This window comes from Panicum virgatum, chromosome 2K (assembly GCF_016808335.1).
Source record: "Panicum virgatum strain AP13 chromosome 2K, P.virgatum_v5, whole genome shotgun sequence".
In the NCBI taxonomy this organism is placed as follows: Eukaryota; Viridiplantae; Streptophyta; class Magnoliopsida; order Poales; family Poaceae; genus Panicum; species Panicum virgatum.
In genome coordinates, this window is record NC_053137.1 from 42,323,267 (window position 1) to 42,465,785 (window position 142,519).

Consider the following 142,519-nt stretch of genomic DNA (forward strand, 5'->3'; position numbering starts at 1 on the left):
GGAGCGGCTGGTGGCACGGCGAGGGCGCGGCCCGTGGCCGTCGGCCTCGGCGTCCAGCGCAGACAGGGAAGGGAGAGAGAGGAAAAGAGAGAGTAGAGAGAAAGAGAGAGAGAAATTAAAGTGATTCAAAATTTGAATTTTTCTCAAGGATTTCGTTTGAAACATGAAAAACTCCGAATACGAAAGTTGTAGAGAATTTAAATACATACAACTTTTATTTCAGGAACAAGTTCAAACGAGCAAAGGTTTAAAAGTCATTTTCAATTTTCGAAAACTACAAATCAAAACACTTATCATTTCATGTAATTTTTGCCACTTTTACCCCTAAGGTTCAACTAGACATTGATTAGTCTTTTCATGGTGAACATGTCTATTCATTTTTATATGCCTCAATGTATTGGTGTGAAAATTATTTGAGGTTCCTGACCTATGCACATATACACACATACATATGCACACATATAAGTTATTTTCCAAAAAGAAATGCATAAATTGAAATTATCTTGTTTATTAAGCATGAAATCATGTTTAAGATTTCTTGATTAGTATTTTAAAACTCTGAGATGTCACAGAGAGCCAGGGGCTTCTCGAGGCACTTGACGACGCCGGGGACGAAGAGCAGGATCACTGCACGGAGCAGCCTCTGGTCGTGGAAGAGATCACACGAGAGATGGCCACACTAAATCCAGCTAGAAAGAGTATTTAAAGGAGCCAATAATTGGAAAAGTATTTTTAATCTAATTCTAACCCTTGCATCCAAACACCACTTTGGTTAGAGTTAGTTCAGGGTTAGTCCTGAGTTAGAAACCTCTAACTTCTAACCAAGTTAGAGTATCCAAACATGGCCATACTCATACTTCAATAGTTCAATTCGAACCCAATTTCTAAGTATCCGTTTTGTTTTTGTATTTCAATTCGAATCTAAGTATGGAAATCAATGTTATGCAAATTTGGTCGCGTTGCGTATTAGACAGTCAACACTGCATGCCATGACTTATCTTGGTGTCTCTTTGTTGCTAAGGGTTTAGGCGGGCTTCGCCATGTGCCATTTGAGAGTTGAACCATATTGATCCTATTTGTGTCTCTTCAGTGCCACTAGTTTAGGCTTTTGGTGGTCAACAGAGGGTAAGAAGAGTGAAGTGAGCTCCTGTTGTTGTGAAGCCTGTCCATTTTGGTCGGTTTTGACTTCCAGCCCTTTACATGCACATCTACTAGGCATTTCAGCTATCTGAGCGCATGTCCACGTGTTGTCCTTGAGGTTAGACATTCAGCCTTATTTAGACACGAGCAAGCCGATAGACTAAAGAAATCTCGCTACATGCATGATTTGCGCATGGTACCTATGGCCGTCTCCTCTTTCGTCCATATACTTGTTTAATCAACCAGCTCCTATCACTCGTTTCTCTCCCTTCTCGTATTCCTCCAATCCACCACAAAGCGTCAATTCTCCCCCAAGACCTGAGGGTCGTCGATACGCAACGCGCAGGGGCGGCGGCCGCGTGCCCGCGCTGAACACGACCCGATCGACGGCTCGACGCCCATCCCCTGGCCGCGGTCCCGGCGCAGTTATAGGCAGGTGGGCTGGGCACGGGCATGGCTGCTCGGAGTAAAGCTCGATCAGCTCATGTCGCTGTCCACACGGCTACGTGCGCGCGCGCGCGTAAATTAACGGACCGTGTGCTCTGCGCGCGCTCTCGGCGCCCAGGGGATGGAAGAACGAAACGACGTCGACGGTGATGCTATGGGGGCGCGCCCGTGCGTAGGCGGTGATGGAAGCGTCTGCTTTTTTTTTTTGGAAAAGATAGCGTGTGGGTCGTGCGGTGCGCGGAGACGAAGACGATCGAGAGCATGGCGTGGGTCGTGCGCGGACCAACAAGATTCTGATGACGGGGGGTTATCTTTTTTGAGGAGGCGATCAGTGATGCAGGGGCTGACGGTGGCTGACCCTGACCGGGCCCGGCTTTCAGCTGAAAATTCAGCGGGGCCACGGAGAAAACAAACCTGTGAAGGCGCCCAGAAAACACTTGGAAAACGGAGCGGGTTAGTGGTCACGAACGTCCGTCCAGCGTGCAGCGAGATGTGTTCATGTCAGTCAACAATTTAGTTTTTTTAGATTAATCAACAATTTAATTCAACAGGACTGGAAGTCGTTAGCTGAGGACAATCGACGCATCGCGCGCGCAGATCCACCACTGACGGCAGCCAAGAGCTTCACCTCTTCTTCGAGATGATGAAAGCCCGTAACTTTGTTTACCTTCAATCTAGATCCTCTTCTTTACTTTTCCTTCTTCTTCTTCTTCTTCCAGCGACATACTACTGCTACGAGTACGTGGCCATTAGGTAGGCTGGCTGGTGCGTGGGCCAGCGACGACGCGGAGACGGAGCAAGCCTGCGCAGGGGGCGGCCGTCCTGGCGGGAGGTTGGGGAGCAAACGGTACGGCCTCGCAGGGACGGGATCGAGTGGAGCAGATCTTTGCTAGATTTGACCAAGAGCTCCAGGTGGGGCGCACGCGTACGACGCGGCGCCTAATCTCCACAGTACAGCTTGTTTCTCCCTCTTGCTGACGAACCGAGGTGCAAATACCAGACACTGCGATAATAACTTCCAGAGGAAATAAACAATTAACGGCAATGGGTGTGTTTATCTTTTCGGAGACCATTATACTTTCGCAAAAAAGGAGATATTTCTGAATGAAGCCAAAAGGAAGGAAACATTAGAGCATGTTTTATAGTTCCGCCCGCTCATCGCCGGTTGCGGGTGGCAAGGCGCGCGTCAGAGGGTGGGTCCCGCTGCTGTTTAATGCTTAAATTCTCTCCTCGTCCAATCGCAGCACGCGCGGCGTGATTTCGCCCACCGCAGCCGGCGAGGAGCTACGCGCCCATTCTCAATTTCTCTCCCCTCCATATAATCATGCGCCGGCTATCCACCGGCCATAATACCTGCTCATGGCACCGGGCACTCACCGGTCACCAGCCGAGCTGCATCGACCAGCGCCACGTGCATTTTCGAGGACCCAGCAGGAAGACACGCGCGCACCAGCAGCCACCGGACACGGACGCGACGACGCGACGAGACCCCCCCCCCCCCCCCCCCCCCCCCCCGCTTTGCCTGCGCACGGTGAGGCCGGCCGGCCAGCGGGGCGAGCACTTGGCCGGCCGCGCGCTAGCGATGATGCCCAATCACACGAGCCCATGTTGCGGCCATCATCAGGCCTGCGCTCCTTCCGCCCGGCAAAAAGACCGCCGCGCGACAGTGAAAGAGGAGAGGGTGTGGTGCTCTGCCTCCGCTCCTGATGTGATCCTGATTCCTGAAAGACGTTTTGTCCGGGAAAGGAACTAAAGGCCGGGAAAGAGCCTCTCCCCTAGCCTAGCGCACACGAGTTGGCATCATGAGGAGAGGGCAAAAGAGCAGCGCACCCTTTGCTACTTTCTGAGAGGCCCTCGACTCGAGAAATAACGGGAAGGGAGGGGAGGGGAGGATCATTCTGGGAAATGTAAACATTTTTCGGTTATTATGTGGCTGTGAAAGCCTTTGCTTTATCTACGACATGCTAACAATCTATAGGATTGATGTCTGATCATTGCTTTGTTTATGGATACTGGAGCAAGCTACTTACTACTCCTAGGTGTGTACTGGCAAGTAACGCTACCTTTTTTTTTTCAATGCACATAGTAAAGCAGCTTAATTATTGGCTAAGCTGAATAAGGGGAACTTCACGTTGTGTGCCAACTCAAGAGAAAACCTGAGCTCCCTTCTTTTCGGACGGGATCAGTTGAGTCGTATTCAAGTGGCCAAAGAGTTGTTTGATCCATTCCCGCAAATAATCCATGAATGGATCACCTTGCTAGATATTCGATGTAAATCTGGTAGGTTATTACTTATTAGTTAGGTTGCTGTGCACGTACGGATGAGTTAGAGGAACTTAGGCATCCTTAACTGACATGTGGGCTCCAGTGCTGTTGGGCCAGACTACTCCCGTTGCACACGTCTGCAACCTGTGCCTAGGTTTGTAACATACTTACTCCTCAATATATATATATATATATATATATATATATATATATATATATATATATGTGTGTGTGTGTGTGTGTGTGTGCTAATCTACACCCTGGGTGTAGAATACTATTCTACACCCAGCACCCAACCAACCCAGCTAGCCCACCAGCTAGCTAAACCAAACCAACCCGGCTCCCACCACCCGGCCCGATAAGCCCACCATCCCGACTCGTCTCTCCAACCTATCCAGCTTCTGCATTGGGCGAGCATGAGCCGCGCGGCGATCAGCGAGTGCGAGACCTCCCTGGATCGATGGCGCGCGGGGCCAGCAGGGCGGTGGCACGCAGGCCGGCGAGCGGTGACGGGCCCGGCTTGCGTGGGGAGTGGCGGCAGGCGCGGCGTGCCCGGGGAGCGGCGGTGGCGAGTCGGGAGCCACGGCGGCGGTGTTCGCGAGCGCCGGCGCTGGGTCGTGAGCGGCGGCATTGGGGGCTTACAAGCAGATCGAGCACTCCCCGCCCCTCTCTCTCTCTCGGTTCAACCCTCGAAGCTCCCTCTCTACAGCAATGTCGGCGGAGCTGCGTGCAGGGCGCAGCACCGGTGGGTGGGGGTTCTCAAGTGGCTGCAGAAACCTTCACCCCCTCCGGCAGATCGTGCTGTTGTCATGGACGTGCAATTTGTCTACTGATTTGGATGTGCTAGGGATTCAATTTTTTCATCAGATTTTCTCTATTTTCGCTATGAGGGTGGCATGCTGATCATCGGATTGTGAAGGGGAGAAGCAGCGTAGAGTCAGGGTGAGCCCCGTGCCTCACACACCTTCCGCGCCCCTCCCTGTTCTTTCAATTTTTTTGTTATCTCAGTAACTGGTTAAGTGAGTAAATTAACCATCCATCCTAGTAATTTAACTAACTTAGAGAATGAGGATGGTCCAGTAACTAAAAATTACTGAAGTATCTCTCATGTCTTTTTCAGTAGTAAAATTACTGCTTTCAGTACTAGATTAATTCAGTAGTAAAATGCCTTTTTTCGCTTACTTCAGTAGTAAAATAGTTTCAAACATATATAGGAGTAGCTCTCATATCTTTTGTCTGCTCATTTGGGAAAATATTCTCCCATTTACTGAAGTATCATTTTTATTTACATTCAGTTTTTTCAGGCTTTTTTCATTAGCTCTCTGTGTATTTGTCAAGTAGGCTGATGATAAAGATTATTCTGTATTTTAGTCCAGTATTTTTTTTCTTCGATTCATAAGCGCTACTGATCTGAACCAAGTAGGGAGTCTAGTAGTTCTGTAAGCATTTTTATGGTAATTTTGACTAATAACAAAATTACTGAACAAAGAGGATGCATGAAAAACGGAGGATAGGATGCTGAATATAAATACTGAACTACTTAAAGTAAAAGCTAACTAAAAAATGGTTACACCCTGATCCAACCGAGCTAGTAGTTTGTAAACAATTAACGACAATTACTGAACGTTGTATGCTAGTAGTTTTGTTAGGATTTAGTATCACTAATTTGTTGTGTTTAGTAGTCCAGTATTTTTTTATTACTATGTGCTGACGATCTAAACTGAGTAGGTAGTCCAGTAGTTCTGTAAGTATTTATTCAGTTCAGTAATTCATTATTTTGCAAGTATTTTTTAGTTTAGTAATCCTCCTACTGTGCTGACCAATAATCCCCTTTTTAGTATTGTTGATGATATAATTATTTTTTCCACCGTGTGCAATTATGGATGACCCACGAGAAGATCCACAAGCTCCACAGTCATCTACAAGATGTAGATGCACTGTGCAGAAGGTTTGTTTGAGGAATGTCCCCCAAGTTCTATAAGCATTTTTAGTTCAGTAATTTGTTATTTCAAGTACAATTGTTCTTTTTTCATTTTTAGTTTGAGCTCAATACTATATTATTTTAGTAGCAGTATAGTACATGTGTTTCTCAGCAAAACAGTAACCCAGTAATTCAACAGTACATCCAGCAATTTCTATTTATATCTTGGATTCAGTATTCTAGAGATCTGATATTCAGTACCTATGTATATCTTGAATTCAGTAATTTTTAGGTTTGTAAATAGGCTAGTATTTTTTTTATTATTGATGCTTGATGAGAAAGAACTACACACCAATTCGTCTGGATATGGGGTCATCCTACCGCACCTCACTTGTGGTATGTATCTAGTAATCCAATAATCCCTCAATACCCTAGAACTAGCTATTCAGTACTATGCACTATTTTCAGTAATTTCTCAGATTTTTGGTGAATTTGTTTTTCCAGTAACACACCATGTTCATGCTTGGATTCGGTAACAGGGAGATCCAGTTATTCAATATTTCTTTTATGTAATAAATATTCAGTAATTGGACACAATAAGTGAAAGATTTAGTAATAATATTTTTAGTATTCTCTTCTTCTTTTTACATTGGATGGATTCAGCACTCCAGAGATCCAGTTATTCAGAATTTTTTATATCCTTCTAATTGTTTTGCAAAATAGTTCATGTGTTTGGATTCAGTAACCGAGTGACTCAGTAATAAATATTCAGTATAATCCATCTCATCGTGTCTGTAGTTCATCCTTTTCAAGCTTAGTCATGTTTAATAGTCGATCATTTTAGCTTTTTGGTAGTCCAACCTATATGACTCAGTATAGTCCATCTCATCATCTTCAGTATTCGCTGATCCGTCTCAACATGTTCAGCACTCTCGATCCATCGAGTTCAGTAGTACTCCATCTAATCGTGTTTAGTATTCTCCTAGCTCCATCGTTAACAACACCTATTTAGTTTGCTTAGTAATATGTATTTCTATTATATTTTTCTTGCTTTTTTGGTGCCAATCACGGTGCTTTTACCTTAGTAGCTCTGCAATATGTATTATGTTTGGTAATTATTTGATTTTGTTCAGTAACATACTTTCTTTTGTGTATGTCCAGTAACATTAGTACTATGTTATTTTCTTCCCCCACGCCATCTCTCTCTTTTTGTGTTTGCTCAACTGATTTTATATACGTGGATTTTTTTTTAAAATGCAGCTACTTCGACCACAATATAGGGCCCAACCTCTCTACTACATCTGTTCCACAAGCGCATTTGCACCATGTTGGCAAGGCACGCCTTCAAGACTCGTCGCCTCATCCACACGACAGTCATAATACTTAACTTCACAATGAAGAGGGTTCCAAGTGAAGAGAAAGATACTGCTTTATGTGTTTTTTGTGGACCTTTTGGTTTTTGGAGGGTGCACGAGATAGTCAATCGTGACTTATATGTGCACATTTGCGTAGTCACTCACACAACCAACTATATGTATACGCTTGGGATCAATAATCCAGAGAACCAGCTATTCAAGATTATGTACTTTTTTCCAGCAATTCCTAGGACTAATATGTGTGTGCCATGTATATGCTTAGATTCAGTAATAGGGAGATCCAGTTATTCAGTATTCTCTTTTTTGTGTACATGTCTGGATTCAGTAATTAGGGAGATTCAGTATTTTTTTCTTTTTGTGTACATGTATGAATTCAGTAATCAGGAGAGTATTTTTCTTTGTGTACATGTATGGATTCGGTAATTAGGAGATCCAATTTTTCAGAATTTTTATATGCAGAATTGTTCAGGCTAGTTTTTTCGTTCGCAATCAATTCCTGTTTTTGGATTAAGAAATAGAGAGACTCAGTAATAAATATTTTAGTAGACATCTTTTATTTAGTAATCTAGTAATACACATTCAGTAATCCTGGTTTTGCAAGATCATCTTCTGAGTCTATCATCCAGTAATAGGGAGATTCAGTAATTCGGTATTTTTCTTTTTGTGTACATATCTAAATTCAGTCATCAGGATATTAAGCATTTTCCTTTTTTGCGCACATGTCTAGTGCCTTTTGTAAGGATCGCTTAATTACTAACAATTGACAAATTAATTATTTTCAGTAATTGAATCATGAAAAGACTAGCTACTGAGCTACAACAAAATTCATCAAATCAACAAAAAAGGAGAGAAGTGAGCTATAGTCAATTGCTAATAGAAGATGATTTGTTCAATTAACATTGTCGATCGATTTCTCCTTCAGTAATTTTTGCGAATCCCTCTTTTTTGCTTCTTCCTCCTGGAGCTGATGCCCCATGGGCGCTGCTTCCAGTCCGTGCTGGTCCCCTCAGCTGCCCCGTGCGTCACTTGCCTCGCAGCCAACGCGTGTCGGCCGCCGCAGCTCGCCGCGCGCGGCCTCCATAGCTGGCCCATGCACCTCGCCGCCGCCGCACCCTCGTGCTGTGCGTGCTCGCTCCCCATGCCGCCTCCTCTCCTCTGCTGGCGAGGCAGCCGCTGCAGCACCCCTGCAGGCGAGGCAGCCGCGGCTGCTCCCACGCCGCCGCTCCTCCCGAGCCCGCGCCGCTGCTCCCTATGCAGGCCGCGCCACCGCTCCTCGCGAGCCCGCGCCGCTGCTCCCTGTGCAGGCCGCCCCGCAACTCCCAGCGCGCCTCGACTCTCGACTGCTCGCCTCACCGCTCGCCGCGCTCCGCGCAGCTCACGTCTCGCGCTCGCGTCGGTTCCTGCCCCCGACACCGCTAGCGCCACCGCGAGCCTCGGCCCTCGCTGGCCCACCCGCCGCCAAACCAGAGAGGCCTCGCACTTGCCGCTTGCGCGCTCCGCGCGCTCGCGGCTCGTGCTCGCGAAACAGAAGCCGGACATGTGAGGGATAGGTCAGGTCGAGGGGCGGAGCCGGATTGCTTTGGGTTAGCTGGTTGGGTTGGCTAGGTGTAGAATGGGATTCTACACCTAGGGTGTAGAATAGCGCTATATATATATATATATACATGGAACAGTGAATCTAATAAGAAACATCACGTTACAAGTTCACGACCACTTTCGCACGCTTAAAATGCTGGCAGCGGCGTTAAGCATGCTAGTAAGCAATACTTTTATTCCGGTGAGTTTTATGTCCAACCGAATCTTATACCATATTTCTCTAAATAAACGGAAATGGCTCTGAATAAAAAAAGATCAAAAGAAACCTTAAACGGTATTTCACAAGACAACCATGCTAGTTAATAGTTATGCGTGAAAGGTCAAGGATTTGTCAAAAACCGTGTCGCCTTTTCCGTCTTCTTTGAGGGCAGTAGATTTTTCTAAAATCTGAAAATGCAGATGTATGGTGGAGTTCCTAACCCGCGCACAACCCAGAGCGGAACAAAGTCAAAGAGCACGCGCCTATCGCTCATCGATCCCCGTCCAAGGCGTGTCTCCGGTGTCCGGAGCGCCGCTGGCTGGACTGGACCACCCGTGGCGTCAGGCTAGTGTGAGCGTGACGAGCGAAACCCAAACCAAACCCAACGGCGATCGGGCGATGCGACGGCGGGGAAATAAAAACCGGCCAGGCGGTGCGCCGGCTATGTGGACTTGGCGCGCGCATTCCGTCCGGTCCCGGCCGGGGCCGCGAGAATTGCGGCGGAAAGCGGCACGCCACGCCACGCGCCGCGGTCACCGCCCCGCCCCGCCCCGCCCCGCGCGGCGCCGTGGTTCTTCCATTCCCTGTTCCGAGCTGGACGCGAGTGACCACGGTGACTCCGACGCAGGAAAGTGAAAAGGGCAAGCCGAAGCTTATCTACCAGCGGCGGTTGGGGTGAGGGACCGGAGGGGCTTGGCCGGCGCACGGCGCACTGCGCACTGCCGGCGTCCCCACCCAGTCGCCCACCGTCCCTAGTCCGTACCACGCGCACGTTGACCCACCACCAGGCACCGGCCGTCGGCCGGCTCTCCACCCCCTGCCGGCAAGAGAGACATATCCATGTCGCCGACGCCGAGCACCGCCGCCGCCGGCGACACGATCGGCAGGAAAAAAGGAAACCGGTGGAAACCAGCAGGCCAATCAAGGGACGCCGCTGCACCTGCATGAATGGTGCCAAGATGCTGCGTTTATTTTTTGCCTTCTTTTCCAGGCATCCCGTGATTGCCGCAATTAGTAATACTAGTACATCGAATTACACAAGGATTAGCACTGAGATTCTGTACAGCCAAAGGATAAATTACATTCTGTTCTGCTGGAGCCAGCCAACAGTATTTTTCTATCACATCAAATCAGCAACAACCAACAGTACTAGCCAGTCAACATTATTTTTCTCTCACAATAAATCAACACCAGCCACCAACCGCAGCAAGCCGCATCCAGTAGTATAGAAGTGACATCAGGACGCCACCGCACGTGCCGAAGCGAAAAAGCCGGTAGTATTTCTTGCGGCCGTAAAGCAGGATTCGGTCGAGAGCGCACGGTAGTTAAAAATACATCTCCCCTTTGGGTGCGTAGAATTTTGGCTAGCTCGATCACCTTTGATGATGGAAGTGATCGATTCCGTCTAAAAAGAATGCCACGTGCATGACGACCAGCATTTGTTTATGACATTATCCTTTGCCGTCCCATTGAAACGTGCGAATTCATCTCAATCGATGCATGCCGGAATCGAACTCTTCCAGTGGCGGGCGTTTCTGTGATTCTTTTCCTTTATTTGCGAATTGATCTCCTTGCTTGCCACCATGTGTCCATTTGCAAACTTGGTGAAGCCTTGTTTTTCTTTTGTTTTCAGCTTCTGGTTTTTCCTGCTCAAAACCAGGGAGTCGGCCAAACTAGCATCATTTGAAAACATATTATGCAGAAGTTGTTATTTTTAGCAAGCCAAAAGGCTAGACCATAGGAGGGTTGGTGGCTTCAGAGTTCAGAGGACGAGATCTTGAACAATATTGTTCAGAATTCAGGGAGTCGGTCCAAAAAGCAAGCCTTTCTGAACAACAGATTGTAAAACTAGTTTTTTGAAAAACCTTCAGGCAAAGAAAACACGACCTTGGCCTCAGTTGTCATATACAGAAAAAAAATTGTACTTGTGCAGAAATTGTTCTGTTCGCTTTAAATTTGAAACGTTAGTTCGAAGTTTTAGAGCGTCTCCAAGATATTCTTCAAAATGAGTTGAGTAGCTAAAATTAGCAACATTGGGATAAAATTTGCATCCAACCGTCTCTGCAAATCCTTCAGTCAGTATCCACGTTCTCTATTTTGGGCTCTCCATTCTGCATCTTTACTGACCGATGCCCATTCTGCATATGCTCTCCGTACTTCCCGCTGGCGTTGGTCCCACCTCCATTCGCCGGCCCCACCAGCCGCCTTGCCCAGCCCGGCGGCGGAGCTGCTCGCGCACGGCGGCGGGTGGATCTCGTGTGGCGCGCGGGGGCGGAGCTCTCGCGGGCGAGCTCGAGCGGCGCGCGGCGGCGGAGCTTGTGCGCGGCGAGGGAGCTCGCTCGTGGGGGGCGGAGCTCGGGCAGCTCGCGGTGGCAGAGCTCGGGCGCTGCGCGGCAGGTGGAGCTCTCGCGGGCGAGCTCGAGCGGCGCGCGGCGGGGGAGCTCACTCGCCGAGGGCGGAGCTCGGGCAGCTCGCGGTGGCGGAGCTCCCGCGGGGCCGAGTTCGGGCGTCGTGCCGTGGCGGAACTCGAGCTGGGCCGAGCTCGCGCGGCGGCGGGCGGAGCTCATGCAGCGGGCCACGATGGAGCTCCCGCGGGGGCGGAGTTTGGCGGGCGGAGCTCTCGCGGGTGAGCTCGAGCGGCGCGTGGCGGGGGAGCTCGCTCGCCGGGGGCGGAGCTCGGGCAGCTCGCGGTGGCGGAGCTCCCGCGGGGCCGAGCTCGGGCGACGTGCCGTGGCGGAGCTCGAGCTGGGCCGAGCTCGCGCGGCGGCGGGCGGAGCTCGTGCAGCGGGCCGCGATGGAGCTCCCGCGGGGGCGGAGCGCGGCGGGCGGAGCTCGCGCGGGCGAGCTCGAGCGGCGTGCGACGGGGGAGCTCGCTCGCCGGGGGCGGAGCTCAGGCAGCTCGTTGTGGCGGAGCTCCCGCGGAGTCGAGCTTGGGTGGCGTGCCGCGGGGGACCTCGCGTGGCGGCGGGCGAAGCTCGTGCAGCGGGCCGCGATGGAGCTCCCGCGGGGGCGGAGCGCGCGCGCCGGAGCTCTCGCGGGCGAGCTCGAGCGGCGCGCAGGGGAGGAGGTCGGGCTGCTCGCGGCGGTGGAGCTCCCGCGGGGGCCGAGCTCGGGCGGCGTGCCGCGGCAGAGCTCTCGCGGGGCAGAGGTCGTGCGGCGACGGGCGGAACCTCACGGGCAAAAGACGAACAGGAGGAAAGTGATTTGGAGAATTAATTTGGAGAAGATGTTGGATCTCCTACCCTTTTGAGAAGCTTTAATTTTTTTAGCTTGTCTTTTACCTTTTCAGTTAGCTAGAATTTTTAGCTAATCTGTTGGAGATGCTCTTAACAATATTATGTTGTTTCCTTTTTCAGAGAAAATATATTCTTTTCATCCAGGAGGTGCTAATACATTCCTCCGACCTATCAATTGGGGATCGCTGCGCGACCCTATTCTATCATGTGCTCCCACATCTAACCAAAAGCATACGCAAGCGCACCTCCCTCTCTTCTGCTGACGCGAGCTCATGCATGGTTGGTCCCAGTTGATTCTCAATAGTCGCGCAGCATAGGAGAAGCTATCGCTTTCGTCTGACATCATTGCTAATGTCACCACTACGAAATAGGCATATTAACTTCAAATGAGCATAACTCTCTCATCACACATCATATTTTAAATCCATTTGTACCATTGTATTCTTTGCGAAGAGATCTACAAAACTAGATCCATATTTGGTATATTTTGAGACTATTTTATACAACTATCAATTTATGTTGAATATGTAATCACAACATATGTACAACCTATGTAACAATTTGTGTTATATTTTACAAACAATAATTTGTCCTTCATGCACACACACAGCAATTTAAATTAAATAGATACTTTGTATCAACTTATTAGTATTGACTTATGTAGAGAAAGTGTTACAACTTCTATTGCTTGACGCTCATAAAAATATAGTAACAAGTCATGTTGAGATAATGTATCAATTTATATAAAAAGATGAATGGCATAGAAAATTGTTACTACAATTTGTCAGTGTGAATACACAAACTGATAGTCATAAATATGTGTAGGTCGATAAAATTGTTAGTCAGAAGGGATGTAGGTTGATAGTCAGAGCATACATAAATGGATAGTGAACAATCTATACAAGTTGATATCAAAATGAATGCAGATTGATAGCACAATATCTAAAAAAAGTTGTGTTTGGTATATTGAACTATATAAATTATCAAATATAACAACACAAGTTTACATAATATATGACTGTAAGTTGCTACTAAACTTGCAAACAAACCGTGAAAAAAAACATGAGAAACACAAATAGCAAATTATCATGTGTCCACATAAGATAAATCTTGTCAACCTTAGGGGAGTGTTTCACTATTTTCCTTATCTCTGAGCGCTGGCCTTGACCCCTTCAACTATAGAAGTTGAGCTTGTAGCATCTCCAGATTTACCTTGATAGTCTTACACTTGTTTGCTGCATCTTCGTTTATTGAATTTTTCTTGATATTTGACAACTTGCCCTTGTCATGAGGAAGGAGCATTTTTGCTATCTTGTTGGGTCTGTTGAGTTTCCTCAACTTTCATTACAGACATTGCTCTCATCTTTCTCCACGGAGAGGGAGCAGATCTGGCATTTTAAGTTCTCTTTCTTGCCATGCTGTAAAAAAAATAAATATACCAGAATATATTGGTGATAGAAAAAAGACATGCAGATTGTGATAAAAATGAAAAAGTTGTGATAAAAAAGAAAGACGCGACATATTTGACATAAGTTGAAACATGACATATGAAATAACTTATATATCAGAAAAGTTAATTTGAGATTACAAAAATGATTAAGTTGATACAGGTGTACCGTAACTCCGAGATCTCAATTGCAGTATAAAAAAAGCACAAACCAAGGTGTATCATAACTACATGTAGAAAAAAAGAATAACTTGATACCTCAGATAACTTAACTTGAGATTAGAAAAAAATTTCTAAGTTGATACAGACTTACCAATAATTACAAGTGAAAATAGAATATAACTTGATACCTCATATAACTAACTTGATATTACGAATTATGTAAGTTGTTACAGGTGTACCATAAAAATTTCGAGACATCTCATTTGTTGTCTAAAAAAAGCACACAAAAAAAATAAAAACCTTATTGTTCAAAGCTAGTTTTTTTTTCTAAAAAACTCTTTGGCGATGGACAATCATCACTATCATCTTGTGCCTTTGAGCTCCCTCCTCTCCCACCACCACCAGCACCAACTCCCAAATCTGATTTAGAAGATGCTCTTTTATTCCTTCTCGATGGAGAAGGATGATCCAAAGTTTGAAATTTCTGTTTTCGAGCCATGCTGAACAGACATAGAGAAAGAGTAAAAACATGTCACTATAACACAAATAGCTTGTGGTGCAGAAAAACAGTAGATAAAAAAAATATCTATGTTGACACTTTATATTGTAGCCTTTGACGGTACCTTTACCCTAATATGACACTATATCACGACTCTGCAAACTTGACGCTACAACATTATGTAACTTGACACTATTTATATGCAAAAGAATAACACAACTTGTAACAATTTTTCATGAGGGGATGTTGTTCGCTAAGTGGATTAGGGCATTAAATTCACTAGGATTAGGGCATCAAATTCGCTATGATTAGGCATCAAAATCCCCGGGAGAACATTATTCGGTTCTTAATAGCTAAATTCAGACGCTATTTGCGTACAAAAAAATCACATAACTTGACACTAAGAGTCATGGAAAACAAAAAGCTTGCCACTGAGAGTGGATTTTGTGCATAGGTCTATCCGCTAAAAATAACATCCATTATAGCCGGCAACCCAACAAGAGAGTATTTGAGTAACGAGTACAAAACATTCTTTGAGTAAAAAAAATACAAAACAAACTACAAGTCATGCTGCTCCTACAACATATAATTTGGTAAGATACAATGAACAATTTGATAAAAAAAATTAAAATTTGCCAAGCAATTTAATAACTAAGGTTAAATACCTAAAAGAACCTAAAAGCATGGTTATATATATCTTAATATCTAAAATTGCTAAATGAACAAGAGGAGACTCAAGCCCTCATGGCTACTAGATCGCCAAAAGGATGAATTGAAAAGCACTCTCTAGAACACAAGAATGAGTTATGTGATCAAAATTATGAAAAATTATGTTAAATTGAGCATATGACAGAGCAGAGTTTTTGGATTAGTTTGAACTTGATCTGGTGACCCCAGCAGTTTCTCCAAATCAGAAACCTAGCAAACTTTACACCATATAGTAACAATTGATAGTTTAAAAATTGATATAACAGAAGCAATTCAATCGGTGGTGGTCACTGGTCATTTTATCACCGGCACAAATGCAGCCATTGCCATTCCCATCTACGGAACCATGCAAAACCAATAGACGTCCTCACGTTCAGTTTTGCTACTTGAGCTAGCCCGTGGGTTCTAGTCCAGATGCTGCCGCTTGCAGTCGCTGGAGCCTGGAGGGTGGGCGAGCAGCACTCAAAAAGCAAAAAAGAGTTGATGCTAATTATCGGTAAGTACATAAAAGTTGCCTTGTATTGGCCGGAAGTGCAGGGTATGCCGTGGCCCCAAATCGGCATACCCTGTAGATCCGCCCCTGCCCCTCCACGAGGCCGCGGCGGCACTCCAGCTCGGCTGCGGCACCATGGCGGAGGAGGAGGAGGGTAGGGTGAGAGGGGGGGAGAAGGTTGGGGGGATTGCGACTCACATTGAATCCGCAGCGGGCACGGGGGGTAAGCGATCTCCCGGATCACTCCTCGACGGGGGGGGGGGGGGGGGGGGGGACGCCGCCGCCGCTCCTCGATGGGATGCACTGCCGCCGCTCCTCGCCGGCGGCCGGGAATCACCTCCCATACGGCTCCTCTCCCCACTGTCGCAGGAGGCGGCCGTTGCCCGTTGGGGTAAACCGAAGGGGAGCGTGGGGTGGTCTGCAACCCAACGGCCGGTTTGTGGTCTCGCTGGGCTGCCTCCGTCAAGGCTACCTGGGCCCGTCACGTTGGCCTGTTGGGCTACGGGGGTCGCGCGCTCTGTCGTTGGCGCGACGGGTCGTGTATTAGACTTTGCGTATCAATTGCCGCTTTTTCTCGGCTCGCAAAAGGCCTTGAAAGTTGGAACCCCGATCCGAAAACGATTCTCGTTCGGGCCTGCCTAGTTTTGGGCCCCTCCTCGAGGTCCTGCAGACGCTGCAGTGGCCTAGGAAGACTGAAAGCCATGGACCGGACCCCGCCGGGCCAACTCTGTCCCGCGGGCCCTCCAGCCCACCAAAAACGCGCGGTTTTTTCTTTTTTATATTTAAAAAAAATTAAAATTTCAAAAATATATGTCGGTTTTGGAAAATTTCAAAAATATACCCCGGTCGCCCTATGGGGGGGCGACAGGGCTCAAATGTAATTTTTTTTCTTCAAATTTGCAACGAAGTCCCTGGAGGAAAAAAAAGAGGGGGGCCTGTCGCCCCCCCCCCAACGGGCGACAGGCCCCTGTCGCCCCCCCCCCAGGGCGACAGGCCCCTGTCGCCCGTTGGGGGGCGACAGGGTCCCCTGATGCAAATGCAAATTGGAACCATTGCTTCCGTAGCTTTTTTTTCATATGTAGTTCTTTAATTGTCAGATTATTATGCAACTTTTGATATCTAAAGGAGTTGTGTATCTCCTGCTCCCTTCTGACAATGATGGCTTTACACAGAATTTTTACAATATCAATGTTCGAAAGGTGCAATTATGAAATTACTCATTTTGATGGAGATTTGTAGCATCATTCAAGTAAATACAAATTGAGATCGTAGAAACATGAGCTTGTGATATAGCTACACCTAATTCCAGACCTGTTAATGCTAGACCTATAAATAAGGGATCAAGATCTCCTATGAAATAGAAAATATTATTCAGAAATAGCATAGTCCAAGCAAACCCACTTAAACCCTGGCCACCATTCGCCGCCATTCCCTTTGTCATTTGAGTCTAAAAATTCAGAAAAAAAGAGAGGGGTGAGGAGAAGAAAAGCGGCGAAGCTCTGCCGAATTGCGTACTCCTGATCTACAGGTAACTTAAAAGCACACATGTAATTAATATAACGATAAGAAATAAAAACTAAGAAATGCATTACGTAATGTGAACCACCAAATTTTACATCATAATACAACGATAATGAAACACACATCACACATGCAGTGGCATGTCAGAACCCGTTGCAAACTACGGTAAACAGATTCCGGACAAACCTAACATGCCTTAGATAATTTAAAAAAACAGAATAAACACAATGATGCAGCATGTCACTAGCACTAGGGTAGTCCTAGTAGCCGTACCCCCACGTAGCAAACTGCGTTGAGCCTTCTCCGCAGTATCCACCCATTGCAGGTGGTGCAGGCGGTGGTGCCGGAGGCGCATGGCTCTTCTTCTTGTGACAAGGGCAGTTGCAGTAAGGAATAGTGCATGGTTCATCCTGTGAACCGGCGGCATTGCTGGTATCATCAACTTCGTCGTCTTTGTTACCCTCGCTCACTTCCTCATAATGGTTCACCTTACATTCCAGATCAAAGATCTTTATCTGGAGGTACTCGATGAACTCCTGAACAGAATCAATTGGTGCAGGATCTACCCACCTAGTAAAACCACAGTTTTCTGGAGCATCGGAAGACTGCAAAACAAATTCCATGTAAGGTGTCTCATTGAAGATAAAGAAATGAAACAACCAAGTATTACCCATGCGTGTGGACATTTAAAGAAACGCCGACCGCCATCCATCCCGTCGGTGCACATCTGCACTAAGCAGTCCTCACCATGTCTGCATTTTGGCCACGGTTCTCTACGGTTATCGTATTGTCGAAGAGGAGTTTCATTGGTAAATTCACTCTTATGCTGTGGCGGAAACTCAAACACTGGTTCCGGAAAGGAATCAGGTCCAAGAGGCCCCTCCCATATTATGGGGTCTCCCTTTCTTCCCCCTTTTCCTTTCCCAAAACCATAGTAATTATTCCCGATAGACCCACCTCCAGACATTGGGTATACAATGAGGTTTGATGTTTGAGTTGTGCTGGGAGTTCACAAACTTGGGAGTATTTATAGGCGCACAAAGGTCTGATACCCGGAGTGTGGAGTGTAAATGCACCTAAAAAACCTACATGACAACACAGTGAAGAGGCTAGCTGACCTAACACTAAAAATGCTAGATTCGATTCTCGAAATGACTACTCGATGCATCTCTGTGCATGCAGACTCACAGCACTGCATTACTGCCGCTCGGTCGATCGCGTCTAGATGCCGCCTTCCCCACTACACGCCACAGACCTTCGCTGTAGAATGACAGGTCCGTCGTCCTCGCCAGAGAGACTGCTTTAAAGGTGAGCTGGAGTGGTTGCCGTGTTGTCACATCTTTTTGAAATGGTGGAAGGGCACTGCTAAACATGTCACGTATGTCTGGGCAAAGAATGCGACATTTGGGAAACCCGTGATCGCCGTGCTGAGCAGTGGCAACCTGTGATCTCGTACTCGCAGCTAGATACACTATGGTTCCTATTTCGAGCTATTCGAGCTTTTTAGCAGCAGACCCTGATATATTTTTTAGTTCTTAATTCTTATCGTTATATTAATGTGTGTTTTTTAGTATTCTAGTGACATGAAAAGCTCCGAAAATATTAAGAAAAAGTTCAAAGATTTCATAGACTCCCGGCTACAACTGCAAATTAATGGTAAAGGCTACAACACACAGAGTTAAGCTCTCAACTTAAAACATAAACAACTAATTGCAGTGGTATGTGCACGCGACAATATAATTTCTTGTTGCATCTAAACCTACCATGCCTTATGTAATGTTAAATGCCGGGATTATATGGTACTACTCTACTGAGTGCACCTAGGATATTTGCCCTTCCTAATTGCTTCGGGCCCGGCTTCCTTCGCATGGCGTGCCCTCTCTCGCTTTCTCTCCCTGTCAGCTTCACGTTCGGCCGCCGCCTTACGATCCACCTCCTCCATCCTCTTGCGGATCTCTTCTTGCTCTTTGTTGCGCTTCTCCTCTTGCTGTTCCTCGTGCTTCATTCGGCGCCAACGTTCTGCAGCCCATCTTGCTTTTTGTTCCACAATGTCCTTTGCCTGCTGCGACTGCACGGTGTCGAACCACTGCATAAAATCACAAAGAGGCGGAGGAGACTTTGTCCAACACAAGTTAGAATCATAACTCAATGTTAGGTCATATAGAAAAATAGCGTATGTTGTCCTGCTACCTTGGCCCGGTCTTTGCCATATCGCTTAGGTGGATCATATTAGTAGTTCTCACACATAAAGAACCTCATGCCGTAGTCATCTCCTAAAACCTCAGATTGCATGAACTTGCATAACGAACCGCAGAAGCACATTGGCACATCAATTCCTTTGGGTACGGTGGCTTTACACTTGCTCCACGGAATGTAGGTTGATCCTGACGAAGACATTGGCGCTATAGTGTGGTGCGCCAAATAACAAACCATAATTTAAGCAATGCACATATCGTATACCAAATCGATGCGTGAAAATATAGGTACTGTTATAATTCTATTGTCTTATACTGCAATATCAATAAGGTACTATCATAATTCTTTTGTAATGTATAATTATTTTATTTGAAAAAGTCTGTAATAGTACTCAAATTGTAATACTAAACCGGTGTTCTAAAGCACCAAATCTAATTCAGCTAATCTGTTAATTAAATTAAATTGTTATACAATATCAACGAATTTATACGAAAGTTACCGGTAGACCACAAGTGCGGAATTCGGCAGAGCTTCGCCGCTTCCCTTCTTCTCACCCCTCTCTTTTTTCTGAATTTTTTTGGATTTTTTGAGGTCAAATGAGAGGAGGGAATGAGGGAAAGGCCTTATATAGGTGCGCTGACCCGGTCGCCCGCGGGGGGCGACAGGCCCCCCCTGTCGCCCGCAGGAGGGGCGACCGGCCCCCTGGCGGGCCCACTGGCCTGTCGCCCCTGGGGGCGGCGACAGGGGCCTGTCGCCCGTTGGGGGGCGACAGGCCCCCCTCTTTTTTTTTCTCCAGGGACTTCGTTGCAAATTTGAAGAAAAAAAATTACATTTGAGCCCTGTCGCCCCCCATAGGGCGACCGGGGTATATTTTTGAAATTTTCCAAAACCGACATATATTTTTGAAATTTTAATTTTTTTTAATATAAAAAAGAAAAAACCGCCAAAAACGCCGTGCGGGGCAGGTAGCAGAATAATGTGCCCTGATGACGACGAGTCACACGGTCAGAACTCAGAAGAGCACATTTCGGTGTGGGTGGGCTTGGTGCGGAAGCAGATTTCTTTTTGAGGGGAGGTGGGCTTACTAATCAATGAGTCACCCCTCAAAAAAAAAACAATGAGTCAGTCGGAAACGTTGCGAGTAACTGGACCAAGCCCATAATGGGTTCTTCGACGGTGAGCCCATACCGGACCGGACGTCACACACAATTCCGACTTTGCCAGCTGGGAGGCCGGTGCCGACTGCGAATGCGGGAGCTGCAGCCACGTTTCTCGCGGCTGAATATTCTGTATCGACGCACGCACATCCCTCGTGCGTGCTCCGGAACACGTGGGAACAGAGCAGCTGCCAAGTCCGGCGAGCTCACTCACCAGCTGCTCTTCCCGTTCGAATTACTGTATGTTGGGTGTAGTGTCTCCGCAACAGCTGATCCCGTGCTAAAATCCATCCAAACTTTTGCAGTTTTTCCCAAGAAAAACAGTGGGACTGATGCGATGCGCGAGGTCAACGGTAAAAATCTGATACGATCTGGTCAACGGAACCCTCCGATCAAGCGGCGGTCACATGCGCCGCAGCGGCTTGGTCCAAACGCGTCGCGGAGACGACGACGGCAACCTCCACCGTTCGGTGTCTGTTCCCACTTCGGCATTTCCCATTTCCCAACAACCAACACCGCATTTTTTTTCAACGAAAATCTCGCCGCTCTCGCGGAGGAGGAGGAGCACGCTGCACACCACCGCGCTTGCTTGCTTGCTTCGCTTGCTCCCCCAGTCCCCATCTAGGGTCGCCTCGCGGATCACGGGATCAGCGACCACGACCAGGGCGACCACCGCCGCGCTCGCGAGCCGGGCGCCGGGGGCGGCAGCCATGGACGCGGCAGCGGGGAAGCGGACGCTGGCGCTGGTGAACCTGGCGGCCATCATGGAGCGCGCCGACGAGGCGCTGCTGCCCGCGGTGTACCAGGAGGTCGGGGCCGCCCTGCACGTCACGCCCATGGGGCTCGGCGCGCTCACGCTCTACCGCTCCGCCGTGCAGGGCGCCTGCTACCCGCTCGCCGCCTACGCCGCCAAGCGGTACAACCGCACCCACGTCGTCGCCGTGGGGGCCGTCCTCTGGGCCGCCGCCACCTTCCTCGTCGGCGTCTCCGATACCTTCGCCCAGGTCCGTTCCCAGCAGATCCTACTTTATCCTCCTATAAGCCTTTTTTTTTCTATACTTACTTTATCCTATTCCTGAATCCTGAGCCTTTACTTTTCCGCAAACTTTCGGCGAGTTGGTAGCCTACTGGCCCAATCTGCTCAATCTTCGATCGGATAGTGGTATAATTTGGGTATATGCTTCGGTTACTTCGGTTGCTCCGCAAAATGATTCACTTCTTTTGCTACAGTAGTTTATGGTTGTGCTTTGCTGCCAAAAGCTGATGAGGAATATGCTTGCACGAAAATTTTGTTGATGGTGCCTTTTTGGAGTTTAAATCTGAATTACATTGCAATCAACCTCCAATTGCAGTTTGCAGATAATGGATTTAATGCGGCTCAACCAAATACACGAGTAAAGTGCCGCATCCATGTCATTAACAGTTGACTTATTGCCCCTTTATCTCCATTCTCAAATTCATATGCTCATGCGAGACTATCTGACATGCATTAAAGTGACATCTGATATCTATTCATCCCTGTTTTACAATACGAAGATGTACGGTGTTGCTTAAATTAGTTCAACTCGTTGTTATTCGGAAAAAAAATTAAGTTCGTTTAAAAAATTTAGTTTACCTCGGTATATGATTTCTTTTGTGTACTCAAATGATTTGACAGCAGTGTGGACTTTGGCTGCTGTTTTTCTAATACAAAACCATTTCAATCTGACTCAAATCTGGTTGAATCTCTGTGTCATGTCAGATGTCAATCTTTATTGATCAAAATTGAATATAGACAAACCAGATTAAGTTCTTTATCCTCCTAGCTTTGTGTAAATAATAGATCGATGAAATACGATCTTACACAGCTCTGCGTTTTATCCTCCTAGCCCCGTGCTTGCTTGGAAAACCTCTTATGTACTTGTTTGAATGATAGATGAAATACAAAATTTCAGGTGGGCTCCTGGCCCCACATTGCTTCATAAAAAAAACAAAAGAGGATAACATGTTTCTCTTGCATGAAAATGCTTTCTTGAGCAGGTAGCAGTAGCTAGAGGTTTGAATGGTATTGGCCTTGCGCTTGTCACCCCTGCAATCCAGTCTCTAGTGGCAGATAGCTCTGATGACAATACCCGTGGCGCCGCGTTTGGATGGCTTCAACTCACAGGCAACATGGGTTCAATTATTGGCGGTATGTTTTCCCTGATGTTAGCATCAACCACAGTCATGGGTATTGCGGGTTGGCGCGTTGCATTTCACATTGTTGGCCTCATCAGTGTGGTAGTCGGTGCACTGGTAGGCCTATTTGCAGTGGACCCCCATTACGTCCATGTTGGAAATGGCAAGCAACTCTTGCGCAAGCCTACTTGGGAAGAGATGAAGGATTTAGTGAGAGAAGCCAAAACTGTAGTCCGAATCTCGTCATTTCAGATCATTGTGGCCCAGGGCATCGCAGGTTCGTTTCCATGGTCTGCCATATCCTTTGCCCCAATGTGGTTGGAGCTGATGGGCTTTACACACAGCAAAACTGGACTTCTCATGCTAACATTAGTATTGGCAAGCTCACTTGGGGGGGTATTGGGTGGAAAGATGGGGGACCACCTTGCCGTCCGCTTCCCGGATTCTGGCCGAATTGTCCTGGCACAGATAAGCTCGGCGTCTGCTATTCCACTGGCTTCACTATTGATGTTAGGGCTACCTGATGACACTTCTGGTTTCTTGCATGGACTTGTCATGTTTATTATGGGCCTGAGCATCTCCTGGAATGGTCCTGCTACAAACAAGTAAGTACATTGCCATTTGTTGTTTGATCCATTTCTTATTGAACGTATGATCAACACTGAAGTATGCACAAGACATCCATTTCAGCATTATTACTTTACTGAATTTTTACATGTTTTATGACTTGGAGCGCAGCTAGTATATGAAATTCTGCGTGTTGGCAATAATGATTCTGTTTCATGTGCAGCCCCATATTCGCAGAGATCGTTCCTGAGAGGTCAAGGACTAGTATCTATGCGTTGGACCGTTCTTTTGAGTCAGTGTTATCCTCATTTGCTCCACCTATTGTTGGTTTCTTAGCCGAGTATGTCTATGGCTACATCCCCATCTCCTATGGAGCTGGGGCTGGCAGTGTTGCCAGGGACAAGTCAAACGCCGGTGCCCTTGCCAAAGCTCTCTGGACAGCAATCGCCATCCCTATGATCCTCTGCTGCTTGATCTATTCCCTGCTGTACCGGACATACCCACGCGACAGGGAGAGGGCAAGAATGGATAGTCTTCTTGCATCAGAGCTGCAGCAGATTGAGCTGGAAAGATGCCATGGAGTGGGAGATTACGCTGGAAGCAAGGATGGCACCACTGTGATTGATATGGAGTACAGCGAGGAAGATTTTGATGCAGATGACGATGAAAAAGCATTGATGGATCGGAAGGCTCAGCAGAGTGGCAGTGCCAAGTAACCCAGGAATCACATGGCAAAGAAAGCTCCACGGAGTTCAAACAGATGTCTGCGTAGCTCTGGCCTCTGGATTGCACAGGAAACACCGCGGATATGCGGTCTGCTCACATAGAGTTTCAATCGGTTGGTGCGTTTTTTGTGGTACGTTTCAATCGGTTGTGTTTATTGAGTTTTTTTTTTCAGCTTAGGCGGGAGAATATATTAAAGCATACCTTGCGTTTGTAAGTTTGTGATTTTAATAAGATTGTAGTGCACGATAAACTGAGCTGAAGTTGGATCCAGGCAACAGTTTCCGATAGTACGGAAATGACGGTCTCATGAGCCTGTTGCCGCGGGAGGCGTTCAATGTTTAATATGTATAAGAGGAGTGACAAGCGAAAGCCCGTCTAGCTCAGTCGGTAGAGCGCAAGGCTCTTAACCTTGTGGTCGTGGGTTCGAGCCCCACGGTGGGCGTTTTGTTTTTTTTTCTCCCTTTGAGCCATTCTCGTGGTAGTGGCAGCTTCGTGTTTTCTTGTGCACAGTTCTAGTATATGTTTTTTTTTTCCATTCGCATGGCATGGAAGTATCTTAACCCGAACCATTTCATGAAAGAAAAGATGGCAAAAAAGGTCGCCACGCACATGGCGTATCTGAGGTTTTGGCGGCGACAAAGACATACAACTAATTTCTGTTCTCTAACCGGCTAGTCATCACTCATCAAACTCTTGAATTCCTGGCTGCCAGAGTCTCCGACAGGGGGAGTGCCTTGTGCCTATCGATTTCCTCCGCTCGGATGTCACCTTGCTTCCGTGTGCCGCAATGCATTGAGGTGAGTCGCTGCGCTCGTCGCGTGAGCCAAATTCAGGTTTACACTGGACACCAATGTGCACGGCCAACAGGGCTAATAGCCTTATACGTCCAAAACAAAAATAAAAAACAGCGCCGAGCTTAGAAATGGTACCAGAAATATATACGGTACTTGCTCAAGGAACAGGGGAATCAGTCGCATGCAACGAGGCCCTAATCTATTGCATGATCCCCCAAAAGAATGCCTAATCTACATCTGATTCTGGCAGAATAATATATAGTAGCTCCTTAATAAATGGCACAAGTAAACAAGTCACTTGCACGTTGGCCCCACAAAAGAAGTGAAGAGCTCACCACTTGTGCTAACATGTCATAGACACACTGCGTACGTCACAAGCACACAAGTTGAAATATAAAATTTCCCGCCAAGAGGACGGCACAGGGGAGAGGATACCCCGGGTCGCCGGTGCGGCAGCACTGGAGCGGTCGCAGGCCAGGCGCCCGAATCATGGAGCGGGACCGGCGGCGGACGCTGCTGCTGGTGAGCCTGGCGTCCGTCATGGAGCGCGCCGACGAGGCGCTGCTGCCGGCGGCGTACCGGGAGGTGGGCGCCGCCCTGCACGCCACCCCCGCGGGGCTCGGCGCCCTCACGCTGTGCCGCTCCCTCGTGCAGGCCGCCTGCTACCCGCTCGCCGCCTACGCCGCCGCGCGGCGCGACCGCGCGCACGTCATCGCCGCCGGCGCCTTCCTCTGGGCCGCGGCCACCTTCCTCGTCGGCGTCTCCGACACCTTCGTACAGGTCCGTGCGCTGGCGCTGGTGTTTCTGTGCTTGGGGGAATTTGTAGCTCGCGCCGCGGATTGTAGATCTGCTCTGCGAGAGAATTGGGACTCGGGAGGTAGTGAATCTTTGCCAGGAAATTGAATCTTGCTATGGGGAATTAATACTCTACTTTTTATGTGTGTGTCAGGTCGCAATCTCACGAGGCCTGAATGGCATCGGCCTAGCTCTGGTGGTGCCGTCGATCCTGTCACTGGTGGCCGACTCCACCGACGACGGCGCGCGCGGGTCGGCGTTCGGGTGGCTGCAGCTCGCCAGCAGCCTCGGCCACGTCTCCGGCGGCCTCGTCGGCCTGCTGCTGGCGCAGACCACGGTCCTCGGGGTCGCCGGCTGGCGCGTCGCCTTCCACCTCGTGGCGGCCATCGGCGTAGCCGTCGGCGCGCTGAACTGGCTCCTGGCCGTGGACCCCCATTTCTCGACGAGCGACGACGCCGGCCGCCGCCGGCGGCGCGACGGCAGGCCAGTCGCCAAGCCGCCTACCTCCGCCCGGCAGGTCGCGAAGGAGATGGTCAGGGAGGCCAAGCTCGTGGTGCAGATCCCAACGTTCCAGATCTTCGTGGCGCAGGGTGTCAGCGGCTCGTTCCCTTGGTCGGCGCTCTCCTTTGCGCCCATGTGGCTCGAGCTCACCGGCTTCGGCCATGGCGACACTGCCGTCCTCATGACCGTCTTCTGGGTAGGGAGGTCCCTCGGCGGCCTGCTCGGCGGCAAGATGGGCGACGTCCTCGCCTTGCGGTACCCAAACGCCGGGAGGATCGTCCTGTCGCAGATCAGCTCCGGCTCGGCCGTGCCCTTGGCTGCCGTGCTGCTGCGGGGCCTCCCTGCCGACCCATCCACCGGCGTCGCCTACGCCGCCGTCCTGTTCGTCATGGGCATGTTCATCTCCTGGAACGGCCCCGCCACGAACTTGTAAGCTATTCATCTCATTCAATTGTTCTCTTAACTCCACACCTTTGTGATAGAATTTACATTCGCTTAAATCGTGTTACTACTTTCTAATATTGGAACAAATTTCGAAAATTGACTGAAATTCGCTCCTTCTGCAGCCCTATTTTCGCCGAAATCGTTCCGGAGAGGTCAAGAACAAGCATCTACGCTCTCGACAAGTCCTTGGAGGCGGCACTGTCATCGTTTGCGCCCCCGATCGTTGGCATCCTAGCTCAGCGCGTGTACGGGTACACGCCGGATGGCAAGGGGGGGAGCGTTGAGCAGGACCGGCGGAATGCGGATTCTCTGGCCAAGGCACTGTACATGGCTATCGCGGTGCCATTCACAGTCTGTGCCTCCATGTACTCGTTCATGTACTGCAGCTACCCTCGGGACAGGGAGCACGCGCGCATGGAGTCTCTGGTTGAATCGAAGCTGGAGCAGATGGAGGTGGACGGTTCCTGCCTGGAAGACGACATTGGGCGGCGCGAGGTTTTTGAGCAGGTGGATGATGGTGAGAGAGGCACCATTGGTGCTGTGTGTGATAATGGGGAGTTGCTCGAGGCTGATACGGCGAAATTGTTAGCGAACACATGAGGATTTCACATTGGGCCCTTGTCCCCTGATGAGAACAGATATCATCACACCATTGCTGCAATTTCCCCTGAGAATAGATGAGGATTTCACATGCACAATTCTTACCTGAGCTTACAAAACACGCACATGTACGATGAGATGGAAAATATAGAAAACACTCCCTCCGTTCTAAACTAATAGTCACTAGCAAAGCCTACAAATTTAGAAAAGCTAAAATAACTAGTAATTTGGGACCGAGGGAAAATCAATAACCTAATAAATCTATCACGAACAAATAAATATATTACTTAATTAGTAATATAGGTATTATCTTTGAATCTATAACAGCCATATCTATTTTAAAATTTAAGAAAAAGTTTGAATTATACCCTTGAATTATCGTACAAGTCCGATTTTCCACCTTCAACTATAAAATCCGGATAGTATAGACCATCCAACTGTCGAAATCGGGCAAATTTGACATTTGGAGTTGTTTCCAAAGTAGTTTTATATTTTTTAAAATAATTAAAAATTCTAATTAGATCTAAAAAATTTAAATTCAATTCATTTCAAATCAAAAAATATGAAAGTAGTACCAATTTTTTTTCTAAAAATGTAACCTATTTATTATTCCTCTATTTGAATCTTAGTTATTCAAAAAATAATAGACATACCTACAAGCAACCAAATATTATGAAAATAAAAAAATAGATCTAAATAACTGAAATGTATCGTGCCAATAGATAGATTACATTTTTAGAAAACTTTTGATACCCATTTCGTATTTTTTTGATCTAAAATGAATTATTATGAATTTTTTAGTTTAAATTTGAATATTTTTAATTCTCACAAAATAGAAAAACACCTAAGGTGCCAAATTTGTCCGGTTTTAATAGTTGGATAACCTTTGTTATTCGGTTTTGTAGTTGAAGATTAAAAATCGGATTTATATAATAGTTTGAAGGTGTAAATTGGACTTGTCGTTTTATAACTGCTACATGGCCACTATAGGAGTAATTCGATTCTCATTGTGTCCCTCTCCCTTTTCTCCATCACCGTCCCAAAGCGCCCGCCCCCGCTACTCTGGTACCCGTTCGCACTTCCCCGACTTCCCTCCGGTGACGCGCCGCTGCCGACGTTGTATCCAGCGCCTGCGCCTCCGACCTCTCTATCTTCCTTCCCCAACCCACGCCGGTCTCATTCCTCGCCACACGGCTCACTGCGGCAGCAGCTTCCTCTCGCCGTCGCCTTCATCCTCGGAGTCAGATCCTTCACCGCCGTGCCCTCCTCTATCTCGCGCCGCCTCAGCCCACGCCACCTCTCTGTCCTTGGGGTACGTGCAGTACAGGAACGAGTAGATGGCGCAGCACAGCGCCATGGGCACGGCAATGGAGGTGTATATCGCCCTGGCGAGGGACGTCGCATTGTGCCGCTCCATCTCGAAGTCGGCGTCGACGGCCGCGCGCTCGTCGTCGCCGCCGCCGCCGCCCGCTAGCTTGTAGCCGTACAGGCGCTCGGCGAGCATGCCGACCACCGGGGGCGCGAACGAGGCGAGCACGGCCTCGAACGTCCGGTCCAGCGCGAACACGGTCGTCATCGCCCGCGGCGGGACGATCTCCGCCAGTATCGGGCTGTTGGTGGCGGTGCCGTTCCAGGAGGCCATGATCCCCAGGGCGAACAGCGCGGCGCCGTGCCTGGCCGTGGTGGACGCGTCGTTGGGCAGGGCGAGGAGGAGGACGCCGGCGAGCGGGATCGCGGAGCCGGAGCTGATCTGCGAGAGAACGATGCGGCCCGAGTTGGTGAACCGCCGGGCGAGGGCGTCCCCCATCTTGCCGCCAAAGAGCGCGCCCAGCGACGTGGCGACCTTGAACAGCGTCATCAGCGCCGCCGTCTCGCCGTGGGAGAAGCCGACGAGCTCGAGCCACATCGCCGTGAACAGCAGCGCGGACCAGGGGAACGACCCGGTGAGGCCCTGCGCGATGATGACCTGGAACGACGGCACCCGCATCACGGCCCTGGCCTCCCGGGCGAACCCCTGCAGCTCCTGCCGCACCGGCTTGACGGCGGCGGCCGGGGTCACCGCGCGGCCTCTCGCGGCGTCGCCAGCGGCGAACGCGCGGATGGACACGCCAACCGCAGCGCCCGTGACGCCGAGCAAGAGGAAGGCGAGCCGCCAGCCGGGCAACCCCAGGAAGGAGGTCGGCGCCATGAGGAGGCCGAGGGAGGTGCCGGCCACGGTGCCGGCCTTCCCGGCCACCGCGAGCCACCCGAACGCCACGCCCCTGCTGGCCCCGTCGACGGAGTCGGCGACGAAGGCGTAGATCGCAGGGATCTGCAGCGCCAGCCCGACGCCGTTCAACGCCGCGGTCACCGCCATCTGCGCATTGTTCGTTCACTAGACATTGATGAGTTCCGGCCGCAGGCCGCAGCCAAGGGGAAGCTGGCGACCGCCTCGGCGTACCTGTGGGAAGGTGGTGGAGAAGCCGATCAGGAAGGTGGCCGCCGCCCAGACGAAGGCGCCGAGCGCGATGACGGTGAGGCGGTCGTGGCGCGCCGCGAGGTAGGCGGCGAGCGGGTAGCAGACGGTCTGCACGACGGAGCGGGACAGCGCGATGGAGCCAAGCGCCGTGGGTGAGGCCCGCAGCGCGGCTCCGATCTCGCGGTACACCGCCGGGAGCAGCGCCGCGTCGGCGCGCTCCATCGCCAGCGCCGCGAACGCCAGGAGCAGCGTCGCCCGCCGCGAGCGCCGCTGCCTCCTGCCCGGCTGCTCCGCCATGGCGTGCTAGTGCTATTGCTACCACCAGTCCACCACCGTGCTTTGTAGTCAACGGCGATCGGCGACGAGCGTGTGGCCCAAGAATCTTTCAAGAGAAGCAAAGGTTTTGCAGCATGTGTACAATTAACTACTAATTCCTACTACCAAGTTGCAGCGTTGCAGGTGAGCTGCAGCCTGCAGAGTCTAGTTTAAACAACGTACTACCATCCTAATGTTTGGAACTTTGCCCCCGTCCATGAACCAAACTGCCAAAGTCTTGCCAAACGCGTCCTAAAATATAGGGGGCAAGATAGCTGAACTTTTGAGCATGGATTGGAGCTTCAAAAATCTTTGCACATGAATTTGCAACAAAAAGCTGTTAAAACTAGAGGGTCATTTGGTTCAGCTGCTAATTGCTATCCTCACACTCCCTGTGGCTTGGGAATCGTGGAAGGAGCGAAAGTTTTAAATTTTGACCATCATCATTGCAAAGTCGAGTCTCTGCTTGCCAAATGCAAGGAAGAGGTAAGGATCTGGTGCTTGGCCGCAAAAAGTGTCGGCGTGAGATTAACCCGGCTAGTGAGCTTTGTATTGGACCGTGGCTTTCTTTTGAGTTCATTTTTTTAGCTCTGTAAAATATTTAGTTTACTTTGTTTCTTCTCCCTATATTGGTTAGTCAGTTTACTGCCTAGTCAGTTTTTTTAAAAAAAATGCAACTCTAACGATAAAGCTCTTTTTTATCTAAAAAACATTGAAGCTCATGTAAATCACGAAGTGTCGAAGTCAGTGGGATGTGTTGCATAGTAGCAGTAGAAGCGTAAACAAAGATGTTCACTTTGTTGAATGACATTGGTCGCCGTGTTACAATTTCCTAAAATCGGCAAAAACATACTCTTTTGCTGTGTCACAACTCATGGTTTCCCAATAGTTTTTCAGTGCCAGCATCGGCCTCAGCAGATTCTTCAGCGCCATAACTGCCATCAAGCTGATCAGTTTTTTCACCAGCATTCACCGAATCAAAGAGCTCAAACCTGTCGTCACCACATCCCAAATGCGAACCCCCAAGTTCAATCTGATCCAACTCTGTCTGAATCATAGACTGCATGCGCGCACGCTCCCTGTCTCGAGGGTAAGTGCGGTACATGAACGTGTAGATGGAGCTGCAGATTACCATTGGTATGGAAATCGCCGTGTACAGCGCCTTGGCCAGCGACGCGGCGTTCTCCCGGTCCTGTTCAGGGCTGCTCCCTTTGTCATCCGGTTTGAAACCATAGAGGTGCTGCGACAATAAGCCGACGACAGGAGGCGCAAACGAAGCAAGAATCGACTCGAAAGTCCTGTCCAGAGCATAAATGCTTGTTCTTTGCTTCTCCGGCACAATCTCTGCGAAAATCGGGCTGTACAAGAAGCAAGAGTTTTCAACATCAGACAGCTACATTTAATTGGACAAAAATGAAATCAGCAATTGACGCAAATAGGAGGCAGACTTTGTTAGTACCATGCACCCAAAAAGTTTGGAATCAGAGTTTAAGATTCAAGGAGAAATGCATGTGTGACATACCAGTTTGTAGCAGCTCCATTCCAGGAGATGATGAGTCCCATGATGAACAAAACAAGCCCATGGGCTACACCACTGGATCTGGATGGATCATCAGGCAGCCCCAGAAGAAGAACAGCAGCCAATGGAATAGCCGAGCCAGCGCTTATCTGCGACAGGATGATCCTCCCGGCGTTCGGGTACCGCTGGGCGAGGAAATCCCCCATCTTGCCACCAAGGAGACCGCCAATGGAGGTGGCGACCGCGAAGATTGTCGTGAAAATGGCAGTATCCTCATGGCTGAACCCGATGAGCTCAAGCCACATGGACATGAAGGACAGCGCCGACCACGGGAACGAGCCGCTGACGCCCTGAGCAACGAAGACCTGGAACGTTGGGATCTGAATTATAGACTTGGCCTCGATGATCAGCTCCCTCGCCTCTTCCAGTGCAGACTTTTTGCTCATCGGTGCGGCAGGCGAGCCGCCGTAGGTGTTGTTCCCGGGGAAATGGGGATCCACGGCGAAGAGCCACACGAGAAGGCCTACGATGACGCTGACGATGGCGACGAGGTGGAAGGCAATGCACCATCCGGCGATCCCCAAGAATGTGGTTTGTGCCAGCATCAAGGCAAAGAACCCCCCAAATATGGAGCCTATGCTGCTGGTCAGCTGCAGCCAGCCGAAAGCGGCACCACGGTTGTCGTCGTCAGTGGAGTCGGCGACCAGCGACAGCACTGATGGTATGACCAGAGCTAGACCAACGCCGTTCAAGCCTCTTGACACTGCTACCTGACAAACCAGCAGTTTTAAGTATCAGTTTACAGGAAGGAAACATAGAAATGTCGGAACGTAAATCCTTTTGTATGGTTGGAAATTAACGATGATTCAGAAATTCCGATTCTGTCATATATTTGTTTGAAGGGGTACCAGTCTTAAGCAACAAGTAGCAAGCAAATATACTAGCATTGCCCCATCGTCGTTTTCCGCATCAGCTGTCCGGAAGTACTTCGTTTTCCCCCAAATGCACGTCATGTGGAAGAATTCAAAGAGATGACAGTTGACAGATACTGCTTCCAGGTTGTTGCCTAGGCTGTGTTTAGTTGCAAAATCTCTCTCTCCAAATTTCACTATTCATCTATCACATCAAATTTTTTGTCTCATGCATGGAAAATTAAATGTAGGTGAATAAAAAAAACTAATTGCATAGTTTTGATGTACATTTCGAGACGAATCTTTTGAGCCTAGTTAGCCTATAATATGATAATATTTACCACAAACAAACAAAAAATATTACAGTATACTACAATATCCGATGTGACTTTTTTTATCAGCTTTTCGCGGATCTAAATACAGCCCTAGTCAAGAATTGAGTGTGACTTCCACATCTTTAACCGCAGATATTATTGTGAAAAAAAAATGAGTGGCTCAACATTACCGGCACTAAGTCAATGTTTCTGCAGGAATTCACAGATTTTAAGGGATGTGTTTAGATCCGTAAAATGGAGGTTAAAAAAGTTACATCGGACACTGTGGCATACTGTAGCAATTTTCGTTTGTTTGTGGTAATTGTTGTCCTACCATGACCTAACTAAGCTCAAAAGATTCGTCTCGTCGTGTACATCAAAACTATGTAATTAGTTTTTTATGTACCTATATTTAATGTTCCATGCATGAGGCAAATGATTTGATGTGATAGGTGAATAGTGAAGTTTGGGTTGAGAAATTTTGGAACTAAACACAGCCCCACGGAACCAAAAAAATTCACTTTCTGGGTGAAATCTCGGAAAATCTCACCTTTTTTAAAAATATTTACCACTATCTTTGCTAAAAATTTACAGACATCACCCCACCTACTGGACTGAATTGATGAACTAACAACAGCAAAATGTCGGAGGACATTTGACTGATTGACACTGAAACGCACCTAAAATACAGAGACCTCTTCTGCCTAACTCCTAAGCGCAGATGCATTGTTTCACCAAATCCAGCAAAAATTAGGTGAGCGGCATGTCCGCCGGCGGTCGGGGGCGGCTCACCTGGAGGAAAGGTGTCGGAGACGGCGACGAGGAAGGTGGCGGCGGCCCAGAGGAAGGCCCCCAGCGCGATGACGTGGGCGCGGTTGTGGCGCGACGCGGCGTAGGCGGCCACCGGGTAGCAGGCGGCCTGCACGATGGAGCGGTACAGCGTGAGGGCGCCGAGCCCCGTGGGCGTGGGGCCCAGCGCGGCGCCCACCTCCCGGTACACCGCCGGCAGCAGCGCCTCGTCGGCGCGCTCCATGATGGACGCCAGGTTCACCAGCACCAGCGTCCGCCGCCCCTGCCGCCCCGCCACCGCCGCCGGCCCCATCGTCCCCCCGGCCCCCGGGACCTCCGCGCTCGCCGCCTCCTCGTCGGGCTAGACGCTGCTCAGCTCCGGCTTGGGGTCGCTGCCGTGATGGGCGGCCACCATTGGTCGGCAAGCAAGCGAGCGAGCCACCGGCGATCTGGGTTCTGGGGTCTTTGTCTTCGCGGGGGATTTTATATTATCAGTTGGCTTTAGTTGGAGCAGAGATCCAGGAGAGGTTGTGTGCTTCAATGACATGTGGGACAGCATACCTGTGGGACATCATGTCAGTGATGGGGTGGCACGTTGACTTGGGCTCGTAGCAGGCAAAAGGCAAACGCGAGCTAGACGAGGTAGTTGGGGAGCTTCCCATTGGCTGGTTAGCTGGCTCCCAGAGGGTCCTACTTGTCAGCTGCACAAACCGAGAACAGGAGTTGCACGCAGGGGATGGTGGTGTGGTGTGGGTGGTCATGATACTCGTATCAGCTGTCTCCTGTTTGGCGTGTTTTGTTGCCTTGTAAATTGGGGGAGGAGATTAGATTAGGACGGGCTAATAACATAATGGCCCACATCGCGTGATCGCCTGACTTTGCAGAAAGTTATTTTTGTTTGTGAAGGATGAGAAAACTTATTTTTTGGCCATATTGTGCCGTATCTTATGGGGGATCAGGAACACGCGTTACGAGGCAGCGCATCACACTATCAGCTTGGCGTTGATTGTTGACTCTTCCATTTCGTTGATACTCACTCCATTCCATATCATGGAATGTAAGATATTTTGATTTGTCATAAGTCAAACTGTTCTAAGTTTGCATTGACTATAAGTTTAAAGAGAAGAATGATAATATTCTGAATGTCAAATGAGAATAATTAGATCTATTATCAAATACAACTTTATAATTTATTTATTTAATGCGTTAGATGCTAATATTATTCTCTATAAATTTGGTTAAACTTAGACTGTGTTGATTTAGAGCAAAATAAAATATCTTAAATTTCAGAAATGAGGAGTATTTTTTTTTATTTCAGCAACAGCCAACTACTTTGAGTGCTGAGAGCGTACCTGGTGCCCCCTCCCTCTCGAGAAAAATGAAATGAATAACTCTAACATGCTGCGATTCCTTTTGAGTGCCGAGAGCGTGCAGCAGGTGACCGAGGATGTATTTGTATTTCTCCCCACTAGTAGAGAGGCACGTGCCTAGGGCACGTGTAATAAAAATATATTAAATAATAATTTTATATTTGTATAAAGTTTAGTAAATAATAATTTTATATTTTATAGTAAAGGTGTCCATGTAGAGAAAACATAATTTTAAAAGAAAATTTGTAAGCAAGAATATAGTAATTGACAATTTAGTATCACACGGAATAAAAATACTCAGTAACGGAAAAACTTAACCCATACCATAATTTTTTACATTCAACAATTTAAAACGTGTTTTAAGAAACTTGATAAACCAGAATTTTATATTCGCCCTAAAAAAACCAGAATTTTATATTCATAGATAAAACTATTATATCAAAGATGTGAAAGAGAAATTAACTTTTAACTTGTCAAAGATTGCTTCCTCTCCTGCAGTTTCTTGACGATCTCCTACTTGTGCTTTGAATCACCAAGGTCTACACCCTCTTTCGTCAAACTTTTGGTCTGACAAGTAGGACCTCCGTGAGGGGTACGGTGAGCCTAATCTTGGTGAGAAAGGGTTATAATTATTTCACCTTTTATAGTATAGACTTGTTTTGTTCTAGGGCTGTAGAAATCCAATTGTCTGTGAAAGCCGATTGTCGATGGCTTCACTGCTGGATTTGATGCATATATGATGTGTTAGGATAATTAATTAATTTAATTTAAATAATTAGCTTATCCTAAACATTTATGTCTAAGGATAGTGGGAGTGGTTCATGTCCAATGCCAAAAAATATCTCTAATTCCTCTAGGGTTGAATATGGACTAATAAATAAAATCTTCGACGAGCCCGCTTCTCTTCCAGTTCCCGGAGAAAAAAAACTACCACAACGGAGATGCATGGGGACGCCTTTGCTAGAGACACAGATCAACGAAGCAAATTGCAAGGAAGCACGTGGCAAAGGAAATTAACTATCAACCAACACTAGTGAAAGAATGCCGCTAAGGAATTAAACAAAATATTTCACAATATAACGAATAATAGTCATCCAAACCTCTACTCCTGTATACATAGCACAAATATACTCAAATTGAGTGGCAGTTTGCACATCAAACAAGCGGTTCGTATAGACAAATAGTACTGCTGTTTCTGAAATATATACTTGGCACAAACACAATATAGGAATCCAACGAGGCAACGGGATACGGACAACTATATAGGAGTGTAGAATACGTAGTAGCAGGGGCGAAGGTATATAGTATCTAGGGGGTGCATATGCACCCAAAAGAAAAATAAAAAATCAGTAATTTAGATCAAATTTTCACCATATAAACACCCTGCATGTCCTAAGCTTACGCAGCCACAAGACACATGCACCCCAACTAATTTGATCTAGCTTCACCATTGCGTAGTAGATAGCTGCTCCGCAAGTACTGTGATCACAATCTGGTAGTGGATGGTCAATCTGCTAAGTCTCACACGTTCTAAGACCATGGCCTGGTAGTGCGGGCACCGTGGATCCACCCTAAGTGCTCGCTTGATGCACTTGGGGCAAAAGAGCTAGTCGCTTGCTCTCGCCACCCACTCTCCCTCGATGAACTCGGTCAGGCAGATTGCGTTGGAGGCATATGCGGACTGCGCATCATAGGCTGCCCCCTCTAGCGGGTACTCCACCATGTGGAGCACTAGGTAATTCACGGTGATGAGTAACTGGACTCTGCGTTAAACCTTGTGAAGCATGAAGGCAACGAGGCAGAGAACAAGTGCACCTGTTACGCCTCCCATCATGATGACAAAGATAGCCATAGGTGACAGGGGGCTGTTGAATAAGTCACCACCGTGCTCATCCAAGAAGCCAGCATTGATGAGCGCCAGCTCCAACTCCATCTCGGGTCTTCCCTTCCTCTTTTCCCTGTCTACAGTAGTGAGAAGAGGAGAGGGCGCCTGCAACGCGAACGCCGCTTCCGGCGGCGATTCCACCGCCCCCTTTCTTCTTCGTCGACGGTCTCGGCGGCGGAGAGGGAGGTGGGTTGTGGAATCGTCGCGCGGATGTATATAGCTTAGGTAGATGTTTGCTTAGGGTTAGGTTTTGCTCGCCGTTGAGGTCCGCCGGTGGAGCTAGGGTTCCGGGGGTGGCCGTGGTGTCGCTCCGTCGGAGAATAATGGTGTTCTTTTTGCTGCTGGTCACTGTCGGTGGCGCGGTGGAGAGGAGTTTGTTCCTTCTGTCGACTGCTAGCGACAGCGAAGCGGCGGAGAGGATTTTGCTACTCCGGGCAGATCTGGGTGAGCTCGCTCTTCTTGATTTGCTCTGTGAGTTTGGTGTTGGTTTAGGAGTCCGCTGCTTGGCATCTTGGAGGTGTCGGCAGCCCGATGCAGAGGGATGGCTGCTGGGTTTGTGGTTTGATGGTGGATGGATCTGCGCACTGGTTTCGTCGCCGGCGAGGTGTGCTGGTCCTAGGCCAGGGGAGCATGGGGTGTGTCCCCGGTCGATGCTCCTCCTTGCTTTTGTTCTTTGGCGGCTCGTTTCAAAGCCTTGTGTGATGGTGCTTCCACTGGCCTTGGTGCTGCTGCCGTTCTTCTCCAGCTCCGGCGATGGCTTCGGCGACGACGGAGGGGATCACGGGGCGGCGTTGATGGCGTACACAGGAGATAAGAAGATCTTGAGGACTTGGTTGAGATTTCCTTTTTTCATAGGGTCTTTTGTGTAAGATGGCTTGGACAGCTGTCCATTCTGTATCCTGCTAGAATGTGCCTGTATGGGTTTGTATGTGTACGTTTGTCTTAAGTAATGCAGGTATGTTTGATAAAAAAGAAGAAGCCAGGGTTGATATCATTACTATAGGTCTATCAGCCACCGGTGGAGCTACAAGTAGACCAGAAGGGGCCATCCCCCCCCCACCCCCTACAAGTAGACCAGAAGGGGCCACCCCCCCACCCCACCCCAAAATCTATTGAGAAGCTATTAATTGATGCTTGGAAAAAATAAGTACATTATACAATAAATTAGTACTAATGAACCCTCTCTTGATTTGCATTCTAACTCCGCCACTGCTACTTGCTCCATCTCGCACATCCAAGATCATGACCTGGTTGCTTGGACACTATGGGAAGCACTCCCCAAAATAGATTAAATTAAAAAAAATGTGTTTCTAATAGTTATTAAACTACACCAATAGGTTATCTCAACTCCTAAGCCTTGAAAAATAACAAAAACAAAGCATATATATACATACACACACACACACACACACACACACACACACACACACACACACACACACACACACACACACACACACACACACACACACACACACACACATATATATATATATATGGATTCTTTTCAATGGTCAGTTGGGGGAAGCAATCTGTTGGCACAACGGGCTTGGGTGCCATTTCTGGATTACAACATCAAGGATATGGGGGCATAGGATGCATCTACCGGGAGTGGGGTAGAGGCCTGGCCGGTGTAGAAGAGTCGAGGGAAGAAAAGAGGAAAATGTACCTGCGGTGGTGGCTAGTGCGGAAGTACTTCCATTGTGACAGCATACGATTCCAAGGAGGCAATAGGAGTATATACGAGTATAGAGTACGTAGAGATGGATACTCTGCAAGAATAGTGATCGCAATCCGGTAGTGGAGGACTATCTACCACTAGTGGACCTACATGTAGGCCAAAGGGGGCCAGCCCTCCCCCTTCACACTCGAGTTGTAAAATCCAGCTATTAATTGTTGCTTAGAAATAAAAAAGATCAATTATAAAATATATTTTTATAATTTACTTATTTAATATGTTAGATGCTAATATTTTTCTCTATAAATTTGATCAAACACATACTGTTTTGATTTAGAATAAAATAAAATATATTAAATTTTAGGATGGAGGAGTATTTCCTTTCTAATTTCAGCAACAAAGTATCTGGTGCCCTCCTCTCGGTAGCAGGCGGCGGCGTACGCGGCGAGAGGGTAGCAGGCAGCCTGCACGATTGAGCGGCACAGCGTGAGGGCGCCGAGCCCCGCGGGCGTGGCGTGCAGAGCGGCTCCCGCCTCACGGTACACCGTACACGGCCGGCAGGAGCGCCTCGTCGGACAAATCACAACCGTGTCAGCCAACCGAGGAAACTTGAACAGCTTCTTCGTTTGCTGGTTTGGCCATCTAGTAGGCCACTAGTCAGTGACTTAGCTTGACTGCAGGATGGCAATTGGCAATGGCGCCCCCCTGCTTGCAATTCTCTTGTTCAAAAGTGGGGAATGAGCTTACAATAAAACACATAATGTAATTATCCCTAATCTATCACGTGAATGGCTGACGGCGAATCTAGGGAGCTGCTTAATTTGTGCCAAGTAATTTAATTACTCTTGGTCCGAGGCAACACACCACATGACCATGCTTCAAAGTTGACTTCATGACCACAGAGATTGAAGAGCACAAGAGTTTTTGATGTTTCAGTGTCTATTGGTTTTTTTTATTAAAAACGAATTTTAAAAGCAAGTTTTTTATTGTTTATTAATCTTAGCAGCCCCAAAATCTGGTAGTGACCAAGTACATATCATTGTCAAGTGCGAGCAAACAGTCGCTGACTTCGCCACCACTTGCATCAGCCCCAAAATACTTTCTAGCACCACAAAGAAACTAAACGAGCCGATATATATCTTCGAGCATTACAATTTCCCCCTAAATTTGAAACGAGCTTTCACCTTGCATGGACTGCCGGATCATCGATTTTCAAACATCCACCCAACATTTTCTCAGTTTGAAATCCCCAACTCCTATCATTCCCGGTTGGCCAACAGGCTCACGGTGTCCTTCTCAGCCTCGGGAGCCTCCTTGTGGTCATAGGTGACAGCAATGGTAGCTCTTTCACCATCATTCGCCGAGGCGAAGACCTTGGGCCGGCCATCGCCGTCCTCCAGGCAAGTGCTCTCGTGCTCCATCTGCTGCAGCTCCGACTCGATCAGCGACTGCATCCGCGCACGCTCCCTGTCCCGGGGGTAGCTGCAGTACAGGAACGAGTATATGGCCGTGCAGAGTATGAAGGGTATCGCTATGGACGTGTACAACGCCTTGGCTAGGGAGGCGGCGTTCTCCCGATCCTGCTGAACACTCTCCCCCTTGTCATCAGCTGGCTTGTACCCGTACACTCGCTGAGCCAAGAGACCGACGATCGGAGGGGCAAACGATGATAGCACCGACTCGAAGGACCGGTCGAGGGCGTAGATGCTTGTTCTTGATTTCTCCGGGACGATCTCCGCGAATATAGGGCTGCAAGACAATTAGGCAACAACTGGCGATGTCAGTAGACACATTTCTCACTCTTTCGACTAAAAAGTAAAGTTTTGCTTCAAATCTTCTTTCAGCATTCATAACCACTTGGATACTTTTGATTTTCAGAAATTTGGTGCAGTAATGGTGAAAGCAGGTTATTGCAGTAAATACCACTGTTGCTAGTAGAGCAAGTTCAGTCCAGAACTTGTGAAAAGCAGAGCATGGACTTACAAGTTTGTAGCGGGGCCGTTCCAGGACATGAGCACGCCCATGATGAAGAGGACAAGGGCGTAGGAGACGCCCTTGGACGGGTCGTCGGGGAGGCCCAGCAGCAGCACGGCGCCCATGGGCACCGCCGAGAGGGGGCTGATCTGGGAGAGCACGATCCTGCCGGCGTCGGGGTACCGCACGGCGAGGTAGTCGCCCATCTTGCCCCCGAGCAGGCCGCCGAGGGAGCTCGCCACCCAGAAGATGGTCATGAGGACGGCGGTGTCGCTGTGGCTGAAACCCTTGAGCTCCAGCCACATGGACGCGAACGAGAGCGCCGACCACGGGAACGAGCCGCTGACCCCCTGCGCCACGAAGATCTGGAACGTGGGGATCCGCACCACGAACTTGGCCTCCTCGATCATCTCCGCCACGACCTCCCGCGCCGTGGCGGGCCGCTTGCCGTCGCGCTGGCGGCCGTCCTCGCCGGGCGGGAAGTGGGGGTCAACGGCGAAGAGCCAGTTGAGGACCCCGGCGGCGACGCTGATGGCGGCCACGAGGTGGAAGGCGACGCGCCAGCCGGCGATCCCGAGGACCGTGGTCTGCGCCAGCAGGAGGCCGACGAAGCCGCCGGAGATGAGCCCGAGGCTGCTGGCGAGCTGCAGCCACCCGAACGCCGAGCCGCGCGTGCCGTCGTCGGTGGAGTCGGCCACCAGGGACTGGATGGAGGGCACCACCAGAGCTAGGCCGATGCCGTTCAGGCCTCGTGAGATCGCGACCTGGCAAGGACGGTATCAATTCTCAGTGTCAACAATTAATCATGAGATCCCTAAAGAAAGATTCGGAGTAATTGTAATTGCCCTCGAGATTTTAACTTTGTGGCTACAACCAGTGCCAGATCCCAATCTCTACGGGAGCAGATTCACAGTCAACACAGCACAAACTGCACGGCCCCTAGGCGTAACGCGTGTAGCAGCAGAGAACGGACCTGCAGGAAGGTGTCGGAGACGCCGACGAGGAAGGTGGCGGCGGCCCAGAGGAAGGCCCCCACGGCGATGACGCGCGCGCGGTTGTGGCGCGCGGCGGCGTAGGCGGCGAGCGGGTAGCAGGCGGCCTGCACGGCGGAGCGGCAGAGCGTGAGGGCGCCGAGCCCCGCGGGGGAGGCGTGCAGCGCGGCGCCCACCTCCCGGTACACCGCCGGCAGCAGCGCCTCGTCGGCGCGCTCCATGATGGACGCCAGGTTCACCAGCAGCAGCGTCCGCCGCCGGTCCCGCTCCTGCTGCTGGTCCATACCCGCGCGGCAGCTGGCTCTGCTCCCAGTCCCAGGTCCGAGGTCGGCCTCTCTCCGCGGGTGTGCGCTCAGCTGAGCTCGCCGGCCATTCCCCTGATCCCTGTTCCCCAACCTTTTCCTCTCCGGCGACCCGGGGTCTCCTCTGCTCGCCTCTTCGCGGGAAATTTTATATTCCGAGCTCCCTTCTCGCTTGTGAGTTGTGACGGACTCTGGTTTCGTTGCTTGGCTTTGTGTTCAGTGTCTCTGATGCGTGGCCCCATCCGTTGTGGGGTCGGGTTGTCAGGGGTAGCGTTAGTTACTGTTGGGGTTCTGGCTGAGTTTACGGCTGCTTTTGGCGGATCAAGAAACAAATTTGGTAGTAAACAAATGCCGAAGGCAAGACTTTCTCGTGTCCAGTACTCCAGTGTGCAAATATGTTTTTCTGCCACGTTGGTTCCAAAGCAGCATGCGCAGCACGGGAGGGCAATCGCGCGCCGTGTTTTATCGTAGTGTTACCGAGCCGGATAAATGTTACAAGAATGAAACTCCTCTTACATGCTTAGGGCGCGGATTTAAAAGGGGCTAAAGGGAATCAAACCCCTCTACCCCTCCAAGATCAATGAATGCTCCTTAAGCTCCCCTTCATTTTTAGAAGGAAAAAGTCTACTTAACCCCCTCAACTATTCATGGTGGACCACTTCACCCCCCAACTATAAAATCAAATATTTCACCCTTTTTTCAAAGCCGGTCAAATAACCCCCAAAGTAGTTTTGGAGGATGGTTTTGAAACAAGTAGGATGGTTTTGTTTTTTTCTTTATTTATTTCCATTGAATATTTGAAAAAATATAGTAAACTGTAGAAAAATCATAAAATAAAAAAATTATTTTTGTTGGACTCCACATGAGTAGATCTACACAGTAAACATATAATATAGTATTCTTTAGTATAATTTTTTGTCGTAGCTTTAGATCTATATTTTTCTATAATTAATTGAAATAATTAATAGCTGCAACTTCTATGGTCCATAAAAATTTCACCACAATTGGACCATAGAATCTACAGCTATGAATTGTTTCAATTAATTATAGAAAAGTATAGATCTAAAGGTACAACAAAAACTTTATACTAAAGCGTAATATATGTTCACTGTTTAGATCTACTCATGTGGAGTCCAATAAAATTGGATTTTCTATTTTATGTTTTCCTGTGATTTATTTTGATTTTTTAAAGATTCAGCGAAAATAAATAAAAAATAAAATCTTGCTACTGTAGCAAACCCACCCTCCAAAACCACTTGAGGGGGTTATTTGACTGGTTTTGGGAAGTTCAGGGGTGGAATATCAGGTTTTATAGTTTGGAGGTGAAGTAGTCCACCTTAAATAGTTGAGGGAGTTATGTAGACTTTTTTTTTTAGAAAGGAACAATGAAAAGAAGGGGAGAAGAAGAAGAGAAGAGAGATGCCCCTCGCCGCTGCATATGCTATGAATTTTTTTCTCTCTTTTCTTATAATAATTCTATCATATCAGACAATTTACTGACGTGGTATAATATTTAATGCTCATAAAATTTGTTCTGAAATACTATCGAGACTGGCCTTATTAGCTTTAACTTTTTGACACACATTTTCCATGTTTCAAGAGGATAGTGCTTTCTCTTTTTTTTTTTTGACGGACTCTTAGAACTCCCAAACCATTTCAATTCAAATGGATCTGTCAAAGCCCATTATCAGAACCACGTAACCTAGCCCATGTCAGCCCACTCCAGTGCTCCACTCGCGGAAGACCATTCCGCCGCCTACTCCCACTGCCCGATGATCACCTGCCGCCGGCGGCTCCTTGCCTCGGCCTCCTGCGCGACGCCAAGTGTTTTCTTCTTCCCATCCAATGGTGAGTTCATCTGTTCTACTCGGGCTCGCAAGGTCATTCCTGCGAACTTTTGATGCTTTTGGGGTTTGGCCGCACTTGCTAGTGCTAGGTTTTGGCCGAAAAATCTTGGTTACGGGTAAGCACCGGCTGCCTCGATTGGTGTACTTGTGGACAATGCTACGTCTCTGTGTGCTGTTTATGGAAGGAAGGAGGCCGTGGCGTGCCAATTGTTTTGTAATTGCAGTAATCGCCCATGTAAAACTTTCTTTTATCAATTATTCTTGCCAATTCTAGTTCACTATCAGATATTTGGATCGGTATTACTGCTTGTTGGAACTTTTTCACTGAAAGGAGTCGACATAATTTGCCTTGCGAACCAAGGCTCACGATTTTCAAATGCTAATTGGCCTATTTGTGAGCACTGACGGTGCTAACTGATAAGTGATAACAACGCCCAATTTTCTGAAAATGTAGGTCGTGTCCTTCTTCTGTGCCTTGATGCTATTTCCTATTGATTTCGTGGCAGCCAATTGATGTCAGGAAACGATGTTTCAAATTTTTGTAATGTTTATCTTGGCTAGATTGCTCCTTGCAAATCCTAGTACTGTTGCTTCCGTGGCTCAATTAAGTAAAAGGTTTATGCAGTCAAGTAATTTCAGAAACTCTATGTTAGGGGACCATGCTATCTTTTTTCCCCCCTTTCTGAGGGCAGAGATAGCATTATCTCAATTGATATTAGTTGTCTTCAAGAATCTGATTTACTATTTGAATTACTTGAAATATCTAGTTTTACTAAAACATATGAAATATGATTTTCTTAAAAGAGTTTCTTCTGCCTTTCTTGAATATCATAGAACCACCAACTTGGTCACCCTCCCCTGATCAGCTCTTCCCAGCAATGGCCTCCATTTCTACAAAAAAGCAACATATGAAATATGTTAATTGCATAAAGTGATCTAATTACCTAGTTCTATATAGTTTTCTAGTGCCTTGAGTTTCTCTATATGGTTGATCGTTTGTGTTCCTTGTACACCATTAATTCTGCTATGAATATTAACAACCCTGAAGATCCTGAGTTCCTGATAATTTTTAGTTCATGAGCTTGTATTATTCAACTACGCTATTACCTAATTCGGACAAGTTTGTTTCAAAATAGCTACCCACCTATTTTGTTAAAGGAAGATACTGTCTAACATAAATCTTTTCTTGCAGTCCAATGAGGCTGCTGGTGGCAATATGCAGAAGGCACCTTATATATTCAGATTTGAGGAGTGTTGGCTTCTAAGAGATGAATGCCGTACGTTTGTAGCCAACAACTGGGCAGCTGATACAGGTAATTTGGAAGGGTTGGATAAATGGCAGGAAAGGATTAGAAGGTTGAGGAGGTGTCTCAAAGGTTGGAATCGGGATATTTTGGGTGAAAGAAAAAGAGCTAAGCAGGCTCTGCGTTATAAGATTTCTGAATTTGAGAGGAAAATTAATTCTCGGGAATTGTCTGTTGAAGAATGGTATGAGAAAACAGCTCTGGACACTGCTCTGATGAACATTTCTAGAGAGGATGATGTGTGGCGACGGCAAAGATACAGAGAGAGGTGCTACTTGGAAGGGGGATTGGCCACTGCCTATATAGATGAAGAATCTTGTGACAGTAAAAACAAGTTGATGATTACCTCCTTGGCAACCTTAGAAGATGATGAAGCTAAACATGCTACTGCATACTACAAGGATTTGTTTATGCATGAAGAAAGATGTAACATGAGATTGCAGAGTTGTTTCTGGGATGATGACGATAAACTTAATGAACAAGACAATTTCCATCTCGATAAACTCTTTACTATTGAGGAAATCAAGGAAGCTGTATGGGATATGGAAAGTGATATTGCCCCTGGTCCGGATGGGATACCTATCACTTTCTACAAAGAATTCTGGGATGTTATCAAAGGTGATCTGAAGCAAATGTTTGATGAGTTTCATACTGGGAATCTAAACATTCATCGACTTAACTTTGCTTTCCTTGCATTGATCCCCGAAAGCGAAGGTCCTACTTGTATTGAGAAATGTCGTCCTGTCTATCTGTTGAATATCAGCTGCAAGATCTTTTCAAAAATATTGGCTAACAGGTTAAGTAAAGTTGTTGATAAAATCGTGGACAAAGCCCAGAATGGTTTTCTACCTGAGAGAAGCATTCTAGATGGACTGGCTATTGTTCATGAGGTGTTACATGAATTAAACAAGAACCATGTGGCTGGAATTCTTTTGGAATTAGATTTCGATAGTTCGTATGCTAATATAAATTTGGATGTCCTCAAAGAAGTATTGATTTTGAAGGGCTTCACCAACAAGTGGATCCACTGGATGAAGATATTACTGCAAGGGGGATCTGTGAGTATCATGGTGAATGGGAAACCAGGGCATTATTTTGAGCAAAAAGGTCTTCATCAAGGAGATCCCCTTTCACCACTCTTGTTCAGTTTGGTAATTGATGCATTATCAGCTATATTGAATAAAGGTAAGGAGAAAGGCATATTGGAAGGATTAGCTGCACATATTACGTACAAGGGAGTGCTAAATGTGCATTGCGCAGAAGATACAGTACTTTTGCTCAAGGATGATGTTGAAATGGCTGTTAAACTCAAGTTCCTTTTGACTTGCTATGAATTAATTTCAGGGTTAAAGATCAACTTTCTAAATAGTAAAGTTACATACATCGGTGAAGATAAATCAAAGCAAGAATAATATGAGCAAGTGTTTACATGCAACTCTGGAAGCTTGCCTATTAAATACCTAGGTGTGCCCATAAGTAGTTCAAGATTATAAAGAGAAGATTGGCAGCCACTTATTGACGAGATGCATTCCAAACTAGCGGCATGTGAAAGCAACAATTTATCTTTGAATGAGAGAGTCGCATTGATAAATTCATCAGTCAGTCGCACTCTAATTTACAGTATGTCACTCTATTGGCTGCCAGACTGGTTGATTACAGAAATAGATCGAATCTGGGTTAGGTTCTTGTGGCATGGCACAGTTCAGAAGCAAAAGTATCATCAGAAAGAACGGACACGAATATACGTCTCTGAGGATGATGAAAATCTGAGCATTCTTAATGTTCGTGTTCTGAATGAATGCCTTCTGTCTAGGTGGCTTTACAGATTTGGGGAGCATGATGAAACCTTGTGGAAGGAGATTATTGATAAGAAATATGCAGTCTATGTGAACAGCACCTGTGATATAAAGAAACATGGGTGCTCTGAATTCATGAAGGCTGTGTGTGGGAGTAGAGATATGTTCCATCTTGGCTGTGACAAATCTCTAGTGGATGATGATAGAATTCGTTTCACTCACAACAGATGGGAGGATAATGCTTCTTTTGGCTGCAAATGCCCAAGGGTCATGAAGAAAGTGAAGGATACATTGTTGCCAGTGTCGGCAAACGGTGCTGGAGGAAGGGGAAATGGTATATTCCAGTATGAAGATGCTTCTGCTTCCACCAGAATGGAATAGTTGAGTCCAATGGGGTGGTGTTGGATAGATCTAAAGTTTACACTGCTGATAAGAAATATGGCCAAAGGTGGAGAGTAGAAGAGAGTAGTAAGTTACACAGGAAATTTCTTGGTAGGTTGCTTAAAAGGTGCAGACTTGCAGGTGTTATGGACTTGTAGCCTGTAGGATGCCTCACAAAAACAAGATCTTCATCTGGATGGTTCTCAACGACTGCATATTTACTAGCGAAAATATGAAGAAATTGAGCTCGAAAGGCAATGGTAGCAGTTGTGCTTTCTCAGGTGCTTTAGAAATCAGAAATGACTGCATATTTACTAAAAAAAAGTATGGAGAAATGGAGGTTGAAATGCGATGATACAAATTGTGCTTTTTGTGATGCCTTTGAAATCAGAAACCATCTTTTCTTTCAGTGCTCTATTGCTCAACGCGTTTGGGACCTTTGCTGCACTGTAGGCAGAATGAACTGGTTCCCAAGAAACACTATGGAACTGATAGATCGTATTGTTTCTTCTGTAGGAACATACATTACTTAGAACTTATATAAACAGGATCTTAACATCTAAAACACGAGCACAACTTATAAAATGGACTTAGAAAACAACCGGCGGAGATCGCATGTCCAGATCCGGCCATGTTGGTTCGAGTAGAGGCTGGTGTAGATGTTCCCGTCGTCCGTGTAGGCCGTAGTTGTACACGTCTATCCTTCGGGCATCCACCTCGTTTGCTCAGGAACGGCCATGGCCTTCAGATGGCTCCAGTGCCACCATGGATCGGGTGGCTTTTTTAGGGTGGTGCAGGTGTTTATTCGGCGAGCTAACCCTTTTTAATTCGGCATCGGGCAACTTGAGGCTGCAACCATGAGTTGGTTGCGGCTCCGATCAAGACGAGTAAGAACCGCTTTCCTCTTTTTCTCATTTTTGATCCTTTTGACCACTTTTTTTTGAAGCATCTTCGTCACAAAAGGAGGCTACGATGGTTCTTCTGGGAGCAGCTGAGGTGTTCTGGTCCATTTGGCCTGCAAGAAACAAAACACTGTAAGAAGAAGTCACTTTTCTAACAAAACACTGCAGTATGCAGCGGTCAGCACTGGGACAATTTAAGCTAGCTAGGTCAGGATTATATAGGAGCCTTTTGTACATCTGCAGCTGAACTTAATTTACCAAGTATTGAACTTTAATTTCTACCCTACATTGTTCCTGCCTCACTTCTGGAGAGACTAAAATGGAGAACGTAAAATAGGCTAGACATGTTGCTTTCCTCTCTCCAACTTTAATTTTTCGCAAATCTTGTAACTGCCTTGCATCGATTAATACAAGTTCAGCTCGGCATATAGATATATACCTGCTGTAGTTCCTCTAAAAAAAATACATTATAGATCTGTCGCCTGAACAAAAAATCCAGTGCTTGACTAACCGTCTTTCCTATGTGTTCCAGCAGCACTACAAGAAGATCTTCCTCGCAATTTCACTATCTGATTATTAACATATGCTATTATAAAGGTTACTTGTTTCGCATCACCTGATTGAAGGATCGAAGAAATCCAGTTGCTCTAGTTCGCAGTTTTTGCTGACTCATGACAGAGGATTTAACATACTAGGTAGAATCGTGTGTAACTAGAGCAGCAGTGTTCATTAGTTCTGAGCTTAACAACGTTGGCATGTTCACTTGCTTCGACTGGAGAGCATGGGCTAATTGGATCGTCATGCGATTTTCGGTTTGTCTTACCAGTAGTTATATATACAGTATATCGCGGCACTCAGAACATGTGACCCCACTCCACTCTATCCTTGGACAGCAAAATAAATCAAGCTTACCAAGCTACACAAAAACGTTTACTTCAAAGTCCAAGAGCACTGCAAAAGGCCTTTTAGTAAGCTCTCAGAGAATCCAGCGATCATCACCAGAGCCAATAGCCCATCCAGCTGTAGAAGTAGAACCAGTGGTCTGCACTCTGCACTTAGAAAAAAGGCTAGGTGTAAGAACATGGCGGTTTAAGCTTTACCGATGTGTATGTGTGGAGGACCTCTATTGAGCGACATGGCGCGTGGAACTGTAGAAGAGGCCACCGTGTGCGGTGTGCTATGTATGACAGCATAGAGAAGAGTAAGTTCATGGAGTCATGATTAGCCCGGCTAATCATCCCCTTGGCCTGGAAATTGGGAGGCAAGGAAATGGGTGGTGCTATGCCAGCGAGGCAATAGCATAGCGCGGCTAGCCATGGGTACAGTATTTGGTAACGGGACATCTAGTGTAATTTTTTTTTTGAGACCAACATCCAGTGTAATAATAGAGCAGTCACTATTCCATTTAGCAAATAATAGAGTAGTATTTACTTGGATTTCATTTGGTTAGTTTTCTTGTGTTGGAACGCAGCCACTTGGTTTGACTTTTGAGCCAGATTCAAAGGGTAGTTCGTAATACTTCAAAGTCTTCAGAATCCTAAATTCAGTGCAAAATTCCAAATGCTTCATCCCAATCTCATTATTTGCTTTCCGTTTCCGATGCGGTTCTTATAGGCCCAATCGAGCCCATTAGAGCATCTCCAGCCGGATGACTAAATGGGCATCAATCTCTTCTTTTAGTCTCCCAGGTGAAAAAACCAACTCCAGCCGGACCCCTAAACGGGCTACCATTTTGTGGAGGTTACCAAATTTTGGCCCAGGTCCCTAGAACTGGAGGCCCTCTATTTCCACCCGACATGTGAGCCTCACTTCTTTTTTTCCTCTTTCCCCTCTCCTCTGGTTCGCTCGCTCGGAGAGGCGCTCGCGGCTCCCGCGCCGGCCGCCCCCGCCGCCATCCCGCCTGCTCCTCTCCCGGGGCGCTCGCCATCGCTGCGCTCCTGTGCTGCGGCCGGCCTCACCATCGCCGCGCTCCTGTGCTGCGGCGCCGCGGCGGCGGCGGTCCCGCGCGCCGCGGCCTCGCTCCTGCCGCTGGCGGCGTCGACCGCCCTCTGGTGCGCGGCGGCGGGGCTCTTTGCGGCCGAGGAGCAGCGGGGCGCCGCGGACGCCGTGGAGGCCGTGGTGCTCGTGGGTGGCCGCCGTCGGCGGGGCAAGCCTGAGGCCGGGCTGGTGCAGGTGATCGGTAGGCCAACGCGAGAGCGTACGCGGCCACCGGCGGGGCGTCCAGGTGGGGTGCTTTCTGCGCAGTTCGGCGTGGCGCGGTGTTGACGAGGACGGCGAGGAGGTCGTCTTCGCCGGCGATGGACGAGGCGGTCGCCCACCCCCAAATCTCTCGTCGATGGCCCCGCCGTCCCCCATTACGTGCCGCCCCTCCGCGGAGCGGCACCCGCTGTTGCTCTGCGCCCGCGCGCCTCGCGTTGATGGAGCGGCGCTCGGCCTGCGGTGGGCGCTGCCGCCGACGAGGGAGCCGCTGGTCGCGACGCGGGGGATCGTGGCGGCGGCGGCGGCGGAGCCGTGGTCGTTGGCGTGGGTGCAGGTGTGGCCTAGCAGGAGCAGGAGGGAGGCGCCGCCGAGGTGCGCAGTGACGGGGCAGCTAGCGGGGCGCACTGGCGTTGGGAGGGGTGCCGGCATGGAGGTCGCCCTCGCCAGCGCCACGGTCGTCGCCATGGGCACGGGGAACCGCGTCCTCTACAAGCTCGCGCTTGTGCCGCTCCGGGACCGGGCCTCGTGCATAGAGAGGAGGACCAGGGCGGCGAGCCCGGCGGAGAGCAGGGCGGCGGCGACAGCCATGGGGTGCGCCTCGTAGAAGTGGCGGAACCGCATCGCGACGGAGGCCTCGAGGTGCGGGTTCTTGGGCTTGCGGCCCTTGCGGGAGATCCCGGCCTCGAGGTCGAAGTCGCCGCCGCCGCCGGCTCTGGTGGGGTAGCGAAAGGACATGGGGCTCCCCGGACCGAACCCCTAGCCGCTCATCTCGTGCAAGAACTCGACCGCCCGAGATCACTTGGGCAGCACGCAGGGGAGGACCGACCCAGATCCGGATAGGGTGCTACGTTTCGCCCAGCAGGAAGGGAAGGGGAGGGAACACCTAGCGGGCGCTCGTCGCCGGCGAAGACGTGGTGAATGGCGCTGCCGCTCGCCCAGTGGTCGCCGGCTCGCCGCGAGGAGAGGGGGCCAGGAGGAGAGGCAGAGACCAGGGAAGGGGGTGGTGGGAGCCGGTAGAGTTTCGCTGACAGCTGGGTCCTACTAGTCAGATTAATTTAGGAGCCATCATTTGGTCGGGCTGACTGGAGTCCGGAGAGAATTTCAAACCCCTAAATTTTATGGGCCGGCCCAAAAATACAAAATAGAGACCCATATTTGGGGAGCCGGCTCTTAGAGCCCTAAAGCCCCACCAGAACCCAATCGAGCCCAGCAAAGAGCCCCTTCTTTACCCTTCCCCTTCCTCGCTTCGGTTACCAATCCCCACGCCATTTTCCTCGCACACATCGACGTGGTCTGCGCGCCGCCCACCCCATCCCACCCCTACCTCCGATCCCATCCCAAACCCTATAGCTGCCTCAGCCGCCGCCTCCGCCTCCGACTCCGCTCTGATGGCGGGACAAGCCCGCGACCGCGGGAGCCGCGCGTCCCGGAAGGGCCGCACCGCCCGCGCGGGCCCCGCGGCGGCGCCCCCGCCGGCCTCCGATCCCGATCCAGCCGCCGGCGAAGACGCGGCGGACGAGCTGGAGGAGCGCCTGCTAAAGAGACTGGACGAGGCGTACGCGGCGGCGCTGGCCCGTCTCGCCGACCTCGGCCACAGTGAGGAGGCGTCGCTCGAGGCCGTCCTCCGCGCGGGCCACTGCTACGGCAAGCTCAACGACCCCGTCTCCAACATCGTCGCCAACGCCCGCAACTACCTCTCCGACCCCGGCCACGCTGGCGGGGTCGGCGGCTTCGCCGACCTCCGGCGCCTCGAGGAGTATTCCCTCGCGGGGCTCGTCTGCCTTCTCCAGAGCAGCCGTCCCACCCTCACCCGGGGCGAAGCCCTGTGGTGCCTTCTCTCCAGCGACCTCCGCCTCGAGGAGGCGGTTGCCATAGGCTGCTCCCTCAATGGTAAGCACGCACAAGCTGCGGCCCCTGCTGAGAGTGAGGACCTCTCCCCAGATGTGGCCGAGACCCCACAGCGTGGACACATCCACTACCATAACACCACAGCTGCCGCCGCCGCCCATGACCCCGCTCTTTTAGACCCGAAATCCTTCATGAGACTCGCGGTATGCCAGGGTCCTGCCGCTGCGACCATCTCCTGCCTCAAGGCTGCTGGGTGGTCACGGTCCAGCGGTGCTGTACCAGAAGGGCAACCTAAGGAGTCCTTTGCCAAGAAGCTCTCGACTGAGGAGCTCATTGAGTCTGTTGTTGCGGAACTTGAAGCGCTGGACATTGACAAGAAGGATCCACCAGATGCAAACCCTGATCCAAAGAACCAGATGGTGCGTGACCTTATTAAGCAGACAAGAGAGATGGAAGCGCAGCTCAAGGAACGAAGGGAATGGGCACAGGGAAAGGCTATACAGGCTGCTCGCAAGCTTGGTACTGATCTCACCGAGCTGCGTGTGCTGCGGATGGAACATGATGAGAACCAGCGACGGAAGAAGGAAAAGCAGGTGATGGAGGATGACACAATGAAGCGACTTGCTCATCTGGAGAATGAGCTGAAGAAAAAGAGTGGGCAGCTTGACCGGAGTAATGCGACAGTTCAGAGGCTGGAAATGGAAAATGCAGAGATACGTGCAGAGATGGAAGCTGCAAAGCTGAGTGCATCAGAGACTGAGAGACAATGTCAGGGTCTGTTAAGGAAAGAGAAGAAGGATACCAAAAAGCTTGATGTCTGGGAGCGCCAGAAAGCGAAGCTCAAGGAGGACATTGCTGAATGCAAGACAAAGATTACACAGGCTGAGAGGGAGCTTTCTGAGGTCAACAAGGCAATAAAAAACATGGAGGTTAGGAAAAACTCGAAAATTCAATATGCTTGTTCGTCTCATAGTTCCATGGGTTTCATTTCTGTTATGTGCTAGGAGGTACTTGGTTATATTCTAAAATCTTCATGCTAGAAGAGATCAAATATCTACAATTGAGTGTAGTTGTAGCAGATTACTGTTGTTGTGTATTTCAGTTTAGTCAAATACACCTAGTCTGCTCTGTGTAGGGGCTAGGGCCAGTGCGGCCTTAGCCTGTCTGTTTGGTCCAGATTTCTTAAGTACCTAGGTGTATTGCTTTGTTTTGATTGCTTTCTATCTATTAGTTTCTAATTGTTAGGCAACCCTTCTCTTTAAAAAGGGATAATTCAGGCTATTCCACCATTTTCAGCGGAAATCTAGTGTCACATTTGCAATTTGATGCCTAAGTGACACATGACTCCCCAAATAACCGCGTGGCAGGTGCGGTGAGCAATCCCCAAATATGAAACCGATAAGTTCACATGACTCCTATATCAATCACAATAAAGTAACCACTCCTGAATCACCACTGGATGGAGTTCCATTTGGAAGGAGGGGTCGTCAGATGAAGGCAAGAATGAATTATCAAGGAACTTCCCTGCCCTCCTAGCCCCTACAATCCATACCGCAGCTCTAGGCTGTTGGGTAGGGGCAGGCCCTGTTTGGATACCAGGGTTAGAGTTAGAGTTGGCTTTTTGGAGCTCATCTAACCCTGAAATATCCAAACAGGAGGGTTAGAGTTGGTTAGATACCCAAAAAAAACTATCCCCTCCAAGGGGTGCTTAGATTAGATGGGGCCCACTTTTTCTCCTCTCTCTCTCTTGCTAGAAAGAGGCCAAATGATTGGAAAGGTGCATTTATGGTCAATCTAACCCTTCTATCCAAACACCTCTTTGGTTAGAGTTAGTTCATAGATACTCATGAGTTAGATACTAACTCTAACCTCTAACTTAGTTAGAGTATCCAAACAGGGCCACAGTCATATGATCATATCCAATCCATTGTTTAACCCTAGGGCCTAGGCTATCAGTTTGGTATCAGTGATTTGTCACTAGCAGAGTTTTAATGCTTGAAGGGGGTATGGTTGATGATCCTGGATGGATTGTAAGGTCCTCCTGTAGTAGATTAAGTGTGTCTAATGAAGAAGTGGTGGTGAAATCTGAAAACCAGAAACAAAGACATGAGGGTACATGTGTCTTTATGTGGTTGCATGTAGCCATAAGTTGACGAAACTTGGGAATCAGTAAACAGTTAAACATACAGTCAAGAATCTCCAAACAATTGTGTCTTGGTGACGGGTTGTACTTCCTCAGGCCACAGATGTCATAGAGCTATTCCATGTGCATATTTTGTTGGTTTCAGAGGGTGCTGCAAGCTTTTTATTACTGCATGCATTTTTGAACTACTGGACCACAAAAAATGCATATTCTGCATATGGTTTTTGCACTAATGCTGATCCAGGCCTAACTATGTGGTCAGTTGTAAAACTGGGGATGCACGCGTTAATGCCAACTGGTTACGGGTTTGCCCTCTATGCATCGGTGTATGTCATGTACTGAAAGAGGAAGAGCAGGCATAAAGGCAGTGTCCGTAATCATTCATCAGTCATTTGCTTTATGCTGCATCGCGTAATGCAGTCTTGTGCTTTGATCTTGTTTTTATCATGTCCCAGCTGCCCATGGCAATCTTGTTTGACTTCCATACACACTTTTGTACTAAATTTGCTAATTCTGACTAGCATAGTGACAGCCATTCCATACGCATAGCATATGTTGGCAAACTTTGTGTAGCTTACTAGCTTTTAGTGAATGTATTCCATGGGTAAAGCATTTGACATTAGTCTTGTGCTATGTTAGAATTATGCCCATGTGTTGCTGTATTTTGCTTTGTATTGTGATGTTTCAAATCGAAAGATTCGGCTCAACCACTGTTATCCCAAAGCAAATTTGGCTTGTTCAGTGTTAATCTGTGACTAGGTTCAGTCTTATTTGTCTACCATTAAACTATTGCTTGTTTCACATTGCAAAGTTTGTTGGCACTGTTATTTGAACTGATTGAACTTTTAGCTATGACTAGAGTTTAGTGACTTATATTTTAGTTAACACTTCCACTTGCAGGTTATTACAACCATAAGTTGTTTTGAAATGCCATTTCTCTTAGAGAAACCATAGATGTACCAATACAGGGGAATAATGCAATTGCTTCTCCCTACCTTAGCTGTCCAGTATGCACATGTTGCCTGGTTTTCTGGTAAATAGGGTTCCTTCTACACCTATTTTCTTATGGCAGTTCCTGATGATTATTATAATATTAGTCCCTTAACCTGCCTACCCTGAACATTACCTTGTTTAATTTTCTGGATTTGTACCTAAATTGGCTGATGTATTACTGACATAAACAGGCTGTAACTTGCTCATTGGTGCGGTATTTAGGGGACTGATAACACACCCTTTTATCTCCAATCAAATCTTTCTACGACCGATTCCATGCAGCTCTTACCATCCTTTTCATTCCAGTGATTTGCTTTTCTTAAGGCGTTTAATTTTGTACTTGCCACATGTTGGCGCTTTTACTTTTCTACCCTAGTGTCTTGTATCATCATGATGTGGATATCATGTAGTTATATCATTTGACATATTCATTTCATATTGCTAGCATTGATTTATTTAATATTATGCTCATTGCGGATAATAAGCTACAATATGTTTGAGATGGTGAAGTCTTCAGATTGGACACAAATTGTCTTGGTTTGACATCATACTAGCCCATGTTGGATCAATTATAATATTGATTAGTGCACTTCTCTACCCATAATACTGTGACGTTGCCTGAACCTAGTGAGGTAATAACTGTAACAGTACAACTGATTTGAAGTATATGTTTGGTTTGCAGATCAAGATAAGAGAAGACACAAGGGCGAAAGAAGAAAACGTGGCACTTTTGGAAGAGGAACACAGGAAGAAGGAAGCTGCGAAAGCAGACTCTGATCGCCGACTCGAAGAGCTTCGTCGGAAGAAAGAAGTTGAATCTCAGTGCTACAAGGATGACTTCCGGAGACTTCAAGACGAACTGAACCGTCTGCAGAAGTCCACAGGCACAAATCAACCAGCTGTCCCATCAATCAGCCCTCCTGGCATGACTAACCGAAGCACAGCGCGGGCGCCGAAGCAGCAGCACATCCAGAGGCCACCAGCCACATCGAACCGCCCACCGCTACAGCCAGCCCAGAAGCCAAGCCGCCGCCGGGAATGTGTTGTCTGCAAGAAGGAGGAGGCGTGCGTGATCCTGCTCCAGTGCGCACACCAAGTCCTGTGCGTTGGCTGCAACAAGCTGCAAGAGGATAAAGGTGTGGTTCGCTGCCCCTGCTGCAGCGCCAAGATCGAAGAGAGGATCAGGGTTTTTGGTGCGAGCTCCAACTGAGGCACCAGGCGGCAGGGGGTGTGCAGCTGTCTTGAGGTGAATTGGAATATGTGGTTGAGTTTTTCCTTTTGACTTTTTACCTCCGTTACTGTGAAGAAAGGTTATATAGGTCTCTGCCTGAGCGGTTATACTTGGCATCAGCGTTCATGGTTATATGTGTGCTGAACTGAGACTCTTCTGGTGTATATGCGCATAATTGAAACCATTTTCCAGACTGGAAATCACTGTCTTTTTTTTCCATTCGTTTTGTTGTTCTTAATTAATTATTCTTGAGTTGTGAAAATTTCTGGGATGTAGATGGGCGCTACCAGTGGCGGATCTAGCATGTACATCTAGGGGGATTTATTTTCCTTTTCTTCCTTCTCTTTTTCTTCTTCCTCTTCATTCATCGTTAAAAATTATTGCCCCCACCCCGCTAGATCCGCCCCTGGTGCAACTCAGGTCAGCTAGTTTCGGCTGCAGGAATGTTGCCCCCGACAGTTTTCTCCGTGTGTTCTGATTGATTTGGATGCAATTTGTCGCCAGAAGATGATAGTCTCTATTGGGCCTTCTTCCTTCACTTTCGTGCTGCTCCGGCTCGCCTACTCCGGGTTCTAGATCTACGCTCTTTGGACCTGGGCTGTCAACACCGGCCGTTTCTGGGGCCGCTGCTGCCTACCAGTGTCCTCTCCGATCACCTGAGAATGATTCAAGCGCTCCCGTGTCCCCGACGGATTGCATCCGACGGATGCAACATGGACGAACCAGATGAGCCAGAAAGTTTTCATCTCGGTCTCTATTGCCTTTTTTTGGTTGGAAAGCTATTACACATATCCCCAGTTCTTTCTCACAACTGTTACCTTTCTTTGATCTAGAAATCCTGTTTCCATGGTCCTGCAGAACCCGAGCATGAAATGAATCCACGTGCAACCAAACAAGCACCGAAGGGAATAGGTTTTAGTTGTTTCTACTAGTTGAATGCCCGTGCGTTGCTACGGGTGTTGATTGCAGTGCGGGTGTTGATTGCAGTGCAGCTACGGGTGGGAAAAACATTTATTAGAATTCAAAGTAATTCAAGACAACTAAAAGAAAAAATAAATAACATTGTTCCAAAGTAATTCAGTGTTTCGCATAAGACAGAAATTAGAGTTCTGTCAATTGTGGTTGAATGAAAATGTACATTAAAGACCCCTTATTTCCAATGAAATAAACCTGTAAACACTCAAATCAATAAAATATAACTAACTTGATTGTGAGACGCAGATACACAAGTACTCTTCTTCCTCCATATTAGACTTACAACTTAAAATCTTACAAGTTACAACAGTGACTAATGGCTAACAGAAGCTCCAATCCTCTAGATATTCGAATCACATGGTCCGGGCGTCCGGCTCTAACAGATCACCGAATCCACCACTACAATTGTGTACACTTGTTTGAATATGCAAATCATGTGAACCTGGATATGTAAGTGCAAAGATTATTCAAGCTGACTTATTTGAATGATTGCTGGTTTTCAGCAATTTAAACGTTGAGTTAGTTCAGTATGAGTTTTCTTAGTTTGACAAAAACCAAACACTTACCGAGTTACCATTAAGTGTATCTGTCTAGTTCATTCAGCTGTCATATAGGATATAGCAAACACAAATCCAACTAACATTAATGCATATATTATATAGTGCTTGGTGGCATATATACACACCTTTTGTTTTTTTTGTTGTACATTACAATGGGATATTTGAGTTTGGATGAAAATGCACAGAAAAGTCCTCTTATTTCCCAATGAAATAAAAAATATCAACACCCAAGCGTAGCTCATTTCAGAAATGCCATTTTTTTCCTTCACAGTTTCTGTGATAAACAATTCAGATACGCCATCACTCTCTCATATCAAGTGTGACACAATATAAGTTTGCGGTGACTCATATTTCAAAAATATTCTAGTTGAACATATTTAGTCTATGAAGAGGTTATTGTAATTTTGCATTCAAATTCAGCGGGACAAACACTCAAAATGGATAATTAAAATAATGTATTACCTGATATGTAGGTATCGAGCTTCTTTCTAATGCAGAAACCTAACCTGATGTTCTTGTTTCTAGTCTAGTCCAAAAATTCCCATTTAGCATCAGAATCAGAGCCTATGTCAAGCAAGTTTGTGCATTAGTTACCATGTATAAGATCACCTCATCTTCAACCCAGTAGCCACCAGGAATGCTCTAAACCTGATCCACAAACTTGAAGGCAGTTGTAACTTCTAAAATGTGAAAATTATTTGTAACTGCAAATGTACACGTACCTAACTCACCATTATTTGAAGCAATTAGGAGCCTGCTTATGAGAGCTTACCTGAACTTCCATAGATGTGCCCCTATGTTCATATAGGAATCATAAGGAAACAGGATAATCTAATCCATCAGAACACCTACTGCATGCAATCATATTAGAAACCTACAGTGACATAATATGATACTGCAAATTATGCTTCGGAGTTCAGTCTCTCATATAATTATATATGAGTAGCCAGTACTATAATTCAAGCATACGCACTCCAATGCCAAACGAAAGCTGCATTCCTTAACATACTAAAGCTAGCCGAATTCAACCTCGAAGGAGCCAAAAGCCTACTCAAATATGCAATAGGTGTTAGCAAAACTTCCAGCATTAATCTTCCAAGCTCCAGGCGATGTGAAGTGAATTTATCCATGTTAAGGATAGCACCATAAGTCATTCCTCGGTCAAGGTAACCAATAAAATTGGTAGAAAACTGAAACAGCAAAATATGCACTAAAGAAGGTTTGAACCAGTAGATACGTTCAGCTAAAGTAGGTGTACTGATGGTTTTGTATCTCCAAAGTTCTGTTTGATCCCAGTGCAAACCGTTGTTCCAATCCCTGCACCTTGTTTACTAAGCTGACTTCAAATCTTATGAGCTGTTTCCCACAAGTTCCCGTCCTCTCGAATGGAATCAGAACAAATCAAATATAACTGGTGTTTTAGGTGCTGAAGTGGCTCAGCAGCAGAACTACCAACCAGACCTCTCGCTCACCCCAAGACGGCCAAAAAGAAGACGAACAGCAAGAGAAACAATGGAACCAGAGCAAAGAGGAACGCTAGATTACTCACCGAATGCGGTAGAGGACCTTGGAGGCGCCGCGCGCATAGATCCAGTGGGCCATAGCGCGCGAGAGGGTCGGCGACGCCGAGCGAGACGGGGAGGGCGAGGGCGACGCGGGATCGGCGGCGTCCGCGAGTGAGACGGGGAGAGCGAGGACGCCGCGAGCAGGACGGCGAGACGGACGCGACGGGGAGGCGAGGGCAGCGAGGGCGTGGCGGCGGCGTCCGCGGGAGCGGCGGCGTCGGCGAGCGAGACGGGGAGGGGGAGGGCTAGGGCGACGCGGGATCGGAGGCGTCGGCGAGCGAGACGGGGAGGGCGAGGACGCCGCGAGCAGGACGGCGGCGCGAGGAGGAGCGCGAGACGGGGAAGCGGTGCCGATTTGTGTCCAGCGGGGAACAGCCGATTTTGTGCGAGCGGCGGGGCAGACTCGCGGAGGAGGCGGACGCACGCTGAGTGTCGACAGAACTTTGTTTTTTTAGATAGTAGGAGATATATGCTGTTTTTCCTCAATTGTTACTTTCTGTTTGAAAACTACTCCATATTAAATTAAACAGAGACGCTGACTGGTGTGTGATGTGGCAGCTCGCATGTGTTTGACTATATTTGTTTTTCATTCTTTCGTGCAGTTACTACTATAGCAGCAGCGACCCTCTACCGTGTATTTGGTAGACATTATATTACTCCCTCCGTCCCAAAAAAAATGTAAATCTCGTTTATCGAGGAGTCAAATAATTTCAACTTTGACCGAATTTATACAAAATAGTACTAATATATATATTACAATATAAGTATCTTTAGATTAATCATGTAATATATTTCTATACTGCATCAATTTGAAGACTCAAATGTTTGTAATTTTTTGTATAAATTTAATCAAAATTAAAAGCGTTTGACTTCTCGGGAAGCGAGATTTACATTCTTTTTGGAACGGAGAGATATCGAATCACATTTTTCCCATACTTATATTAGTATCACCGAATGAAGCTGAAGGCTGTGCTTGTTTTGTACTTGGTATGTGACAAAGCTGTTGTTTCCTTCTTTTAATCTGTAGATGCTGCTAGCTGAATGATGGAGTCTTTTGTTAATTCTCTCTTTCCTACGAGAAAGAGAATACGCAAGCAATAGCGTAGCTAGTCGATGATCTATATTTCGTCCACCTAGTAGACGAAATGATAGTTTTCGTCTTCCTAGCGGACAAAATCAATTTTCGTAGATGAAATTTTAATTTCGTCATGCACAATGAACGAATTCTGTAAATTCCATGTATTTTCGTCTATTGGCAGGACGAAATTAAATTTCGTCCACTTAGTGGATGAAATCTATGTATTGTCTAACCAGCAGACGACAATAGTCTAGTTTTGAAATTCCTCAGATCAAAGGTAATTTTTTGTAATTTCATTAAAAATTTGTATTAAAAAAATCACGAGCAAACTGCTGGAGCATACAAAGAAATACAAGATCGAGCTGGGATTGAGAGAATAATATAATATAACAAACGAATGTATATGGTTTGGCTGTCTGTGGAAGGTGAACCGGATCGGAAGCAATCGGGCTGGTAGTAGATCATCGACTGACTGAAGCGGGCAACTCGTGATTCGATCAGAATCAGATATTCAGAATAGGCAACTTGCAGGACCGGCACGTACAGAGGCAGCCGGCTGAGAGGAGCTAGCCAGAAGTTGGGAAACGCGCGCGTCGTGGTGAATGGTGATCGGAGTGCTGACGTTGGCGTGCAGTTCTCCGACGAGTCCTCGCGGTGTGTCTGAACTCTGAAAAATCAAACGCAATCTCTGCTGTGTCTCTGGAACAAATATCATCTTCCTTTTCTTAGGGGGTGTTTTGGAATAGGGACTTAAAAAAAGTCTCAGGGACTTTTTAGTATTTAGAAGTATTAAATAAATGTTAATTATAAAACTAACTGCAGAACCCTGGGGCTAAACTGCGAGCCGAATCTAATGAGGCATCTTAACCCATGATTAGCGAATGGTTACTGTAGCACCACTGTAGCAAATTATGGATTAATTAGGCTCATTAGATTCGTCTCGCGAAAAAGCACTCAGCTGTCAAAAAACATTTATAAACAGATTTTATTTAATACTATAAAATAGTAAGATTCCTTTTGATGTGATAGGGACTTCTGAAAAAAGTTGAGATCCAAACAGGGCCTTAGGCTCTGTTTAGTTGGTGAAAAGTTGTTGATTTTGATACTGGAGCACATTTCATTGTTACTTGACAAATAATGTCCAATCATAAACTAATTAGTCTTAAAAGATTTATCTCGTGCTAATCAGTTAGACTGTATAATTTGTTATTTTTCAACTATATTTAATACTCAATGTATGTATCCGAACATTCGATGTGTCTGGTACTGTTGAATTTTTTTTTGAGAATTGGAAACCGCGCGCTCAACGAGCGCCTTAATTTCGTCAAGGAGCTAGAAAGGTGGTAAACTCGTGAAGCTAGCTAGCAATGGACCAATAGTCTATTTCTTGATTTCTACACTTGCAACACGCCTGGATTCCCGAGTTGAGCAGTCGCAGGGAGGGCCCTGCCCTGATCCGAGTCAACAGTCAAACCTAGATTGTGTTCACACGAACGCACGCGCGCGGTGCATCTCATCGAGGACAGTTTTAGTGGGAGTTTTATGGACACAGATACTTAAACCGGGAACTAGGTAACCGTGCCAAATGAGTTTCATGGTGATAAAACTCTTCTCACATCTCATAAAACTCTATTTTTCTCTTTTCTTGTCACGTCAGCAAAATTAATAATATTTAGTGCTATAAATTTCTCCATAAAACCTCACTGACACTGGCGTAAGGCAAAGCTGAGATGCCGATCGATCGATTTCCGATCCCCGCGCGCATTGAAATCCTAAAGCCATGTCCACGTGTATTCGGCACGTGCGCGTACGGAGCACGACGTTCCACCCCGTCGAGAAGAATAGTAGACGGTCGTCTGCGTGCGCGTCCAGTGCATGCAGGGCGTGCTGCCTGCTAGACTTGGCCGGCCGGCCCGTTTTACCCGAGCGTGACGTCCGCACGTACGAAGGCAGGGCGAGTCACGTGTGCCGGTCAGAGCTCCCGCCCCGCCCGGGGGATCAAGCAGAGCTCACATGAATCACGGCTGGAAACGGAAACGGAGAGGCGAACACCCCCTCGCCCCGGCCGGCCCGGATTTGGGAACGAAATTTCCGAGTCCACAGTCCTCCCGCACGTACGCACGATTGCACGACACGACCAACAACAAGACCCGTGACTTGACACCCGGTCGGATCGGAGTCGGGATTACTAGCACCCGACGATAATTAGGACAAGAAATCGACTCCGTACTCTCGTATCTTGGTGGTCAAATCACGCTTAATACTCGACGCCGCTTGGCTAACCACCTTACACCTCCTATCCTATAAATAATACACAGGTCGTCCATGCAGCTTGACACAGCCAACGCCGCCATAGTACAGCAACAAGTACGGCAGCATCGTGATACTGGTACGTGCGACGTACGACGACGACGTTGCCACGTCGACGACAAGAAGGGGAAGCTACTTACGGTGAAGAGAGACGAGCTGATCAGCATGGGCAGGCCGTCCATCGAGGCGGCGGCGATGGCGGGCGCCGACTGGGCGCAGTACCAGTACAGCCTCGACGACGACGACGACGAGCCGCCGGAGCACCTGCGGGCCTTCGAGGCGTTCCTGGAGACGGTGGTGCCGCCGGACATGGCACTGGCGTTCGGGCGCGACGAGGCCGCGCGGGCCCGGGCCCGGCGCGGCCGCCGGGAGGACGTCCAGGAGAAGCTCAAGCTGTGGGCCAAGGCTGTGGCCAGGGACGCCAGCAGCCACGGCGTCGCGCTCGGCTCCCAGTCCCAGCGCCGGCGGCACCAGGCTGCTGCCTCGCCGCGCCTTATTGCCCACGCGCGCGAGCCGGTGGCGATCCTCGCGAGGCCGCCGGCGCCGGGCGAGCCCGCAGCAGCAAGCTCGCACGCTCGCGGCAGCAAGGAGAAAGGCGGCGGCGCCCAGATCTTGCCAGGGCAGGCCCGAGTGGTAGGCGAGCTGGGCGTCCATACGAAGGCGCAGCTAGCTCCGAGTCCGAGCCCTCGCTCGGTAAGGCGAGGCGAACCTTGCCAGAGCAACCAACCACTACCGAAACAGGACATCAAGTGTATATACGGTGTCTGACAGTCTGACTCCAGTAGCTGTTCTTTTTTTTTTAAGTTCACTCCCTATTCTTTTCTCAAGAGGTAAATAAGAGGTAGCGACCTGCATTAAATCGGCTGGATTCGTTCTATTCTTTGGAACATTGTACGGTTATAATTGTATTTGTTTGCACCTTGTACAGACGACAATGATATTTGTCTTGATATCGACATATCGTTTTTCTATATAGACATATAGATAGACGCACATATGACGAGGTTAAAATCTTCTCCAAGAGACTAGCAATAATATTAGCTAAATTTAGAGATTTGGAGGCTAGCTAAACAATAAAAAAGCTGTTGGATGTTGGATCCAGTTTTCATCCTAGTTTTGCTATGTTTCCCTATCCACTTTATTTTAAAGAGGTTGTTGGAGTTGCTCTAATAAGATGCATATGAATGTTGAGTAAAATACGGATTCGCACCAGCTTCGCTTACGCTGTCGTCCTCGCTTCGCGTAAAAGAGTTAACCTAGGGGTCGAAATACACTTGACACTTGGTTTTATATGTTGGTGAGACTCACTCTCAATTAGTAAGGTGGGACAACTCCCTATATATGCCATGCGCGTGAGCTCAAATTCATCTTTGTGGGCTGGGATGTCACATACACCCCATAAAGGACCCGACATCCTCGTTGGCAACATACCCGCACAGTGGGGCAATCAATTAGAAACTTTCTCTCTTAGCATACGTCGTCCATGCGCCTAATACCGGCACATATATGCCATGCCGTGTGACCACACATGGATCTACACGCGCCATACGTCATATGTCCGCGTCCTGGCACGCACACATACGTCTAACCACGAGCCAGTGCCAAGTATGACTTAAATTCATTCTTGCTGGGCCGAGATGTCATAGTAGTCCTCCCCTCCATTGCATGAATCATCAATATCTAGAAGCGCTCAAGAGCTTCACCAGGGTCCCGGCGGTCAAGCCGGCCTCGTGTAGCCCCGTGGCCGTGGATATGACCAGGGTTTCATTTACCGACCGGACCGGCCAAACCGCCGGGGTCCGGTACTGGTGGAATTCAAATTTGAATTCAAAATACGCAGTTCAACCGGTTCGTACCGGCATACCGGCCGGTTAGACCGGTTTACCGGCCGATTTGACCGGTTTGAATTCAAATCCAAATTTAAAATCGCATGTGTAACCGACTTGGAACGGTATACCGGCCGGTTTGACAGGTTTATCGGCCGGTTTGACAGGTTTATCGGCCGGTTTGACCGGTTTAGCAAGTGGGCCTCAATGGGCCGTCTTATTTTTTTCCTTTTCTTTTTTGGTTTAACTTTAAATGCCCAAAAAGTATGTTAAACGAACGAATTTTTGAGAAAATTTGACATAATTAGATTCGTCACACCTTGAAGTATTTTTAGGAATTTTTTATTTTTTTGAATTCAAATTTAAATTTTGAATTTGGGCCGGTTTGGTACCGACCCAAACCGGAACCGGACCGGACCGGTTTGACCGGTAACCGGTCAAACCAGACCGGTTCCCACCGGTTTTGTAAACCCTGGATATGACAACGTTCTTAGCTACCCGACTTTTTATTAAAAGCATTTTTTCCACTCCAGGGTCCATATTCTGTATGGATTAAGTAAAAAAAAGACGATTTATTTTGCAGAAACATGATCGGAAATACAACTTCATCACCACATAAAAAACAGATACCGGTGGGGCTCCGCCGAGATCACGATGCCGTTGGGAGGCAACGGGTTATACACGCCCATACCCATAAACTGCCCATCCTTAATTAATCCATATCTAAATGGGTGGATAATTACTCAAAGGGTATAGATAATCTAATGGGTAGACAATAAGCCTCTAAGTGGAGTGAGTTGAAATGGATCAGCCGGACCTTGAAAATAGAACATCGCGTTCACACTATAAAATTTTATCGAAATTGACTGAAATTTGTTGGAAATGACTCAGTATGATCAGCAGCTACTCTGTGCAAAGCAGTGTGGCTAGACCTACACGTGGGCCCCACATCAAGAGCCGGACCCTGAAAATAAAACCTCACATTCACACTATAAAATTTTATCAAAATTGACTAAAATTTGTTAGAGATAACTTAGTATGACCGGCAGCTTCTCTGTGCAAAGCAGTGTGGTTAGACCTACACATGGGCCCCATTTTAAGAGCCGGATCCTGGAAATAAAATCTCGCGTTCACACTATAAAATTTTATCGAAATTGACAGAAATTTATTGGATATAACTCAGTATAATCGACAGCTACTCAGTGCAAAGCAGTGTAGCTACACATACACATGGCCCCACATTAAAAACGGAGTTACGGAACATACGAGAATAGAAAAGAACTAACTGATGGGTAAATATCCTACCCATATCCAAGTTGAGATTGGTAACTCATACTCTACCCAAATATAATGGGTATGGATTTAAGTAAGGGTAGTGGGTACCCATTGACAACTTGACGCCGAGATAAAAAAAACATAGTCATAGTGCATGGGGAAAAAAGTACATATGAGTGTCACAGTGCTATGGATTGCGCGCGGTGCCATCAAATTTGCCTGCGGCACTGTCCAAATAATGCGCGCTGCTTGCCACGACCCTCCGCGCCTCTGCATGTGCTCGCGAGCTTGATCTCTTCCCTCGAAAACATGTACGATCACCGCGAATTTTCTATTTTTAATATATTTTTAAGTTTTATTTTAAAAATAACTCATCCAAATAAATATTTGCAGATCTAACCCGTTTGGTCGCGTCAATCCGCGTGGCGTGACAAAAATATGCTATTGCGCCACATGCACTGGCATGACAAGGCGTGCCACGTTGGCAAGCTCTAAAGCGCCCGGAAGGAGTCTACCAGCACATATTCCACATGTCAAGCTTGTCACGCCACTCTCACCGGCGTGACAGTATAGTTTTGTCAGTTATCATGCCACCCCTGTCGGCGCGACAAAGTCTGACCTTAGAAAAATCATATCTTTTTCATACGAACTCGGATGAAGATAATTTTTATATGAAAATTGTAGCTCTCAACGAGATCTACAACTTTGTAGTTTTGAGTTTTTTTATTTGAAGTCATTAAGATGCTTAAATAATTTATTTAAGCTTTTAACAGCATATTAAGCACTTTACCTCTATCGGGTCGTCTCCAACTTGACGTGTTTATCATGATTCTACCAATTAAGTTCTACATAATATTTGATATATGAAATAGTATGAATTAAATTATAATAATTTAATAATAAATAAAATGAGAAATCAAACTATATAATTGTTGAATATAGAATATAGTGTAACACTCTAGATATTAATGGTAGCTTATATCTAGAGTGGTGAGATAGATGGAAGGCACCTAGAGCAATGGTATTGGCTAGACAAACAAGTGGTGTGATCCACGAGTGTCCCGCTGACCATAGGATGGATATGTCTTTTTTTGTGACTTGGTGATTTTATTTATTGATCAATCGGGATTACAATATGAAGCTAACAAGTGAACTACACAGGTTGGGGTTAACTGCCATTCACCCAGCCTATCATCATCTGAAACTTTCTTAATTAGCTAGAACATGAGCAACTCGGTTACAAGCACGACTTGTGAAAGTTAAAAAAAATTAACAAGACTAGAGCTAAGTTCTCGAGTTCTCCGATGATGAATGCAATTCTTGAGCGCTGATTGGCTCCCTCCTTCCAAAGCTTCACACACTCCTGGCTATCAGTTTCCAGAATAAGTCATGGTGGAAAAGAAGGCCATGGGTACATAACTTTCATTATAAACTAAGTTGACATTAAAGAGAAGGGGAATGTACCGTCAGAAAGCCATGACGGCATTACATGCATACGTGGATAGGTATGGACCTACGGTGAACAACTAAAAAAGTTTATGAACTTTTTGGGTTGATTGACCTAAGTGTCACATTCACACGAATTTATGATGAAATTAATCTAAGGTTTACAGCTGGATTAAAATAATTAAAATATATAATCATAGTAAGCTAAATTTTCTAAACACTGAATATGTTATTAAGTAGCTACGTTGAGGGGCTCAATTAAAAACCTTTAAAAGGTGGAGTAAAAGAAGATTAATTGACACTCATCAAGATTTGAAGAAAGGATTAAAACTCTAAATGATTATTTAAATGGACTAAGTTGCATTAGAGAAAAGAGTCACGCGTGATAATAAGGTTAAAATCTAGCTAAATTTAGCCAAAGTGTGGAAGTTGAGTATTTAAAATATGAGATGGTAGAAAAAATAGTATAAATAGGTGGACAAGATTAAGATTAGACTAAATGAATGAAATAAGTTTAAGTATCATTCAAAAATATTTGAATTTGAATAAGTATTTGAAGAAGAGCAATGTGACCTATTAGTCAGTTTATAGAGTTTCAAGTTTGAAATGTAGTTGAACAGTGAAGTTGTAGCCAATATAAAAGTTGTAATATGAATCTTGTACTACAACGTGGAAGAAAGTTATAATAAAAGTTTGAAGTATTTGAGTTGTTGGTATCAAATAGATAAAACATATGATAAGATTGCCAATTTTGAAATGAATCTGAAATGCTCATAACCTAAGCGTTGGAATAACCTAAGCATTGTAAGGCTCATATATCGCAAAAGACAAACTAAACAATTACTAAGGTCCCGCCCAATCAATTTTCTCTCTAGTCGTAAAGAGTCAATATAGATTTGGTCAACAATCTATATTCAACTATTATATAGATTGATTTCTCATTGTATTTATTATTAAATTTTTATAATTTAATTCATACTATTTCATATATCAAATGTTATGTAGAACTTAATTGGTGGAATCATGATAAACACGCCAAATTGGAGACGATCCGATAGAGGTACAAGGGCTTAATATGCTGTTAAAAATTTAAATAAATTATTTAGGCATCTTTAATCACTTCAAATAAAAAACTCAAAATTACAAAGTTGTAGATCTCATTGAGAGCTACAATTTTCATATAAAAATTATCTTCATCCGAGTTCATATGAAAAAGATATAATTTTTTTAAGGTCGAACCTTGTCGCGCCGGCAGGGGTGGCGTGACAAGACTATATTGTCACGCCGGTGGGAGTGGCGTGACAATCTTGACACGTGGAATATGCGCTAGCAGACCCCTTCCGAGCGCTCCAGAGTGCGCCAACGTGGCACACCTTGTCACCCCAATGCATGTGGCGCGACAGCATATTTTTATCACGCCACGCAGATTGACGCGACCAAAAGGGTTAGATCTGCAAATATTTTATTCGGTGAGTTATTTTTAAAATAAAACAAAAAATAGGTTAAAAATAAAAAAAATCACGATCACCCGCATTCCAGCCCTCGTTTGCACCGTGTATATCCCGGCGGTGAGGTCGGATAACTGAATGACCATATGTATGGATTGATTGGCTGGGGGCTGTGTACAGAAAAAAAAACAAGTAAGTAGACGTATGCGCCAATTAGGTGTGGGAGTTGAAGATGTTGTTGGATCCAGATAGCTAGGCCTCACCGAATTTATCTCAGGCTCCTCGGCCTGTGTCTCCCGTTGAATCCTGATTGCTGCAACATTGGTTTTTTTTAGGATCGTTCTAGAGAACGCACTTTTTTCGAAAAAAAAATCTCGCATGCATAAAATAATAAATAAAGTCTATTCATAAAATTTTTTTAGGATGAGTCACTTTTCGCGACAAATCTAATAATAGTAATTAATTGATGATTGGCTATAATGATACTACAGTAACCATTCTCTAATTATGCGATCAAAGACTTCATTAGATTTTTTAAAGTTCCTAGCACAGGGATTGTGGAGTTAGTTTTGCAAACTGCCTTCATTTAATACCAGTAATCAACGATTAAAGTTTTCTAGCACATGCTAGAGAACCAAACATACCCAAACCGGCCTGTTGGTAATGGCCGTGGTGGTGGTGGTGCAGGTTTCTTCTGGTTCTGTATCTGATCGAAGAGTGGTGTTTCGAGTCTAGTATATAAAAGATGTGCCTGTTACATGAAAGAAGCGCCTCATCAGGTTGATTAAAACCTGCCCCCGTTTGCTCTTCTCTCCGTGTTTCGTCGGCGAATCTGGACGCGTGTCGGACAGCGGAGCACCGAGCGGCGAGCGGCGAGAGCCCTCCACATGTGTGGGACCCGCCTGACCTTATCTTCCCACCTTCCGTCGCTCTCTCTCTCTCCAACCCCTCCGTCTCTCTCCGCTTGCTCTCAGATCCGCGAAAGAAAGTGATGGCGCCGCCGGTGCCGGTACAGCCGGCGACCCCTCGCCTCCACGGACCGACTGGCCGGCCTCCCATTCTAAGTTTCTAACCATGGCTGGCTACCGTGCGGCTCCTCTGCCACCGCCGCCAGGGGGCGTCGAGTGGTTCATCTGCAGCCGCCGGGGATGGCGCGGGGCCCGTGGTCTTCGCTACGCGGATGCTGCTCCTCCTCATGCTGCTGCCGCTCGCTCGCCGTCGTCGTGGCCACCGCCACCATCTCTCCGTCGACCCTCCCTCTCACCTCCTCAGCAAGCAGCGAGCAGCCTCGGCACTAGATCCCCGTCGTCTAGCTCCCCCTCCCCCTCATTCCATCTCTTCTCCCCGCCGCCACCCTCCCTGTCCCAACTTGACCGCACGCGCTACCCGGCTCACCACCTTGATGATGGCATAGGCTCCGTCATTGCTGAAGAACGGTAAGCAACACGAGCTCGGCGGCTTGGGCAAGCCAGCGACGTTGCTACTGCGAGCTCTAGCTTGGCGGCGCAAGCAGCCGTGAGCTCAAGCACCAGCGTGGCTTCAAGCTCATGCACATTTACCAGAGTGGCAAACTAATTGACCTCCTCCAATCTCTTTTCCCTCTCGCCAATCGAGGGGCAGCGCGAGGCGCAGCTTGCTGCTCCCACGAGTGTTCCACTGATGGCTGCTGTGCTGGCTGACGATGAAACAACCAAAGCAAGCTAATTGGTACGTAATGTTCTTCTCTATTTACTTTGGTGCCTCTTAAATGTTTGATGAAATGTTTAGCTACCATATACAGCATTTCCTATTTGGTTTAGGTTATTGCTGATCTAATTTTTTTCTAAATTTAAGTAAACCATTCTTGCAACCATTTTAGCAGTTGGCACCTCGGCAAGCTCAAGCTGAGTGCTTATTTTATTATTTCTGTTCTTTATTAGAGTTCCTACATCCAGTTGGTGCCTAATTGTTGATGAACCACATGGGTTGCATACAGTTCGTGTTTTGCCTCCAGCAGTTTTGCCATTCATACCTATGATCAAATTGGTTCCAAACATATGCATTGTTATTGTCATATTGTTCTGCCTTTAGTTAATCCAACATTTTATAAAGAGCATCCAACATTTTAGTTCATCCAGCATTTTATAAAGAGCATGGGTAATATATTCGGAAGACAACGAGGGCCAAAAAATTTTAATCTACTCTATTGCTTAAGTTGAAACACGCCAGGGCTATTTCATGGCATTCATGGTTATGAAATAGTTGTCTCTTCAGAAATCTATACATGTCAACGAAGATATATGCCATGACTAAAAATCTATAGATACAGATATATGATTGCCAGTTGGGTTCAAAAAATTTATCTGCGTGATGGCATGTAGTGGATGGGTTATTTCATATTTGGTTTCTACTGCAGTCGTTTACAAGAATATTAATATAACTTTTCCATCAGTTAAAAGTTGCGTGAACATATGAGATAACCACTGTTATCAACTCCACTACTCCCGATGCACACACAGCTACTTCATTGGTATGCACAATTCTTCTTATTGCAGAGTTTCTGGTATTCCCGTCATGCCGTTGTTTCACTATTTCACTCTATTTCACTGTTTTCTATGTACGAAACAAATATGCCCTCATTCAGAGGGGAGACCAATCTACAAAGAAGGGACTAATGAACTTGCACGCTCATCTCTTTTACAGATACCTTCATGCTTGATCCAAGAAATTGCCCAGTGGAAAGAAACTCATATTGGTGTGTTTCTATTTGTACATATTCCATTGAATACTGGATATCAGCATCATATACTCAGAAATTTCTGCTTCAAAGTATCATGTCATACATGTTGATCATATTGATAAGCTACAACATACTTATGTGTAGTATTTGGGTTTGTTAGAGATCTTATCTGAACGAATATAAGTTGGCTTCAAGTTTGAGATTCCCAGTGTAATTCTATCGGCAGTCATATTTATGTTATTCTTGATAGGGCGCTCAACGCGTGCCGAATGTTCTAGTGAACAAAAAGCGTCCCATCTGTCGCGGCAAAGAGAAAAGCCAAGGCGCTCCGCCTCATCAACCTTTTCCGCGAGAGGTTCACTTTTGGAACTCTCACTTTAGTTGCACTTGCACAAGCTTTGGGTCATGTGTTCAGGCTTTCCCCGATTACTACTTTACAAAATTTGTTACTAATTGAACCAAGCAGATCCCGTAGAAGCAATGTGATGCAAAAAAAAAAAAAAATCAAACGGCATTTTTTAAAAATATTTGTTAACTACCAAGCAGATTCCGTAGAAGCAAATGTGTGATGAAAGAAAAAAAACTCGTATGGGCCCCTCAACAACAAATGTGTGAACAAAAAGCGTCGCATGCGTTGCTCCAGCCCGACGAGATGCAACGAAACAACGGAGAGAGTAAAAGAAAACGGTGAGATTCCACCGGCACCAATGGCGCTCGTTAAAGGTAGATAATAAGGTCCCTTGTGGAGCCCACCATGCGGAAGCAACTGTGTGCTCATTCATTCGTTTTGGCCCTGGTCGCATGAATCCCAACAGTGTTTAGACCCGTTTGGATCACCTAGGACTAAAGTTTAGTCCAGACTAAACATTAGGTAACTAAATTTTCGTACATGACTATTGGATCCTTAGACTAAAATACTAAATATTGGGTGAGAAACTATTTTAAACCTCTAAATGGGTGAAACTAAGCGTTAATCCGAATTAGGTGGGTTTCATGGACTAATATACTAAATTTTAGTTTGGATGAAACTAAACTTTAGTCCACCTATTTGGATCACCTAATGGACTAAACTTTAGTCCTAAATTTGGTCTGCCACGATGCATCGTTCTCGTATGCCGTCTTCCAGTGCCACGTGATGGCGGCGTCATCGAGCGGGCGTTCACACTATACCACAGCCCCGATACACCGACGGACGATCAGTCGGTAAAAGCCGTTATACCGACAGACGATCAGTCGGTATAGATGTATACCGACACCACACATCTGTCGTTGTAAGTGGCGTCGGTATAACTTATACCGACAGACATAGATATACCGACGGACGGTCTGATGCCATACAAAGATATACCGACTGACATATATTCCCAACAAATGATATGTTACAATGGTTATGCCGACTGAAAGTGAGTAGCTAAATTTCTTTACCAACCAACAATCCAATGCTATGCATCCATAAAAAATAATATAATTAATCTCATTGACCATACAGCACCAATAATCTTTTGAAACAACACATATCAAGCACACTTGGCTGAAGATATATAGCTCATTGTTTTCATTTGAAGCCAACAGATATCGAACATAGAATTGGCTAAAATAGAGCTCAGAGCTCTCATATATATATATATATATATATGAATCCAACAGATATGAAAAAAGATACATAATTGGTTGAACAGCAAAGCTTCATCATAGACATCATTTGTGATGTCATAGTGCTCAAGTCAAGCTAACTAGATCATATGTTGGGTTTGTCACAGGGACAGTACAAGCAGCAGCCACATTTATAAAATAAAGGAAGCTAGCCTAGATATTCCAAATAAGCACTGCCCAAAGTAAAAGTGTCCATGAGCACTAATCCGCTTGTTGCTTACATGATCGACCATCATGCCACTCCCACCTGAACAAACTTAAAGTTAAAACTGTAAGTTGGTAAAAAATGTATGCTTAGGAACAAAATTAGTGTGCAACTCATACAACTAAGTGTACTTTCTGCGTGGACTACTACAAATCCTAAGATGCCCAAAGCTGAAAGTGGGTATAAAGACAAAATGAGTGCATTCCCTTGCTCCTCCTTAATATCATGCTTGGACTGTAAACACAACAATTCAGGAATGTTACTCAACCACCATCAAACTTAGTAGGCATATCTGTAGCAGAATATGAAAGCAGAGCACAAACAAGTGAATCAACTAGCACAAAATTGAGATTATCAGACTATCAGATTTTTGTTCTAAAGCTACCCAGCACCACCACAAGACTCATGTACATCTATGTTTCAAGGGTTTCTACTCCTTTCTACCACTTATTTTCAGAACAGAAATTTAACGCAAATACATTGGCAATTTTTTTTCTCATATATCATATATAGGCTGGGAGTTTCAGTATTGCTTAGAATGGAGTACCCATAACCGGCCTATTTCATTGAATTCATTCACTAATGTTTCTAGTGGAGCAAGGAGTTACCTAGACTTCATTTTATATGTTATGTACATATGAAGCTAGTATTTACCATGGAATAAAAAAAGAGTACAGAAACTGTTTTAGTGAGACAAACCTCTTCCTTGTAACACTTTTTTGTGTCTTGATTGCAGAATTACCAGCTACATCTTTACATATACTAGGTTTACCGTAGACTGAAAAAAGGTCATTACAACATGGTTCATGCATTCAGAAAACCAGTAAAAAAACAGAACATTACACCATGTTTAACGAAAAAGCATGTGGCTATTTCATGATAAAGCTGAGCATTTAACTTTAGTTAGAACTGCCGTGAGTGTACACCAATGATTGTTGTAGTAGGAGCAGACAACATGGAACTATCAAACAAGCACATTTATGCACCAGAACAACACCTAATCCAGAAAAAAGTATGGAAAAGATACCACCGCTACTATGACACATCTACCTGAACAAGTAGAGGAAAATTAAAGGATGCGCCTACATACAGGTAGAGAAGCTCCCACCCCTTATACTGCATATGGCAGATAACAGAACAGAAAGCGGAGCAACACCCCTAGAGAGAAAGATAAAGGACGAAAGGGCTTGATTCAGTGAAGGATCAAAGTAAGAAGGCAGGAACCCACTTGGAAAAGCTTTAATCTTGTTGTTCCGATTCACACTCCTCACTGTAGGCAAAAGAAAAAGTAAAATCGTGAGTCAAAAAGATGTAGTTGACAAGTTCGAATATAGGATGCCTCTAATCAGAACATAGGAATTTCATCAGGAATGAAAGAAAGACAGAAAATACAGGTACCTATTTCTATCTACGGCCGCTACCTGATCTCACATCATGTCTCACGGACACCATCGCCGGATGCAGCACCTAGGCACAGAAAACTTTTGGAGATCAGGCAAAAGAAAAGCAGACACGAAGCTCAAAAGTGGAAGCAAAGGGTAAGAGCTCACTGATCTGCAGGGTAAGGTTTGGAACCGGGAACAATTAGAGGGACAAGCGAAGAGAGAAAACCAGCAACTAGCAGAGCTCTGCTCGCGTGGGCGGCGCAGCTCCTGGACGCGATCGCGGCGCGGAGCCGCCCGGTCTCACGCGTCCTGCTCTCGTGGGCGGCGCAGCTCCTGGTTCCGTGGGCGGCGTGGCTCCTTGACGCGCTCGTGGCGCGGGGCCGCTCGGTCTCCCGCGTCCTGCACCCGTGGGTCGATGCAGCGGCTCCTGGACGTGGCGGCCGACGGGGCTGCCCGGTCTCCCGCTCCGGTGAAAGGCGGGCGGACGCGAGGCGGAGTGGATCTGGGAGAGGAGCGGAGTTGATCTGGGAGAGGAGCAGCGGGCGGGCAGCGGCGCGGCTCCTGGACGCGGTGGCCCGTGGGGCTGCCCGGTCTCCCGCTCCGGTGAATGGCGGGTGGAGGCGACGCGGGATGGATTTGGGAGAGGAGCAGCGGACGCGAGGCGGGGTCGAGCGCGCCCAGGAATTTGGGGAGACTGCCGAGCGCGCGCGGATGAGATTTGGGAGAGGGGTCGACTGCGCGGCGGCGGGGAGATTTGGGGAAGACAGAGTGCACGAGCGCGCGAGGGTAGAAGAATGATAGAATTAGGGTTGCAAAGCTGACCGGTGGGCTCCTAAAGAAAAAAATTGCGTGCGAGAGTGGGCCTAGAGCGCGTGATGGGCCTAATGCATGTATGCCGACGGATGGTTTGAGGTTTATATTAGCTATTGCCGACGGATGGTTCGATAGTGTATGCGAATAGAAATATCGACTGATGATCGGTCAGTGAAACTTAAATTACCGACTGATAGACTGTTACAAAGCTTTACCGACCGATAATTTGTCGCTATTTCTCTACTTTTGCCCACACACATCTGACACTATTTCTGGGTTGTGGTATAGTGTCATGGTCATGCTGCGGAGCCTCCACCACGAATGGGTCGCCATGGCGGCAGGACGGGCCCACTTGATATGCAAGGGTACGTATTATTTGAATACCCATTATTTTTACTAATATATAGTATTTAAAAATATAATCAAATGTATATATATTAATAATAAATATAAAACAGCTATTTTATTTTGCATTTTGATTTTTTTTGAATACACAACCTTTGAATCCTAGGCCCGCTACTGCATGGCGGCCATCTGCCACCTCGACACCTCCGGCTGGAACCCGGAGCACCCGGTGCGCCACTTCATGCCGGACGCCCACCTGGTGTTTGGGGGAGAAGAAGGCAGCCCAACCATAAGACCTGCTGGATACACACATGCCAATAATCTCTCTGATTCAAGTAGAAATGCGAACCTAAAATTGCTTGAAATATAGGAACTGTGTATATAGGGGGAAAAGGAACCAAATATTTTGCAATGCAAGTTTATGGACAAATTTTTCTGAAAGTAAAGCTCTCGGGTGTTAATCCAACATGATATAGAGAAATCAAAATAAGCAACAAGTTATTTATTTAAGAATAGACGTTGGAATGCCTAACAGTCTAAGAATAATACACTGTTTAGCTGAAATTTATTAGCACGTCGGCATCAGGACCTTAGCAGAACAACGATCAGCAAGACAGGAACCAGGATTTGCAAAGGCCGTAGTCCCACGTTCCCTGTCGTAAACATAGAGCGCTTTATCATTGGGCATGCAGTAGTAGATGCAATCCCCTTTCAAGCCGGCTGCCTCCTCCTGTGGGTCGAGGGATGCTCCAAACTCGTGGTGAACAAGAAACGCCCTGCCTCCGAGGGACCCTACTCTCACCCAGGCCTGCGCTGACAAATCGAGCCTGAAGACCCCGATGCCGGCGACGAAACGCATGCGTAGATCTGAAAGGATGAAGCGGACGCAGAACAGGCTCCCACGAGATTCCACCAGTTGAGATGTCGAACTAACCGCCCATGGCGCCCATGGCGGCCAGCTTGCCGTGCTCAAGTCCTCAGGGATCACGGTGAACTGGGGCTCCGGTAGGAAGTCGAGCCTCGCAACCTTGTCGATGAGGCTCATGAAGAAGCTGCCACCCACGGACGCGAGTCTCTCCATTGACCAGAGTACGGAGCCAAGGGTCTCGGCGCCGGCCGCCGCGAACTCGTACTCGTGCCTGCGCCACCGGTCGCCGTCGTCTCCTCCGGCCCCAAGAGGACGGCAGTACCAGAGCACCGTCTGATCGAGGTCGACGACCAGGACGAGGCTGCAGCTCGGATCGGCGACGGCGGGCTTGCACGACAGGAGGCATCTCTTGAGGCCGCCGCCGCCGCCGCCGAGGAAGCCCTCGCGGTCGGGGGGCAGGCTGATCCTTGCGCCGGTGAACGGGTCCCAGTGGAACGTCGCCGGCGAGCTGCGGGCTGCCATGACGAGCCAGCCCTGCGGCGTGGCCCAGTACCGGTGGCCCTCCATCTCATCCATCCTCTTGCGCAGCACTTGCTTGCTTGGGATGCTGTACAAGGAGAACGTGGCGTCGTCCCTGCTTGCTCGCCCCGCGTCGTCGAACAGGCGCTACTACAGGCCTTTTGTCCCGATTAGGAAAGGCGGTTTTCCAACCGGACCGCCGAGACGGGACAAAAGGTAGGTCAGACAACCGGGATAAATGAGGGCATTTGGTCTCGGTTGGTAACACCAATCGGGACCAAAGGGGGTGCCTACCACATCGGTGCTGGCAGACCCTACCAATCGGGACCAAAGACTCCCTTTTTTCTGTTTCTTTTCCTGTTTCTTTTGGGTTATTTTTATTCCATTTCAGATTGAATTTTGTATTGGAATTTAAGTGGAGGATGAACTACAATAATATAAATATATATTCATTTACTCATATAAAGTGCAACACAAAAATCAATTACATACAAAGTGTAACTAAAGTTTTACTTAATTTTGTCATATTTACTCCTATTATCTATGTTTGACACGCCATCATAATAGAATTCTCCTGCCGGGTCGAGGACCTCGCGAACAAAAAATCCGCTCAAGGCTTCTTGAATCGCCAGGATCCTTTCCTCTGGTATGAGTGTATCATGCATTTGATAAACCTGTGGTAAAATAAGAATATTGATTAGAACATTACAAAATGAGTTGCATGCAACAATAATAAAGTTTTTTACTTACTTCCTTCTCCCAGTCGCTTTCGGTCTTTTGAGGACATACCAGGTCATGGATATTCTCTATGACATAGTATGCACATAAATTAGTTCTTTGCGCCTGCCTCCGACACTTTAAGAGAAATAAATGAAGTAATTAGCTATCAATGTATACATATATATTAAAGGATATGGAACATGCAAATAAAGTAGAATCCCATCCGTACCGGAAAATTTTTCTTCCATTTTAGTTCGGCGCTGAAATTGCCACTATGCTTTCGAACGAATTTCTTCCAAACCCTGAACATGAACCCAGACGAATAATTAAAGATAGTTGATTTCAAAAGCAATGGTGATTGAGGTGGTATGAGAAGAATTAATTACTTGTTCAACATGTACGCTCATGTCTTTGTATTGGTCTGGATCTCTCCGCAAAGAGTCCATAACAACTCCTAAGCTCAAGTCCGGAAATATGACAACTAGTATCCAGTAATCTCTGCAAGATTTCATGTACTGTTAATAAAATTCAGTTATACAAAACTAAAATAGTTACATGGCAGAAAAGACTTACGCAAAGTTGTACGGAAATAGAATGAGACTCTTGTAATGTTGAATGGTTAGGTACTTGTACAAGTTTTTGAATATTTCTGCAGGATTGCTCAGGAGATTCTTGCAATTCACAATCTGTGGGTCGACAAAGCCGATGTGGTAATACCCTTTTTTCCGGCATGTTTGAATCTCCATCCTACGGGATACAAAATGAAGTAAGGAACCTCCATTGTTAGTTATATATGGTAATGAACAAGATTTAAAGAACACACTTACAGAAGCCACAAAGCGACCATAGAGATGTCGAGGGCGTCCTAATGGTATAATTGGTACACTTCTTCCCAATCAATCCATATGATGGCCTCTCCACGAAAAAAATCTTCATCTCCAATCTTTGCGCCCTGCATGAAGTTGCATTCTCTCATCGCCTTCATGTACGAGTCATGTAGTCTTCGCATTTGTGTTGGAAGGAGCTGCACAATGTCTGGGGGGACAAGGCTGGTGCCCTCCTTATAGTGCCATTTCACCACTGGAGCTATCGGATACTCCTTCAGCGGATTCGGATCTGGATTCGAAGTCCCTATTATCTGATCAGTAGTGAGCTTTGATGATTGCAAGAACCCAAAAAAACCTTGTTGTTCCTAGTTTAGAACAAGTAGCGGTTCTATTGATTGTTTCTGTTGGGCCCCAAGCTGTGGAACACCGGACGATGACGACCCTGATTTTCTCTTGTCGTATGATTTCTTAATCAAGCGGTCGTAGTCCGAAAGCGGTGGTTTATTAATAAACTTTCTCCTATTCGATTCCTTCATTCCAATAAAAATTTTAATTTTGAAGGGTCCAGTGGTTTATCCTTATTCTCTGGCTCCGTCATTTTTCGCTTCTTTGGCGGTGACGGAGGAGGTGAGCCAGGAGATGGCGGCTCAGCAGGAGTAGTGAACGGCTGCCTAGGAGATGGCGGCTCAGCAGCAGAGTGTTCTGGGGCAGCTCCCGGAGACGATGGCAGAGGAGGCGAACGACGATTGGGTTGCGGCGATGCCGGCCTTGATCCGTGATCGGTAGGCTTGAGTATGATGTAGCGCTTGTCCCATAGGATGTAACCATGAACATCGTCTGCTAGTGTTGTCTCCCCGTCACCTCTAGGAATATCGAGCTCGAGATTCTTCCAATCATTGCACACCTCCTCGACCCCAACTTTAGCGTATCCAGCCGGGATCTCCTGCCCATGGTACACCTCGCCTGGTGTGCTTGGCATGGCGGAACCATACGCTACCGTGAACCTTAAGTTCTTACTGCAAGTTTGAAGTGCACAAAGTGTCCGATGGGTGATCTCATCCACTAGATACTGCTGCTCGGCCGTGGTATCAATAGCGGCGATTCCCGTATCGGCAGGGAGGCCCGTGGAGGTGCAGATGCTTTTACGTTGAGATAGGCCGGCCGCATCGACAATAGGCTCTGCAGGCTCCGTTTGCTGTTGCTGCTGCTGGCTCATTGCTAAGGCCACCTGGCGTTTAACCTCTTCTGCCATTCTTTCATCTTGTGAGAGGAGCTGTTCCTCTAGCCTTCTCAAGTGCAGGCGCTCCTCGTTCTTCCTTCGATCTCGGGTTCTATATGTATCGATGTAATCTCTGAAGCCATATTTCCACGCAACCACTCCCTTGCCCCTTGTACGCCCCGGATGTTCTGGGTTCTGAAGGGCGTATGTCAGTTCGTCCTTTTCTCTATCGGGCTGGAATGTGCCTTGGCTAACTGCTTGTATGGCCTCCTGTAGTCTGCGGACCACTTGCTGAATTTTCTGGCCAAAGATGCACTCACCCATCTCTAGGTCCAATGTTCCACCATGAGCATAGTACCAGTTCTTTGAACGTTCAGGCCAGGTGATGGTCGCAGGCGTGATATCTTTGTCAATCAAATCCTGCTCCATCTTCTCCCATTTTGATTTTGCCATCTTGTACCCACCTTGCCCTAAAGTGTGATGATATACTTTCTTCGAGACATTTTCCTTGGCCTTTTCCACGTTCCGAATTCCAAGCTCTGAAGACTTATATGCCACAAAGGCATTCCAGTGGTCCTTCTGCTTTGCAAGGTCTCCAATGAACTCTGGCGTTTTCCCTTTCTTGATATAATTCTTCGTCAGATTCTTCTTAAATGTCTGAAGTTGTTCGGCCATCTTGCTCAGGGTTCAACGCTTAGCTGCTTCTTCTGATTCAGCCGGAACCGTGAAGTTCTTCTTCAGCTCCCGGCAGAGCCACTCCTTTTCTCTTTCAGGCACCGCATCCCTTTGCTCGCTTGGATTGTTAGCTATCCATAACCTAAAGCTGATAGGGATGTGGTCCCGGACAAGACAACCACATTGCCTAACGTATTTCTTTGCGGCTGCTTTTGGAGCGATTGGTTTGCTAGCTGGAGCCACTTCTGTTATGATAAATCGTCCTTCCAATTTCTTGGTCAGGCCTCGCTTTGTTTTTTTGGTCTGCTGACTTGATGATCCAGATGGTTTCAAAAAAATAAATATATATTCATGGTTATGACTCATTGTAAGTACGACTTAGAACACAAGGATCAATGTTCAGGTATATACATTTGCTTCCTGGTCAGCAGCAGCAACTGTATTTTGATCAATTTCCTCGCCACCGGACATATTGATGTATATGTCGGTATTGACGGTGTCGTCGGCATGAGGAGCCGCGGCCGCGCTACTAGATGCAATCATGTCCATTAAGAATTGCTCATCATCCATCTCGTCACGTCGCGAATCCATCTCAACTAACTATTGAATATACAAATTATTTTGATCAAATTAAAGTAAGTATTCAACTTAATTTCCATCTAAATTTAAACTAAAATTCCAATACATTTCAAACTAAATTTTAAACTAAATTTCAATCTAAATTTCTGAAGTAAATTTGTATACTAATTTCCAAGGATAAAAAATTCCAAGGATCAAAATTTCCATCTAAATTTCCATCTAAATTATCAACTAATTTTCCATTTAAATTTCCAAAGTAAATTTGATTACTAATTTCTAAGGATCCAAAATTCCATGTAAATTTCTATCTAAATTTCCAACTAATTTTCAAAACTAAATTTCTTGCTAAATTTCCAAAGTAAATTTCCATACTAATTTCTAAGGATCCAAAATTCCAAGGATAAAAAATTCCATCTAAATTTCTATCTAAATTTCCAACTAATTTTCCAAACTAAATTTCCATCTAAATTTCCAAAGTAAATTTCCATACAAATTTCTATGGATAAAAAATTCCAAAGATCAAAATTTCCATCTAAATTTCTATCTAAATTTCCAACTAATTTTCCAAACTAAATTTCCATCTAAATTTTGAAACTAAATTTCCAAGGATCCAATTTCCAAGGATCAAAATTTCCAACTAAATTTCCATCAATAATTTCCAAACTAATTTTCCATATAAATTTCTAAGGATCCAACTAAATTTCCATCTAAATTTCCATCAATCATTTCCAAACTAAATTTTCAAACTAAATTTCCAAACTAAATTTCCATCTAATACATCCAAATTGAGGTTAAATTACAAACAAATTATTGCACTAAACAAATTAATGTGAATCATAACAAATTAACTTCAATTACAAAACAAATGGGACTTGAATTACAAACAAATTAATGCACTAAATTTGAACCGGATTAATCCAGAAATTAATGTAACAAATTGAATAATAAAAAAATAGTAGCCCTCAAATTTGAACCAAGGTTCAAATTTTAGGTTCAATTTGGGGCTACTGTTCCATCAAGCTAGCAGTGCCTTGCTGGGCCGCCCGCCGGCTTGCAATGCCGGCTTGGGCAGGGGGATCGGGGTGCAGCTCACAGCAGGGGACGATGGCGCGGCGGCGCTCTGGGCGGGGCGGCGGCGCTCGGGGCAGACGCTCGGACCAGCGCTCGGTGCAAACACTCGGGGCGGCGGCGCTCTGGGCGGGGCGGTAGCGCTCGGGGCGGGGCGGCGGCTCGGGGGTCGAGGCGACGGCGCGAGCTCTCGAAAGCCGTGGACGGCGGCGGCGCGGTGCTCCGGGGATGGGGCCGCGCGGGGGACGGCGTTGTGAGGGCGGTGCGTGGGGTCGACGAGGCGGCGGCGCTCGGGGCGGGGACGATGAGGCGGCGGCGCGGTGCTCCGGGCCGGGGACGACGAGGCGGCGGCGCTCCGGGGCAGGGCACGATGATGGCGATGAACCGGCGGCAGCTGCGGACGGATCAAGAAAACCACCAAGTGTTGGGGAGGAGGCAGGGGAGAAGGGCACCAGGATATAGGGTGGGAGCCTTTGGTCCCGGTTCCAGCCACGACCTGGGATCAAAGGGTCTTTGGTCCCGGGTCGTGGCTCCACCCGGGACCAAAGGGTGTTTTGGCGGGCCACGGCGAAAATGCGTCTGCCGCCCACCTTTATCCCGGGTGGATCTAATAACCGGAACAAATTAGGCCCGTTTTTCTTTCTGGCGCCAAAACTATGGGCTATCAGCTTTTTTTTCATTTCTTTTTTATTTGTTCTTTTAAAATAGACTATCAGCTTTTAATTGCGTAGAAAAAATATTGAGTCCAAAAATTATCAAAAAAGTTTCTATACAAATTTAGATTCTATATGTGCAGCAAAAATATTGCATTTTATTTAAGTGATAGGACTCATAATTTATATAACTTTATACATATTATAATTTTTATTTTGGCCATGCAAATATGTATTAGATAATAAAAATATTTCAAAATATTGGTTTCGAAATAAAATGAGTTTCCTCAACACATTAACGTTAAAAAAGTGATTTTCACATATAACTTATTCAATTCATGTTATTAGTCAATGTGTTGTTTTGCGAGCAGTTTGTGGGTGTCAATGTGCGAGGAGAAATTGATGCAATACATATATAAATCGAAATTTTCAAATTCCCCATCACATGTTTATGAAATATTACATAAAAAGTTTCTAATACATCAAGGATCAGCAGGTACTAGTACGGTAACAGACTTCCTCTTCACAAATATCCCTTGATTATGATCACGACGCAAGTATGGAGCATCCTCATTGGCCAGCAGGATGCATGGATCTGCATTGACTGTGAAAGGTGGAATGTCAGCAAAGTTATTATAGTCCTCTGACACGTCTGTCATGTCCTCGACTCCAATGATATTTCTTTTACCTGAAAGGACTATGTGTCGCTTTGGCTCATCGGTTTGCTTGTTGATCCCCTTCTTTGGCTTGCTAGACATGTCCTTAACGTAGAAAATTTGAGAAACATCCTGGGCTAGGACGAATGGCTTGTCTCTGTATCCAAGATTGTTAAGATCAACTATTGTCATACCGTACTGATCTTTTGTTACTCCAGTCAGTTTCACCCACTGGCACCGAAACAGAGGAACCTTGAAATTGGGACCGTAATCCAGTTCCCATATCTCTTCAATACAACAACAACAACATAGCCTTTTTTCCCAAACAAGTTGGGGTAGGCTAGAGATGAAACCCGAAAGAAATAAGTTCAAGATTCAGGCACATTGATAGCTAGTCTTCAAGCGCTCCTATCCAAAGCTATCTTTTTAGAGATATTCCAATCCTTAAAGTCTCTCTTAACCGACTCATCCCACGTCAGTTTAGGTCTACCTCTACCCCTCTTTACATTATCGACCCGCTCAAGAACCCCATTACGCACCGGCGCCTCAGGAGGCCTTCGTTGGACATGTCCAAACCATCTCAGCCGATGCTGGGTAAGTTTCTCCTCAATTGGTGCCACCCCGACTCTATCCCGAATAACTTCGTTCCGGACTCTATCCTTCCTTGTGTGCCCGCAAAACCACCGCAACATCCGTATCTCTGCTACACTCAGTTGCTGGACATGTCGCTTTTTTGTAGGCCAACATTCAGCACCGTATAACATCGCCGGACGAATTGCTGTCCTATAGAATTTGCCTTTTAGCTTTTGTGGCACCCTCTTTGTCACAAAGGATGCCAGAAGCTTGCCGCTATTTCAACCAGCCAGCTGAAATTCTATGCCTAACATCTTCATCAATGTCGCCATCCTTTTGTAGCACCGATCCTAAGTACCGAAAAGTATCCTTCTGGACCACCACTTGCCCATCTAGACTAACGTCTCCCCCCTCATGCCTAGTCGCGCTGAAATCGCACATCATGTACTCGGTCTTGGTCCTACTAAGTCTGAACCCTTTCGACTCTAACGTGCGTCTCCACAGCTCTAACTTCCTATTAACCCCTGCCCTACTCTCGTCAACTAGCACCATATCATCAGCAAAGAGCATACACCAAGGGATCTCACCTTGTATATCCCTTGTGACCTCATCCATCACTAAAGCAAATAAATAATTTCTCAATGCTGACCCCTGATGTAGGCCTATGTTAATAGGAAAGTCAGTGGTGTTGCCATCATATGTCCGGACAAACGTCGTCGCATCCTTATACATATCCTTAATGAGGGTAATGTACTTAGTTGGGACTTTGTGCTTCTCCAAGGGCCACCACATGACATTTCTCAGTACTTTGTCATATGCCTTCTCAAGGTCAATGTAACCGTAAAATGTCTCCTTTTTTCCATTGCTGTCTGTGGCGTCCATACGCACACCACTATTTTGATTTGTACTTTTTTTATCTTGGGCTGCCGTGTAAAATGTGTTCCCATTTATCTCGTACCCTTCGTATGTTAAGATATATCAAGACGGTCCCCTAGACAACAAGAACAGTAGTTCACCTATATCCATGTTATGCATTAGATGTCTCCGCAACCAGCTGCCGAAAGTGTCGATGTGTTGACGTGTAATCCAGGTCTCAGACTTTTCTGGGAATTCCGAGATTACAATCTTCTTATGTTCCTCGATATATGGATCCACCAAGGATGATTGTTGAAGAACTGCGTAATGCGCTTTCTTGAACGAGTCATCATCTGTGCAGACATGAGATTTTTTCCCTAGTGTGCCCTTTCCACTTAGTCCCCTCATACCGTGATTCAGGGACCCCAATCGGTTTAAGATCATCAATAAAATCAACACAAAAGTCAATAACCTCCTCTGTTCCGTACGCACTGGTGATGCTTCCTTCTGGACGAGCATGGTTACGAACACATTTCTTTAGTACACCCATGAACCTCTCAAAGGGGAACATGTTGTGTAGAAATACAGGTCTGAGGATATCAATCTCTTTCACAAGGTGCACTAGAAGATGTGTCACAATGTTGAAGAATGATGATGGAAATATCAGCTCAAATCCAATAAGACACTGTACCACATCGTTCTGCAGCTTTGTCAGATTGTCTGGGTCAATTATCTTTTGAGAAATTGCATTGAGGAAGGTACATAGCTTCACGATGGTTAACCGCACGTACTCAGGCAGAATCTCCCGCAGCACAATGGGAAGAAGTTCAGTCATAAGCACGTGGCAGTCGTAAGACTTTAGGTTTGTCAATTTCTTCTCTTGCAAATTTAGGATTCCTTTTATATTGGATGAGTATCCAGATGGGACCTTGACACTGCTCAAGCATTCAAACATGCTTTCCTTTTCTTCTTTGCTAAGAGTATAGCTGGCGGGACTTAAATAGTGTCGTCTATTGTCTCGCTTTTCAAGATGTAGGGCATCTCTGTCTTCCATTCGTTGCAATTCCTTACGTGTTTCTATTGTATCTTTATTCTTTCCGTACACTTCCAAGAATCCTATCAGGTTGACGCAAAGATTCTTTGTGAGATGCATCACATCAATTGCATGGCGAACATCTAAGACTTTCCAATATGGTAGCTCCCAAAAATCCACATAGGCGCCAATCCGTTGTCGCTCGGAACAGGTTGGCTACCTGGTCCCTTTCCAAATACTACTTCTAAATCTTTGACCCTTTCCAAGACGTCGCTGCCAGTACGGTGATTCGTTTTGTTCGGTGGTCCGCCTGTCCTTTGAAATGCTTGCCTTTCCTTCGTACCTGATGTCTGACGGGAAGAAACCGACAATGACCCATGTATACACACTTTCTATAGTGAGTCAGCCACATACTATCGGTATCCTCCAAACAGTGTGTGCACGCTCTATATCCCTTGTTCGATTGTCCCGATAGGTTACTAAGAGCAGGCCAGTCATTGATGGTTACAAACAACAATGCTCGTAGGTTGAAGTCCTCTTGTTTGTATTCGTCTCACATCCGTACACCTTCTTTACGCCATAGCAATAACAGTTTCTCGACCAATGGTCTTAAGTACACATCGATGTCATTTCCGGGCTGCTTTGGGCCTGGGATAAGTATAGGCATCATGATGAATTTTCGCTTCATGCATAGCCATGGTGGAAGATTGTATATGCATAGAGTGACAGACCAAGTGTTGTGCCCACTGCTCATCTCACTGAAAGGATTCATGCCATCCGTACTCAAACCGAACCTTATGTTTCTCGCATCCAAGGCAAAGTCAGTGTACGTTCTATCTATTTTTCTACACTGTGACCCATCCGCTGGGTGTCTCAATATTGAGTCTTGCTTGTGTTCCTCTTTGTGCCATCGCATCAACTTAGCATTATCTTTATTTCTAAACAGACGCTTCAGACATGGTATTATAGGCGAGTACCACATGACCTTGGCGGGAACTCTCTTCCGGGGACGCCCCCCCCCTCGACGTCCCCAGAATCATCTTTTCGGATCTTGTAACGCAATGCACCGCATACGGGGTAAGCATCCAAATTCTCGTAGTCACCTCGATAGAGGATGTAGTAATTGGGATATGCATGTATCTTCTGCACCTCCAATCCTAGAGGGCAAACAAGCTGTTTCGCTTTGTACGTCGTGCTAGGCAATTCGTTGTCTTTAGGAAGTATTTTTTTCAAAAGTTTTAGTAATTCACCAAATCGCTTGTCTGATACACCATATGTTGCCTTCCATTGCAGCAACTCCAGTGTGGTGCCAAGCTTCTTCAACCCATCCTTTTTTTTGGATGGAATCTTTGGCGTCAGCCTATAGGTTTTCTAGTTTTTCTAATTTCTTCTTTGGCAGAATGTGAAAGATTACCCTTTGATTTACCAGAAGCGGAAGAAGAATTAGTAGCAGGTTATCAAACCGAATATTCTAGTATTAAATATGGTTTATTTTATCTTGCTTCTTACCTAAATTTATTAGTTTCCTCTTTATTTGTAACTGTTCTATACTTAGGCGGGTGGAATTTATCTATTCCCTATATATCTTTTTTTGAATTTTTCCAAATGAATAAAATGATTGGAATTTTGGAAATGATGATAGGTACATTCTGGGTACAACAACTTGCGATGGTCCTCTATCATCTGCTGGAACTTTAGCCTCTCTTTTTCACTCTCACAATCTTCCCGCTCACCGCACAATGCATGTCCAAGCTCGTCGGTGGGCTCATTTTCTGCATCATCTGCTTCAGGCTCTTCCATGGCAGTATCATCGTCAAAGGCACCAAATCCAATATGGATTGGAATTTGGGCATCATCATAATCTACTTCTTCATTGTCTTCCATCATAACACCCTTTTCTCCATATTTGGTCCAACATAAGTAATTGGGCATGAAACCTTGACAGAAAATGTGACTGTGAAGGGTTGTTCTAGAGGAATAATCTTTATTATTCTGGTATTGTAAGCATGGGCAGCACATGAAACCATTCTACTTGTTTGCCTCGGCGTCATTCAAAAAATAATGCAAGCCATCAATGAACTCTTTGGTACGTTGGTCGGCTTTATACATCCATTGCCGGTCCATCTGCATTGTTTGAATAACATGAATAGAAAAATAAATGATCTAAAGTAATAACATTACTCATACACCACGATTCATTAAAAGGTCTACATAATCCATCACACAAACATAATAATTTAAATGGTCTAAGCTGAAATAATAGCAAATACAATACATTCATGCTAATACAAACTACTCACAAGACCTATTGATCGAGGCCTCGTGAACCGCCTCGCGAAGTCTCTCCACATTACGGTCAAATTTTGCTAGTCCTGACGCTTCACGCCTTGCATTATATCGAGCCATCAACTCACAATCGTCATCCGTACCATGTAGTTCGACATTAAATTCACGCTGAAATTTGCGATTTTCTCAACCAAGTTCAAAGCATTGAAATGCTCTCTTAACCCAACGACGAATACGGCATTTCAGAAGTCCAACACGCTCCTCGGGTCGGAACTCAAGGGAATGTCCGGTGGCCTCCATTTGATTGCGTACCGCCGCCCGAGCGGACGCACGACGCTCCAATGTACTCACAGGTGGTAAACTCATACTCTCTACACTTATCTTTACAACAATATAATGAAAACACATATAAAATACAACTAATTATTAATAATTGAATTAAAAAATTAATAAAATACTAAATAGTCACATTGTAATATATACATACTCACATTGTAATATATATACTCTCATTGTAAACAAAAATCTTGTTTTAATTTATAATAATAATATGAACTCTCTATACATGGAAAATCACACATCAACTCTCTATACAAGAAAATCACACATCAACTCTCTATACAAGAAAATCACACATCAACTCTCTATACTCATCTAGATAAACTAAAACAAGTAAATCTGTCTATATATGCAAAGTTAAAAGTACCACACACATTTGAGTTCAAATGGTCTAAAAATAAAGAAACTTTAACAATGAAACCTCCCATTATTTCTCTATTTCTAAACAATAAAAACTAAGCTAAACAAAAAATGAATGATGAGAGGAACAAGCTCCTAACCTTTATAGCTGTTGAATGGACAGGGAATCAAAGAGTCGAAATGGGCAAGAACTCCCCCCACCCGAGCCAAGAACAGCAAGAACACTGAGTTGAATGGCTCGGGCGGGAGAGGAAGAAAGGGGATATAGACAGGGGCCTTTTGTCCCGGTTGGAGCCACCAACCGGGACCAAATCCCTCCATTTGTCCCGGTTGGTGGCTCCATCCGGGACCATTGGTCCCAGGGACCTTTGGTCCCGGTTGGAGCCACCAACCGGGACAAAAGGGTGATCCTTTGGTCCCGGTTGGTGGCTCCAACCGGGACCAAAGGCCTCGGGGACCAATGGTCCCGGTTGGATCCACCAACCGGGACAAATGTGGGGGATTTGGTCCCGGTTGGTGGTTCCAACCGGGACAAAAGACCCCTGCCCTCCCACGCTACCCCGGCTAGCCGTTGGACTCGGGACTAAAGCACACTTTGGTTCCGGATCCAAAGGCAGCCGGGACAAATGACTTGGACCAAAGGCCTATTCTGTAGTAGTGAGGAGCAACGGAGCATGCCGCAGATCCGGTGGAGATGCGTCTGCTTCTTCCCCCACCGCCGCGGCCGCCGGCATCGCCATTGCCGTCGTGTGGAGGGTACTTGTCGCCGTTGGTGATGTAAGATCTACACAAGTATGCTCGACCGTGCCGTCGCTTTCTGAATATGCGTGCATGTCTGTCGGATCACATCTGGATTCTGGCTGCGTACGTTCCGGAGATTCAGGGTACCCTACGTAACCGCTTGTATAAGAACCAAGGAAGTCGTCACGCACCCGGCCTTCTCCTTCGATCCTCTTTCATGATGTGCATTGTGCTTGAGACCAGTAACCCACAAATTCCGACCATGATTCTGTTTTGAGAAGCTAAAGTTGAGTGTTAAATTTTAGCACATATTAATATCATACACGTGCTAAAGTTCGGACCTGCGCTGACTAGTCAGCACATGAAAGGGAATATCTAAATCCTTCCTATTTCCCACCCGCCCCTGCGGTACATCACATTTCTTCTCCATTATCCTCTTCCTTTCCATTCCGTAGCCCTCTCCCATGGCTGCTCACCACCTTTGCAGCCCTCTCGACGAGCCCTCCATGGGCAGCGGCGTGCACAGCCGGCAGCGCACGAGGCCGGTGGTGAGCCCCGCGCAGGCGGCTGCGGGAGCTCCGGGGCGGCGGTGGGTGATAGCTGTTTGGGTGGTGGCGCGCGAAGCCGGCAGCAAGCCCCACGCGAGCTCCGGCACCGTGGCGCCTGAGGCTGGCGGTGAGCTCCGGGCCGGCCGCGGGAGATCTAGGGGCAACGAGACCCGTGGTCTTGGAGTAAAATTTTTGAATGTTGCAATGCATGGTTGATTCGGGATGTGGAGGTCGAGATTCATATTACCATAGGTTGTTGTGGGTTGATCTCACGGAGGCCTTCTTTTTCATGTTGCATCTGCATGAATTCGATGGCGCAACAATTTTGTTTTGATGGTATATGGATGTTGCATGAAACAGAGTTATGATGTTGCGGTGGAAATTTTACTCTTCGCATCAGGACGTGTTTGATGCGTTTCAATACGTATTTTTGATGTTACAAATATTGATTTTTTGTGTTGCGATAGTGCATTACTAATGTCGCGGCGGAACGTCCAATGGGAAGTTCTCATCCGACATTCGGGCGCTAGCGGCGCCGAAGTTTTTAAGTCTTGACTAAAGTTTTGCTCATCCCATTAGCACTCCCCATTTGAATCCGAGTGTTAATAGGTGAAAGTGCTCACCTTTAGCACTAATTCATCCAAACGGAAAGTACTAATAGGATAGGCCAAACTGTAGTCAAGAATGAAAAACTTTAGCATGTGCATAACAAATTCTAATATATTCCAAAGTTTAGCACTCAACTTTAACTCATCGAAGCATAATAGAGGTCTGCACACCTCTCTAGTCGTAAGAATTTGTGCCTTTGTTCTCCATAGTAAATACAACAGTGTATCACCTCTCTCATATGTACTTATAAAAATCCGAAAACACTATAAAAAACAGATTTTTGTTAGACTGGTTACTAAATTTTGGTAAAAAAAATCCAAAGACACTACTAAAAGCAGTTTTTTGTTCTCTCAGAAAATCAGCTCCCATAGAGAATCAGAATTACATGGAGTTCTACCAAACATGCCCGTAAATTCAAGCTAAGACTAGTTGTTAGTGAACCCAATATTGATAAACTAGAACATTCAATTTTTTCAATTATTCTAAATTCAAATCAAACAAATAAAGCTTTGATCCAATTTATCTCCTATCTCCAAGAACTCCACCATTATTTATTTATTTATTTATTGTCAGTCTGTCACACAAACTTTTATGAATTGAATCTATCAAAATACTACAATCCACTACCTATATATATATATATATATATATATATATATATATATATATATATATATATATATATATATATATGGAATCCAGCCGAGCCCACGACCCTCACTAGCATCGGTGGTTTACAGAAAAATTAATGCGGCTATTTAATTCACGTTGGTTAGCTCAGGGCGTGATTTCAGTAAATCAAACTAGGTGATTTCCCGCGCGTTACTGCGGGATTAAAAAAGTAGTTTCTAATAAATACTCAATCAATAATAATTTGTAAAAATTGTTAAGAGTAAAAGTGAATGGAATGATTGATTCTTTTGATTGATAGAGATCACTGTTTATATACAAGACCAAGGGAGGCCGAAGGGACATGCCCCTTCGGTATGGCCCCTTCGTGAGTTGGCCCTTTCGTGGATTGGCCCTTTCGTGATGGCCCTTTCATGAAAGGTAACCGCTTACTGACTAATCTTATTAATTATTACAGAAATTGATCACTAATTCTAATTTCTTCATAACACTCCCCCTTGATCAATTTGTCCTTCTTGTGGTCTTGTAATCAATTTGATCTTCTTGTGGTCTTGTAATCAATCGAATAACTCCTTGAAAACCCTATGGGAAAAATCAGGAGATGCAGTACAATATATAACTCCTCTAAAAACCTTTTAGGAAAAATATGAGGAGAATCTTTGGAAAAACCCTATAGGAAAAATCCAAAGTAGTATCAGTATATCAGGTAAAGCTCCTTAAAACCCGATGGAAAAAACAAGGAGAATCTCCATGATATACAATCACTGATGTTGTTAGACCCTTTGAGACAAACCCAAGGACTTAGTCTAAAAACACCTTGACCATACGATCAATATGCTCCAAATATCATCTTCCAAAAAAAAACCCCAGTGGGGAAAACTTGATGATATAGCATATAACGTTATATTGCCTCATCAAAAATTTTATATGAGAAACCTCAAAAGGAAAAACTCAAATAAAGAAAAGAGTACAATGTATCATATGTCCCAATATCATACACCAAAAAACCCCTATGAGGAAAACAGATGATATGACATAATCTTGTGTCAATATTGCCTCATTAAAAACTTTCTATGAGAAACCCTTAAGGGAAAAAAAACTCATACAAAGAAAAGAGTGCAATATGATGTTTTCAACAAGTTATTAATCAGAGAGATGAGACTCTCCCCCTGAAACTTGCAAACCTTTTATACCGATATACTCAACATATAAGAAATGTGGAGTATGGTAAATTTTGTGAATATCTCTTCGAGATTATCACAATACTTAGTTCGCCAATGTTCATATATCCATATGACTTATGGAACAGAACTATCTTAATGCAAAATATTGCAATAAGTATAACTTGTCTATCTAAACAACACAAGATGCATTATGTTTATAGATAATGACCTTTTGATTCAATAGAATCAATACCACATAACTTTAGTATGTGATTTATCATTCAGCCAAGCTATGCACATTCATGTGTAGCCTTATACAATACAATGCCAGAATGATTAATGGAATTGACCTTAAATGTCTACTTAAAGACTATCACAAAATGGTCTTTTCCATATATATATATATATATATATATATATATATATATATATATATATATATATATATATATATATATATATAAATGTAAAGCCTATTTCCATGATCTGGAATTTGGGGATCTTATATATAACTAGAATCATAATATCCAAATAATCGGATCAATGATTATACCAAGACCGCATGTGCTATTTGAAATATAAAAAATATTCATAACTTCAATCTACCAACATTAGGTAGATATAGCGCTGCTACTAGAGCAAAATATTGCAAAGGTAAAATCCGACCGGGAATTTTGCAATATATATTAGCTCACAAATAGAATAGAGATAATGGACCACTTGTCCCAATATCTCAATTCAATCACTATGGTATAAAAATAATCTTCCTCTATCATGAGGTAGAACAACCATAGAATTCCCTTTCATATTGAGCCATTCAATATGTGGATATATATAGCTTTACTACAAAAACCTGGGAGAGGATACTTGGATCCTAAACACAAAATAAAATTTTGGTTTAGACCTTATCTCCCGTCTCTAAACTGTGTCTTTAGATTACAACGTGCTATTGACAAGTGTTTATTACCAATGATGTCAAAATTGTTGACAATCATATAATACTAGGAAATTCAATCAAGGACTCTAAAATGAACACCACGTGTAATCAATCTTGTATCCCTTCAATTTAAGGAATACACACAAAGTCGATTGTACCAAATTCGACTTAACTTCTTTAAGCCATATATTGACTTAAGCAATATATAATATGTGTTGCGCTTTTATGTATGGGTGATTGGTATGTGAACTCCTTCCCGGAAGCTTCAAAAATATACCAAATCAAGTGATTATATGCAATCACTACATCTATCAACTGCAAAGATAGATGATTTTGTACTGCCAAATAAAGTTAATGTCGGAAATTTATAACTTACTTTGGAGAATAAGCATTGAAAATCAATGTGTAAACCCCTTGTGCTACTAGTCTTACTTTAATCTCACCACCTCATTGTTCTCATCTATTCTTTGATGAATACACTTTTGTACCCACAATAAAGGTACAACTAGGTGTTGGCCTTATTACCAAGACACCTCTCTTCTGGTGAGCAAGACTGTCTCTGTATGTATAGTATTATTCAGCAAGTTCCAGTAAGAGTGACAAAAAGCACTCTGCCTAGGTCTTATTAACTGGATAACTTGAAATAATGTATACAATTATTCAGAGAAGTATGCATCGATGCGTGTAGCCTCTCTATCATATAATTCTCCAATTATCTAAAACTCAAGATTCCCTGAATGACTCGTCGCGACTTCCCAAAACGAGAGTCGGGGCTTTCCGATCTTCCAGCCTCAGTGTTTATGCGCATAATGAGCTGGGTTGTGGATTATAAATATCCACAGGACATATAAATGTCCTCTAGGTGTCTTTCAACCAAAGGTTGAGTTGTATTCCAGTCTTCTTTTTGCTTGCCGGCAATCACATCTTGCCAATTGGAAGTGCTTCTCCCCCTTTATTAGCCAATATGGGGTTGAGTGGTTTTATTAGGTACCTCCACTCTTTTTGGCACTTTCCTTGCAGGATGGAGAGACTTTGTAACACCTTTATAATTTGTTGGCAGTTTGTTTGCAATATTATGCAAATCAATAATTCTATGAACTCAATGTTTGTCCATCTTCTATGTGAGATAATGATACTATCGAGAGCGAGTTCAACTAACTCCTCTGAATTCAATATCCACAATATGCGACAAACCACTGGTTCAATTTATTTAATACGTGATCCTGAGCTTGAAATGCTTTATGCATTCCAAAAATTTTCCGGGCATTAAGTATGGTACTACTAATCTCCCCCTAATGCCTGGAAAAGCTCATTTATTCTAAAACCAGCATACGGGTTGTAAATAGATCCTTTATAGAGATCTAGATACTGAACAATTGACGGAGATTGAAATCTCAGATTGATCCCTAGTTTCCTGTATGCACCCATCAATGTATGCTGCGGTGGTGAGATTGGCACATATACAATGTAACCTAATCTTACGCAAATAGGAAATCTTTATGGATTCCTACGTACTAAATGCATATAGGGGATATGCAGTTAATCATAAGTCAGGAGTGTGTAAATCTAACATACCCCAACACGAAGTTGGAAAATAGCAATTCTCTAACAGCGGTCCTTTATTATTTTGATGTCTTTCTCATAAATTTCATTTTCCCTTTTGGATATTTAACTGAATTCTAATGCCGAAACAATTGTTTTGAGGCATATATAAATTCAGTAGTGTTCAGGACAATGAGCTCACAATTTGAGCCATTATTTACCAAATGCATGGTTGAGTGTGGATAGTTCACACACTCTAGATCATCTTATAGATGAATCTTTACAATCATAAAATGCCTGATCTGTCCATGCAATGTTTGTATCGGACCCAAACATATTCTCTTGAATATGATCAAGGAATCTAAGACATTGAAATATAGTTTTAAGATAAGAGGGTCTTAAAATCCATTTTACTGTGGTACTTATCGTAACCACACTTTTGAAAAAAAAATATGACCAACAGAATTGCCAATAATTTTTCAACTAATCCCATAGGATGGGCAAGTTGATCATTCCAATTTTGGAATGCATCAATAGTGTGAAAAATTATCTTATATGCAACATCTTGTACTGGAATGACTGTATGCATAATACAATCAAGATGAGACTTATCTCATTACCTAGATGTCATATCCAATATTGTCTTCTTGTGTTTCCAAATGAAACACACTTGGATATCTATAATTTGGTAAGATATGAGTCGAATTAGGACATAATTAAATATCCTCAATTGTTAACTCATATCAATAGGAAGAATGATAGTGGTAGAACAAACCAAACTATCATTGCATTGCATCAACGATGGCCAAAAATATTCCGTCTTCTTATCATAAGAACTAGGAATATTTTTCTTCCCCAATTATAGAGTTTGTGGTAAAAAAAATGTCCACTAGGCACGTACCATTCCCAGATTGGAATGATTTCCATACTATCTATATTTATATATGACAAGAATTCAATGAAATTCTCATCTAATATATAGAAATCCATAAATATTATCAAGTATCAAATTCATAATATGATACCTACAATACTTATGCGTTGATAATGTGTATTACAACATCTTTTGATGTATAACGAACAACCCCTAATTGAGGTTCATAAAATTCTTCCCTTAGTCAATGGGATAAAACCAATGCTATTTTCCACTGTCTATGGGGGATAATGATACCATCTAGAGCGAATTCATTGAACTCCTCTGAAGTCAATATCCACACATGTGACAGCCCATTGATTTAATTAATTTACACCTAAGATAAATTAAAAATCACTATGGTGATGTTGTAATCTCCAATGTAAAATTTAGGGAAAGATCCATATCTTCACTTTGTTTTGGATAGTTGGAGGTAGTCAACAAAACTTCAAACCTCACAACAATTAGAGATAGTCACAAGATGTGTATACCTCATAGACAATCATTATTAATATGGCACACACATAATAGATAATCTCTATGTCCGAAACATAGAGTAGATCTCTCAGTAGTAGGCAAATAAATTGCTGCTATAGGCACGGTCTCTAGGCTGATATATTCGCATGAATATACCGCAGCCAATGCCTAAGACTCTACTACCTGTGTGTAACCTTTAATAATGAATGATGGTAATCACCATAAAAGTGTACCATTTGTATATTTCCAAAACATTTATTTGGGAGAACACAATGTAGGTAATCATCAAGTTTAAAATAAACGTGATGTAGACCTCTCAGCAATGGGCGAATAATCTATGCCATAGGCACGGTCTCTGGGCTGAATAATTCAATATGAAATAAACGCAGCCAATGCCTAGGACTCCATTACTTGTGTTAGTATCCCAAATGTATCCAAAATATAGATATAACAATTTTGCATAACCCCTCAATAATTAAGAAATTTTTAATTAAGAGAAACAATCTTTGTTAAAATGTTACTTATAGAAAAATAACCAAATTAACAATGTTAACAAAGTACTCTACCATATTGATAATGTTTAATTCAAATATTAAAACAGAAAATTTACTAAGCACATAGTGCTATAGATGGATAGTGGCATAATTTGCACAAATCCTGTAGGGATCCAAGCAAATTTTCATATTTTATGTTAGCCTTACTAGCAAAAATGGTTTGACTGCCATTTTGCCTTTCTAGACTGGGCTAATATTAGCCTAAATACAACCGTCATTAATTAAGCATCACTTAATTAAGAGGATCCAATTTTATTGCAATTAAAATAATTGCCAACCAACAAAAATGATAAACTATTTATGTTTACGTATACAATTTTCTGGTCTCAAAAGCAAACAATGTATAGGAGTAAAGATTCTACCATACAAATTCTGTCAGAGTCCATGACTAAAATAGAAAATCATGGACACAGAGAAACATATGTAAATATTAAACAGTAAAAAGTTTGCAATATAATATCTTATGATGCAATTTCTAAAAGACTCATATGTCTAAAATTCACTCTAGGTAAATAATTTGCATCATAAGACATTTAAATACAAGGTTTAAAACAAGCATTTATATCATCAATTATAAATGCAATATATTGCAGTGTTGTATCTAGGCTAGGGGCTAAAACAGAATAATCTAGGGCCTCAAATATAAACATGTAGAACTGGATATATTGAACATGTAAATATATATATAAATTTGGAGCCTAAATGCAAGATTGCATATGAGAAAAAAAAATGGTATAACCGGGCTCGGTTGGTGGCTTCATTTGGGCCGTAGCACGGCTTGGGGTGGGGGGGGGGGCAGTCGGCCCATCTTGGCCCGATCAAGATGACGGGGAGAGGGGCGCCCTAACCGCCCCCACCCAGGAACCGTCGCTCCTGCCCAAAGAGCACGCCGCCACCGCCTGCCCACGGGTGCGCCTCCTCCTCTTGGTGCCGCCGTCCTCTTGGTGCGTCCGCCGCCGAGCCATGGAGCGCCGCCGCCACCGCCTTGATGCGCTGCCGTTGCGGCCTCCTGTGCCGTGCGCCGCCGCAAAAAGCCGCCGCGCCATGGAAGGCTGCCTGCCCCCTGTGCAAGCGCCGCCGCCTGCCCACGGGGGCGCCGCCTCCTTCCTCTGGGACGACGGTTGTTCCTTCCCTTGGGGTCCGCCGCCGCCCCTTGGTGCTGCGCCGATGCCGGCCTTGGTCGGCCGTCGGCTTCCGATGGCGGAGGGGTGGCGAGCGCCGAGGAGCGCGGTGGAGAAACCGGAGGAGCGCGACGCATGGAGTGGGGTTGCGGCTGCCGATGGCGGCAATGCCGGGCTTCCTCGTCGACGGCGAGGACTCCGATGGTGAGCCATCCAACGATCCCGACCACCGGTGAAGTGCCATTTGCGACCATGAAGGTCGTGGCATCCTACATGGCCATGGCCATGCTGTCTTTGCGGAGTCCATGAAGTCGTGAATCCGCCATGGACGGTGGTTGCCGTGGCGGTGCAGAGGCCATTGTGTCTCTGTTCTTTTCATTTTCTTGCAAGAGTTCTCGTCGAGTTCGTGAGGCAACTCGTTGAGTTGTGTCTCGGTGAGTTCTTTGGGGGTGAGCAGTGGAATTCGGCGAGTTCCCCTTGCCCTGGGAGCCAATTCAGTCCCTCTTCTTGATTCTTTCTTGCGCTCAGTGTTGAGTCTAGCGTGACTGATAACGTGTTAAAAGTAAAAGTGAATGGAATGATTGATTCTTTTGATTGATAGAGATCACTGTTTATATACAAGACCAAGGGAGGTCGAAGGGACATGCCCCTTCGGTATGGCCCCTTCGTGAGTTGGCCATTTCGTGGATTGGCCCTTTCGTGATGGCCCTTTCATGAAAGGTAACCGCCTCCTGACTAATCTTATTAACTATTACAGAAATTGATCAATAATTCTAATTTCTTCATAACAAAAATCAAATCGAACGCATAGAAAAATGGAGCTCGATTAGATAACTCTGCAAACAAAGTGGCGAAGAATAATAAACTGAATCTTACTGCACCAGCGGGCCGGATCTGGCTTGTTCTTCCTCACGTCTCTCCAACCCGACTCGTTCGACATGCGGTCCAGCTGTACGCAACCAAGTCCTCTTCTTTCCCTCCTCTCCCCAACCCCTGGCGGCGGCCCCGCTCACGCCCCTCATCGAGTGCTCTCCGGTGACCAAGGGCGCCTCCGCACCCGCTTCTGTCGGAGCGGAGCTCGCCTTGCCTGCCCGCGCCCACCCACCGCCCGTTTGTCGCGGTCGCCGCCACTGTGGACTCATCGCCCCCTCCTCTTCGGCGCTACTGGATGGCGCGGGGAGGGGATCCGTCCGGTCCTAGATAGGCCTCTCCTGCTAAAGATGGAACAGAGAGGGGTATCGAGATGGGCTATAAAACTTGTTGGAGGCTGATAACTGAAATAAAATTGATGACGTTTGAGTGATGTGATTAATATTGAGTGGTGTGATTGATGGTTTTTCTAATAACTGAAGTGAAATCATTTGAGGAAGAGGAAGCGCAAGATCTTTGGTATTCCAGAATGGATGGTTAGGATGTAGTTTGTACCTAAGATCGAACGGCTGTAATAAAAAAGGTGACGTGGCTCAATGTGGTTTCAGAGAAATAACAATCAATGATCATGAGTGGGGATCATCTTTATAAGAGATATAGATTCACGTGTGCTCGCAGGGTGCATGCAAAGCTAGTTAGCTGTGGATAGCTTACGAGAATACATCAACATTATTCAGTGTATTTACACGTACCTGTTACGAGAAATTTACCAGCTATTGAGCTGATGGATAGCTGTCAGATTTACAAGGCAATATGCATGAATTCTAGTAATTCATATACGAGGGCATATATTGTAGTAAATCATTTATAGAAATTCATATACGGTGATTCAAATGAAGGGAATAATTTACCATAAAATAATTATAGTAATCCGGATGGCTCAAGACGACAATTAGAATGGGTGTCAATGTGCATTAGAATATACAATATTATGGTAAATCACATACATGGGGTGCATACTTTAATAAATCAGTTGCAAGAATCTGCATTAAAATATTCTAGTAATTTTTTGTTGTTAGATTTACAAGGTTAGCACCTTGTAGCTTCTAGTAAATCACTTACAAGAACACCTTCTAATAAATTGTTTTGGATAATTCTCATAATTGATTAACCGCATACAAGGGGAAAATCTCGTAAGAGATTACAAGGGTAGCAGGGCATTGCTTCTAGTAAATCATTTATAAACTTCTTGACACTAGACCTCACCCTCGAGATGAATCCTCGTAACTGGCTAACTGCGTGAACAAATTTTTATTGTAACCGTGTCTATGTACTTGCTTAGCTTGCATGCACGCACGGGAACTCAGGTGCATGCAGGTACACTGGTAGAACTCAAATTCCCAAAAAAAAAATTTGCGACCATGCTTGAGCACATTTTTCATTAAGAGGGGAAGCAAAAAATTTACAAAGGGTCAATTACAGAGGAGTGGAACCAACCCCGGTCTTAGCGCACTGAACGATTACATATCAATTGCGTTGTGACCTGGTACCCGGCCTAAAGCACGCGCAGCAACATCTAAACGCCTAAAACCTGCCTGAACCCAAAGAACAATTTCATCAGCAACCCTGAGAACCACATCCTGAACAGCCTGCACCCGGCGGTCGAACGTCCTGTTGTTCGTTTCTTTCCAAAGAAGCTAGCAAATGAGAACCACCATGGAATCAAATTCCCAAAATTACCGTCAACTAATTGACGGGAACTAATTACTCTATCTATGCCATTAATGTATTGGACTGGCCCACTAATTCTGCAAGCAACGACCAGCTTGGCTCGGCTAATGCAGCCTGGGAAGCTGCCCATAGTAATAAATGACGCCGGATCCTCACGCACTCGCACCGGTTGACAGTCGGTCAGCCTGGCTACAGAATAAGTTATTTTGTAGCAGGCTACAGAGTATATATATATACACACACTCTGCACCAGCTTATATATCAAAATCAACACAAATACTATAATCCACTCTTTCTGTGTCCCAAAAGTCTGTTGATTCTTCTGACCCCAGCTCATAAGACCACATGCTCTTTCCATCTTTGGCCGCCGGCGTGATGCCCCCTTCAGACGTTGGTATGAAAGCCAGCTCGCCGTCACGATCAACAATTTCGACATGGACAGTCTCAGGCCAATCATACAACCTCGGGAAGAAGACCTTGTTCTGCATCCACTTGACCTTTGTCTTCCTCATCAGCGTGGTGAGTGTGCCGGTGAACAGCGCTCGCCCGCCCAGGGTCTCCACCGTCTCCCACTTCATCTCTTGCTCGTTGAGCTTGACGATGTGCACCGGCGTCCCACGGCGGCCAAAGAGGACGGCCATGAGTTCGCCATCGTCAGACTCGAACAGATACCTGTCCTCGCATGGTAACCCGAAGCTCTCGGGCTTGTCAAGAATCTCGAAGTGCCCATTGTCGCGGTGCCTGGCCTCGTCGTACACAGCCAGCTTCCCGTCATCGAGGAGCACGTAGAGCAAGCCGCCATGGAAGACCGGGTTGGTGTTCGGCGACGACTCAGGCAGCTTCGCGCCGTCGACGCCGGCGAGCGGCGCCGCGTAGTCCCAGTCGTCCCACTCGCCGTCGTCGTCCATGATGGCGAGGGCGGTTCGAGGCGGGCCGGCGATCGTGTGGACGCCAAACATCCTGTCCGCGCCGTCGTAGACGACGAAGTGGAACCACGCGTACCTGATCGGCGGCAGCTCGCAGACATCACCGGTCACGAGGTCGGCTTCTAGTATCATACGCCGCTGACACAATGTCAGGTGGCGCCCAACGGCGCAGCAGAACTTGGCGCTTGGTGCGTCTAGAGTGGTGGAGACCTCGAAATTCTTGTGGTAGTAAGGGCTGTAGAAGCGGAGGTTGGTCGAGCCGACGTCCGCGGCGCTGAGAAGAAGCGGGGTCAGCCACGCCGGGAAGAAGGGCGTCACGACGGAGCGCCAGTGCCTGCACGCGGCGGCGAAGCGCGGGCGGCTCGACCACGGCAGCCGCTCCAGGACGAGCCTTAGCAGATCCTTCGGGAGAGACGACCAGTCTGGTGCCATCGTCGTCGGCTCGTCGCCTCCTCCATCGGGTATGTGCTGCTTCAATTCCGATACCGCCGCCGATCGATCGTGTGCACGCGCGCGTGGTGTGTCCGGCGGAGGCGGCAGCGTTTTATATGCCGCCGGCCGGTTTCCTTGCGCCGTGCGTCCCCTTGGCCGTCGTGGGGACTCCTGAATGTCGACGTGCCGTAGTCTGACATGCTAACCAGCAGGCTCAAGTCTCAAACTCAAACAAATGCATCTTTGATCTTCCTACTCCGATAGGCTCCAGCCCGGTTTGACTACATGGGTAAATCATTGTGCGATCATATTCCGTTCCGATCCAGAAGAAAGTTTCCACGGATGGTCGTTCCGATTCCCACAATCACTTAAGTGAGGGGATGAACGGGGTTGCACAGAGCCTACTCGTTCTTTACAAAATCACTTAATAGGATCTGTTTGGATGGGCTAGTTAAAGGATCTTGAATGTTGATCCAATGGTTTAGATTGAAGTTTTCATAGTTTGCACGGAGAGGTTGGTTTGCACCTGATACGTTGCCCTATTATTAATCATACCTATATATACTAAAATTTTTAAAGTTGGCCAAATTTTCAGCCTGTCTTATTATTAGTACTATTTGGATAGACTAGTAATAAAATTTAGCACTTTGGGGCGTTAGTACTTGGATCCAAATGTCCCTCTTAATTTAGTTTTGTTCTATTTCAAACTTTTTTAAACTTTGATCAAATTTATAGAAAAAGATACCAACATTTATAACATCAAATTGGTAAAGGTTAAATCCACTATCAAATGTATATCCATAGTGTATTTATTTGGTATTATTGAAATTCACTAAACGTTTAGTTAAAACTAGATATGTTTGACCGAATTTGAAGCCGATAAAGCACTAGACAATAAAATATTATGCACGAGAGTTAGGAAGATGATTATGTCAGGATTACACAACCATCACGACCACATGGTAAGGAAAATAAAAAAAAAGTACAAGACAAATACACGGCGCATATGTAGCTCGCTGAATTCATTGGGACTTGGGACATATGGCTGAGGCGGCGGTCTCGCTGCATAGCTCTGGACCTGCACGACACAGTGACACACCCATGCCAAACATCTATAGCCTATAAAGTTGTGCAAGTTTTTGGTGAAGGGGGTGGAAGTTATAATAAGAAGCCATAGGAAGTAGGGAGACCTTCCCGTGCAACGAGCACAATGCTTTCGTTGCACCGCTTCGGCGTCTGTCATGCCATCATGACGTGCTTGTCGTGCCACCCATTGCCGCGCGCGGTGCGGGCGGCCGTGTTGGTGCCTTGGTGGTGCCCCGCGATGGCCTCCCGCGGTCGGCGCGCTCGACAGCGACCGACACGTGGCCTGCCACGACGCGCCGTCCCCGTACGCCGTGTTCCAGTGCCACGTGACGGCGCCTACGTCGAGCAGGGCCTTCGTGGTTGTTTAGGCCACTCCCAACGAGAGTTTCATAGGAATTTCATGCATATTAATTAGTATGCTATGTAGAATTATATGATGACATGGCATAGAATTTAAGAAGAAAGAAAAAAACCAGTTTCATTTAGATCAAACTCTCTCTACACGAATACCAACACTCTATGAGTCTTAAAATTAAATGCAACATAGATCTTATGAAACCACAACAAGAAACTATACATTGAGAGAGGTGGTTTTGTGGCTACCTTAAAAATATCAACATGGAACCCTCTACTGGGATTAGCCTTAGAGTGAGGTGCTTGAATGTAAATGAGAGACACAAAATGAGAGAGGAATGAATCTTTGTATTGATCTTAAAAGTCTGTACATATATATACATGGGGAAAGGGTGCCACAAAGGGACACCAATGAATAGATACCTGGTGGATGAGATCACACCAGTTTTATTCCTAACACTCCACCTTGATCGAATCCATCTTTAAGATCAAAATTCTTTCATAAATTTGTCCAAAAACCCAGTGAGAAAAATATAAGAAATATATATGGATATGCCATATATCCCTAAGAACAAGTTCAACCACGTCCATGCAACAGCATAACGACTAATCTAGTAGATGTTGTCGTTCTTGCTCAATCGCTTGACCACAGGGACCAAACATTGGGACAATCGACGAGAGGCAGAGTCCTCCCTGGCAGTGAACAGCTCGAAGCCGTGGTGTCCATGGCTAAAGGCACAGCGGCGGCGGCCTGCAGGGCACAAAGACGGCGGCGGCGTGGGGGCAGAACGGCGGCGGTGTGGCGGCAGAACGGCAGCAGCGGCGACAGGGCACAAGGCCGGCAGCGGCGGCATGATGCATGGCACAAGGCCGGCGGCGACTGGCCCGTCTAGGGAAGGGAAGGCCAGGGGCGGTGGCAGGCGGCACAACGGCGGCGGCCGGCGTCGCGGGCAAGGCCAGGGCCGCGGCCTCCCGGGTCGCCGGCGGCTAGGGTTCCGGCGTCGGGCCCGGTGGTGACAGTGTGTGCGTGAGAGAGGTGAGGAGAAACGAACGAGACAAGGAGAAAGAGAGCGTGAGTTTGAGAGTTTCAGGCTGTCACTTCATATAAGGGTAAAAAAGTCCATACGAAAATGTGTATGGTGCTCATACACCTGACAATGGGCCCAAGCCGGTTGTATACGTAGAAAATGGCACATCTCGATGAAACTTAAAGTTGTAATGGTACATCTCAAATTAGGCTCTTCCCATCCCATAAATCCCGTAAACACAAAAAAACATTAAATCAAATGTTTCGACACATATATGGAGTACTAAATGAAGTCTATTTATAAAACTTTTTGCATAAATGAGCTGTAAATCGCGAGACGAATCTAATGAGCCTACTTAATCCATGATTTGCAACAGTGATGCTACAGTAACAATTCGCTAATTATTAATTGATTATGGATTAATTAGCATCATTAGATTCGTCTCGCGATTTACAACCCATCTGTGCAAAAAGTTTTGTAAATAGACTTCATTTAGTACTTCAAATTAGTAAGATTCCATTGTAAATTTTTTTTGCAAAACACGTAAACACAGCCTTAGACGAATTGTAATAGTATATTTCAAATTTTTAAAAATTGCAATATTGCAATAGTACCGATCCAAATAACCAAACCCCGTCCGATTCCCTCGCCGGCTCCACCTCACGCGCCTGCGCTCTCCAGACTCCAGCGGCCGCGCGCGGTGCCAGCGCCGCCGGCCCGCCTACGCCCACCTCCCTCCTCCCCCAGGCCTCCTCGCCCTCGCGCACCCCGGCGTGCCTGCCAACGCCGCGGCTTCCACCTCGCGTGCGGCTCCGGCCGGCGCATCGATGCGGGTAGCGCGACCGCTGGCCCGGCCCCAGCACCGGCCTCAGCTCCGGCGGCCGTCACCCCCCTTGGGCGGCGCATCGGCGCGGGTGACGCGAGCCCGCTCTTCCTCTCCGTCGCCGTTGTCGGCTTAGGTCTACGGCCGGATGTGGCAGCAGCTCACCATCAGGCCCTTCGCTGGGATGACCACCCACCAGGTACGCCCACCCCACGGGGCCTGAAGCACTTTTACTCAAGATACGGCATCGTGCATCCAGCGATTTATAGTTCTAGATCTTCATTTCTGACGTCCGCTCCATTGCTTTTTCATGTCTTTGTTCCAGGATATTTTTTATATACCTTTCGATTTGGTTTCTGCAGTAGGTTATTTTCTACACCTTTCGATTTGGTTTCTGCAGCTTGATTTGGCTAGATAAGGAATTTATGTACAAGATGTGAATCATGACGGCCTCTCCGAACTGCTCGCGTCCCTCCATGTTGCATCTTTGCTTTTGATAGATGCAGAGATGCAGTCAGGCAACCACTGATGTATATTGTTGCTTGATACAGGATGTGGATCTTCGCGACCTCTCTGCATTGTTTCCATCCCTTCAGGTTGCATTCACACATGGTCAGGAAGGGGACTGAACTAGTGAAATTCTTAATTCTGCAATACTTCATGACTCATGAGTCCATGCATCATACCTTTCATCACATCCTATTCCTGGAGTTGTAGTAACAATTGGTCCTTCGTGGCATATGTGCATCCATTCTGACTTTTGCAGCCAGGATGGGGAGCAGGCCAGATTGCACATATTCTGACCAAATACAAATAACAGAAATGTGAAATATCTAACCTAATTTAAGTGCTATGATCCAGAGACAACCTGGAATATGACCCTCATTGCTGACTATCTCATATCTTCAACAAAGTTTTTGCCAACATATGGTCCTATTTTGTAATATGCTTAGATTTTCTTCAGGAGTAATCTCATATATGCTTTTGCTTTCCCTTTGTAACTACAACGGAAGTACCGCGTTTACATGTTGTATGATGCTGTTATATGAATGCTTTGTCAAAAAAAAATTATTCAGCCTGTCCCTGGGAGTCTATTATGTTATTCATAACAGGTTATTTGTACATCACCCTAATACTTCCCAAAATTATCCTAATGAACTACTTTTGACAGTAGTACTGCTCTGTTTATGTTCCTGAAAACCATGTCCACATTTTCCTGACATTACCAATGTTTCAGTGCCTAATAGTAAACAACAGGACTGCTAATTTGGTTTCCCATACAGCTTGCTCACCAACCACAAACGTCTACACCTACCACGATATTTGGTCCTTCCTAGATCTGCTCAGTTTTCGTTTGCATGAGACATCGCATTATTTCCATAGTGGTTGCCCAATCTGATGCAAGAAATATAATAAGAAAGGATAGGTAAGCTCAATTTTCATTTGTTATTATTTTGTAGGTCATTATCCACTTACATTGACGACTTCCCCAATGGTATATGGCCATGCTGACAATTGCTGATTGGCTGACCTGAACTAAAACAGGTATCTATTTTTTTTTTCTGGACAATACCCACCATAATAATAACTACTAATATTATGATGTGTTGGAAGGATTTAGGACGATGGTTCTTACAATCACAGCTCTTCTATTTGAAGTTAGTCAACATGGTAACTCTGCTTACACCTATAATTCACCTAATGTTCTTTTTACTTATAGATTTATGTGAAGCTTCTCCTGTACGTGGTACCGTATTTTAGGTAAAATGGTATACAAATCTGCATTGATCTCATGAGAGAACATGACACCATTTTTATTGACTAATCTCATAAAACTGCTTTCTGTTTATGTAACGGGTGTTCTGTTTGCAGCCTGTTCACCTGCCAATTTTAGAAACTATGAAATTGGTTTGGACAATCTCATCCTTCACCATATCCTGTTTGGTTAATAATTTTGTTGGTAGATATAATATCTGACAGTGTGCCGCTGACACCACCAGCCAGTTCTAATTATTTACTCCGTGATACAATTCTTTCAACTTCAGGTTTCACTACACCGTATACATCCATGCAAGGATTGCAAAGCCTTCGTTCCCCTTTTACAAAGCCCTTTGTGTTCTATGGTCCCTAATATGCGGCTCACATCTTATAAGGTACTAAATCTTCCCTCCAAAATTGATCATGGCATGATCCATACCTATTTCATCAGTACAAGACTGTTTTTAACCTCCAAATATTTTTCCCATGTGTTCTTTACAGCTGCTTCTGAATATCTGTGTTGCAACCAATTGTCGCTGCCTCAAGAGAATAGGACAGATGCATGCATCTTCTAACTAATTATACTATTTTTTTTATTCCAAGTATGATCAATTGATCATACATATGAACTATGATGTACTATAATTTATGCTTGCTGCTTGCACGGGGATACCAGCTAGTATATATATATATATATATATATATATATATATATATAGGGGAGAAAGGGATTGGCAAGTCCGGCAAGCCTCTGTGGTACAAGGGATCAACATTCCACAGGATCATCTCGGGGTTCATGATCCAAGGAGGCGATTTCATAAACGGCAACGGAACGGGGATCGAATCCATCTACGGCAGCACCGAGAGTTCCCTGACGAGAACTTCAAGCTCAACCACGCTAAAGCCGGTAGGTACTACGTACACATATACTGATGACTAGCAAAATGCTGAGCTGAAAGTCTGAAACCCTAGCTACTAGTTGCAATTAACTTGCAACCACAAAAAACACACTTCCATGTATATGTATGCATGGAATGGAGCTGCACAGCGAGTTGCTTGATCACCTCTGAATGAATCTCTCATGTGCGATCTGCAGGTACCCTGTCCATGGCCAACTACGGACCAGACTCCAACGGCTCCCAGTTCTTCATCACCACTGTAGATGAAAACCAGTAGTATATAATCAATCCCTTACAACTACAGTTTTTTTTTAATCAATCCCTTGAATGTTCTTGAGCATAGCTGTGATGAGTTTACATGCATTTTGACCAGTTTTGATTTTTGAGATTGTTTACTGTCGCTGATATGACGGTGTGCCTACTACCTGCTGCTACTTGGTTAATTTTGTGCGTGCAATGCATGCAAACTGAAGGTTGCAGAAGAAGCTGGACGGGAAACATGTTGTGTTTGGTAAGGTGGTGGAAGGGATGGACGTGGTCCGCAAGATCGAAGCTCAAGGCCAAGAGACCAGCGTGCCAAAGACCAAGGTCGTCATAGTCAACAGCGGGCAGCTAAACTGATGATGCTACCCATCATGATCTCTGATCTCTGGTGATGATGATGACCTGATGATCCATCCATCTTGTTAATTAAGAAACCAAACATGGTTGTGTTTTTCAGTGTGCCATCACATGCATGTTGTTGTCACAGTGCCAAGCCTAGAAGCTGTTGTATCGCAACTTTTCATCCTCTCTTGATGAAACATGTGTGAATGCAGTTCATGAAAAAGAATGTTGTTGTCCTTATTTGTTTCGTTAGAGCTGATTTGTGTCTTACACAATTTACGCTCACTTCATTCCGAATTGTAAGTTGTTTTGGCTTGTACTTTTTTTTTCCAGACAAGGGCAAGCCCCATTTCCATTTATAAAGATAAACGGAAATGCAAAAGATCACGTTTACACAGAGGATGATACGTATATGCCACATACAGGGCGCACTACTAACCATTCTGAACTTAGTCAGAAACCAGTTTTGGCTTGTATATATAGCTTTTGCTATGTATCTAGATTCTAGACTATGAATATAGAAAAGCCAAAAGTCAAAACAACTTGCAATTTGAATAGAATAGAGTATTATATATGTGACTTTGCTTATCCAGTTTTCCCTAAAAAAAATTGTATGAGGAAGACTAGCAAAGGTATATGTTAACTTATACTCCATCTATTTGTTTATTTGGATTTTTCGAAGTACATAACTTTTGCTATGTATTTAGATACACACTGTAGCTATTGAATGGAACTAGTACATGCACCGAGGGCCGTTTGAAATACATGATTTTTTTTAAGAATTGGAATACATGATTTTTACAGAAGTCGTATACAAATTAACCAAAGCAGTTTAAGGCTACCCGCACTCATCCTCTATTTTCATCCTCTAAGATTTGAAGAAAACATTCATAAATTAACCAAAGCAGTTTAAGGCTACCGCACTCCTCATCCTCTATTTTCATCCTCTAAGATTTGAAGAAAACATTCATGGCCACCGGGGCGCACGCTCGTTTAGGGCTTGTTCGGTTGCACACGGTTTTATTCCGGGCCCAGAATGATAGAAACAATAAGAGATATAACAAGAGACCCGGATTTATTCCGGGTCGAAAACTATTTGCAACAAAATAAGCTCATAATAGATACAACAAGAGACCCGGAATCAATCCATGAGTCTAGAGATGGGGAATGAATCCGGGTCTTTTGTTGTATCTATTATGAGCTTATTTTGTTGTAAGTAGTTTCCGACTCGGAATAAATCCGGACCTCTTATTATATCTTTTAGGGCTTGTTCGGTTGCACACGGTTTTATTACAAGCCCGGAATGATAGAAACAATAAGAGATATAACAAGAGACCCGGATTTATTCCGGGTCGAAAACTACTTGCAACAAAATAAGCTCACAATAGATACAACAAGAGACCTGGAATCAATCCATGAGTCTAGAGATGGGGAATGAATCTGGATCTTTTGTTGTATCTATTATGAGCTTATTTTGTTGTAAGTAGTTTCCGACCCGGAATAAATTCGGACCTCTTATTATATCTCTTATTATTTCTATCATTCCGGGCCCGGAATGAAACCGTGTGCAACCGAACAAGCCTTTATTATTTCTATTATTCCGGGCCCGAAATGAAACCGTGTGCAACCGAACAAACCCAAACCCAAACCCAAGGTGTGTTTGATTTCTGCGCTCTACGCAGCCTGGACGGCGAGCCAGGCTTAGGCCAGCCACGGCCTGCCCACATGTGCATAAGGCAGCTTGTTTGATTGTGTTGCAGCATTAGAGCCCGACCCAGATCTTTTTGTGTTTGATTTTGCATCCTGTAGCCTGGCCCAACCCCAACCCAGGCTTTTCGTTGCCCAGAATCGCCCGCGCGAGCTCGCGGAAGCCAGACCGCGAAGAAACGAAACCGATGAGCGTATTGGCAGATACAGGAGTGAGAAGGGAATTTGCACGCCGGTGGCAAGGCTCCGAACCGGACCAAGTAAATCAAACACGGACGGGTGTTTAGTTGGTGAAATTTTTTTGATTTTGATATTGTAGCACATTTCGTTGTTACTTAACAAATAATATTCAATTATAGACTAATTAGGCTTAAAAAATTCATCTCGTGGTAATCAGTTAGACTGTGTAATTAGTAATTTTTTTAATTCCATTTAATACTTTATGCATGTGTTTAAAAATTCGATGTGACGAATACTGTATAATTTTTTTGAGAACTAAACGGGGCCTTACAGCTCCTGGACTCGGCCACCCCATTTTGGTCCATATCAAATACGCCCTGAGTGCATCTCCAGCAGTCCCCCTATTCCCCAATAAACTTCTACTATTAGGAAAAGAATGTGCTCTAGCAGTTTCCCAATATATATCTTTTTTCTCAATAACTATTGAGATATCCCAATATTTTACTCTATCTCCTCTCAAATAAAGAGAGGATTCATGCTCACCCAATATAAATTGTGTTGGGACAAAACTATTAGGAGACTGTAAAAGTATCCCTCCCAATAATTTATGAAAAAAATATTGAGACATTCTAATAACATCTTATTGAGAAACTGCTGGAGATGTTGTGTGCACACGGCCGTCGGATGAGTCCTTATGTGGCTGGCAAGCAGGCGACGCGGCAGGCAGGCCTTTCCCTATCCCTATCCCTATCCCCTTATTTCCTTGCCTTTCCCTATCCCTCCTATTTCCCTGTATCCGAACGTAACCATAGAGGGGGTTCCACGTCACAGCGAACGGGTTTCTTCTTTCACGCTAACCCAAATCCATCGAGCGGGAGAACCCCGAAATCCAAAATTTCCCAAACCCTCTCCCAACCCTTGCCGGCTTGCCCCCTTCTTCCGCTTTCCCTTCCCCTTCGTATCTCCGATTCCTCGCACCTACGTCTCCCGCCCATTTTCAGAAGCTTCTGGAACCGGGTTTCTATCCCTAATCCCGCAAAAAAAGATGTTTTCTTGGGCCTAGTAGCATGGGCGGACCCAGTAGCATGGGCGGACTCAGTAGGTGGGCCGGGTATACCATGGCATACCTAAATTTTTAGCCCACCGAGTAAAAAAAAGTTAGCATCTCAATTGCTAAGCCCAAGCCCATAAGCATTCTGGAAAAATTTAACCCAACATTGAGACGACCGCTCGTTCTGACGCCTCCCTCCCCTCCCGTCGCCTCCCTCCGTCCCTCGGTACCTCCAAACGCCGCCCGATCTGCGCCCTCCGCCGCCCACCGGCGCTTGCTCCGGGCCTCCGGTGCGCCACCCCGCCGCCGGAAGGGGCCTCCTCGCCCTCACCTCCCCCTCCGGAGACGCGTCCCCGGTTTGTCCTTCCCATCCGGCATCCGGCCATGGCGCCTCTCTAGCTCTCCACAGATTTGATGCCGCCCCTCCTGCAGGACCTCGCCGTCGCCACCCTCTTCCTGCATGCCCGGTCGGCGCCGCCGGCTACCCTGCAGGCCGGCATTGCCCCTGGAGGCTAGAGGTCGGCGGCCCCTGCTCCCTGAGGTTGGCGCCCCCTGCTTCTGGAACCGGGTTTCTAGCCCTAATCCCGCAAAAAAGATGTTTTCTTGGGCCTAGCAGCCTCTAGCCTGGGACGGAGGCATGGACGGCGGCTTACGGGAGGTGGGCTCGAACAGCGGGAGGTTCCCGATTCTGCAGGCGAATAGGGATCCCGAGTCGAATTGGGAGGTGGACGTTGCCAAGAGCCTCGAGGAGTACCTGCTCAAGATCTGCTCAGGGGAGGTCTCCGGCGAGGACGGGGCCCACTCTGTCAACTTTGCCGAAGGTACGGTGGTGCGGAGGGCCGGGGTTTTGTGCTATTTGTAGGGGTCTGTAGAGCAGGGATGGATTGACTATGGATGGAGCCTGGAACATGTGGACTTGCTTCATTTTGCGTTGTGTTATTTCCTTTGCTTGAATAATGTTAAAGAAACCAGCTTCTTTTTAGTTGTTTAGCTCACCCAAGGTTTAGCCTTCCTAAGGACAATTTAATATGGGTATCACATCACAGCAAAGTTCTTTCCTTTTTCAAGTCGGCAGTTGCCCTGTTAATTTGTTTTTCCTTATCTGCAGCCGCATTATTACTCCAAGGATCGGTTCAAGTGTACAGTAGGAAGGTGGAGTTCTTGTACTCGTTGGTGCTTCATGCGTTAGAGTTCCTTTCGCAAAAGAAGTAAGTAAAGATTGATGCTGATTTCATTTTTATCCGTTATGTACTAATTGGTTCCCTGGACACTGTATGTAACGTTACCGTTGTCGAATGTGGGCCTGAAACCGACAGTGATAAATGCATTCTACATTTTTGTGCATCTTAAATGAGTAGGCTTTAAAAATGCGGCAGATACACATTTGCTGCTTGGTTTGGAAACCATAGAGTTTCAAAATAAGGCATATGTATCCCCCTCATAGGAACCTCGATGGAGTATGCCTGTTTCAGATTATCTCTGCTGGCACCTACTCCCTCCGTTCCAATTTATAATTCGTTTGACTTGTTTAACCCCAAGTTTGACCACTCGTCTTATTCAAAAAAATTGTGCAAACATAGTCAAATTTAAGTCATTCTTAAGGACCTTTTGTTAATAAAGCATGGCACAACAAAAGAAGTGATATTTTACACATTTTGTTGAACAAGACGAATGGTCAAACTTGGGGTTGAAAAAGTCAAATGAATTACAATTTGGAACGGAGGGAGTATCATTCTTCCTCTTGGGACTCCACCATGCCGGGCATTTTATTGTCTTAAACTCTATATGTAGGTCCCAAGAATTGAGCTCAAGTAGATGGCCCAAATCCATGTTCACTTGGTTAGATTTACTCTGTGCTCAAAGGGATCAATGCCAAGATAATGCTAAACGAAGGCCTTCCTGTACTTTGGAAGATAGTGATCTAATCATGGTACTAAAGCATCACGTAGGTGCAGGGGTGGAGCTACAGCTTGCCATCGGTGTCAGCCGACCCCGACGAATTTGGAAATTCCAATGGAATATTTGGAAATTCCAATGGAATATTACTTGCCATCAGGGTCAGCCCCTTTCACAATACCAATGGCTCCATTTCCTCCATTGCCCCTTCCACAATACCAATGGCTCCATTGCCTCCTCCTTTGTTTCACCATTGCTGCTGCCACTCTTAATATTACTGTAAGCATGTCCTCCTTTACTGCCTTGAACCCTGTTCCACCTCCATTGAGAGGAGGGTACACATTGCCTCATGTACGCCTTAGGTGCTTAGGTTTCAACGTAGTCAGCAGGTATATTACTTTATTCTTTGTATTCTTGCCCATATATATAATAAAATGAAAAAAAAAATAAGTAGGGATCTTCCCTGCCGACTCCTTTCCAAACAAAAAAACAAGTCGTCGCCTAGTCGTCGAGGCGCTTGCAGGGTGTAAGGCGTCCCCATCGCCTAGCCAAAAGCAGAGGAAATCGATAGGGAGAGGCCATACAGCTACCTCCTCGCTCATCCCCACCAGATCTGTTGCCGCTTGGGTCATCTGCGGCGGATCTGAGGGAGCAGCAGCAGGAGGTAGTGAAGGGAGCGGAGGCAGGCTAAGTGCATGCAGCCAGGAGCAGCGCGAGGATGGGCGGGCGACGCTCTACCTACGTGAGCCATGAGGGAGGAGATGCGACGAAACTGCACCTGCATGAAGGAGGGAGATGCGGCGGCGCGCATCTGTGTGCGTGAAGCAGGGAGAAGATGCGGCACCGCTGCTCTGCGCCCGTGAGATGAGAGATGACCTGAGAAGGGATAATGACACACTCGTGGGCTGCTTATTGGGCTGGGCCAACCATTCTCTTTACATTTGCCCTTTTCTGTTTTTTCTTTTTCCCTTTTTCTTGCCTATTCCCTGCTGCCATTTTCCTATTTCTTATAATTGTAAGGCATTGCCTTGCCTCGCCTTATGGTCGCCTAGGTGCCGCCTAGTCCACTCGAATGAGTGGCTTGCCATGTCTCGCCTTGCAGCCTTATAAACTATGATCTTGCCTTACTGTTTGATTATTTCACTCCTACATTTTTGGAACACTCTTTAAGTAGTGGGAAAATGCTGCAATAGTCTGATAAACATCTTGACAACTCTCAGCTTATAGTACTGCTGGGAGAATAGAATTCTGATTCATCAAGTTGTCATTGTATGTACAAGAGTGGTTCTTATGATCGTCTAGAGTCTAGACCAGCGTGACACCTTAGGTGTTCAACATTTAAATGATATTTTGAGGATTTCTCTAATACTATAACATGCTAATCTTTTCTTATTAGCTACAATAGTCTAAAGCATTATAATTATACCAGGCAGGATCAACTGGAAAATGGCTCAGCTCAAGCTAATCAAAGTGACCCTAGCACGATTGCCAATGAAGAAGATGATATATTTATGGGGTTAGATGATGTCCCTGGTAAGTGAATCCATCACTGAATGAGCTTACTTGGAATGTCATGGAGCTAAGAACATTTTTTTGAACCCTGTTTAAATTTCCAGCGGAATCAAGGACATCTCTGAATAACAATGTCAATCGAGATGGTTTACGAAGCAAAATTGTGAGGCCACCAGCAAATCTACTGGTGTTTGAAGGGGACTGTCTGGATAGTGAAGCGAGTGAGCTAGACACATATTTGGTAAGCTTTCTATCCCCCTTTAGCAAAACCTTCTGGCCAAATTTGGTCAAATTTTACTTCCATACTGAAATAGTCATAATTATTTATGTATTGCAGTTAGCAACATGTGATTTTTATGGAGATTTCCTCCTGCTGGATCCTTGTGATGCACCAGCTGTTTTTGACTTCCTGCAAGGAAAACATTCTGGTAAAGAAAATAGTGTGGCTCATCAAGGCAGTTCAGCACCTTCTAAAAGCCGAGCCAATGTTTTCACTTCCCCAAATGCTAGATCAGCGGGCACAGGTCGTAAATCGTCCGCTGGAAAAGTCTTAGGAGGTCTAGATCCAACCCAGGGGAATCCTGACCAATCTTCAACTCAAGAAACCATTCCTGATGACAACCATTGGTCTGATCCTGTTGAACCTAGCTTTGCTGATGATGTTGAAATGCCTCACCCAGATGATATAGAGGATCCTGTTGGAGATTATTCTGATGATGAGGATCCATGGAAACCTTTGAATCCACATGAACCTGGCAACCTAAAGATTCGGCCTTACCGAAGAGGTACTGGAAGTTGGATATATCTCTTTTGTTTAGTGCCTTGTAAAGCTATTTTGATGACCTATGTATTGAACTGTCTTTACTGATCTGTTTTGGAGCAGTGAAAGGTTCTCCACGGGCGGTTATTGGCACTTCGAAAAAGAAAACTCTCACATTTCTTTTTCCTATGGCAAAGATGGATGGCGTCGTCATACCTGAACATGCTAAATCTTTTGAAGCGCAGCAGTCTCAGCAGGAGGAACATTATGGTTCCCAATCACCCCCTCGTTTTGAAAAGGTAATCAGCATTGTTACAGTGTCCATGTAAATTAGGCATGTCTAATCTTTTGATTTGACTTATTTAATTTATATCTTTTTTGGTGAACTAGAAATTATTTAATTTGTTAACCATCCAACATGCAGTTTTTGAGATCATTTGAATTTGGAGAAGAAAATCCCAATGTGTTTGGAGATTTGAAAGATGACAATGGATCAAATACTGGCATTAATTTTGAGAGTGATGATCCAGACATGCCAAATGACATAGATGTTGATCCTTATGTTCCAACATATCCTGGCGAGGTTTATTTAATTGACATTTTTATTTGCTGGTTCCTGTGTTTAGCTATCCAAGACTTGGGTAATATTTCATTTTTATTTTTCCTCTGTTCAGACTATTGCTGCAACTCCGAATGGTACACAGGATGACATAAATACACATACAAGCCTCGACGACTTGTGTCGGTCACATCTGGTGAGTTTTTAATGGTTCTATAGTCCATTTACATCTATGTCTTGTGTGGTTACAAGCATCTTGGTGCCCTATAAGTCAATATGTTGGCTAAATATATATAAGGTGTAAGCATGTCAAAACACGCTAGGATAAACCTTATTATAATAGATTATTTCTGCATTGGACAAAATTGCTTGTAGGATTAGTTGCAATGTCTTCCCAACAATTCTGATATTGCATCCTTGTCATGTGTTGGGTTTTACAAACAAGTTTCTGGAATAAAGTGTCAGGAGGAACTGACTGCTTGTGATTAGTAAATTCCCACGCAACAATCCTTGGCAGTAATAAAATATTATGCTGGTATATTTAATGTGCTTCCACCTTTCATTCATGCACTGGTTAAGGACTTAAGGCATACTGTTTTGGCCATATGGTTGTTTCTCCTCAATGTTGTTCCTGCCTGGACAATGAGATGCATGCATGTCTCAGCTGAATATTTTCAGATGTGGAGTTAGATTCTTAGTCGTAGGTCACTTTTTATTTCCTTTAGTGTAACAAGCTCTTTTGTTTTTGGTGCCACCTAAGCCCTTTTCTGGCTTGGACGTGTGTGCGATCGCACTCTCTATCCCACTTAATGAAATATACATGTTCAGGCGCGTTCGTGAAAAAAAACACCTAAAGTCTTAATGACATGACGTTAAAGCGAAGCTATATTACACATCCACCCACACACATAAAATCCTCAAAACTCACCTGGAGGTGATGCTTCAAAGCTTTTATGTGATTGGAAACTTTATTTTGCCTGTTGATTTCTAGAATCCAAATTGCAGTTGCGAACTTTAATTTTGAGTTGTGTCCTGAATTTGCCTTTTCTCTTTAACTTCCAAAACTGACAGATAATTCTTCATACAGAATGCTCTCCTTGCCAGCATCGCTGAGGCTGAAAAGCAGAGTGAGATGGATGCTCGAGTTTCAACATGGAAAGAAAGAATTGAGGATGCCTTGGAAGAGCAGGTTTGTTGCTGGCTTGAACTGCTTACAAATTTTCATCCATTAACTTGTTTAGCGCTCACCCCTACATTCATGTCTTGTCAGGATAAAAACCCACCTTTTGATATCGGTTCATATGGGGAGCAAATCCTTGACACACTTTCATCAAGAACTGACAATACAGGAACTGCATCTTTTAGTGAGATTGTTAGTGGCAGACCAAAATATGAGGTTGCCAGAACATTCTCTGCCCTTCTCCAGTTGGTAAACTTCCCTTTTCTTCCAGTTTCGTAATCTGGTCATCTGGTGCAACTCCAAGCATTTTTTTAGCCACGTGAATGTTACAGGTGAACGGCAGAAGTGTTGATCTGGACAAAGGACAAGCCACAAATGAGTTGGTGTGTTACACAGCAGAGAATCCATTCCATGTAAGGCTCATTGGTCCCAACCGGAGGCCAGAAATGGAGGCACACTTTGCTCGGAAGAGAGTCAAGTCCCCACTGCAAAATGCAGGCAAAGGTGGTGAGTCCTCCCCCAAGAAGCGAGGGCTGACTACCAGATGGGAAGCGAAGGCGAAAGTCAGCTGCTCACCTAATGCAGCCGATCAATCTGGAATCCAGAGGCCAGAAATGGAGGCACACTTTGCTCCGAAGAGAGTCAAGTCCCCATTGCAAAATGCAGGCAAAGGTGGTAAGTCCTCCCCCAAGAAGCGAAGGCTGACTACCAGATGGGAAGCGAAGGCGAAGGTTATCTGCTCACCTAATGCAGCCGATCAATCTGGAATCTAGCGGATGAATGCCAATGGCAAACTGACTCGTGGGCATCTAGAGTCTGATTCTTCTAATTGTTGTGACTTCAGTGGTGGCTTCGTAGGCAGGATTAGGTGGAAGAGAGTCAAGTCCCCATTGCAAAATGCAGGCAAAGGTGGTGAGTCCTCCCCCAAGAAGCGAAGGCTGACTACCAGATGGGAAGCGAAGGCGAAGGTTAGCTGCTCACCTAATGCAGCCGATCAATCTGGAATCTAGCGGATGAATGCCAATGGCAAACTGACTCGTGGGCATCTAGGGTCTGATTCTTCTAATTGTTGTGACTTCAGTAGTGGCTTCGTAGGCAGGATGGGCTGTGACGCCTAAGTTTAGACTTAGGCGTAGCTAGCGGGTGTTGTTCATTGTGCTGTTTTGTGTGTATTGGTATCAGCTCTCAAGTGTAATGCTAACAGGGCAAGCATGAATTGTTGGACGGACTTGCCCTTTTATAGCGGTACGACAATAAACTAGCGCGATGCCAAGTCTATTGTATGTTGCTGGTGTTTTTATTATTCTAAAACTACATGATTCAACACTACAATGGATGTCCTCCGCAATTTCAGATTTATGTTATTCTAAAAATTATTATTCAAAAATAAATAAATCAATTTCTACACCTAATCATCTGTAGTCTAAAGCAGCCACGAAATGGCAACCAGAGAGACGCAACACATGAATAAACAATTGGATCTCACACCTGCTGCATTTTAATTCAGGGGTGTTTTGTTTGAATGGGTGACATTTTCATTCGTTTTTTGTTTGGTATCTGAAACTCAGATACTTTTTTTTTTTGGACATGGTACTAGGATTGAGTGGTTCCTATAAAACACAAACACGTCAAAGGCTGCTCTGCTCCCCGTGGTGAGCCTAACACAGTACAGAGTACAGACTAATTAATTTTGCTGTATAGTACACCCTGTAAATACTCAAGTATTGAGAGTGACGAAATCACCAAAATGTCTTTGATATCACCGAACATATATACTGTCTTGTCACACCCGGTTTTAAGGACAAAACCGAATGTATAGCTATATGTATGCCAGGATCAAGTTTCATACATATAGAGACATTATAAGTGAATAATCAGTAACAGTATCACGTAAAAATAATAATTAAAAGATTATCAGAGTTATACAGCTTATCCTGAAAACGATGGCTTCAAACTTCATAGGCAATCGACTGGGGGTTGCGTACGCCTAGAAATCATCATCATCTTCAAAAGACTTCACAGCAACTTTCCCTTCTGAGCAGCAATAAGTAAGGGTGAGTACACTTATGGTTGGTACTCAGCAAGGCCACAAGAAATAATCAGAAAATGATTTAAATCCATCTTTAAATTTATTAATCATGTGAGGGTCCAAGCCGCTCTTGACCGTGAGCACGGCTAACCGGTTAGTTTTAACTCTGCAAAGGTTGTACACTTTCACCACAATTCGCGTAAAAGTTCCGAAGAACTTTGAACCCAACCACGCATATGTGCTGATCAGGCACAATACCACACTTCTGAGGTGTGATTGCATAGGGACGCTACGAGGCCTTTACAAAGAATCCCTATATGTATGTGTTGGTCCCTGCCGTGCGGTCCCTCAGAAGACGCAGCTTCCTTCACCCGCTCCACAACACAAACTCATAACCACCAAGCGGAACAACCCCAATACAACATATATTTCATCTAATTACTTAGCCAAGACCAGAGCCATATAGTATTGTGGTCGTACGGTTTTCTTGGGTGGTTCTCCATGTTCCAATTAAATCATCATAATACTCTTGTAAATAAGCATAGACAGAAAAATGGTTAGGGTCACTTGCCTTTCTCCAACGAAAAGCTACTCTTACTGCTCTTCAGCTTTTGCGCACTTGGAATTCTTGATCGTCAATCTTCAAACAACGATCCTTCTACTCGGAGCAATCAACGAGCAACCATACAAAACAAACAAAAAGATACAACTAAGAACATTACACCATAACAAAAGAAAAACTTTAAAAGAACGCACTAAAGGATAGAGCTCGCTGCTATGGTTACGAAGGCGCAAGAAATACGGAAAACGGAGCTAAAATGGCGATTCTATGGGTTAAACGGTGCTTCAGGGATCTAGTCGCGATTAACTATAGAGTTAAGAGCTAGCGGAAAAGATTTGCAAGACACAGAAAACTATGCTCACAGAGGATAACAAGGTCATAAAGCTATCGCACACGTCGCAAGGATCACGTGAGCGCGAGAATCGATGAAAACGGAGTTAAAACGTGAAAGATATGGCTAAAACAGTGCGCCAGGGGCTTGTTTGTGAGAGTTTTGAACTTCCAGGGGCTAGCATGAAAGAAACTAGGGGTCTAAACATAAATAAACCTTATATGCAGGGGTTAGATTGCAAAAACACGACTCACGGACGGCGGGTTGGATTTTAGAAAAACTCAGGGTTTAAAACATAAAAGTAAGGACCTATACGTAATTATTTTTGAACGCTGATGGACTGCGGGTTGATTTTCATAAAACGGAGGGGCTTATTTGCAAAAGATCTGCTGTTGACCGGTATGGATTTAGTTGACTGGGTTTAGATCTAGTGTAGGCCGTTAGATCTGGATCCAAGGGCCAAGGTTCACTCGGGCGGGGAAGAGCGACGCTGGTCACGGCGGAGCGTCGCTGGCGGCGGGCTTACGGCGGCGGGCTCGCCGGACTTGGCCGAAGTCGGCCGTCCGGGCACAAAACCGAACGCGGTTGGGCCTGGGAGATAGAGGGTGTTGTGGCGAACCCGACTACGGGGTTCGCGCGGGCATAGGCGGCCACAGAGAGCTCGCGACGGCGAGCTGCGGCGCGCGGATTCCAGCGAGGCCGCGCGGACAAGAGAGAGAGAGGGATAGGGAGAAAGGATGGGTCGGCGAGCGTCCTCTCTACCTTGCGGAACTCCGGGGCGGTGAACTTGTTGATGAGGAGCGGCGGAGTGGCGGCGCGGCGTAAACCCGAGCTCCGAGCTCATCAATGGCGGCGGCTAGGGTTTGCGCAAACTGGGGCGGCGGCTGCGGTTCGATGGGCTTCAAGGGGGCGCGGGTGGCCGCTATTTATAGGGGCGCACGGCCCCTTGGCATGCGGGCCACGAAGACCGCGGCGAGGCGGGACGCGGTCGGACTCGGGCTCTGCTCGAGTCCCGGTCGGGCGCGAGGAGGAGGACGGCCCCGACAGGCAGGGCCCACCCGTCGGCGTGAGCGGGAGAGAGGGTGGGGAGGTGGACTGGGCCGGGAGAAGAGAATGGGCCGGCGAGGTGGTTTCTGGGCCGCGGGAAAGAAAAGGAAAGGAAAGGAAAAAGGAAAAGATGGGCCGGGCTGGGCTGAAAACGGGTTAGGGGGGAGAAAAAGTTTGGCAATTTCTTGAGAAGAAACAAACACATTCAATTAAAATTCGAATTCAAGGAATTCAAATTCAAATTGAAACCCAAACAAATAGACAATGCACTGCAGCATGGATGCAACACAAACAAAAAGACCCTATTTATTTTGGAAGAACAACCAATATTTATTTTCTTGTACTAAATTCCCTGTAAAGAAAATAAATGTTGGAAAATTTTAAAATCTATGAGAAAATTGTTGTTTTATTTTTAATTTTAATCACATCCTGAAATTCAAAAATTTCAAGGTGTGACATGTCTACCGTAGAAAAGAATAATCAGCCATGAATTTTTTTTGAGGAAAATAGGAGGGGTTTCCCCTACTGATTTTGATTATAATTTAAATCGGTACAAACTGTTCCAATGCACCGAGGGCCGTTTGAAATACATGATTTTTTTTAGAATTGAAATATATGATTTTTACAGAAGCCGTATGTCAGGGCCCCAATTTTGAGCACCGGTCAGACCGGTGAGACCGGCCGGTCTGACCGGTAGAGCTCGCTGGGGCGAGCATCGCGGCATGCCGCGTGCAGTGGCGGAGCCAGAAATTTGCGGCTGGGTATGCCAAATATAAAAAAAATTGAAGCTAATACACAATATAGTTGACGATAAGTTGCATAACAAATTCATAGTCGCACCATTCAGCTGCTGTTGCAGCTGCCACAGCCATTTTGCGCAGCCGCAACACGCGGTAGTGCAACAATAGTGCAATTGAACGGTGCGAATAATAACCGGTGGCGGACTCCTTCGCACTGATGCTGGGGCGCTGGCACTGGTACGGCGAGGGGCTTGCGGCCTACCCCTACCGGAGTTGCCGTTGCCGAGTTGGGGAGGTCATCAGGATGAGAAAGCCGGACGCCGGTCGCCGGAGTGCCGCCAGACGCCGATCCACGGGACAGGCGAAGGGCCGAGGGCCGAAGGCGGAGGGCTCAGAGCTGAGGGCTGAAGGCGCACTGGGCAAACGCGGAGCCGTGGGACTGGGGCTCGGAACCACGGGCAGAGACAGAGAGAATGATTCTTTTGCAGTTGGGGCTTCGTTGCTAGGCTTTATTGAATTGGGTCCATAAGTTGTATGTGATACTCCCTCCGTGCCAAAATAAGTATAGTTTTTGCCATTCAAATTTTATCCCACAAAGAATGTAGTTTTAGCTTGCAATGAGATCCATCTAATTAAAGAAATACCAAGTATACCAAGAAAGCATTGCATAGAAGAATGTATAGAGAGAATCAAATATCCAGTAGATATTACTTTTTTAGTTTTAATGTGTATGCATTCATTAAGGATCCAGAAAACCAAATAAACTATATAGTTTTTAATCAAAATTGGTAGAAGTAATTATGGGTAACAAAATCATTTTTTGAATGAGTAATGTGTATGAAATTTTCTAAAACTACACTCTTTATTCAATGGAGGGAGTATATACATCTATGAATATATGTTGATATTTTTCTCTAAATCTTGGGTATGCCTAGGCATACAAGGGCATACCCCTGGCGCCGCGCCTGGCCGCGTGTCTGTCTCGCCGCCGGCCATCCTCGGGCCACGCATCGGCCATCTTCGGGCACTACACGCGCACGTCCTTATCCCGAGTTGAGCCAGCGCCTGAGCCTTCTCCTCCCTCTCGCTCAGTTTCATCTTCAACCTCCAGTCAAGAACAGGATACACAGACCACCCGCTCGATCCACAAATCCACGAGCTCCACCCCATGGTTTCCAAATCCATGACACCCAGGGTCTCTCCACCTCCCTATCCCCCTCCACGGCCCCTCAAACTCGAGCTCCGACCACCATCTCACCGGGAATCGCGGATCTCGCAGCTACCAGTTCCAGCTCCGCCCGGACTCGACCTCACTGCAGAACTTCATCGTCCAGCCACCGTTTTCATCACCCAACGGCTCAAATTGACTATAAGCAACCTCCTGAAGCTAAATCTCTCCACGTTCCACCACGTTCCCTAACTTTCCACGCTCGTTCCTCTGCCTTGCTACCGGTCGGCGCCACCTCCACGCCGCCGGCCATGCTGGGCTTGCCTTCTGCGCGTACACCACCCATGGTTTTGTGCGCGCCATCTTGTAGATTGTGTAGGGCCAGTTCTCGTCGCCGGCAATGAGCTCTGCCGCCGGAACGCGGCCGTGCCGCCACTGTGTCGTGGTCGCTGCGTCATGGGCGTTCGCTAGTCAGGACCGGTGGTGGCCGTGCGCCGTCTGTGGCCGGTCTAACCGGTTTAGTTAACCGGTCTGACTGGTGGGAGGCCAATCAGTTAGCTCTGTTAGATGCTTAATTCAGCTGAAACGTCATTTCATGTATATCATTTTGTACATATCATTTCATGCCCAGTCACAACATCATGCTGATCCTTGCATCTTGTTCATGCATTATAGTGAACCAATCGTCGGAGGTCGAACCCGTGGAGCCCACCGAGTCTGTTGAGCCTGAACCCAGAGTCCAGTTCGTGGTCGAGCCCGAAGCTAACCAAGGCAAGCAGCTAAGCATGATTCCTTGCTCCTATTTAATCTGAGTTAGTTAGTTATCTCACCGGCTAATGTTGGGTTATATATATTATGTATGTATTGCATTCTTGTACCTAATTTCATGCATTGTCCTTCCTTGAATTGTTACTCATGTCCTTATCACTTGTTAGTCAGTTAATTACTTAACCTGACTAGATGCTTAGCTTTGTTTAGAGTACTCCTTTTGCTCGCTAGAAAGGTTAGTTTGGAACATCACACCTGCTGGTTATCCTTGGTCGCACTTGAGTGGTTGGGGTTCTGTTGGAGTGGTAGTATCGAGATTCGAGCGGAATGGTAGGGCCTAGAGAAGAAGTCACTTGGGCATAGTCCGCTTGAATCGTTTAAGGACCGTCCGTGAATGCCACCGTCTTTGAGCAACTTTCCGTGCTACCACATATCCAATATAATGGTATGGATGAGCCAATTACCTTCTTTGACTTGATCTTTTAGGCCCAGTCCCAGAGGCGTGGCCAAGGGGCTATGTAGAGAGGCTTAGGGGTGTCCCCGGTGGACCTAAGTTACTCTCCGCGCAAGTTGGGCGTACCCTCAACGGTTGAGCCTCGTTGGGAACGGTCGACACAAGTACCCTCTTATCCGACGTGATCGGTTGGGTGAGCTGCATGGTCCTTGTGTCGTGTGGGTAAAGTAGTACACCCTTGCAAGGTTTTAATTAATTCGAATTGCTGCGCTCTCGGTTAAGAGCAAGCTCTTAGTTCGTCGAATTCCTCGTAGAGAGTTTCGGTATTGTTGGCTTTGGTTCATGTCACATCTGCAATCAATTGTATTTCATATTATGCTTCTAATCAACTAAAATTATCTATTGTTGGGCAATATTAATTAATTCTGCTAGGGTTAGGTTAGAGAGCTTCTGCCTATGCAATAATTATTTAACCTTAGAGCCTCATTTGTTGAGCCTGTGCATGATCCTTGTTTAATTATTCGCGTAAGTCTTGCGAGTACCTTTGTACTCAGGTTGCTTTCTAAATCTAGTTGTAGGTGAGCCGGAAGTGGTGTTCGGCCACTTCTACCCCGCTGATCCAAATGCGGGGGAGGAGTAGGCCGTTGTGGCTGTGATGGTGTCCTTGAGCAAGACATCATTATCTTCGTAGGTTTCTATCGTAATCGAACTCCGTGAGAGTATGTAAATATAATAAATTCTAAGTTTCTCTTTAATATGGTTTTCGTGAGCCCAAGGCTTGTAATGGAAGTTAGTTTGAACCCTCCTATATCGAACCTGTATTGAACTTTGGTAATGTAAAACTGCTCTTGTTGTTTATCTGCATTGTGTATGCGATTGTATAACGGTACGTGTGCTTAATCCTGGGCATATGACAAACACGTACCGGGACTACCGGATTTGTGATCGTTTTAGGTGAATTGTGTTGATTAAGTACCTCTAAGGTGTGGGTTAACACGTGACATGTCGAGAGACGGGCACGAGTTAACTCTCATCTTAATGGATTGATCAATAATTTTCACCTAAACTGAGTGCAAATTAGGCGGTTCTCACAACGGGTATCAGAGCCGAGGTTCAATAAAGGGGACCTAAAATTTGCTTAGTGGGTTGAGAGTAAAATAAAATTTAATTACTTCCACTAAGATTTATTTTTGTTAAAAAATTGAACTTAAGGTAAAATGTTACCTTTCTTCCTTCATCTTAGAGCTACTTCTTTCTTATTGCTCCACTTGTTTAATTAACATATGCTTAACTCCTCTTGCCTTCATGGGTAGCGGGAGCGTAGGAAAACCTTTTTACCCTCTGGAAACCTTTTGTGCCTTTTACCGGGGTTGAGAAGGTGAGAATCAACAATTATCCTAAGTGCTAGTAGGAGGGTTGTAGTGCTGCTGGGCAATGCGGTTGTTTCGAGTCGTGAGTGCTAGGACATTAAGGCATGCTCACGATGTGAGGAGACATCATGTTGCATTCATACCTCGCATGCATGCACACTCTCTCTTCTGGTCTCCAAATTTGTGCTGAATCAATCTAGTGTGCTGCTGTCAAGATCTTGCCTAGTTGATTCTTACTTAGTGGACCAAATCTATTTTTTCTCTTAGAATTGCTACTCTTGTGTTGATCGTGTGTTAGATTTTTATCTACACATTGTCTTTCCACCCTTCCTTCGAGTATCCTTCTCTATCTTTCATTCCTGACCGCTAACCGTTTTGTTTATTAATAGGATGGTGTTGCGTTCGGAAACTGAGAGGGATGGTGCTAATGGTTCGGGTGGCAATAACAACCGCAACAACGATATTCCCCTTCCTAAACCTCCCATTCTCCCAACCCTCGTGGACATCCTGGCTCGACAAACTGAACTTATGGCTCACATAGTCAATCATATAGGCAATGCCGGCAATCATGGTCCAAGAGCTGAGCCCCAAGTGAACAGGTTCGGGGAATTCTTCCGCACCAACCCGCCCATCTTTTGTGGCTCCAAGGATCCTCTTGATGCGGATTTCTGGCTCAATATCATTGAAGAGAAGCTTGGCCTTATTGAGTGTGAGCCACATGAGAAGGTTCTTTTTGCTGCTCATCAACTTTATGATGCCCCTGGGGCTTGGTGGAGGAATTTCAAGGCCTCTCACCCTGCTAACCACCGCTTCACATGGGAGGAGTTCCGCACAACTTTTCGCTCCTTCCATATTCCTAAGGGTATCATGGACATCAAGAAGAAGGAATTTCTGAATCTCACTCAAGAAAGTCGTGATGTGATGACCTATGTTAATGCCTTCAATACTCTCTCCCAATATGCACCTAAAGAAGTGGCCACTGATGCCAAGAAGCAAGAACGCCTGTATGATGGGCTCTCCGAAGAGTTACAAGACAAGCTCTCCACCACCAAGTTTGAAGACTTCAATGACTTGGTGAATATCGCCATCAGAGCCGAGCACAAGATGAAGAATCTTGAAGCAAAGAATAAGCGTCCCGCTTCTACCTCGGCGGGCAGTAGCTCCTCACGTCCACGTCTGGGGCCTCCACCTCCTCTTCCACCTCGGGCGCTGGGTGCTCAACCTCCACATCCTATGTGGATTGTACGCCACCCTCAACCTCCTCAAGGACAAGCTCCTAGGCCGGCCAATGCCTATTGGAACAACCCAGGTGTTGCTGCAAAGGGTTCGTGCTACAATTGTGGTGGCATAGGCCACATCTCCAAGAATTGCCCCTCTCCGAGGCATGGCGGTGCCTCCAATGCACCTAGGACCAACAATCCTCTGCCTCAAGCATCGCGTCAAGAAGCCAAGCCACAACAAGTTCCTAAGCGTGGCCGTCTTAACTACACCACCACTAAAGAAGTTCCGGAGGATGCCGAAGTACTCATAGGTACACTTCTAATCAATTCCTACCCTGCCATTGTTCTTTTTGATTCTGGGGCAACTCTTTCATTCATCTACAAGAAATTTATACTGCATAGTAAACTTGAGATGCAAAACCTACAAGTGTCATACCATATAGAATCACCGGGTGGAGAGATCATCTCTAGAAACTTTGTAGATAGGGTTCCAATTCTCATTGAGGGAGCTAATTTTCATGCTAATCTTTTCATCCTAGACAAGATGGGGTTAGATGTGATTCTTGGGACGAATTGGTTGGGTAAGCACAATCGATCTTTTGCACCCCTCTGGGAGTAGAGTTCTCCTCTCTCTTTCCAAGATGGAACCTCATCTGTATGCTTTGACAAGTACCAAAGCCACTGTGTTGGAAGATATTCCTGTGGTGTGTGAGTATTCAGATGTCTTTCCAGAAGAATTACCAGGCATGCCCCCTGATCGTGAGGTTGAATTTGTCATAGAGCTCAAGTCTGGAACAGCTCCTATCTCTAAACGGCCTTATCGAATGCCTCCTAATGAGCTAAGGGAGTTGAAGGAACAACTCAAGATCTTGTTGGACAAAGGATTTATTCGTCCAAGCTCCTCTCCTTGGGGATGCCCGGCTCTCTTTGTAAAGAAGAAAGATGATAGTTTGCGGATGTGTGTTGATTATCGTTCGTTGAATGAGGTCACTGTCAAGAACAAATATACTCTTCCTCGGATTGATATCTCATTTGATCAACTCTCGGGAGCTCGTTATTTCCCCAAGATTGATTCAAGGTTAGGTTATCATCAAATCAAGATCCGAAAAGAAGATGTTCCAAAAACGGATTTCTCTACTAGATATGGTCTCTATGAATTCACTATCATGTCCTTCGGCCTCACTAATGCACTGGCTTATTTTATGTATATGATGAATAGCATCTTCATGTAGGAACTTGATGTCTTTGTAATAATCTTTATTGATGATATTCTCATTTATTTCAAGTCCCAAGAAGATCATGCTCATCACATCCATATTGTTCTACAAAAGCTTAGAGAACATCGTCTTTATGCCAAGTTTAGCAAATGTGAATTTTGGCTTGAAGAAATATCTTTTCTTGGTCATATCCTCTCCAAGGATGGTATTGCTGTGGATCCTAGTAAGATGCAAGATGTTCTTGATTGGAAGCAACCTCAGAGTGTCACTGAGATCTGGAGTTTTCTTGGACTTGCGGGATATTACCGCCGGTTCATAGAGAACTTTTCTAAAATTGCGAAGCCTATGACCGAGTTACTGAAGAATGGGGTCAAATTTGAGTGGTCCCCAGCCTGAGAAGAAGCCTTTCAAACCCTCAAGGATTGTCTCACTACCGCTCCAGTTCTTGCTCAGCCAAATATTTCCAAGAGTTTCGATGTCTACTGCGATGCTTCTCGCATCGGTCTTTGCTGTGTTCTTATGCAAGAAGGCCGAGTAGTGGCCTATGCTTCTCGTCAACTCAAACGACATGAAAAAATTATTCTATTCATGATTTAGAGCTTGCGGCCATTGTCCATGCTCTAAAGATATGGCGTCACTATCTGCTTGGCAATCATTGCAATATCTACACCGATCAAAAGAGCCTTAAATACATTTTCACTCAATCTGATCTCAACATGAGGCAACGCCGATGGCTTGAACTGATCAAGGATTATAATATTGAAGTGCACTATCATCCCGGTAAGGCAAATGTCGTTGTCGATGCACTAAGTCGGAAGGCTCAATGCAATTGCTTGATCATAGCTCCTTCTGTGTATACTCTTTGTGATGATCTCTGAAAACTTGGAATTTCCATAGTCAAAGAAGGCTATCTTGCTACTCTCACGGTCAAATCTGACCTTTATGATCAAACTAAGGGGGCCCAAAAAAAGAATAAGGGTATGGCTCGAATTCGGGAATTAATGAAGGAGGGCAAAGCTCGATGCTTCTCTACTGATAATCAAGGAGTTCTATTCTTTAGAAAGCGTATTGTGGTGCCTAAGGATCATAACCTTAGGCGAATTATCCTTGATGAAGCCTATAGTTCTCAATTCTCTATTCATCCAGGCAGTACCAAAATGTATCAAGATCTCAATCAAAGGTTTTGGTGGACTCGCATGAAGCGAGAAATCGCTCGATATGTCGCCGAGTGCGATGTTTACCAAAGAGTTAAAGCCGAACATCTCAAACCGGCCGGTACCCTTCAGCCCTTACCTATTCCATCATGGGAGTGAGAAGAAATTGGAATGGATTTTATCACTGGGTTACCCAGGTCTTCTTAAGGATACGATTCTATTTGGGTAATCGTGGATCGTTTGACGAAATCGGCTCATTTTCTTCCAGTCAAGACTACTTATCATGCCAAGCAATATGCGGAGTTGTACCTCACTCGCATTGTATGTCTTCATGGTGTTCTTAAGAAAATTGACTCTGATCACGGTCCTCAATTTGTTGCTCACTTTTGGAGAAGTCTTCATGAAGCGATGGGAACCGATCTCACCTATAACACCGCTTATCATCCTCTAACCGACGGTCAAGCAGAGAAAGTCAGCCAAATCTTAGAAGACATGCTATGAGCCTGTGCTCTCATATATGAGAAGAAATGGATTACTTGCTTGCCATTCGCAGAATTTTTCTACAACAATAGTTATCAAACAAGTATCAAAATGTCTCCTTTTGAAGCTCTCTATGGAAGACGGTGTAGAACTTCGATCAATTGGTCCGAATTCGGAGAAAGGCCTTTCTTTGGCTCGGATTTGGTAAAAGATACCGAGGATCAAGTCAGAATTATTCGTGAGAATCTTCGCATTGCTCAATCTCGCCAGAAGACTTATGCTGATCATCGTCGCCGAGAACTTCACCTTAAAATTGGCGATTATGTCTATCTCAAGGTTTCTCCATTTAAGGGCACTCATCGTTTCCAAGTAAGGGGAAAGCTAGTGCCACGCTATGTGGGACCTTTTCGGATCACTAAGAGAGTTGGAACAGTGGCTTATCAATTGGAACTTCCTCAATCACTCTCCTCCGTACACAATGTCTTTCATATCCCTCAATTGAAGAAATGCCTTCGTTTTCCAACCGACGCCATCAGCCTCGAGGCACTTGATCTTCAACCGGGTCTTACCTACGAAGAACACCCAATTGACATTCTTGATCGTGATGAAAGAAGAGTGAAGCATAGCATGGTGAAGTTTGTCAAGGTTCAATAGAGCAATCATTCTGAAGATGAAGCCACCTGAGAGCGTGAGGATCGATTACGTCAAGAGTACCCTAAATTCTTTTCCGATGAGTAAGTTCTCTCTCTACCGCACCCTATTTTCTTGATGAAGTTCATCGTTCTAGATATTATATATGTGGACACAATCACCATCAAGGAAGCCCGAGGAATGTCTCACCATTACATCATTCCTGCCTTTGTGTATCACCTCTTATATGTTTATCTTGTCTAGGTGAATTTGGCCTCAACCTAGTCCGAGTTTTATCCTTCCCCACTTGTCTTCCTAAATCTCGGGACGAAATTTTCGTAAGGGGGGGAGAGTTGTCACAGCCCCAATTTTGAGCACCAGTCAGACCGGTGAGACCGGCCTGTCTGACAGGTAGAGCTCACTGGGGCGCGCATCGAGGCACGCCGCGTGTCTGTCTCGCCGCCGGCCATCCTCGGGCCACGCGTCGGCCATCCTCGGGCACCGCACGCGCACGTCCTTATCCCGAGTTGAGCCAGCGCCTGAGCCTTCTCCTCCCTCTCGCTCAGTTTCATCTTCAACCTCCAGTCAAAAACAGGATACACAGACCACCTGCTCGATCCACAAATCCACGAGCTCCACCCCATGGTTTCCAAATCCACGACACCCAGGGTCTCTCCACCTCCCTATCCCCCTCCACGGCCCCTCAAACTCGATCTCCGACCACTATCTCGCCGGGAATCGCGGATCTCGCAGCTGCCCGTTCCAGCTCCGCCCGGACTCGACCTCACCGTGGAACTTCATCGTCCGACCACCGTTTTCATCACCCAACGGCTCAAATCGACTGTAAGCAAACTCCTGAAGCTGAAGCTCTCCACGTTCCACCACGTTCCCTAACTTTCCACGCTCGTTCCTCTGCCTTGCTGCCGGTCAGCGCCACCTCCACGCCGCCGGCCATGCTAGGCTTGCCTTATGCGCGTACACCACCCATGGTTTTGTGCGTGCCGTCTTGTAGATTGTGTAGGGCCAGTTCTCGTTGCCGGCAATGAGCTCTACCGCCGGAACGCAGCCGTGCCGCCGCTGCGTCGTGGTCGCTGCGTCGTGGGCGTCCGCCAGTCAGGACCGGTCTGACTGGTTCAGTTAACGGGTCTGACCGGTGGTAGCCGTGCGCCGTCTATGGCCGGTCTAACCGGTTTAGTTAACCGGTCTGACCGGTCGGAGGCCAATCAGTTAGCTCTGTTAGATGCTTAATTCAGCTGAAAAGTCATTTCGTGCCCAGTCACAACATCATGTTGATCCTTGCAGCTCGTTCATGCATTATAGTGAACCAACCGTCGGAGGTCGAACCCGTGGAGCCCACAGAGTCCGTTGAGCCTGAACCCGGAGTCCAGTTCGTGGTCGAGCCCGAAGCTAACCAAGGCAAGCAGCTAAGCATGATTCCTTGCTCCTATTTAATTATTCGCGTAAGTCTTGCGAGTACCGTTGTACTCTGGTTGCTTTCTAAACCTAGTTGCAGGTGAGCCGGAAGTGGTGTTCGGCCACTTCTACCCCGCTGATCCAAATGCGAGGGGAGGAGTAGGTCGTTGTGGCTGTGATGGTGTTCTTGAGCAAGATATCATTATCTTCGTAGGTTTCTATCGTAATCGAACTCCATGAGAGAATGTAAATATAAAAATTCTAAATTTCTGTTTAATATGGCTTTCGTGAGTTCAAGGCTTGTAATGGAAGTTAATTTGAACCCTCCTATATCGAACCTGTATTGAACTTTGGTAATATAAAACTACTCTTGTGGTTTATCGGCACTGTGTATGCAATTGTATAACGGTACGTGTGCTTAATTCTGGGCATATGACAAACACGTACCGGGACTACCGGATTTGCGTTCGTTTTAGGTGAATTATGTTGATTAAGTACCTCTAAGATGTGGATTAACACGTGGCGTGTCGAGAGATGGACACGAGTTAACTCTCATCTTAATGGATTGATCAATAATTTTCACCTAAATTGAGTGCAAATTGGGCGGTTCTCGCATCGTATACAAATTTCCCGAGCAGTGTTTGGTTTCTGCGCTCTATGCAGCCTGGCCGGCGAGGCAGGCCCAGGCCAGCCACGGCCAGACCACAAGTGCACGAGGCAGCTGGATAGCTGTATCTTCTCCAGCCGCATGGATAGCTGTATCTTCTTCTCCAGGATGGGCGAACAGAGCACTGCTGTTCATGATTCGTCCGTTGCATTGGGTCGTATCTCGTATTATTCCCCACGACGGTTTAGGCAATTAAAAAAAAAGTTATTTGGTCTGTGCCGTTTCATCGTCATGTTGTTCTTTTCCAAACCCCATGCGCACGTTTTGATGCAAATTACAAAATAGACACATGCTTTTTGAGCTGGGAAGCATCCACCTCAATGTTGATACGCATGATCCCCGGCCAGGTTGCCGCTTGCATCCCTGTCATACATCCAAACGCCTCCGCGTGCACGGCCAGCCCCTGACACCACCACCTGGATTACAAATCCCCAGCCGCCCACTTTTGTTTCAGAGTTGGAAGCAGCATCTGAATTCAGTTTGAGGCCACCACCTGATTCAGGTTTGCACCACCGGCTAGCCTGACGGAAATCCGAAAACACGACTTGTCCTTCCGATCGCTGGGCCCAGTCCGCTTGGGCTGCTGTTATGTTATGCAGGCAATTTCAGCAACAAACCTTCTACCTTCTTCCCTCCACCACTGTGTGCTGCTCCTTTCTTCCTTTCATTTTCAGGACCAAGTCCATCATTTCTTTGGATTGCAGGCTGCAAGTTTCAGTCGAGAGCAACAATCGTTTTTGTGTTACAAGACAACAAAAGAACTCTAGCCACCTAGGTCTTGTTACGAGCACGGTGGGTAACTAGGGGGCCCTTTGGGAGGGCTCTCAACGGACGGCTCCGGCTCTGTGCTACAGTGCCGCGGCACTGTGCGGCACTGTAGCACGGAGCCGCACCGCTCTGCCTGAGAAACCGGTGAAGCTGCTGAAGTCAGGTTTTACTGGTTTCTCCGGCTTCGCGCTACAGTGATGAACAGTGATCTACAGTGATGAAGCCGGAGCCGGGGTGAGCCCTCCCAAAGAGGCCCTAGATAGATGCCGGCGTATGCGCATGGCAAGCGAGCCCGGCGGCAGCGCCGTCTAGGAAGAAGAAGAGCACGAGGGAAGGAAAGTTTAGGTTCTTTGTTCTTCGCTGTTCCACCCACACAGCGAATTCATAGCATAGCACGAAATGGGATAAGCCCAATCACTTACTCCCTCGGTCCGGGAAAGGAGGTAATTGTAGCAACAGAACGTGTTCGTGAAAGGATGTAATTGTAGACCCGGATAGGCTACAGGTTAGCAACAGTGCCGCACAAATAAAAAAATCTGCTCATCGTGACTCGTGTGTAAATGCACAACCGAGGTCATGTTTGGTTTGAGATGGAAAAAAATTTTGTGAATTTTTTTTAATCTTTGACCACTAATTTAGAGTATTAAATAAATCTAATTACAAAACCACCTGTAGGGCCCCTAGTAAATTCGCGAAACTAATCTGATGAGACCTTTGACCGCACAATTAGAGAATGGTTACTGTAGCATCACTATAGCAAATTATGGATTAATTACCGTCGCTAAATTCGTCGCGAAAAGTTATACTCATTCATGAAAAGGTTTTAAAAAAATTACATTCGTCTTTTTGTGTAATTTTAACATGGTTTGCAACCAAACAAGGCCGGAGTGCAGACTCTAGTTCCACATTTAAAAAAAAAAGAGAAACTCTCTCTCTCCCTCAAGAGACTTCGAGACGCAGAGAGCTCAGGTTATGTCAGACCGCTAGCGCACCACGGAGACCGACGATGCCGCGCGCGCCAAGGTTCTCGCCGACGCCGTGGCCGTCGGAGCGGCCGCCGGAGAGGACGCGGGTCCGCAGAGATTCAGCCCCTGCCTCCTCTGCAACTCCTACCGGCGGCGGCCTCGCCTTCGCTCGCATCGCCGAAGAGATCGGAATGGAAATGTTGCGGCACTCGATGCGGAACGCTGGAGCAGATCAGCGGCGGGTCGCGGCCTCTCTTGTGGCGCTCGCCGCGGAGCAGACCGGCGGCTAGCCACGGCCTCCCACTCGACGCGGAGCGGACCAGCGGCGAGCGCAGGCTCATCTTGGAGACGCGCACAACGTCTCCGGCGCCTCTCCAACACGATGGTGCTCCGAGCCTCCGGACGGCGCCGGCATGGTGGTGTCTGCCTCGGCCATGGTCGCGCGACCTGAGTACGACGGCATGCACGAGACAAAGGTCGGTTAGGAGGTGAAAAAGTTTTCATAAAAACTTTTTGTTCTTTTAACCACTAATTAGAGATATTAAATAAAATTTAATTATAAAACAATCTCTACAATTATGGTATTGTAGCATGTCCTGTAGCTAATAAGACATATGATTAGAGGATAATTATGGGCGGTTACTGTAGCATCACTGTAATTAATTATGGTGGAACTTGACTCATTAGATTTGTCTCAAAAAATTACATTCATCCGTCAAAAAATTTCGCAAATAAACAAATTTCGCAAATAAACTCCGTACTCCATGTCTTTTATAAAAAAAATTTAGGGGACTAACCAAACATGACCAAATGCCGGGCGGCCTGCGTCGTGACCCATGAGGAGACCGAAGGCCTTGATCCGTGTGCGTAGTGCGCTGGAGAGATAGGGAACATAGGGGTAAATACATAATTTTGCTTGGTAGCTAGCTTTGCATCGGTATCGCAGATTGCCTTCTTTTGCGGACAGAGGGAGTACACTCCTGCGGCTCATAGGCCGTCTTATGGGCCCAGTTGATATGATAACCTAATGTCACACCCCAGCTAGGCTCAGTCTGTGACATGCCCCTCTCCTTAAGTTGCATCGCGTCCTCGCGATGCAGTTGAAGCCGTAGTCTTGGACAGCAACGCCGAGACAGAAGAAGCAGCAACACCGGAGGCCAATGCACCGGGCATGATTCGCGCTGAACTAACATAGAAGGAACCACATGATCACCAATCAAATTTAGACGTTGAGTTAATACCTGAGCAGGCGGTAGAGTCTCCAGGATGGATAGCAGCTGAAGATCCTCATAAGTGGAGAGCTTGGCCTCCGGTGGCATTGTGGCAAGGCTTTTTTGAGCTGGGAGACGTGGAGAACTGGGTGGATTTGACTTGCAGCTGGGAGTTGCAGTTGACTATGGATTCGGCGGCGTTGGCGGACTGGTTCAGAGAGCGGCGGGCAGGAGAGGGAAAAGAGAGAGCTGAGTGAGCGGGACAGGGGCATGGCGAGGTGAAGAAAGAAGGAGGGGCACGGCGGTCATTTTCCCTTGCCCATCCACGGTGGACAGCTGAGTTGGCCTGCCACGGGGCCTAAAGTGGTAAATATATAGGATTTGGAACTGTGCACAGGGCAAAGTTGTTAACTCCATTCTAAAACTGGCAAACGAGGAGGTGACACTCGTAGGAATGACAAATATTTAAATTTCTCCCTGCTCCTTGGTCGGGTTCTGTATCTTGAGCCCTTCCAGCGCCGCCGCCGTGACGGAGGCCGGGTACAGCGGCAGCCAGAGCGCGCAGGCGCGCTGCCGGGGCCCTCCAAGCCGCGAGGCTGCCGCCGCTTAGGCCAGCCGACGAGCCCCGGCCGCGTGCCGCCGCCGCCGCCTCAGCCGAGAGCGCGCGGCTGGAGGCTGGAGCGCGCCCGAGCCGCCGGGCGAGCCACACACGCGGTGCCGCCGCCGGTGCCCCGCAACCTGCCGCGACGCTGAGTTCAAGAAGCCACGCGAGAGGAAGGACAACGCGTGCAGAAGCATCGACAGTGGCGCCGGCGATGGTGGCGGCGACGACAGCGAGGTGGTGGTTCGGCACGACGGGGCTTCGGCGGCTGGGCGGCCATACCACGGCCCTGCATTGCGCCATGAACAGGCGGGTGCGGATGCCGCAGTTTCTGCATGCTGCGGTCCCGTTCTACATATGGACTTCGGCAATGACCGGCCGTTCTTCTTCAGACTGCAGGCCGGTAGGCTAAATTTGACTGTCTTTTAACAGATTACTCACGAAATGTCATTGGAGGGACGGGAGTAAATTTTAATGGCACCGAAGGGATTGAAGGAATTTCGATGGCAAGGAAGGAATTTGCTAAATTTTTAATGGCATTTAGAAAATTTACTCTATAAAAAGTCATTCGTGTAAAAAGAACTATATAGATTTCTAGATAAAATTTATTTCTAAGCCGTGTTCTGCCGTTCTGGATTTCTATATAGTTCTTTAAATTGAACGGGAAGTGTACTCCCAGTTTTGCTCGCAATTTTTAAAGCATTACTCATATAAATAAATTTCATAAGCCATTTTCTTACTCGTACTCCCTCCGTTCTAAATTATAAGTCATTCCAAAAATCTTGGAGAGTCAAAATTTTTCAAGTTTGACCAAATTTATATGACAAAATAATAATATTTATGATACCAATTAAGTATCATTAGATTTTTTGTTAACTATATTTTCATAGTGCACATATTTGATGTCATAAATTTTTATATTTCTCTTTATAATTTTGGTCAAACTTTAAGATGGTTTGACTCTCCAAAATTCTTGAAATAACTTATAATTTGGAACGGATGGAGTACTACTTTCTTGATCCTCAAAAGAATACAATTATAGAGTCGTGCCAGTCAAATTAATTCAAATTTGATCAAATTATAGTGAATAGTATTAGCGCTTATATCTCCAAATAAATTTATTATAAGATATATTCTATAACTAATCTAGTGGTACTTGTTTGTATCATAAATATTATTATTTTTATATACTTTATTTAACATTTAAATTGTTTAATTTATCTTTGTTAGCATTAAACTGTGAAAAATGCATTTTTCATGCAAACCTTTTTTTGGACGGAAGAAGTATATAGTCGGCGCGAAGATCTTATCTCGCATAGTCCCATCCATCCATGTCCCATCCAGAATTCCATATCCTCCTCCTATTTCTTGAACTAGAATAATATACACCATAGAATCATGGTAGATGTTATCCTGACCATCCATTGATGTACTGTTCATGTACCGAGATTCGAGCCGAGCATGTGGATGGCAGAATTATATCCATCGAGTATTTGATATGGTGTACATATACAGTATATGTACATATTTATACAGAATAAAATAACATGTCTAGATCTATTTGGGGTGCATTTCAAAATCATTTGAATCCACCGCCCCTCTCTCTTCATCTCACATCTGCCCTCTCTCTCCGCGGAGGCCGGGGCTGCGTGACGAGATCCGGCGCTGGCCGTGGCCGGTGGCGCTTGCCTCCCAGGCCCCAGATCCAGAGCTGGTGAGGCCGGATCCGGCGGTTGCTGCGCGTGGTGGTGGGGTGAGGCCGCCCGGCGGGGGGCAGATCCGGCGGGGGGGGGGGGGGGGGGGGGGGCTCGATGGCGGGGCGCGCCCGCGGCCCGACGGGCGGCGAACGGTGGCGGGACGCGTCCGCAGGTGGCGTCGTTGTGCGCGACGGCGTCGCGGCGGAGCGAGGCCGCGCCCCCCGGGCTGCGTACGGCGGTGGGACGCGTCCGCGTGCGGCGTCGCTTGGCGCGATGGCGGGGCGCGTCCGCGACCACTCGGGCGGCGCACGGCGGCGGGACGCGTCCGCCGGTGGCATCGCTGCGCGCGACGGTGTGGTACGCACGCGGCGTCGCGGCGCGTGGCAGCGGAGCGAGGCCGCGGCCCCCGTGCTGCGTACAGCGGCGGGACGCGTCCGCGGGAGGCGTCGCTTCGTGTGATGGCGTGGCGCGTCCGCGGCCACTCGGGTGGCGCACGGCGGCGAGATGCGTCCACCGATGGCATCGCTGCGCGCGACGGCGTGGTGCGCCCGCGGCGTCGCGGCGCGTGGCGGCGGAGCGAGGCCGCTGCCCCCCGGGCTGCGTACGGCGGCGGGTCGCGTCCGCGGGCAGCGTCGCTTCGCGCGACGGTCGGGCGCACCCGCAGTGTCGCTGCGCGTGGCGGCGGGGTGAGGTCGCAGCCAGCGTAGCGGCGCACGGCGGGGCATGCACGGCGGCAGGACGCGTCCGACCCGCTGTGGAAGCAGCACCGCGCTACGGCGATCGCCTTCCTCCCATCCACCTGAGGCCTCACCGCTAGACAGCGCGTCGGGGACCGCGACTCGCGCTGGCTCGCCACGCACATGAGTGCGAGCTCGGGCTGGCCGGTGGGGGTCGTGTGCGTCTCCGCCGCCACCAGCCCCCACTTGGACCCCATTGTCCTCCTCCTCCGAGCCATCGCGTGCGCCCCACGCCCGCCGCGTGAGCACGAGGTGCCGCACGGGATTCAGGGGAGCAGGAGGTACCACGAGCTCGAGCGCCCCCATCAGCAGTTGCCCGGGTGCGGCGGCAAGGTCGCCTCCGCCAACCTCTGCGAGGTCTGTGCCCGCAGCCTCCTCGACAACTTATGCTTCTGCTCTCTCGGGTGCGAGGTCTTCGTCTACTTCCCCCGATGCTGCAAAGGCCAAGAAGTGGCTCCTTCGGCTCTCCGGTATCTCCGACGGCAACGCCTCCTCCGCTGGCCGCAGCGGGGATGGAGGCCGGGGATATGGATGATGTGCGGGTGGCCGCGGGTCGCCGAGGTCATCAGCAGCAGGGGCGGCTGCGTGGTCGGCAAGAAGTCCATCCGCCGAGGTCATCGCTCATTAGCAGCCGTGCGCATGTTCTTCCACCTCGGCTTCCACCACTCGCTGCTAGAAGCCAGCCCCCTCCATGTCTCCACACTGCCCCTCATGTTCTTGTCTATATCGGTTTTTGGTTCTTGATTTGCTTTTTGTTTTGTTGGAAAAAAATAGGACCTGGGAGATGAGTTGATGGCTCGGTGTTCTTGCCGATTGGGGAGGGAGCCGCTGGATTCCTTGCTCGTGGAGATGAAATGTTCTCGTAACATCCCGAAAATTTACCAATTAAATCCCACGCTAAACAAATAATTTTTCAAAATTCTTTTCGTCGTTGAGCTCAATCCTTCCAAAAATCTTTCCCTGACCCGACACCCGACTCCGACCGTTGTCCCGTCCCTCTTTTTCTCCTCGCTCCGCGTGCGTCGTCCGACCGGACGTCGCGGCGCGCGTGGCCGACCAGGCCGCAGTGGCCGCCGCGAACTCCGCCGGTGTGCGCTCGCTTTCTCTCCCTCTCTTTCTCTCTCTCTCTTCTTCTCTTTTTCTTTTCCTTTTGCCCTTTTTCCATTTTCCCTTTTTTTTTCCTTCTCCTTCTTCCTTCCTTCCCTCTCTCTCCTTGCTTCCTCTCCCGTGCTGCACGCCCCGAGCGCCGCTCGGCTCACCGTCGCCCTTGCCCCACGCACCGCCGCGTGCACCCCCACTCCCGTGCACGCGCGCGTGTGCGCGCCCCTGCACGCCAAGCTTCTCGCCGCCTCGACGCACGCCCTGGACGTGCATGCGCGTGGGCACCGCGTGCCCGCGCCACTCGCCGCGCTGCCCGCCACTGACGGCTGCCCTGATCGCCTGCCCACGCGCCGTGAGCGCACAGCACGCGTTCCATGCGTCCCCGAGCTTCGACGGACCGCCACCGCCCTCCTGTGCCACCTCGCCGCTCGCGCCGCCGCGGAGCACAGGGCCGCCGCCTCGCCACTCACGCCGCTCGGCGCCACGCACAGCGTCCACCCCTCCCCCACGTGCCACAGTGCTCGGCGCACCGCTCGCCGCTGCCCGAGTGGTCTTGTCACCCCTGTGCCGTCGCAAATTGAGCTGCCGCGGTGCCAATCGCCATTAATGGCGCCCGTGGAGCTCGCCGGCCGACCGCACCACGGCCACCGCCCCACGGCTCTCCCCGCCGCCTTATTTCGCCTATAAAAGGGGCTCCCGCGTCGCCCGTCACCTCCACGACCTCCACCGCAGCTCCAAGCCTCCTCCCGAGCTCCCAACGCTTCCGCCCACCATTGCCGCCGCCCCAGGACACCGGCCACCGCGGAGCTCCCCTCCCCACTGCACCCTAGCCCAAACCATGGTAGGCAATAGAGCCCCCGAGGTTCCCTTCCCCTTTTCCCCCAGGTCCGGGCCGCCGACGAGCTTTGCAGCGCCGCTCCCACGCTCTCCGCCGCCCGCTGCCCGCCGGCCGCCGTGGCCAGGCCACCCCGGACCGCCTCTGGCCGAGCTACGGCCGGGGATCGGCCCCACGGCCCTCCCTGCTCCTTTTCCCCCTCTTCCCGTCCGCTATCGTGGCCCAGGGTCGCCGGCCAAGCGCCGCCGACGCCCGCCCCCTCCATTCCTCTGTTTCCCGTGGAGGGAGGAGGAAGAAGATGGCATCCTTGCCAAAAACCCCCTCCCCTTCCCTCTATTTACTAAAGAACCCCCACCCTTATAACCTTTTTTTCCCAAAAAGGCCCTTCCTGTTTTCCTTCTTGCAAACAAACCCTCCCACCACATATACTTAATTTTAAATAAACCCCTACACCTTTTTAGTATGTCTAGGATATTTCCAGAAATTACGATCAGGAACTTCCACTCTCTAAAATAATTACAAATAGGTCCCTGACTCCTTATTTAACCCCTAAACCTTTATATAACCTATCATTTTATGTGCCAAACAACCTCCGATCGATCCGAAACTTTACCACGCCATTTCTAGCATAGTTTTGGCCATTCCATTAGGAAATCTCCCAAAAATATTACTTCTATCTCCATACCTTATTTGTTTCCGAATCGAGCTGAACGATAATGCTTTTATTTCTTTTTCTTGATTGTGTGCTTGTTTTTATACGTCGTAGATCACGGTGTGAACGAAGGAGAGCCCGTCGACGAGCAGTACTGTGAGCAAGTGAACAAGGACCAGTTCTGCGACCCCGAGCCCGAAGGACAGCACTTCGATCAGGAACCCCCGGAAGGATTTGAGGACGGTAAGTTCAATCCCACCATTTGATGCATGTTTTGTCCAAGTTTTATATACACAACCCATTGGCCTGTTTTATAAAATTGCATGTATTTTGCCTGCTGAAAACATGGTTGGATAGCCACCCCTTGATTTTTTATAACCATTCCTTGACCACCAAGATTAATGTCTGAATGTGTTTTGTTTGGACGTTAATCGCTGCTAGAACACTTAGGATGTTATACACAATACAACTTATTTTATAAAGAAAAGGTGTGCGTGTGTGGGAAGGGAGAAAAGTGGAATTTCGAAAGATGAATTTAGACGGGATGGATGGCATTTCTGTGTGATTTGCCGATGGGTGTGCTCGTGCCTGTGTGGCAGAGCAAGGAAGGGAGATATCCATCTTGTCACAATTAAGGACCGAGTTGGTGTGTCATCTCACCTAACTCCACTATCGTGCAAACCACTCGACCGTTGAATGGGCAACAGCTTAGCATAAACCCCACTAGTTAGTCTGATAACCATCAGGAGAGCTAAGAGCAATGGATGAACAAGGAGAAGGGATTAGCTCTGTGTGACTTATGCCCCGGTTAAAACCTCTGTGATAGGTCAATGACCCCTTGGTGGATCCCGTGATGGCTAGTCAGGTCTAGCTAAGGTGGGTAATGGCTTTGTTGGGATCTACACCGACACTACGGTGTTCGAGCTGTGGTACCCCGCTTGTGGGTAAAGTTGCACACCTCTGCAGAGTTAAAATCTATGCGAATAGCCGTGCCCACGGTACTGGGCGAGTTACGGTGTGGTCACGCAACTAGTGTTTATTCTGGGAAGGGATGGGTTGGCATGAGTTGTTTTGGGAAAAGTGTCCGGCAGTTGTGCCGTGTGCTACGACGGATGAGGATTCCGGTAGCAGCTTAAAACTTGGATCCTATGTGGGTCAACACTACGTGTTACTCGGTG

General features: G+C 46.4%; 8 protein-coding genes, 3 long non-coding RNA genes, 1 other non-coding gene and 2 pseudogenes across 13 annotated transcripts; 8 read left to right on the forward strand and 6 right to left on the reverse strand.

The window, feature by feature from the left end:
* Positions 1–20,817: 20,817 nt before the first annotated feature.
* Positions 20,818–24,196, forward strand: LOC120677918 (protein spinster homolog 3-like). Its single transcript, XM_039959107.1, has 3 exons — positions 20,818–21,367; positions 22,383–23,125; positions 23,311–24,196. The coding sequence occupies exons 1-3, from the start codon at positions 21,074–21,076 to the stop codon at positions 23,801–23,803; spliced, it is 1,530 nt and encodes a 509-aa protein (XP_039815041.1). The 5' UTR covers positions 20,818–21,073; the 3' UTR covers positions 23,804–24,196.
* On the forward strand, positions 24,183–24,255 carry TRNAK-CUU. The gene has a single exon. It is a non-coding gene; the product is annotated as a tRNA-Lys (tRNA).
* An 841-nt stretch (positions 24,256–25,096) lies between these two features.
* Positions 25,097–26,947, forward strand: LOC120695318. Its single transcript, XM_039978600.1, has 3 exons — positions 25,097–25,387; positions 25,557–26,332; positions 26,470–26,947. The coding sequence occupies exons 1-3, from the start codon at positions 25,097–25,099 to the stop codon at positions 26,945–26,947; spliced, it is 1,545 nt and encodes a 514-aa protein (XP_039834534.1).
* A 1,020-nt stretch (positions 26,948–27,967) lies between these two features.
* Positions 27,968–29,766, reverse strand: LOC120677937. The gene is made up of 2 exons (XM_039959125.1): positions 29,388–29,766; positions 27,968–29,303 (listed from the first exon to the last, which is right to left on the reverse strand). Exons 1-2 carry the CDS (start codon positions 29,700–29,702, stop codon positions 28,143–28,145), a joined length of 1,476 nt encoding a protein of 491 aa, XP_039815059.1. The 5' UTR covers positions 29,703–29,766; the 3' UTR covers positions 27,968–28,142.
* A 690-nt stretch (positions 29,767–30,456) lies between these two features.
* Positions 30,457–33,805, reverse strand: LOC120677927. The gene is made up of 3 exons (XM_039959114.1): positions 33,266–33,805; positions 31,243–32,017; positions 30,457–31,078 (listed from the first exon to the last, which is right to left on the reverse strand). Exons 1-3 carry the CDS (start codon positions 33,564–33,566, stop codon positions 30,586–30,588), a joined length of 1,569 nt encoding a protein of 522 aa, XP_039815048.1. The 5' UTR covers positions 33,567–33,805; the 3' UTR covers positions 30,457–30,585.
* A 5,501-nt stretch (positions 33,806–39,306) lies between these two features.
* LOC120677955 lies at positions 39,307–41,577 on the reverse strand. Its single transcript, XM_039959136.1, has 3 exons — positions 41,134–41,577; positions 40,170–40,924; positions 39,307–39,935 (listed from the first exon to the last, which is right to left on the reverse strand). Exons 1-3 carry the CDS (start codon positions 41,434–41,436, stop codon positions 39,446–39,448), a joined length of 1,548 nt encoding a protein of 515 aa, XP_039815070.1. The 5' UTR covers positions 41,437–41,577; the 3' UTR covers positions 39,307–39,445.
* A 9,551-nt stretch (positions 41,578–51,128) lies between these two features.
* Positions 51,129–56,317, forward strand: LOC120677947 (MND1-interacting protein 1-like). Its single transcript, XM_039959132.1, has 2 exons — positions 51,129–52,660; positions 55,550–56,317. Exons 1-2 carry the CDS (start codon positions 51,272–51,274, stop codon positions 56,075–56,077), a joined length of 1,917 nt encoding a protein of 638 aa, XP_039815066.1. The 5' UTR covers positions 51,129–51,271; the 3' UTR covers positions 56,078–56,317.
* An 843-nt stretch (positions 56,318–57,160) lies between these two features.
* On the reverse strand, positions 57,161–59,618 carry LOC120677972. Its single transcript, XR_005676463.1, has 2 exons — positions 59,183–59,618; positions 57,161–58,427 (listed from the first exon to the last, which is right to left on the reverse strand). It is a non-coding gene; the product is annotated as an uncharacterized LOC120677972 (long non-coding RNA).
* Positions 59,619–62,601: 2,983 nt separating this feature from the next.
* Positions 62,602–63,357, forward strand: LOC120695319. The gene has a single exon (XM_039978601.1). The coding sequence runs from the start codon at positions 62,602–62,604 to the stop codon at positions 63,352–63,354; it is 753 nt and encodes a 250-aa protein (XP_039834535.1). The 3' UTR covers positions 63,355–63,357.
* A 6,058-nt stretch (positions 63,358–69,415) lies between these two features.
* Positions 69,416–71,508, forward strand: LOC120677978. The gene is made up of 2 exons (XR_005676464.1): positions 69,416–70,288; positions 71,264–71,508. It is a non-coding gene; the product is annotated as an uncharacterized LOC120677978 (long non-coding RNA).
* Positions 71,509–72,967: 1,459 nt separating this feature from the next.
* LOC120677986 lies at positions 72,968–75,324 on the reverse strand. The gene is made up of 3 exons (XR_005676465.1): positions 74,709–75,324; positions 74,557–74,625; positions 72,968–74,428 (listed from the first exon to the last, which is right to left on the reverse strand). It is a non-coding gene; the product is annotated as an uncharacterized LOC120677986 (long non-coding RNA).
* A 25,697-nt stretch (positions 75,325–101,021) lies between these two features.
* LOC120695320 lies at positions 101,022–102,125 on the reverse strand. The gene has a single exon (XM_039978602.1). It carries the CDS (start codon positions 102,123–102,125, stop codon positions 101,022–101,024), a length of 1,104 nt encoding a protein of 367 aa, XP_039834536.1.
* Positions 102,126–105,214: 3,089 nt separating this feature from the next.
* On the forward strand, positions 105,215–108,919 carry LOC120677993 (annotated as a pseudogene).
* Positions 108,920–111,805: 2,886 nt separating this feature from the next.
* LOC120678004 lies at positions 111,806–118,827 on the forward strand (annotated as a pseudogene). Its single transcript, XR_005676466.1, has 12 exons — positions 111,806–111,973; positions 112,050–112,438; positions 112,726–112,825; positions 114,943–115,046; positions 115,130–115,266; positions 115,363–115,810; positions 115,909–116,084; positions 116,210–116,368; positions 116,460–116,540; positions 117,432–117,533; positions 117,615–117,773; positions 117,857–118,827. The product of XR_005676466.1 is annotated as a condensin-2 complex subunit H2-like (transcript).
* The last annotated feature ends 23,692 nt before the right edge of the window (positions 118,828–142,519 follow it).

Excerpts from the sequence above, each read along its gene's own strand:
- LOC120677918 (XM_039959107.1), top strand. The coding sequence starts at position 21,074 with ATGGACGCGGCAGCGGGGAAGCGGACGCTGGCGCTGGTGAACCTGGCG. Across the intron at positions 21,368-22,382 it reads TCTCCGATACCTTCGCCCAG|GTAGCAGTAGCTAGAGGTTT; the intron begins GTCCGTTCCCAG and ends TTTCTTGAGCAG. Across the intron at positions 23,126-23,310 it reads AATGGTCCTGCTACAAACAA|CCCCATATTCGCAGAGATCG; the intron begins GTAAGTACATTG and ends TTTCATGTGCAG.
- LOC120695320 (XM_039978602.1), bottom strand. The coding sequence starts at position 102,125 with ATGGCACCAGACTGGTCGTCTCTCCCGAAGGATCTGCTAAGGCTCGTC.
- LOC120677927 (XM_039959114.1), bottom strand. The coding sequence starts at position 33,566 with ATGGGGCCGGCGGCGGTGGCGGGGCGGCAGGGGCGGCGGACGCTGGTG. Across the intron at positions 32,018-33,265 it reads CGTCGCCGTCTCCGACACCT|TTTGTCAGGTAGCAGTGTCA; the intron begins TTCCTCCAGGTG and ends TAAAACTGCTGG. Across the intron at positions 31,079-31,242 it reads AATGGAGCTGCTACAAACTG|CCCGATTTTCGCAGAGATTG; the intron begins GTATGTCACACA and ends CTTCTTGTACAG.
- LOC120677937 (XM_039959125.1), bottom strand. The coding sequence starts at position 29,702 with ATGGCGGAGCAGCCGGGCAGGAGGCAGCGGCGCTCGCGGCGGGCGACG. Across the intron at positions 29,304-29,387 it reads TCTCCACCACCTTCCCACAG|ATGGCGGTGACCGCGGCGTT; the intron begins GTACGCCGAGGC and ends AACAATGCGCAG.
- LOC120695319 (XM_039978601.1), top strand. The coding sequence starts at position 62,602 with ATGCAGCTTGACACAGCCAACGCCGCCATAGTACAGCAACAAGTACGG.
- LOC120677955 (XM_039959136.1), bottom strand. The coding sequence starts at position 41,436 with ATGGACCAGCAGCAGGAGCGGGACCGGCGGCGGACGCTGCTGCTGGTG. Across the intron at positions 40,925-41,133 it reads TCTCCGACACCTTCCTGCAG|GTCGCGATCTCACGAGGCCT; the intron begins GTCCGTTCTCTG and ends CGTCCTTGCCAG. Across the intron at positions 39,936-40,169 it reads AACGGCCCCGCTACAAACTT|CCCTATATTCGCGGAGATCG; the intron begins GTAAGTCCATGC and ends ATTGTCTTGCAG.
- LOC120695318 (XM_039978600.1), top strand. The coding sequence starts at position 25,097 with ATGGAGCGGGACCGGCGGCGGACGCTGCTGCTGGTGAGCCTGGCGTCC. Across the intron at positions 25,388-25,556 it reads TCTCCGACACCTTCGTACAG|GTCGCAATCTCACGAGGCCT; the intron begins GTCCGTGCGCTG and ends TGTGTGTGTCAG. Across the intron at positions 26,333-26,469 it reads AACGGCCCCGCCACGAACTT|CCCTATTTTCGCCGAAATCG; the intron begins GTAAGCTATTCA and ends CTCCTTCTGCAG.
- LOC120677947 (XM_039959132.1), top strand. The coding sequence starts at position 51,272 with ATGGCGGGACAAGCCCGCGACCGCGGGAGCCGCGCGTCCCGGAAGGGC. Across the intron at positions 52,661-55,549 it reads AGGCAATAAAAAACATGGAG|ATCAAGATAAGAGAAGACAC; the intron begins GTTAGGAAAAAC and ends TTTGGTTTGCAG.